Source organism: Mobula hypostoma, chromosome 2 (assembly GCF_963921235.1).
Source record: "Mobula hypostoma chromosome 2, sMobHyp1.1, whole genome shotgun sequence".
NCBI classification, from domain to species: domain Eukaryota; kingdom Metazoa; phylum Chordata; class Chondrichthyes; order Myliobatiformes; family Myliobatidae; genus Mobula; species Mobula hypostoma.
Window position 1 is genome coordinate 126,382,002 of NC_086098.1, and position 144,179 is coordinate 126,526,180.

General features: G+C 42.0%; 1 protein-coding gene across 2 annotated transcripts; it reads right to left on the reverse strand.

Moving 5' to 3' along the window:
- Positions 1 to 5,302: 5,302 nt before the first annotated feature.
- Positions 5,303 to 67,366, reverse strand: LOC134359411 (xanthine dehydrogenase/oxidase-like). 2 transcript variants are annotated; one of them, XM_063072605.1, is made up of 5 exons: positions 67,320 to 67,366; positions 65,542 to 65,603; positions 52,668 to 52,757; positions 46,598 to 46,718; positions 45,148 to 45,608 (listed from the first exon to the last, which is right to left on the reverse strand). In XM_063072605.1, the coding sequence occupies exons 1-4, from the start codon at positions 67,348 to 67,350 to the stop codon at positions 46,626 to 46,628; spliced, it is 276 nt and encodes a 91-aa protein (XP_062928675.1). In that variant the 5' UTR covers positions 67,351 to 67,366; the 3' UTR covers positions 45,148 to 45,608; positions 46,598 to 46,625. The 2 variants fall into 2 exon arrangements, 1 of the variants encoding a protein (XP_062928675.1); XR_010021107.1 differs by lacking the exons at positions 45,148 to 45,608; positions 46,598 to 46,718; positions 65,542 to 65,603; positions 67,320 to 67,366 and adding exons at positions 5,303 to 5,461; positions 12,277 to 12,350 and having other exon boundaries at positions 52,668 to 52,729.
- Between the last annotated feature and the right edge of the window lie 76,813 nt (positions 67,367 to 144,179).

Sequence of the window (144,179 nt, forward strand, 5' to 3'; positions counted from 1 at the left end):
AGTGCTACTGTGTGATAGTTATTAAGGCAGCCCACATTATTTTTCTTTGGCACTGGTATAATTGTTGCCTTTTTGAAGCAAGTGGGGACTTCTGCCCACAGCAGTGGGAGGGTGAAAATATCCCGAATACTCCTGCCTGTTGGTTGGCATAGGTACTCAGAGCATTACCAGGTACACATTCAGGGCATGCCGCCTTGCGAGAGTTCACCCTCTTTAAAGACAGCCTAACATCAGCCTCTGAGACAGAGATCACAGGGTCATCAGATGCAGCAGGGATCTTCACAGTTGGAGTCATATTCTCCTTTTCAAAGCGGCTGTAGAAGGCATTGAGTTCATCTGGTAGTGAAGCATCACTGCCATTCATGCTTTTGGGTTTCGCTTTGTAAGAAGTAATGTCTTGCAAACCCCGCCAGAGTTGTCGTACATCCAGTGTCGCCTCCAACCTCATTTGAAATTGTCTCTTCGCCCTTGAAATAGCCCTCTGCAAGTCATACCTGATTTTCTGGTACAGGCCTGGGTTGCCAGCCTTGAATGCCACAGACCTAGCCTTCAGCAGGTGACGTACCTCCTGGTTCATCCATGATTTTTGGTTTGGGAATGTACAGTGAGTCTTTGTAGGCACACACTCATCCACACAGGATTTAATGAAGTCAGTAACAACTGCAGCGTACTCATCCAGATTCGAGGATGAATCTTTGAATTCAGTCCAGACCACCGATCCAGTTCAGTTCAATCCAATACTGCATTGCCCGTTATTGACAGGCCACAGTGCCAGTCTACCCCAATCAAAATTGCACAAAACAGTACCCAAGAAAAGAGCGAGAAGAAATCAGAATGTGAACTACAGAGTACAATCCACAAATCACATTGATGAAACCTTGTCTAAGACCCAGGACTCCGGCAGCATCGATTGAGAGGGAGAGAGAGAGTATTCATGTGCAGACACCTTCCTCGGGAGCAGTGGCCGAGAGGGAGAGAGAGTCTGGTCACACACAGGTAGATGGCATTAAATACCTGCCCACCTTCCACTATCATCCTCATTAATTTCAATCTTCCTCAACATTTTCATTGGCAGGATTGGTGAGAATTTTGAATAAATATTAAACAATTTTCAGACTGAATGGGAGTTGCTTTCATCACGCTTTCTGGGGTTGGAACACAGTCGGCCTCAGACACTGAAAAGCAGAGGCTAATCCACAGCAGTGAGCCCTGAATTCATTCTTCCTCCCTCACTGGTCGGTGTAGATATAATGCACCAAATGACTTGCTTCTCTTTTGTGTGACTCTGTATGGGTGGAGCAAGGTATCTCTTGTCTTTCTCTGTTCAGGAGGAGAAAGGGTTAGAACAGAGTTGGAGGAAATTATGAGATGTGCTTCAGGGTTCTGTCCACTGTGGTGTAAGGAAGGCAATGGTTAAGGAAGAAGGAAGATGTGTTAGAGGCATCTCTATGGAATATTCATATATTGCAGAGAATGGAATGAAGTCCTTGCAGGAGGCAAGGTCAATGGAGTCAGTGATTAGGAGAGCAGGGAAACTGACTAAAAGCGCTGATATTTCATGCAGTGTTGTATGCACTAGATAAAGACCTTGGGGAAAGTGGGTCTGTGTTGACGGGAACAATAATTGCTCCCAGTATGGCTTGAGCCTGTATGGCTCCCAGTAAATCCCAGTATGGCTTGAGCCTGTATGTGTGCTGATAGTTAAATGTTTGATGTGGAGGAAGTGAGTGGGGTTAATGGAGAAGTTGTTTAATGTGAAGACAGGTTCAGCCAGATGAAGACGAGTGTTGGTGGAGGGGAACAATTTTTACTCTGTGCAAAGAAGAGCAGAGGGTCCTCAGACTCTCCTGATGAGAGAGGGTGAGATGGGAAAGATTTCAAAAAGACCCAAGGAACAATTTTTTAATGCCTGGGGCAGTGAGCATTTGGAATGAGCTGCCAGAACAGGTGTTTGAATATGTACAATAGTTTCATTGAAGAAGCATTTAGATAGGTAGATGGAGAGGGTGGGGGTGTGTGTGCCTGAAGAGACATGGGCCAAATGTAGGAATCTGGACTGACTAGGTGGACACCATGGTTGACATGGGCACATAGGACAGAAGGGCATGTACCTGACCTGTATGGCTTGATGACTGTATGTGGAATAGAGATGCAAAGGTGTTCTATTTCAAAGGTGAAGATGAACTATTTAGAACCATAGAAATTGAAGCTGTTTACGAGACATATAGCTCTCAAGTTTCACAGATCTAAGTGAGAAAGGTTTGGATTGGGGGTGGGGGGTGAGAAAGAATGGAAACAAGGCAGGAAGATATACATTCAGAGTGTATGAACAGGCTGAAATATTGGGTATTGCTTGTGATCATATGCAGGAAGTAGAGAATGAGGTTGTGCTAGGATGGAATACAAAGCTTGGAAGCTGTGGAGAGAAGATATGTGAGGAAATGAGGTCCATGTCTATGTGGGAGGCAATTGTATAGAAGTGTCTGAGAGCTGACGTTCAGCCTCTGTGTGATTGAAGTCAATTTGACAGACTACAGAACCATCCTTTTTGGCAGGTTTGATGACCATGACGGAATTGGTCCATTGGGGGTTTTTGGGTGTTACGTACCCCATAACTGGGTTGCCAAACCAGCAGAAATGGATCACTCAGTTGGAGCCTGGATTACTAGAACTAAGAAAGTTTTATTAAACAAACAAGCAACACAGTACTCTAATCAAAAGGATAATAAATGCAACAGTTCAGCAATGATAAACACACATGTACACAGAATTAAGATAACAGGATCAATCAAGCTCTATCGTTGTCTAGGGGTAAATGACCAGTTTCAAAGTGACGCAAAGTTCAGTTCAATTTAGTTCAGTTCAGTTTGCAGTAATCGCTGCCGTGGGAGATGGACAGTGTGGGGGGGAAGGAGAGAGAGAGCAAAACGAATGAATATTCAAACGGCTTCCACACACAGACCTTCGCAGTCAGCTTTCGTGCGAGCCCTTTGTGATGTCATCTGAGGTCACTGAGCGTGACCCCTCCATTTCCAGATACGATCGTTTCTCTGCGGTGAACCTGGCACCCAGGCAAGGGTGGACACACACCAGGTTCCCGCCGATCGTGCCTTTCCACCCTGTGCGTCTATGGCTTGTCCCGCGACCAGCCATCCAAAACTTCCCACCGACTTGTGAGAGATGCACCGCTTCCAGGGTCTCGTTACCTCGGGGTGTCGTGTGTGTGTCACCTTAGCGAACCTGTCCCTTTTTATCCCCCTGCTGGGGTATCGCCTGTCCATCACTTCAAACAGTTCAGGGTTCAAAGGGGGAGCCGATCTTGACAGTTCTCCTTCCGTTACTCTCTCCCGTCCCTTCATTAAGATCTCCAAATGCTGCTCCATTGTTTTCCTTATCTCTCTTTCTCCTGAAGACAGGTGGCAGACCAACTGCTGATCCCACTGGTGCCAGCCCAGGCCAGCTAACATCTTAATTTATGTGTATTCTTGTCACATGGGTAAGTACCAGTGTGCTAGACTATACAATGTTACCCAGATAGAATATTACCAACATGTTACACAGACAAACTGACCATTCACAACTACATTATGTCATCCCATCAGAGAAATTCCCTTCCTTATTCCAATCACACTCTCCCACTTCCAACATTTTCTCTCATTGTTAGTTCTGATGAAGGGTTTTGATCTCAAACATTATTTGTTTCCTCTTTCCACAGATGCTGTCTGACCTGTTGTGTCTTTCATTATTTTTGGTTTGGATTTTAAATTTCCAGTTTTTCTTGATTTTCAATGAAATTTTATATTTACGTGACAATGATCATAGGGTTTACGCAAAATTATATCTGTTGACTGACATCTTTTACATCCATCTCTGGAGACAAACTGTCAAAAGACATCTTTTTATAAATGTACCAATTCCCACTGTTATTTTAACTATACCTCTTCCCATCCTGTCTCCTGGAAAAATGCTATTCCTTTTTCTCAGTTCCTTAAGTCTCCATTGCATCTGTTCCTAGGATGCAGCTTTCCGTTCCAGGATATCAGAGACGTCCTCGTCCTTCAAAGAATGAGGGTTCCCTTCCTCCACCATTGATGCTGACATCACCTACATCTCCTGTTTCCCAAACATCTACACTCACCCCATCTTCCCGCTGCCTTACCTACCACCCCATGAGCCTCCACAGCCAATGCATCATTCTCCGCAACTTCCGCCATCTCCAAAGGGATCCTACCACCAAATATATCTTTCCCTCCCCACCGCCCCCCCACATTCCACAGGGATTTCTCCCTCCGTGATTCCTTTGTCCATTTGTCTCTCTCTACTAATCGCTCTCCCGGCACTTATCCCCGCAAATGCAACTGACCATTCACCTTCTCCCTCACCTCCATTCAGGGCTGCAGACAGTCCTTCCAGGAGAGGCAGTACTTCACTTGTGAATCTGCTGGGATCATCTATTGTTACCGGTGCTCCAGATGTAGCTTCCTCCACATTGGTAAGACCTGTCATAAATTGGGGGACCACTTCATCTGGCACCTTTTCTCCATCCTCCAAAAGTGGAACTACATGGTGGCCAATCATTTTAATTCCAATTCCCATTCCCATCTGACATGCCAGTCCATTACATCCCCTTGTGCCATGATGAGGCCACTCTCAGGGTGGAGGAGCAACACATTATATTCCATCAGGATAGCCTCTAACCTAACAGCATGGATTTCAATTTCTCCTTATGTTTAAAAAAATTTTTCTCCCCCACTCCCCTCTTCTTTGCCCACTTGGCCCCTTACGTGTTCTCACCTGCCTATCACCTCCCCTTGGATCTTGGCCTGAAACATCAACTGTTTATTCATTTCCATAGTTGCTGCCTGACCTGCTAGGTTTCTCCAGCATTTTGCTTGTGTTGCTCTGGATTTCCAGCATCTGCTGAATTTCTTGTGTGTATCACCCAGTGTGTTTTTGCATCAGTTAGGGATCCAATGTCACTGGGACAATCTGAATGATAAACTGCCAACTATGTTAATTACTAGGTCTACAATCTCAGAAACTGCACTAGAGCTGGTTGTGTTATGCCTGAACCTGTCAGTGCAGAGGGTGGCCACATCCTCAGAAGTGGAAGTAAAGGTTTTGTGGGTTGAACCAACTCATTCTTAGAACTGTTAATGATGGTCAAGATCACTGGCTGTGTTGACTAGGCCGCACGCATACTATTATATGACTATGCCTGAGTTGAAAGCTGTTGGTTAGACAATACAAAAATACATCAACACTATAAACTTGAATGAATCTCACCTGGAACAGGCTAACCTTCAGTTAAAAGTGGGTACATAAATGGATGAATCATTTGCATACGGCGAACTTTGGACTGCATTTAATATTGAAACAAAGAATGAGAATTGTCGTTTTAGAGTGCCATTTTCAAATGAAGGATGAGCTATCCAAGATGCTGTGATGGGAACGATGGTATCTGTGGAGAAAGAACCATATACTGTAACTGCATTGTATTGGTACATCATTTACCACCTTGTTCAGGGTGAGACAACTAACAGGTGGAGAACTGACAAAACTTCAGTGACTTAAAACATTAACTATTTCTCTCCACAGCCACAGCTTGACCAGCTGAAATTTTCTAGTATCCTTTGATTTTTAAAAAAAAAAAATTCTTTTTTAGGGATACAGCACAGACTAGGCTTTTCTGGCCCTTTGAGCCACGCTGCCCTGGCAATTTCTGACATACCCGGTTAATCTCAACTTAATCACAGGACAATTTTACAAAGACAAATTAACCTACCCGGTACGTCTTTGGACTGTGAGAGGTAACTGGAGGACCCAAAGGAAACCCACAAATTGAATGGGGAGGATGTACAGACTCTCCTTTATAGAACACCACATGAATTGAACTCCAAACTCCGGAACTCCGATTTGTAATAGTGTCCCAATAACTACTACATTACTGTGATGCTACCGTGGATTCTGGATCTGGTTATTACGGGTGGGAACACAATGAAAGATACTGCATGTAGGAAGAATCCCCTCAGTCTAGAGGGTTAATTAGAGAAATGAGGATATCAAAATCTATTGGATATAATGGCGACAAGCAACACTCACCAGCTGAGCTCAAATTCCCGAATAAAAATCATTCTTACTGGCACGCGCACACACACACGCTCACGCTCACACTCTCTCTCTCTTTAGATTCCCACTCATTTGTGAAGTGAGAGCGACACATTATGGACACAGTGAACCTGACCGAATGGAACTTCATCCAGTGTTCCTGTTAATTTTACCTCCTGCCTTAGTCACTGAGGTGTCAGATCCCACTTATCAGAAACCAGCACAGTATATAAGAGTAGGAATACCAAAGCACTCAATGAAATGGCAATATGACAATTACGTACAATTCTGGTGACCTTACTACAGGAAGAGGTGATAAAGTAGAAAATGAGGAGAGATGAGTTTGTTCGTTTTTCTCAGCACGGTCAGGATGGTTCGACTAGCCTCTTTCAGTCCTTCATCCCTCTGTCGCTCCATGAAGCACAGAAAGCCACCTAATAACAAAATATGGATCCTATGTGCCTGCTTGTACACTAGTTTGAAATAATCTAGGTCAAACACTGAGACACAAGATATATTCTGTGCTGTTACACTGAAGAAACACTTCACATACTAGCAGCATTATCATAACAAGAATAACCAAATAAAAATTCCAGGGCAATGTTTGTTGGACTATCAGATCGATTCCAGTAACAAATGGGTAAAGCAATATCAGATCTGGGATGTCGTATAATTCATAGCCCGAGGGTAAAGAGGATTCAGAAGCAGCAATACTGTTCATGGGTAGCATCTGTGTTGGAGCCTTGTGACGATTGCCTGTTGAGGCTGCAGTCTTCATACAAGACTGGGCTGAACTACAAAGAAAAATTATTGAATTTAAATAAATTGCTGCTCATGGAACAATTTTGCATTCTGATTATATTATAAAAATTTTCAACAAAGTGCAGAAGGTGACCAATTCTTCCACACTGGGTGAAAGGATCTGCTGTCACCAGTAAGGCTTTTTATTATAAAAATACATTTATTCCAAGTCCTATAATTCTACAGTACTAAAGCAAAATTGCTAAGGACAACAACAGTAACAAACACGAACTAAATTAAATTATTCCCATTCTCATCTGGGAATGGCTTAGCCCCTGTGCTGCTCAACTGTCCTGAAACACCTCCCCAGTATCTGTGATAATGCGAGTTCTATCTCCGGGGTTACCTAGGCATGGATTTACTCCTGGAAAATTACCAGGCAGTTAAGCCTAGGTGTAGTCCTTGACTACCTGTCTCCAAGACCCATAGATAACTAACTTGGGCAAACCCCAGGAGAAAATGTACTATAACATCCACAACAATGCTCCACTGTGGGTTGAGCTTGAGGAATCCGAACCAATTCCCTAGCCAGAGTGGGATCTGGACCCACAACCAGAAAAGATGGAAAGGAATGGGGAATACAGTCCTACTAGAGGAGCAGTAACTGCTGTGTGAGTGCTGGGCTGTGTTGCTACATTGGTCTTTGCTCTTCTACTGTCTATGGTACACCCCATCCAGGAGAACCAGATGCTGACTGGGAGGTTCTGGAGAGTAACACACACAAAATACTGGAGGAAACAATCAAATTGGGCAGCATCTATGGAGGGAAAAAAAAAGCTGACATTTCAGGCTAAGACCCTTCATCAGGAGTGGAAAGGAAGGGGGTAATTTCTGCCCCTTCCTCTCAAATCCTAATGAAGTGTCTCAGCCCAAAGTTTTGAATGTTTATTCCCCTCCATCAATGTTGCCCAACTTGCTGAGTTCTTCCAGCATTTTGTGGGTATTTCTCAGGATTTTCTGCATTAGCAGTATCTTGTATCTAGGATTTGAAGAATGAGGGGAGACCTCATAGAAACATTTCAAATGTTAAAAGGCATGGACAGAGTGGATGTGGCAAAGTTGTTTCCCATGATGGGGGAGTCTAGTACGAGAGGGCATGACTTCAGGATTGAAGGGCGCCCTTTCAGAACAGAAATGCGAAAAAATTTTTTTAATCAGAGGGTGGTGAATCTATGGAATTTGTTGCCACGGGCAGCAGTGGAGGCCAAGTCATTGGGTGTATTTAAGGCAGAAATTGATAGGTATATGAGTAGCCAGGGCATCAAAGGTTATGGTGAGAAGGCGGGGCAGTGGGACTAAATAGGATAAAATGGATCAGCTCATGATAAAATGGCAGAGCAGACTCGATACTTCTACTCCTTTGTCTTATGGTCTTATGGTCTTATTTGGAGAGTATCCAATCTCCAGACAGACAGTTCTTTCTAAAATCAACATGAGTAATGGCAGCATAAACCTGTCAACAGCCAATGTACTCGGCATTGCAATGTTGCTGCTGAGTTTATTAAGTACAACCCTTCTTTAAACAATACATCCTGAGTGTGGCTATTGACAAGACCAATTTGAATAGAACTTCTTGTAGAGGAATGTCTCAGTGCTTTCCTACGTAAAAGCCAATGGGTTAGCAGGCTGTGGTGATGCCACATCTTATGTTGCTGCTTAATGATCAAACCTTCCCTGATGTCCAGCCTTGGACCTCCAGACCACACTACCCCACCACCCCACCATTTGTCTCTGAACTTCTTCCCCCACCCCTCCCCCATCAACATTGCCCCAGCCTCTCCCTCAGCTGGTCCAACCTCACTCCCTCCACCGTTCTGGATCCTTACTTCACTCTTGCCACCAGTTCACCGCAACACAAACACTTTCAGGCAAGAGTTGTATTGTAATATTTGACAGACTGACAGTTTCCACCCGAGTCAATGAACAAACATTCATTTTTTTCTTGTGTTAATATGATGTCAGATTTTCATCTTTTTATAATTACAGATGTGACTATTTTAGAGACAGACAGATGTCATTAGAAAATATTCCTTAATCAGAGAAATTCCAGAGGCAATGAGGACGTGGATACGCTCAGCAAAATAAATTGAAGGTCTTTCATGGATTGTGTAGGTCAGCTCCACAACATTTTTGATATACTGTATGTGCTGAATTTATTCATTTACGGGATGTGGGCATTTCCAGCTAAGCCAGCATTTATTGCCCATCGCTAGTTGCCCTTGAGAAGGTGGTGATGAGCTGCCTTCTTGAACCAGTGCCGATCCTGAGTTGTAGGTACACCCACTGCTTACATGTTATGCAAACGCTGTTTTTCTCCAAGCTTATGTTATATTCTGCAATCATTAACCCCTCGGAGAGCTGACTCTGAGGAAGCCTCAGGCACCACAGCTGACTTTTTTAAAAAAAAATATGCGTCCAGCCCTCTCCATAACCTTGAGAGTTCCCAAAGGTGTAATACCAGTGGCAAGATGCCAGGAGTGGCTTGTTTCACATGTTACAATTCAATCTCTTCCCAAACACTTATCCCACCTTCTGCAAAAGGCAGTTGCATTTGGCAGACCTGCACCTCAAGTTTGTTTAATGTGGGTGCAATAAACAATTCCTTTATTACATTAACTGTCCATCCATATATTGATTGTTGTGATTCAGAGAAATATTAGTACAAGGTACACAGCAAGTTAACATGCAGGTACCGTATGTAATTAGGAAGGTAACTGGCCTTTTACAATTTATTAAGCAGGGTGAAATAGAGAACCCTAGACATTGTTCCCAAAACTGCCCTGGAGTTTGGTAAGACTTCACCTGAAGGACTGTGGAGCATTTTGTTCCTCTGATGCAACAAAGGATCTGTGTGCAGAAAGAATTCTCTAGATTGATTCCTGGTATGAAATATTAGCTCTAAAAATCCATACCAACTAATTGGCGAAAGTGTTGGAGGACATCTTCAATCTCTCACTGCTACAGGCGGAAGCTCCCATCTGCTTCTCATGGGCGACAATCACTGCCCAAGAAGAGCAGTGTGAGCTGCCTCAAAAATCATCTCCCAGTGGTACTCACACTTCCTGTGATGAAGTGCTTTCCGAGTTTGGTCATGGCTAGAATCAACTTTTGCCTAAGCAAGGATCTGGACCTGCTGCAATTTGCCTATTGCCATAACTAGTCTACAGCAGGTGCAACCTCGCTGGCTCTCCATTCATACATGGATCACTTGGACAATAGTAATACCTAAGTCAGGCTGCTGTTTATTGATTACAATTCAGCGTTCAGCACTGTTCTGATCAACAAGCAACAAAACCTGGGCATCTGTACCTTCCTTTGCAACTGGATCCTTGACTTCCACAAGGAGATCACTGTCTGTGTGGAATGGAAGCAACGTTTCTTGACAGTCAACACTGGCACACCTCAAGAATGTGTGCTTAGCCCATTGCTCTACTCTCTCCACACCCATGACTGTGTGGCTAAGCAAAGCACAAACACCTTCTATAAATTTGCTGACGACACAACTATAGTTGACAGAATTTCAGATGGTGACAAGGAGACATACAGGAGTGAGATAGATCAGCTGGTTGAGTGCACAATTGATAGCACCCTGACTGGCTGCACCTGGTATGGGAACAGCACTAACCTCAATTGCAGGACTCTGCAGAGAGTGGTGCAGACAGCCCAGCGCATCTGCAGATGTGAACTTCCCACTATTCAGGATATTTACAGAGTCAGGTGCATAAAAAGGGCCTGAAGGTTCATTGCAGACCTGAATCACCCTAACTGCAAACTGTTCCAGCTGCTACTATCCGGGAAATGGTACCGCAGCATTAAAGCCAGGACTAACAAGCTCCAGGACAGCTTCTTCCACAAGTCATCAGACTGATTAATTCATGCTGACGCGACTGTATTTCTATGCTATATTGACTGTCCTGTTGTATATACTATTGATTACAAATTACTATACATTGAACATTCAGAAGGAGATGTAATGTAAAGATTTTTACTCTTCATGTATGTGAATGAAGGATATAAGAAATAAAGTCAATTCAATTCAATTGGTGTTGTAAGAACAACCTTGCACTCAACATCAGTAAGACCAAGGAATTGATTGTGGATTTCAGGAATGAGAAAACGAGGAAACACACACTAGTCCTCTCAAGTATTCAGCATTCGAAAAGGTGAGCGGTTTCAAGTTCCTGAGTGTCAGCATCTCTGAAGGTCTATTCTGGGCCCAACATATTGATGCAATTACAAAGAAATCATGACAGCAGCTATATTTCATAAGGAGTTTGAGGACACTTGATAAGTCACCAAAGACGCTTGCAAATTTCTACAGTTGTACCATGGAAAGCTTTCTAACTGGTTGCATCAGCATCTGGTACAGAAAGGCCTTTGTACAGGAACAGAAATGGTGCAGAAAGTTGTAATCTCAGCCAGCTCCATCATGAGCACTAGCCTCCCCTGCATCAAGGACGTATTCAAAAGGCAATGCCTCTAAAATTTGGCATCCATTATTAAGGATTCCCATCACTCACAACATGGCCTCTTCTCATTGCTACCATCAAGGTGAAGGTACAGGAGCTGAAGACACAGACTCAACACTTCAGAAACAGCTACTTTCCCTCTGCCATTAGATTTCTGAATGGACAATGAGTCCATGAATGCTACCTCACCATTTTTTCCTCTGATTTTGCACTACATATTTAATTTAATTATTTTATATATGTACTTACTGTAATTCATAGTTCTTAAATGCTGTTTTGCAATATACAGCTGCTGCAAAACAACAAAGTTCACGACATATACCAGTGGTATGTGTTTGATATGCTCTGATTCCGATTATATGCTCATAATTCTGTATACCTCTATCAAATCTGCTCTCATTTTCCTACGCTTCAGGGAATAACTTCAACAGTGACGTGGCCATTAATGGAATTGGTTTGTAAGTTTTGGGGGTTGGTGTACCCAATCCACTAGCATTCAAGTTCTAGGCTTGGGTTCTCCCCATTCATGGTTTAGTTGCACAATACAAGCCAACTCACCAGGTGTGACAGAAAGGCTTTTCAATGACTTTTTTTTAAACAAGGAAAGTATTTTAACTTGTGCAAAGTGTTAAAAAGGCAATATCCAATTTTTCTCTCTATCTATCCTTCCTGACTCCTGTTGCAGAAATGAACGTAATCAGATGATCAGGCATTGTCCATTTTACTCATCCCCACAGATAAAGTTGAGAACTTTCAATCAGAAAATGCCTTTAACATTTTGAAAAAGAAAAGATGTTTGGTGGGGAAAGGAGGAAGCTGAATTATAACATGTAGAACAAGTCTCCCCTCACTCCTCTCCTGTGTTATTACTGTATTATTATTAATTCATCAGACTTACAATGACAGCTGGAATCTTTACTTGGTCTGATGAAAACAGAAAATGCTGGCAGCACTCAGTAGGTCAGGCAGCATCTGTGGAAATAGAAACAAAGCTAATGTTTCATATTGAGTCCTTTCATCAGAAAAGGAAAAGAGAAATAAGCAGATAACTGTAATTTATAGGGAAGGTGTGTGAAAAAGCAAGGAAGGAAATGTTGTTGGATTAGACAGAGGGAATATGTTGGGTATAAACAAGACTGGGACAAATGGGTTAATAGAGAACTTGGAAAGTGTTTTGGATTCTTTGTCTAAATGATGTGCTGTCTATTGCAGGGCAGAGTAATATGTCTATCAGCTCAGAGTTTATTAATGGAGATTTTAAAAAACTGAGCAAATATCACAGATGGGTGACTTACAACAGAAATTACCAGATGTGATGTGCTGCATACTGAGATACTGCTTCACCTAAAGTTGGGGAATTCAAATTGAAACCAGATGGCTACAACATGTTCAGTGTTCACATGTTACACAGAGATAGGTCATTCAGTCCTTCTGTCACAGAGAAAGGCATGTTCCTGTCATATTGGCCATATACAATCCAGTTACACTGATCCTATTTACCAGCACTTGGTTCTAAGCCTTCAATGCCTTGCCAATTCAGTTGCTCATCTAAGTACTCTGAAAAGTACCTGCCTCCACTGTCCATACAAGCAGAATCTTACAGAGTGTAAGCAAATCTGTGGTTGAAATTCTTTCTCCTTTATATTCTGTGCCCTTGTTAATGGAGGAATGTACCCCGAATATCTTAACCAATTTATTTAACTGTGTTACCATTAATTCTGTGCATCCTAATTTTATTAGTCTTCCCAAAGTGCTTCACCTCACAGTCATTAGAATGTGCCACTGCTCAGTTCAACTTGCTAATATATCAATATTATTCTGTAGCTCAAGATAATCCACTCACCCTCAATATCACCAATTTGAATAGTGTCTGTAAACATACTAATCATTCATCCTGCATTCATATCCTCATCATTATGGTACATAACATACAGCAAACATTTCAGAATCAAACCCGAGGGTCACAACACTTCCAATCATAGAAGCAACCTTCTGCCTCATAATATCAGTCAGTTTTGGAATCATTTTGCCATCTTGCAGTGGATCCTATAGGTTCCAAGCCTTTGGACCAATTTCCCATGTGAAACCTTATCAAGCACATCTGATAGATTACATCAACTACACTGCACTCATCAATACACTTTGTTACTTCTGAAAAATTGAATTAAGTTGCTCAGGGGAAATTACAAGAAAATCATGTCCTTTTTTCATTAATTCCTACCTTTCCGCATGCAGATTAAACCTGTCCCATAAAGATTTTCCAATAATCTTCCTACCATTGGCACCTCACCTGCTACTCTTTCAGGGTCCTAACAGTCTCCCTCCAGCTTTGCTTCCCATAGCAGCTTGGGATGCACTTCATCAAGCCCTAGGGAGTTATTTGCCTTAAAGCTGATAACATATTCTAGAATATCTCTGTGCCCATTTCTGAATTCGTCAACAACAATCACCTTCTTACTGAATGCAGGTCAGGAATAGTAACTTAAATCCTGCTATATGTCCTCAGTCTGCACACACAAATTGCCATTTTGATCCCCATTATGTCCTTTGGCCAAAGTTAAAATTTCAAGTCAAAAGCTGGGAGAAGTACAAAATAAACTTCCATCTATACATTTCCGGCTCTGTCAGAGACACTTTCCCACGTTTCCCACGTATATGTGGGAGTTACAATACAAGTACTTTCACTGCTTCCCTTCCCACCATTCAGTGACCCAAACAAATTTTCCTGACTTATTGGGTGTGTCCCTCAGCCCTCCTATAAACAATACACTGCACGTATGATAAGGAAGCATTAGCAGTCTCTTATATTAAACTATTTCTTCTGGTTTCACCCTATCACAGATATTCCCTGTGTCCCATCCATAGCTTCTGTCATCTTCTCAGCACAAATGCTGCCTGATTTACTGAGTGCTTCCAGCATTTTCTGTTTTTATTCTTTCTGTGTAAAGTAAATGCATCATAAATCTCCTTTAAATATCTCTCCAACCTCTACTTGAAGCTATGCCCACCCCCCCCACCCCCAGGATTCTAAAATTCAATTTTTTGGGAAATAGGACTTTGACCATCTACAGAACCAAGGCTTCTTACCATTTACCACTATCTATCAGGTTGCCCTTCAGCTTCGGATGATCCAGAGAAAATAATGCTATTTTCCAACCTTTCCTTTTCACTGATACTCTCCAATGCAGGCAACATCCTGGTGAAAATCCAAAGTTTCCACATCCGAACTGTACTCAAAACCAGAACTGCACAGAATACTCCAGACGTGGCCTGACCAAGACTTTATACTGTTGAAATGTAAATCCCTGACACTTATTCTCAGCATCTTGTCTGTTGAAAGCAACTAATTCATATCTTCTTCACCACCCTATACACTTTTGCTTTTTTCCCCCCAGAGCTGTGAGCTTGCATCATAAGTTCCCTCTGTACATCAATGATCCTAAGGATCTTGCCACTTACGGTATACTTTTCTCTTACATTTGACCCCTCAAAGCCTAACACTTGACACTGTGAAGACTAAATTCCATCTGCCATTTCCATGTCCATATTTACATCTGGTCTACAGTATATTCTGCACTATCGTTTGAAAACCTCCTCACCACCCACAGTTCCATCAATACTTATGTTGTCTACAAATTTACTAATCATCCCACATAAAAAAATATCCAAATGATTTAAACATATCACAAAAACAGAAGCCCCAGCACCAATCCTTGCTTAACACCACTGGTCAGAGAACTCCAGTCAGAATAATAACCCCCCAGATTTACGCACTGTCTTCTGTGATGATGGTATTGAATCCACTCTGCCAACCTTCCATTGATTCCATGTGCCTTCATTTTCTGGATCATGAAGGACCTTGTGGAGATATTTACAGATGTCCTCTACTATACTACTCTCATCAAACATCTTTGTAACCTTTTCAGATTTCTAACATCTGCATTTATTTTTATTTTCATTTATGAGGTAAGGGGTACCAGAAGATCTAGTGTGTTGATTTGATATAAGCCTGATCTTGTGGTCTAGTAACCTATTTTAAACCTATTTTCCCAATGTGAATGTAACCAGCACACGGAGAGTTAATTCCACCAAGTCCATCAGAATGATAAAAATAAACAGAATTTCCATAACACATCAGCTGTTCTCTCCTTGGCAATCAAATGTCCTTGCCTGCAGTGGACTGGACCCGAGAACATCTTTATAAATGGGTTAAATTTGCTTAAGATGGAGTAGAGTGACATCACCTGTCTGGATGTCAGTCTTAGTTAAACCTAACAGCTTTACACATGCAAAACTTGTCTCTTCTCTGAATTTCAATAGTCTTCAATCCAACTTCAGTTGTCTGCACAGCGAGACAGAGAACAGGCAGGCCCTGAAAACGTGTGTCCTTTAACTTCACCAGTGTATCTTATCTGTTTTGCCCAAGGAATTTAAGACACTGTAACTCTTAGTTTTCTAGTTTCTGCCACTTCTCCCAGTTTGTTTCTCACACCTGAATCAGAAGACTCAATAAACTACATTTTGAAAGATACAGAACTTTGTAAGGTCCTTGTCACATGAAGGTTAGAGTAAACAGTATACTTGTTAATGATAAATCTAATCAACAGAGTGATAAGCAAGAGAATGTTGCAAAGTATAGTTGTGTAAACTGATATTGTGCAAGATAAAGTGACAGAGGAGTTGGAATCATGGGTTTGAGAATGTGGCAGCACCGGCAGGGAAGGGAATGTGACAGAGATAATTGGCTCAGAAGTCTGATACCAGTGGGGAAGAAGCTGTTCTTGTGTCTAGTCATCCGGGATTTCAATCTCCTGTATCATGTGCTGGAAGGTTGAAGAGAGGAAAGAGGGTGGTAGCAACAGCGACGATACCATTAGCCATCCTTATGCCTGTGACCTGTGACGATGGACTAGATGGAAAGAAGTAATGAGCCTGTGATTGACTGGAAGTATTTATCATCTGCTGCAGCTTCTGTTATCCAGATCCAGTTGCCATACCTGATAGAGATACAACCTCAGGTTTTTAAAACACTTATTTAAAAGTCTTAAAGATTTCTGCGGACAAGCTGAATCTTCTTAGATGCCTAAAAAAGTATATATGCTGATATGCTTTAGATATTGTTAAAAATTATGAATAAACATCTATTTTGATTAAAACTAATGCAATCACCATTAATCATCTTTGTCACCTGCTTAAATCCCCATCATCACGGAGTATGTGTACTGCATCTTTCAGTAACTCTTATCTTGAAAATTGTCATTTTCAAATTACCAGAAGGCCCAATGAAGATTGCAAGAATTGGATTATCAAGTCCTTGGTCGAGCATCTGACTCAGTTGTTACAACATCAATGGAATCAGCAGGGAGACAGAGTTTATTCCAGCAAGTTCGTTACAGGGATAGAACTCGGCAGAATTTCTGTAAACTAGCAATCCTTTCCTTTGGCAATGAATATTTCAGCCTGCAGGGCAATGGATCAATCGCTCATACGTTATATGTGCCATGTCATCTGCTGTGAGCCATCATGGTCTTTCCATGACCAAGACTGTTCTTGGCAAATTTTTCAACAAGATAGGTAACCCCAGCCATTATCAATACTCTTCAGATTATCTGTCTGGTGTCAATAGTCGCATAAGTAGTACTTCTGATATGCACCAGCTGCTCATACAACTATCCACCAACTGTTCCCATAGTTTCATGTGACACTGATAGGGGTGCTAAGCAGGTGCTACACCTCGCCCAAGTTTGACCTGCAGGCTAGTGGAGGGAAGAAGCATTTCACACCTAACTTAGTAGAGACGTATCTCCACCCTGCCAACCTAAAATGGATCAATAAACATCTCTTTAATGAGGTTACATTTGCTTAACCTGGAGCAGATTGATATCACTGACCTGGGAATTAGTCTTGATATCTTGAAAGGTTTGCTTTACATTTCAGCATTAAAGTCTCAAATAATCTTTAGAATACTGCATATGCAAATCATATCAACTCTCTGAGCACTGAGACAGAGATCAGATAGACTTTGCAAAACCTGTATCCCTTGAAACTGTATCAGTTATGGACCAGCACTCCAACTGACTTCTTAGGCTGCCCTGTGATGTACTATGACTTTGCAAGTGTACCTTGACTGTGTTGTCCAAGGATTGGAAAGTCTTAGTTTTCTAGTTTCTGCCGTATCTCCCAGTTTGCCTCTCACTCCTGCACCAGAGATCTCATGTAGATTGTACATTGGTAATAAATGTGCAGTTGACATGTCAGATGATCTGTCATGGAACCAGCACTCAAATGCAATCATGATGAAAAGCCACCAGAATCTTTAGAGGATAAGGAGATCCCAACCTTCTTTATGCCTTGGAGCATTACCTAACCAAGGGAGGGGGGCTCCATGGACCCCAGGTTGGGAACCCCTGTTCTAACATTCGACCTCCAAAAGCGTAACATGACACTTGGAAAGACTAAATTCCATCTGCCAGTTCCATGCCCATATTTCCAACTGGACTATATCCTGTGCTATCCTTTGAAACCTTCCTCACTCTCCCCAACTCCACCAATACTTACGTTGTCTGCAAACATACTAAACATTCTACATAAAAAATGTCCAAAGGATTTAAAAATATCACAAAGAACTGAGGTCCAAGCACCAAACCTTCCGTAACATGACTGGTCAAAGACCTCCAGTCAGAATAACGTCCCTCCAAAACTATGCTCTGTCTTCTACAATGATGGTATTGAATCCAATTTGAACAACCTTCCATTGATTCCATGAGTCTTAATCTTCAAGATCATGAGAGACCTTGTGGAAATCTTTACGGATATCCATGTAAACATCATCTACTACAATGTTCTCAACAAACACCTTTGTAACCTTCTCAAATGTCTAACATCGGCATTTATTTTTATTTTCATTTATGAGGTAAGAGATACCAGAAGGTTTAGTGTGTTGATTTGATATATAAGAAGCCTGATCTAACCTATTTTCCGAACATTGTTACATACCTCAAGGAGATCTTGTGACTTTCTTGTGAGAATGATGTAATGGTCTTTTGGAGGTCACTGATGTAATTTTCCTGCCGATGTGAGGTCACGTGTTGACATGTTCACCACGGGTATAAAAGGGAAGATCTCTGGTGACGCAGTTAGTTTTCCAGCTAGAATGATCGTCAGTGTCTCCGTTCCATTGCGTATTTGTTTTATGACGCAGTTTTATTTTTAAAATAGAGTGTTACATTCTGTTGCAAGGTACAATAGTGCTGCACTGGCAATTTCTGCTAGATTTGTTGAGGTACCTTTTCAGTAGTGTTGGAGAGTGAAGGCTTTATCGAAGTACAGGATATGAAGGATTAAGAGAAGTTGGTACCGTTCGGCAGTTTAATAAAGGATCGACCTTATTGAGTCTTCATTGAAGAAGTAGCGACCTGCATCGAAGATAACTCCTGTCGAAAGAGCAAGGTAGTTCATGCAGGATTTGCTCTCTAGAAATTAAGGTCAGTTGTTTTAAGCTGTTTATTTCCTTCATCGTGAATCCTTTGGACAGAACCATCAGGGAAGTCGCGTCTATGAAGAAATCCTTCTCCAGACAAGTCTCTCCCAAATGAATGTATAAATTTGTTGGACTTTCGAATTTACCATTTTAAGAACTGTATTTGACTTTACCGCTTTAAGAACTGTTTTCGCATTTATCGCTTTAAGAACCAGTACTGAGTGACAATTTGTTGAACGGCCACATAGCGGTTAACTTCCGGTTGAGGTTTTCGCTTGTTTTTATTGTTTATCCGTGTTTAATAACTGGTTGTTTTTATATAACCTGACTCAATTGATATTCATTGTTACTGGTTATGTAACAACCTATTTTCCCAATGTGAATGTAACCAGCACACAGAGAGTTAATTCCACCAAGTCCATCAGAATGATAAAAATAAACTGAATTTTCATAACACATCAGCTGTTCTCTCCTCGGGTATCAGATATTCCTGCCTGCCAGACACTGGATCAGAGAACATCTTCATAAGTGGGTTAAATTTGCTTAACATAGAGTAGAGTGACATCACCCGTCTGGATTTACATCTCAATTAAACCTAACGACTTTACACATGCAAAACTTGTCTATTCCTCGAATTTTAACTTCAATTGTTTGACCGGACAGAAAGAACAGCCAGGCTCTACAAACAAGACAAACAGGAGTATTGATGAAGTGTCTCAGCCTGAAACACTTCACTCTTTTCCACAGATGCTGCCTGGCCTGCTGAGTTCCTCTGGCATTTTGTGAGTGAGGCTCTGCAAATTTGTCTTCCTGAAGCCATGCCATTTGAAGGACCAGCACTCCAAATGCCTTCTTTGGCTGCAACGTGATGTGTCCTTTGTCTTTGCAAACATACCTTGACTGCTTTGCCCAAAGATTGGAAAGCCACATGACACTTAGTTTCTTAGTTTCTGCCATATCTCCCAGTTTGCCTCTCACTCCTGCACCAGGAATCTCACGTAAACTGCATGGGGTGTCGGGTGGTGGGGGGGTGTTGATACTTTGCTGCTGCTTGTGCGTGTGGGAGAGGGAGGCTTTGGGATTCTAATGTTTTTTCTGTAATTCGTACTTTGTTTTTTTTCTCTCTGTTTCATGGATGCCTGCAAAAAGTAAAGATTTCAGGTTGTACACTGTATACATTCTCTGACTGAACCATTGTTAATAAGTGTGTAGTTGACATGTCAGATGACCTGTCCTGGGGCCAGTACACAAACACAATCTTAAGGAAAAGGCAGCAGATTCTTTAATTTCTCTGGAGGTTTGCATTGTCATTAAACATTCTAACAAACTTCAGATCAACACACACAAAATGCTAGAGGAACTCAGTACGTCAGGCAGCATCTATGGTAATGAATAAACAGTTGATGTTTTGGCACGAGACCCTTTATCAGTACTAGAAAGGAAGGAGAAAGATGCCAATGTAAAATGTTGGGGGAAGGGGAAGGAGAAGGATGACGAGCTCAGGGAAAAAGTGAGAAAATCTATCTTGGGTAAAACATATTGCTACAATTACAAAGGAAGTACAACAGCAGCTACAGATATATTGTGGAGAGCATAAAACCGGCTGCATCACCACCTGGTATGGATGAGCCACTGCACAGGATCGGAAAAAGCTGCAGTATGTTGCAAACTTAACCAGCTCCATCATAGGCACTAGCATTCCCAGCACTGAGGACATCTTCACAATGTGACATCCATCATTAACTACCCTCATCACATTGGAAATGCCCTCTTCTCATTGCTACCATCAAGGAGGTGATACACGAGCCTGAAGATACGCATTCAATATTTTAAGAACAGCTTCTTCCCCTCTGTCATCAGAGAACAGATGTATGATATTACAATAAGAAAAAAATATTATATTATATATACATGTATACATTCTTGTAGTTAGATGGAACTGCAGTATTGATGTTACAGTCAGATTAGCAGAGCAGGCTTGATGGGCCAAGTGGTCTCCTGTTCCTAACTCTTATGTTTTTACCCACCTGAAACATTCATTCTCTCCACACAGAAGCCACTTAACCTGCTGAGTCTTTTCAGTGTTTAATACCTTTATTTTAATGGGACATGGTTTCCTGTGCTGAGGGGTAAGAGGATTGATAGAAGGTGAGCTGCTGTACTGACTATGCGAGTAGCAGTGAAGGCAGACATCGAAATAATGATCAAACTTTTCCTTATTCACTCACTGGAGTTAATCACCTTCTGGCTATACTTCAACGTTCCAAAGAGTAATGTCCCCTGGTCCCAGAGGAGGATATTAAGTGGGAAAGGTGAATCAGATTCATTGTTACTTTGAGATATACAATGAAAAATAATATTTCAATTAAGGAGAAAAAAGTGGGTGATTTCTACTTGTGGCTTGACCCAGACTATTGGTTTTAAATGTTCACACCTAAGCTTCCAGGATTGTCTCAGAATTTACAGACCATCCTGTAAATGCACCAACTTTTATAGAGGGGGTCCTGGGAGTGAGTCACTTCACAAAGGGTATCTGAGAATGCGGTGGTTTAAGGACTTCCTCATTGAGTGTCTATTAACAGAGGGTTCCTATGAGTGTCTCAATACTTCATGCCTCCCAGGAGATACGCACATTAGAATTGACAAAGATCGCAGAAATATGCCAGTTTTTAACTAATTAGACATTTACAATTTCCTGATCTGGAGTATTATCTGAGTTCCTCAACCTGAGAAGAATATATCTGCTTTGGAGGTCAATGTAACTTGATCTTTAATGTCAGGGAAATATGAGTTCTATTTGGCGATTGTCATGACCTGTATTCTCTTTAATTAATGTTCACTAATTGTAGCACATCAACTAATTGAAAAATAGGAAATAAAATTTTCTGTGTGGGGATGTCCAAGTTAGCAAAAGTTAACCTAAAATTAAAATCAATATAAGGGGGTTCTCCGACAGCCTGCAATAAACACCACAGGTCAGCAGAGTGGATCACCTACACTGATCCACTGGCAAACTCCATTCACAGCCCATCACTAACATTGATCCCTCTAACCACTTCCATGCATGTCCACCAGCCCAAAGTAGTTAATCATGTTACGAACCCCTTTAACAGATCTTACTCTTGCCCCACAACCCGGTGTAGACAATCACATACACTGATCACTCAAATAAACACTGTTCAGAGTTGTAGCCCAGGGTGGCATCATGCATGTTACCAGTCACAGAGTCAAAGTCATAGAGCCCAGCAGCACTGAAACAGGTCCTTCGGCCCTTCTAGTCAATGCCAACCTGTTTTTGTTTTTACTGCCTATTTCCAACTACCTGCACCATAGTCTCCATACACCTCCCATCATGTCATCATAGAAACATAGAAAATAGGTTCAGGAGTAGGCCATTCGGCCCTTCGAGCCTGCACCGCCATTCAGTATGATCATGGCTGATCATCCAACTCAGAACCCTGTACCTGCCTTCCCTCCATACCCCCTGATCCCTTTAGCCACAAGGGCCATATCTAACTCCCTCTTAGATATCGCCAATGAACTGGCCTCAACTGTTTCCTGTGGCAGAGAATTCCACAGATTTAGCACTCTCTGTGTGAAGAAGTTTTTCCTAATATCGGTCCTAAAAGCCTTCCCCTTTAGCCTCAAACTGTGACCCCTCGTTCTGGACCCAAATTTCTCATGTCCTTTGAAATAGACCCCATTCTCATTCACACTGCCCACAGTAGCATTATACTGTACATCTTTCGGATCCCTTCACCAGACCTTGTTCTTCAGAATAGAATTTGCTTGCATTTGGAAAAGCGTGGACTAGTTAGAGACAGTCAGTGTGGCTTTGTATGGGCAGGTCATGTCTTACAAATCTGATTGAGATTTTTGAGGACTGATAGTCTAGGCTGTGGCTGTTGTCTACATGGACTTTAGCAAAGCATTCAACAAGATTGCTCATAGTAGACTGATTGAGAACATCAAGCACATGGGATTGGTAGATTGGATTCAAAATGAGCTTGGACACAGGAACCAGAGGGTAGAAGTAGAGTGGTATTATTCCGACACAAAGTCTGTTCCACGATGATCAGTGCTCCAGCACCATTGTGTGTGATATATATTTGTGAGTTATAAAGTGGCTACTGGGTGTATATTCACTAAATAGTATGAGTAGTTTTCCCAGGATGGGAATATCAAATAGATGCCATAGCTTTAATGTGAGAGGAGGAATATTTAAAGATTTGCAAGTCAAGCATTACTTTTACAAGGAGTGGTACATCCCTGAACTTGCAACTAGGAGTGGTGGTGGAAGAAGACATGATAACAACGTAACAGAAGCACTTAAACACGACATTCAGAGGATGGAGGAATTGAAGTCTATTGTTCCTGCCTCAACCATTTCCTCTGGCAGCTTGTTTCATTTTCTCAGCACCCCCTGCTTGATGGTGTCTCTCAGGTCTCTTCCTGATCATTCCCCTCTCACTCTGAATCTGTCTCCCCGAGATTTAGAACATCAAACAGTAGAACACAATACAGGCCATTCAGCCTAAGATATTATATTGATCTTTTAACCTAATCAATTAATTAATTAATCTAACCCTTACTTCCTACAGAACCCTTAATTTTTCAATCATCCATGTGCCTATTTAAGTATTTACTTATTCATTCTTTCTTTCATCCATTCATTGATTCACCCATTTATTTATATATTTATGTGTGTATGTTACCGCTTTGGTTACTTCCCACACACAAAGCCATGCTGTCTCCTGCTAATCAGATTGTCTATCCCGATGCTGGTAGATCCTGTACCTCAGAATTCCCTCCAGCAATTTCTCTACTACTGATGTCAGGCTGACCAGCCTCTAGTTCTGTGGCTTGTCTTTGCTACTCTTTGCTACACTGCACACCACAGAGATTTCTGAGAAGTGACCTCATATATGTAATGAACAGAAGTTAACGAAAAATAGAAAAACGCTGCATTAAGTGAAAAATTAAGATCCCAATTGTTCCAATTTCCCCCATAAGGTACCCTTAGTTTTATAGTCAAAGGATATCTCTGACATCCTAATCAAAAGTATGCCTTCTTTTTCTTAACCATCTCGGTTACCTCTTAGTCAATGTTCTCTAAGTTTGGCAGGCTTTCCCTTCATCCTAACATGAACCTGGTGCTCCTGGATTCTCGATATCTGTCACACCTGTAGCATCTGTATACAGTATACTGAGCTGCCAGTCCTGCCCTTGTCCCAGCTATGTTGCTGTTACGGTTACTAACATGCCAGCCCTTAGAGCCAATCCATGCCCCGACATCATCCCTTACCACTTGAACCTCCAGAAGTAAAATACTGTAAATCGCAGTAAGTATTCCTTTCCCCGTCTATCTCAATTACTAAACTTGCTCTCACTGGCTCTGCTTTACCCCATGATTTGCTCCTACTTGTAGTCCAATGGCTTCCCCCCTCACCAATAAAACTTAAATCCTCCCCCTGAGTAGCGTCAACAAATTTCCCTGCAAGGATATTGGTACCTCTTTGGTTCAGGTGCAACCTTCTGACTTACACAGGTTGTCTCTACGCCCCTGTAGAGTTCCCGGTAATCCAAGAACTGGAATCACTGCCCCCTGCACCAGTTCCTCCACCACAAGTTTATCTGGCATATCTTCCTATTTCTGTCCTTTGTTAGTACATGGCACCAGTAGTAATCTGGAGATCACTACCTTAAATACCCTGTTTCATAACTTCACACCTAGCTCCCTATACTCATTCCACAGAATCTTCACCCCTTGTTGAAGCCACTATCACTTGGGCTATCATGTACAATCACCTCTGGCTGTTCACCCTGTTCCTCAGGAATTTTCTACAGCCACTTAGAGACATCTTGGCTATCTCATCATGGAGGCAAAGCACCATCCTAGTATCTCTTCTGCAGCTTCAGAATCTCCTGTTTATCCTACTCACTACTGAGCCTCATGTCACTATTGTTCCTGTCTGACTGTAACCTTTCCCTCTGAGCCTCACAGCCAGTTACAGTGCCAAAAGACTTGACCACTGCTGTCAGCCTCTGAAAAAACTTTATCAACAATATCCGAGGGGACATGCATGTTAGTGAGGGGAATCCTGCACTGACTTCCGACTCCCCTAATTTTTCTTGATGGTCACCCATTTATCTGAAGCCTGTACCTTGAATGCTCCCACTCAGTGAAATGCTGATATATAAAATTCTCAGCTTTCCATTCTAGTTACATCAAAATCCAGCTCCACTTCCTTGACGCTGTCTGTCAGGCACTAAACTGGTGTGCAATTCCCAGAGTTGTACTCATTAGGTTCCCTGACTTCACATCATGCAGCAGAAGTATTCCACTGCCCTAGCTACCTCCTGCCTGCACTGAATCAAGTAACGATGATGAGCAGCAAAAACTGAATGAGACCTGAGCCCTTTCACCAAGGCTTCAACTCCCCATTCTCTGATCATCTGCTCCAAAAGGTGACTCCACTTCTTCTTCTTGTAAAGTTTAATGGCAGTTGGTAGACCAACACAAGGTGCCTTACTGCCACCTGCTGAGTTGGAGTGTGGAGCAAATTCTACCCACCATAAAAGCCCAATAATATCAAGAAGTCTTTTGCTTTTCAGAAAGTCAAATTTGCACTTCTATACGTTACAATAGCAGTGATATCCTAACAAACTTTCCATGTTAAACTGTGTCTGTCCCAAAGATCTCAATTTAGTAATTAGATGTTTCCTTTGCACCTCATAGGATCTGCAGTCAAACAATATAGGCTGCACATTTTCCTGACAAGTGCACTCCCCACAAATGCCTGTATCATGCATATTAATTCTGAACAAGGAATTATTTAACCTAGTATGTCCAATACATAAACATGTAAATATAACTTCGTCCCTCCTTTTAAACCCATCTCCCAGTTGTGTTCTTACCATCCTCTGATTTTGTATAAATGCCATCCTTTCTTTTCCTTACCCCAACTTTGTTGCCACAATTATTTAATTATGGCTTTCACCGCCCCCTTATGCAAAGGCACCACTACTTTTATAGCCTTCATTTTAAGTGATTGCTTGGCAAGAGTGTCTGCCACCTCATTTCCTTCAACCCCAACATGGGCAGGAGCCCATATGATATGTATACACAAGCCTAGACCCTGCAGCCTCAACAGCTGTCCAATTTCAAGAAGAATGTCTGGCCAACAATTTGAAATACCCATCTTAATAGCTGTCAAGTCTGAGATCGAACCAGAGCACAGAAGTACATAATCAGAGCATACTTCTTCAACTCATTCCAAGGCTAAAATGATAGCAACCATCTCAGAAATATCAGGTGATATTTCATCTGATAGTTGTTTCTTAATAGTCACCTGAAACTTCGGAGCATAAACAGAAACTCCAGAACGACCTGTCACTGAATCCTTTGAACCTTCTGTGTAGATATGTGAGAATCCATAATCTCTGGCTTGTATATATTGCCAGAATTCCTGTGCCATGGATAAGCAATCACTCCCCATCTTGATTTTTCCCTGAAGGCCCAAATCAACCACAGGCAAAGGGAAAAACCATGGAGAAGTGACAGAATGGGATACACTGGAATCATATTCCACATTAACCATTGTGCCCATTCATTTCCCAACCACCCAAAATTGAAGACTATATGAACACAGTGCTCTCAACACTATACTAATATTGTCAATATTCGATGACCAACTTTGTCCTCTTAATTAACCCAATAAACCATTGCTAACTGAATCTGTGTAGATTTGAAGGTACCTACCCATTTCTACCAGTAATGCCAAAAATGGAGGTGATTTAATAGCACCACAACAGAATGTCAATGTTTGAGCTTGGACTTTATCTATGGGCTTTAAGACTGCTGCTGAGTTTGATCCATGAGCGACACATCCATAATCAAAGACATTTGACAATATAGATTGACCTCCTACTTTGCACCCCAATCACATCCAACTAAACACCTGAGCACACTAAGGGCTTTTTCACACTTTCTCTAGGATTTTATTCACATGCATCTTTCATGTTAACCTTGTGTCTATCCGCATACCTAGAAACATTACCCCTAACTCTTCTCTAAGACTTTTACTATATAACTTGAGATCAATTGTGAAGGTGACTCCACACAACATTAACTTCTTTTTATTGGAATAAAGTTCCCTGTAATGAACCAGTCAATGAAATTTGTCTTTTTTAAAGTTCCTGTTCTCACTTCAAGCAACTGGACCATGGTTAAAGCCTCCCAAATCCAATAAACTAATCCCTGCAACACCAGCTCCCTTGATGTAATCTGCTGTCTATGCTTAACATACTTAAGCAATTTCTGTAGCTGACAACAGGCCCATTCTAACATTTAAGCAACAAAATAAATCCTCGAAGAGTAAATAGCTTTCTTGTTTACAGTGTCCCAAAGGAGGGATACGTTGAACTTGACTGGAATTTCTCCAGTCATTTGGATCTTGTAGGTGATTGGATCCCAGGTGTACAGAACTCCATCCAATGAATAACATAACTCATCCAAAGTGAAGATGGTGAGGGCCTGTGCAAAATCTCCTTTCACCTGCACCAGAGGGAAGAGGGAGAGAGGAAAAGAGGAAGTGAGAGAGGAAAAGAGGAAGTGAGAGAGGAAAAGAGGAAGTGAGAGAGGAAAAAAGAAAGGCAAAGAAAAACACCAAAGGATGAGAAAGTGAATGAGAGAGAGAAAGAGAGAGGGAGAAAGAGAGAAAGAAAGGAAAGAAAAGAGAATCAGTTCAGCCAACAATCAGCAAATTGGCCTTTAACCCTTCATCTTCCCCCCATTTGATCTAACAAGGGAGATGTTAAACTATGTACCTTCATTGGTGGATCCTGTGTTCGTTCTTCAAGGTGGTCAGGTGATCTCTTCTCGAATTCTGCTCTCCAGGGGTTATATATCTCTTAAGGAGCTTTCCTACAATTGATAGGCAGATGGCTAGGGGTGCCCAGCCAGAGCGCAGGTCCCAGTTCCTGGGTATAAAATTAAAACCCAACCTCAGCCAGACCAAGCTGATCCCAACCCAATGTTCAAAGGTCAAAATTCAAAGTAAAATTTATTATCAGGGTACATACATGTCACCACATACCCAAGTTCCATGGCTTAATGTCTATAGTCAACCAAACACTAAACAGGTGCAAGTTCACTGCTCGCAGCTATCCCTGCAGGCATTTCGAGGGGTTACTGAATATATACAGTATATCCAGAAAAAAGCTATTCAGTACATCTACTCCATGTCACTTTGTGGCAGATTTGCCCTGATCTGACCCAACCTGAGCCTGAATGTATGACTCAGAATATTTAACAGAACTGAACTTGGTGCCTTCCGACAGGTCTTAATTTAGGTGCAAAGTGAATTCCAAGGGTCAGATATGACCATGATTGTTAACTCTCACAATTTTACAAAAGCAGTACCGCATTGTGAAGTAGCTCATTGGCTGTAAGCTATCCTTCAACATCTGAGATGCAGGAATCCTAGCCGTCTTTCCCTACCACTCCTGTTAACACCAGGGCACTTGTTCCTCGTGGTGCAAAGGAAGCTCACCTGCCCAATGTCCAACGCCAGGTCCAGGCTCAGGCTGACATCCAAGACAATGTCAGTGCGGAGATTCTGAAATCAAAGTACTCCGACTGACAAAGGGTTAGTTGAACTTGCCAGAAATCTGCTTCATATGTTGCCAAGAAGCAGAAGTGCAGGACTGATTAAACCCAAGTCCATGTGATTCACAGCTAAAGGAATGCCACCCGTGTTTCCACATGACATGGAAGGAGACTCTTTGATCCTTTGCTCGCTCAAAGAGCAATCCCATTTTCTTATTAGTTTATCCTCAGATCTATTCTCATCAACTTCTCCCTGATTCTGCACTCACCCATATAGTAGGGACAATGAACCTGTCAATGCTTGATATGTGGGAAAAGACAAGAACACTCAGAACACTCCATGAATTATATTTTATTAACTTATTTATGGTAACATTTTGATTTATGTGCTATGTGTGATATATGCTTTGTGGGTGCACCATGGTCCATAAGAATGTTGTTTCACTTGGTTGTATATATGTACAATCAGATGAAAATAAACTTGAACTTGAAGTTAGAAGAGTGAGAGCAGACTTGTCTAATTCTGAGTTTCTCAATGGAGTGGACGTGTTTCCCTTTCTGGGTGATTCTAAGGGTCACTTTTCTAAAATAAAATAGCCAATAATTACTCTTTAAATGGTGGAGTGTACTCGATATGCTGAGTGGTCTAATTCTGCTCCTATGTCTCATGGTTTTATTGTCCTTTGAACAAAAGAGCAAAATATTATCTCTCGCAAACACGAGGAATTCTGCAGATGCTGGAAATTCAAGCAACACACATCAAAGTTGCCGGTGAACGCAGCAGGCCAGGCAGCATCTCTAGGAAGAGGTACAGTCGACCTGAAACGTCGACTGTACCTCTTCCTAGAGATTCTGCCTGGCCTGCTGCGTTCACCAGCAACTTTGAAAATATTTTCTCTCAGAGGATTGTGGAAGTTTGGAACTCTTCTCTAAAATGCAGTGGAAGTTAAGTCTTTGAATGTACTTAAGGCAGAGGTAGGTAGATATTTGATAAGCAAGAGGTTATAAAACTAATGAAGGAGACAGGAATGTGGAGGTTTTAATCAGATTAAACATGATTTTATTAGAAAGTAAAGCGGGTTCAAGGGCCTGAGAGGATCACTTCCGCTCCAATGTTTTTACCTTGTGATCCCCAGTGAGACAGGCAACTTCAACCTCAGAATAAGCCACACCATTACTGAAGTCATTGTAGAGCTTTCCTTTGTCTTCACTCTAGTTGTGGTTCAGGTCCTGAGTCCTGGCCAAAGAATAGCTAGCACCATCAATCTATCCATTGATGACCTTTTACTTACAGAGTAATCCCAAGCATCTTTTTTTGTGGTCCAAAGTGAACAACTCGGTCTTCAGAGTTCAAAATTCAAAGTACATTTAATATCAAAGTATGTATACGCTGAGATTTATCCTTTTGCAGGCTGCCACAAAACAAGGAAATATCATGGAACCCATTCAAGAAAACATCAAAAACTTACACGTGAAAAAAGAATGAATTGTGAAAATGGCAAAAACCAAGCAAATAACACATAGAATGTTAAGCACCAAACCAGGAGTCCAGTAGTATTCAGTTTAGATCAGTTCAGCGCAGTGTCACTAGCCTATTGCAGGCTGCATGCAGAGCCATTCTTTGCTGAAGCGCCCAATTCCGCATCAATTGCCCCAAACAAACCACTCAAAAGCAGCAAAAATAAAAGAGTAACCAGAATCCAGAAATATATGCACCATGAACCTCAAAGTCCCCCAAAACAAGTCCACAGCCTTGCTGATCAACCCTTGCAACATTGAACCCAATGCTCCTGCACTTTCCTTCAACAGGAGCTAGCGAGAGGGAGAGGTCAAACACAAGCAGACAGCACTGAACACCCACTCGTCTTTTCTGGCATTTCTAAAGAGATAAATGTCTTTGTTCTGAATCTTACATTTAAAAAAACAGGATATAAAAAACTGCAGTTGTTAGAATTTGGGACAAAAAGCAAACCACTTGAGGAAGTCAGTGGGTTAAGCAACATCTGTGAGAGGTTTTGAGGTGGGAGGAATTGCCAATATTCATCAACGATTTGTTCTCCCCAGCAGATACTGTTCGGTTGACTGAGTACGTCCAGCATTTTCCAGTAAAACTGTTCTGTGCATTGCTCACTCTTAACATCCTTTCTGTCAGCAAACCGCCAGGAAGGAGGTATAGAAGCCTGAAGCCACGCACTCAGCGAATCAGGAAGAACTTCTTTCCTGCTGCCATCCAATTCCTAAATGAACACTGAACCCATGAGTACTACCTCACTTTTATTATTTCTGTTTTTACACTATTTTAGGCATTTAATACACACATGCACACACATATGTATATAATACTTACTCTGATTGAGTATATTATCATGTATTGCTTGGTACTGCTTTTGCTAATTTAACAAATTTCACCACCTATGTCGGTGATAGTAAACCTGATTCTGATTCCCTTCTAAGTGCAGAGGACAGAATTAGATACAACTAGGGTCTAACTAAAAAGATTCAGTATTATTTCCTGAATTTTCTTCTCAATCCGAGGTAATTTTCAAGGATTTTCCTGCAAACCCATTGTCACCTTCCTCTAACAATCAATTTAGTTGATTGTGTTAATCACTGCTAATGGGTCAATTTAACACTTCTTAGCACAAGATTTCAGCAGTCAAATGTCCTTGTTTTCCTGTTCTATTTATCTCAGGGCCAATCTAGCTGTGAATCCACAGATTGTGAGTGGATTTATAGGTTTAGCTATAAAATCCAACTACTGACAAACTAATCTTTCCATGTAGGTGGCAGAAACCTGAGAGAAGAGCAAGAAGAAAAGTTAGTGATTGCTGATGTGTGCCTAATGCTGAGGTCAGCCATTCGGCATGCTGATATCTTGTAGCTGCAGTGACCCAGGTTCAATTCTGACCTCCAGTGCTGCCTGAGTGTGAACTGCAAGGACAGTATGTAATTTCTGTGGATTCACGGTTTCTTCCCACATCACAAAAATACTTTGGTTAGTTGTGTAATTGGCCACTCCAGGTGGATAACAGGAGAATCGGGAGGCGTTATTGATGGGGATGTAAAAGAGAATGGGTCACCGAAAAGTAAGCGGGAGAATGGGAATGATGGATTGCTCGGAGAGATGTAACAATCTCATTGGCCAAATTGCCTGAAATGCCATATGAAAATACTGCTTAAGAAGGGGGAAATTAGATTTTTAAAAAAGAGCAATATAAAGGACCTTTCACCCCTTGACAGAGGTAATGTGAAAGCTTCTTCTTGTGGGAGAATCTAGACCCAGCAATACCTTTTAAAAGTAAGAGATTACTTGTTTAAAACAGAGATGAAGTGACATTTTTTAGGTCATTAGATGTTAGACTCTCTGCCTCAAGAGTGGTTGATGCAGTATTTTGAATTCTTTTAGGGTAGAGCAGAGGTTAAAGATTACTGTAGGTCAGATTTTAGTCAATGGTGTGGCAAGTTTGAGGGGCTGAATGGCTTACTCCTGCTCCTAATCTACAAGCAATAGAAAATAACCAAGGCCAACAGGAATCTAACTCCTAGGCCCCAGATCAGCAAGTGGAAGCTGGTTCAGATGAATGCGAGAAATTCTGCAGACGCTGGAAATCCAAAGCAATGCCTTCAAAATGCTGGAGGAACTCAGCAGGTCAGCCTGTACCTATGGACATGAATAAACAGCCAGTACTTCAGAATGAGACCCTTCTTCAAGACTGGAATGGAAGGGGGAGGATGCCAGACTAAAATGTTTGGAGGGGAATAGGGATAGCTAGAAGGTGCTGGGTGAGTACATAATCAAAGAGTTGGAGAGGGTCGCACTTCAGGATTGGAAAGGAAGGGGGAACATGCCAGAGTAAGCATTGACCAAGCACTTCTGGAGGAAATCATTTCATTTCAATACAAAACATTCAGTAAAGTAACATGAAGTGCTGACTTTCTCCTGACTCCTAAAACAGCAACAGAAAATGCTGGAAGTGCTCAACAAGTCAGGCTGCATCTGCTGAGTACTGCCAGCATTTTGATTTTAACATCTGCAGTCTCTGCAGCTTCTCATTTACATCAAAGATCTCGATCTGCTGTCCCTGCAGGAGTGATAGGTGCTGGGAATGAAGTGAAAATTCAAAGCAACAGGCCTCATTGCACTTACCCATTGCTCCCAGTTTCTTGTGTCGCACTGGCAGCCTTAAACAGTTCTAACCTTTCCTGAAGAGTCTGACACACATTCTGCAATTGACGGTTGCTTGAAGAGAGTGACGGTAATTGGAATTTGAGAATTTAGGTAAAGGCCGTACGTATACTTTTATTATTTGAATTCTAACCTCAAATGCATTCCATTCAAATCAGAGCTGGGTGAGGCTACTATTGGACTTGTGTTGGGAACGGTGTTGGTGCTTGTTTGACCGATGTGATTCTGGGAAACTGGAATTCTCCACACTTTACTGACAACTTGGATAAAGTAGAGCATTAGAACATAGAACGGTGCAACACAGAAACAGGCCCTTTGGCCCATGATCCTGTGCCAAACTAATTAGACTAATGACTCCTAATTCCTTCGATCTGCACGTGATCCATTTCCTTCCATCCTCTGCAAGTTCATATGCCTGCCTAAGATCCTTTTACACATCTCTGTTATACCTGCCTTATCCACCACTGCTGGCAGCACATCCCAGGCCCCCAACGCTCTTGCCATGCACAGTTCCCTTGAACTTTACCACTCACCTTAAAAGTTTAAAGTACATTTATTATCAAAGTATGTACACATTATACAACCTTAAGATCCGTCTCCTTACAGGCAACTACAAAACAAAGACATCCAACGTAACCCATAAAAAAATGACCGTCAAATACCCAATGTGCAGAGAGAATAAAAAATGATTGTACATACAATAAAAGTAAGCAAATAGCATTTAGAATGAAAGTGAGTCCTCAGACAGAGAGCCCAAGCATCCCACAGCCTCAGCTTCCGTTCAGCGCAGAGACAAGCAAACGTAGCAGAGCCCACAGACATGCAGCGCGGTGTAGCCACAGCTCAACCTCAGCTCAGGGCAGAGTGGAAAAAGTGCCGTGGAGCCCATAGCCACGGAGCCCAGAGTAAGTGCCGCGGAGCCTGTAGATACGAAGTCTGGAGTAGCTGGAGCAGGCCACAGCTTTAACCTCAGTGCAGCACACAGCGAGTAAACGTTGTGGAGCAGTGAGCGGAGCCAGCCTGACTCTTGCCTCTGATCCTGACACCCTGGCCCTTTCATCCAAAAAATGTAGTATCAAGTACATTTCAATCCAATGAAAAGTATGCCAACTATCTACCCTCTCTATGCCTCTCATAATTAATAACGTGCAGCTGCCTACTCAGCCTCCACTGCTCTAGAGAAAACAATGCTAGTTTGTCCAATTTCTCCCTATAACACACATGTACACGTCTCTAATCTAGGCAGCACCCCAGCAAACCTCTTCTGAACATTCAAAAGGCCATTTTATGCACTTTGCTGTGGTTCATTTGCTGGAACTGTTGGCTTCAGTGTGGGTTCAACGTACACTACAGATATCTGGTCAACAATCTCTCCAGTGCATCTGTGGGAGTTGCAGTGGGTGGGCTGCACTATGAGGAAGATTTCTACAGGACCACCTTGCGTCCAATGGAGTTTGGAAGAGAAACAAGGACTTGATTAAACTTGCAAGATCCTGAGGGTCCTTTTCAGGATAGAGGTGCAGAGGATATTTCCTTCTGTGGGAGATTCTAGAACTAGGGATCATTGTTTAAATATATGGGAGTCACCCATTTATGCAGATGTGTTGTTTTTTCTGTGTGTGATGCTTTAGGAACTCACTTCCTAAAAGGAAGGTGGAAGTCTGAATGTTTTTCAGGCAGAGGTAGATGATAAGTGGGTGGTGGGGGTGGGTGGTTGGGGTTGTAAAAGTTTGCAGCAATTAGACCAGAATGTGGAGTTGTGGTATCAATCCGATCAGCCATGATCTTATTATTTGGTTGGAAAAGGTTTGAGTGGCTGAGGGACTGAGTGGCTTGTTCGTTGTTTGTTTGGTCATTTGATGACTACATTGTCGGAGGTCCTGCTTTCAGTTCAAACATTAAATCATCGGCTCTGTCAAGTGAATGGTTCTCTACAGCACCCTGAGCAAGGAAATAACTCTTCATTATTATTGTCTGATAATTATCATATGCTGTTTGTGGAAGTTGACTACAACACTTTCCACAATGCAGGTTGATAACGTGATTAGGAAAACGTATAGGATACAGGTCTTCATTAGATAGGCATTGAATACAGAGATAGAGAGCTTTTGCTCCAAGATACTAAAATCTTGCAAAGATATCTGCTGCAGTAGAGTGTGCAGTTCTGATCTCTACACCAGTTTGCTGGAAAGGGTGCAGAGGAGATTAACTGAGATGCTGTCTGAGATGGAATGTCTGTTCTGAGGAGAGACTGGTTTCTCTGGTGTGTAGGAAGTTAAGGGGGAGCAATATTAAGGTATATAAAATTATGGGGCATATAGATTTGGAGGAATGTGGGAAACGTTTCCCATATTAGAGCTAGGTAAAAACTTCTTTTTTCACACTGGTATAACACTTGCATTCCACATTTCCAGGTTCTGATTTACATTTTCAACATTCACTCGCTCCTCAGACCCACCTTTAACTCTACTAGTCTTCAGCACTTCTCTCAGTCGATAACACCACCACTCGTTGTCTCCTAATCTCCACTCAGTCACAAACCCCTCCTTTCACCGTTTTCTCTGCAACCTATTTTATCTATTGTTTTCTAGGTCTGGTAAAGGACCTTCAAACCAAAACATGAAACTTGTTTCTCCTTCCGTAGTTTCCACATGACTTGCTGGCTGTTTCCAGCATTTTCTGTTTTGGATTTAAACACTTGCACATGTCGAGCTTTTGGACAAGGTGAGCGAGTTGTTTCTTGCTGCAGTAAGATTTCCAGGACCAGGTGACTTTCCTTCATTTCTTGTAAATCCTCAGTTGTATCTGTCCTCTGGTTGAAGGTCATACGCTCTGCCTGTTTTTGTATGGGTAAAAATTTGGGTGGGGAACCTTCACCACAATGACTCTCATGCAAATACATGCCCAGCTTGGCGGGATCATGGAAAATCTGAAAGCTGAGGTAATGAGATCTCCTTCTCCTTCTTCTTCTCAAGACTGAGGGTAACAAACTCCAACTCATGGGTTCTAAGGCAGCAGATGAGTCCAATAGGGGAACAAATGTGACTCCCAATGTGCTTCCAATGCATGACTGAGCTTCTCGATACTAACACACTCACTTGCATGTGTGGCCTCAGGCACAGAGCCCTTGTTCTCTGTGTCCTGGATACTCACTTCCCTTTCACCCCGACCCCCAGCTCTTCTCTGTTTGCCAGCTCACAAGCCAACCCACAGCTCAGGCTGTACTCTCAGCTGCAAGCTCAGGCCACACACTCCTAACTACATCAATGGGTTCAGGCTTATCTACGCACTCCATTCCACCCCGACCTTTCCTTCACTGCCTATGGAGCTGAGTCAGCAAGGTGGGGATGAGGTAGAGATTAGCCATGATCTGTTTGACTAATAGGTTTGGGTTAAAGGACTGAATGGTCTCTCTGGCCCAAAGTTAGTCCTGATTGTCCCGCTTCAGATGCTGCCAAGCCTGTTGTTTATTCCAAAGATTTTTTTTTTCCTTTTGATAGGTTTGTTTTTTTACTTAATCTCCCAACTTCGGCAAGAGTGACTCTGGCTTATTCGCAACCCACATACTTCAACACTCCGAACCCTCACACTTGCACCCACCTCACTCCTTTCCAATTTGATTCAAGTACATGGGAGTGAGGCTTACTTATTTGTAAGTTGGAATATTTGCCAGTTCCCTCTTTTTCCAGTGATGCTGCCTGACATAAAACTCAAAGGGACAGTCAGTTTGTCCACGACACAGAGGAATCAGAATCGGAATCAAGTTCATCATCACTAGCGTGAATTTTGTTTTTCTGAGGTAGCAATACAGTGCAAAGACATACGATTATATTAGTATATAGAGCATAGAACAGTATAACACGGTACAGGCCCTTCAGCCCCGATGTTGTGCCAGCCTTCTAACCTACTCGAAAATCAATCTAACCTTCCCTCCCCTACATACCCCTCAATTTTTCTATAGGCCATGTGCCCATCGAAGAGTTTCCTAAATACCCCTAATGTATACACATGATTTAATGGTGGAGTAGACCTGATGGGCCAAATGGCCTATTTCTGTTCCTATGTCTTATGGTCTGATTGTCCTATGGACTGGGTCTTCCCATTGGCTCCACACAACATAATGTAACTGTCAATTCAGCTGTCCAGCAAACATGTCCAAATTCCAACTTTCCTCCATATCTCTGTGTGAAGTTCAATATCGAAGTTCGTCTGGTGACCCTCACGCTGACACTACTGTACAACAACAAGCAAGTTAGAATTGGGTCACACAGGCAGGGTAGAGACCAGGCACCCACCTCTCCAACATCCTCCACTAACTCAATAATGGGAAAGTGTAGCCCCAAATACCAGTGGGCATTTTGCCCACAGAGTGAGCAAGCATCAGCATGCATTTATCAGCAGGAGACAGATGGCAAGGACTGGGCATCTTGAGCTTTGTGCTTCTGCCCTTACTTCTCACGGATGAAGGTGAGAGGAATTCGCATAAAGCTCTGATTTGGAGCACCAAAAGCGTGAGAGGCTTAGTTGTTAAATAGTTGGGGGCAGACATTCATGCTTTTATGGAGAATCACTCACTGCATTCAACAGCAATCAGAGGAGATACCAAGATGTCAGACCATTTAACAGGATACACCCTTCAGAGCAAAATCCCAAATTGACTCAGTATCTTCAGCCAACGTATGGTCCATATCCCTCCAATCCCTGCATATCCATGTATCTATCTGTTCCAGGCACCTAGCATTTTCTGTGTAAAACACTTCAGATTCAGATATCACATCTACATAAAAATATAGAGAAATGCGTAATTTGCATTAGCAACTAACATACCCTGCGGGCAGCCTGCAAGTGTCTCCAGCAGAACAACACAAGCAACAACAGCAATAACAATGAAGCAAAACAACCACAGCAAACAAGACCCTTTCCCAGCCACACAGCTCCTCACACATACAGAAGGAGACAAGCCTCCAGCCCCAGGACCAGCCGGCTCTGGACCTCCAGTCCATGGCCCTGGACTCAGGCTCACAATCACCGAGCCTCAAACTTTGGACTTCGCTCCAGGACTCTCTGAACATGGGAATGAACTTCAGACCTTGACCGCTGGTCCTGCGTGGACCTCCAACCACAATGACTTGGACCTTTGTGATTCCCTCCACCTACCTCTGCCATGGATTTGCTGTGCATTAGACTTTGGCCTTCAGCTTTGCTCTCCAGACTTCACTGACAACTGGGTATTGATCTCAGGATTTAGTGATTGTGGGTTTGACCTTTGGTCTTCAACTTCAGAACTTGTGCGAACCTTGTTTGATCTTCAGGCCTCAACTTCTGGACTTGCACAGACTACATTTGACTTCAGACCTCGAATTCTGAACTTGCATGCACCTCCGATACCGGTGACCTGAGGTTGTCACTGGCCCTCAAGACTCCCACCCATACCCGGGACTCACCACTCATACCGAGCTTTGACTAGTGACCGGGACAAGTCAAGTTGGAGTTTGCTGGTCTCCTCAGCTCCTGCTGTCCAGATCTTTGGAATCCCTAATGTTCAACTGCAGAGCACCATGAACTGGACTCACGCTCCTGTGCAATCCATTCATTTACTGCCCCTGACATCTTACACCCTCTCATTCTTGTTCCTAAACCCTAACCTGACCACTAACTCCTTGCACTGTTCCCCAAATCATCCCTACAAATCTACAAAGCAACTAAGTCTGAGCCATGATATCCACAAATGTCACAGTTTGGTACCACCTTGACCAGAAGACTTGCTTTGGGCATTTCTTTCAAACATTTCCCCTCTCTCTCTGAATGCACTTACTCCATCTGGCTTATTGGGGCTTTAGGTGGAAAAGAGAAGCAAGTCCTCAGATGCTCATGAAGTTTAGTGTGCTGATTTGATAAGACTCAAATGCAGATTGGGTGACTACTTTGTGGAGCTTGTCAGCTCAGTCCTCAGAGACCTATCTCTTCATTCTCCATCCCAGTCCCACACTGATCTGTATAACTCAGGCCGTCTGCACAGTGCCAACATAAGCTGAGGAATGCCTTATCCTTTAACTGTGAGGTTTTCAGACTTTGGGACTAAATATTGAATTCAATTAACGCACTTCATCTGTGTCTCTAACTCAGTTTCTTCTATTATTATCAGAACCAACCAGATCTGCTATAGATTATCCACTTGTAACCTCAACATCTTTCTCTCTCTCGACAGCCACTGTCTGATCGGCTGGTCATTTCCGATTGCTCTAACCAGTCCATTTGATTTCATCTCTGCCCTAATTTATCTTTGAGCTAGAGGGCTTCACTCACACTTTATCACCCCTGCAATCCTGACCCTAGTTTTTCAAAGGTCCGTCCTTCTCCTTACTTATTTTGCAACTTAAAACTAACCTGTTTTCTCCCTTTCCCTGAAACGTGAACAGTTTCTCTCTCCTCAGATGCTGTCTGAATGGCTGAGTGCTTTCAGCATTTTTTGTTTTTAATTCCACAAGTTCATGATGGAATCTAGAAAAGTAGATTTCATCAGGTGTATGTGGGTCCCAACCTGTTCTTGTGGTGTGGTCTGTTAACCCATTCATCCACAGAGTTTAAGAATGGCTGTCAAAGTCAGCCCTTCACTTGGATTTTTCAGGGAAGGATAGGAGTCATGAGAGCTTTTGGAGTCAGGTATAGGCTAGACTGGATAAAATTCCCTTCCTTGAAGGAAATCATGAATCAGTTGTATTTTCAAATTGATCTGGGAGACCCTACATCGTTATTATTGAATTGAAGTTAAAGTTGTCATGGTAAGATTTGAGAAGTCCTGGGCTTTCATTTCAGACAATATATTGTAAGCAACAAACATGCCACTGGAGGAATGCAGCAGGTAAGCAGCATTCTTTGGAGAGGGTGGTGATGGTGGAAAGAACTGTCAACATTTTGGGTCAAAACCACGTATCATAATATCTGTACCTAAATAGTTCACCCTTCATTAAGGTCCAATTTTAGATTCTCCAAGCAGAAAAATACACAGGTCAAAACTACAGTATACTAGTAATTATTATTCTAACTCCTCCCTTCAGACTGTAAGAGTAGCCCTCAATTACCAGTCACTTGCTACTTCAAATCTGCGGCATCATCCCACGTAGCAGTTTTCGAAATTCCCACCCTCCCTATCAGTCTTTCGTTTATATTTTCTCATTTTCTCAGATCACCTTTTGATTTCTGTTTTAAACTTCTCTCTCCTTTTCCAATTCTAATGAAATTTGATAGACCTGAAATATTAACTCTACATAGATACTGCCTAAACTAAAGCCCATTTCCTCTATTGACTGCTTTTATTTCGATTTCCAGCATCTACAGCATTTCATTGTGGGATCACCATAAAAGTTTTATTTAACCAAGTGTGTTTTTAACAAAGTTTAATCAACCACCTTTCTCTGCTATTGAAAACATGCCAGTTTTCTACTTTTTCCTAGTTCTGCTGAAAGGTCATCATGCTGACTCATTAACCCTGTACCTTTGTCAACAGATGCTGCTTGACTTGCTGAGTATTTACTTTATTAGCTGTTTTTAAAATTTTTGTCCTGCATGTAATCTGTGCTAGTCACAAATAAAAATACTCTTCTTCTCTGTAAGGTTGTGTATCTTAGCCTGACATAGAAGCTATGAAATGTTCAGGCTATTCCCTGCATTATGATAAAGTGTGAGATTCACAGCCACGATTTTCCCACTCTTCTGGTACCCAGCCTGAAAGGAAAATAGGGGAAGATTCCACAAATGACAGGGGAAAAATTCCAACAACAATTCCCTTGTCATTTTCAAGGCCTTGCCTTGTAGTTTCCCACAAAATGATTCCTTCCCCCCAGTCACCAACATGTCCACATCACAACTGAGCGCACATCCACACGGTCATTGTATCCTGTCAGAGAAGAGGGAAGAGGAGGGGGGATGAAACAGGATGAAAGAGAAGCAGTGAAACCTTTCCCATTCCCACTGTGAATGGTCAGACTTTCTGAAAACCAACCTATCATGAGCGATCAGCCAAATACTTGATGGTCATCTAGTTCTTTGACTTCCCTCCCATTACTAAGCCTAGAACTTAGAGAGGAACACCACTCTACCCAGTGCTGATATTTATGCTCTACACATGCCACTTCCAGTTTCCTAAATCTAAAAATGTATGGGTTGGTACGTAAAATAGCTACTGTAAGTTGCCATTTGTCTGAAGCTGAGTAGCAAAATATAGTAGGAGTTGTTAGGAATGTGGGTTAGTGTAATTGGATGTTAAGTTATCAGCACAAACTTAGTGCTCACTTCCATACTGTATGGCCCTATCGCTCTGTATTTTCCAATGTGACACACACTCCTAAGCGACAAGTGCTACCACAGTAGATGGGATCATGCAGCGTGATATCTTCTCACCAAAGCTCCTTCACCCACCACACAATCATGTTGGCCAGAGCAACAAGGGTCTTTGCAACAAGGAACTGAAGGAAAACAGCAATTAGTAAACAGAATTAACACCATGAGGCAAATGCACTCCACCCCCACTCTGATTAATTTAACCCAACTGGAAGTTCTCCCATTGTGAAATCAATGGCACAGAGATGCATCTGGTGGACTTACTGCCTCAGACCCAGGTTCAACCTGTGTTGAGTTTACATCTGATTTCTTCTGGACCAGCAGAGACTGGATAGGCCAAAATAGACTCCTTTTCTATCATAAAGGAAAATGTGATCTAATTCTACATTTATTAAAACATAGATCTCCACTTACATCACCCCCATCCCCCATGATCAGCTATGGTTTCTCACTATGTTCTTCATGTATCAGATCTTCTCAAACTCTCCTCTGTTCCAAGCAGAGCATCTGTCACGATCCAGTCCATTGATTCCTTGTTTCAGTTAATTTCCTTTTCTCCGTGTTCCACTGGGCTCCTTGATTAGGGCACCTGATCCTTATTCCAACGGGTCAGGATAAAAACCCCGGCTTACAGCTACTCAGTGCTGGTTCGTTACCTCAGCTGGGCGGCTATGTTCGTTGCGGGCTGCCGAGAATGAGTCGAGTCGAGTCGAGTCGAGTCGAGAGCCTGTCATTCGTTGTTCCTGCTTCGACTCAATAATCTAGTCCGTCACCGTAGCCAGGGCGGCGATGAATGTTCCGAGCCGCCAAGAATAAGGGACCGTCTTTATGAGCTTCTCCATGTCAAAATACATTTTTTCTGTTAAAAACATAGAAAACCTACAGCACACCTACAGGCCCTTCGGCCCACAGAGTTGTGCCGAACATGTCCCTACCTTAGAAATTACTAGGCTTACCTATAGCGCTCTATTTTACTAAGGTAAACGATTTTGAAGCCTCAGATCTCGGGGCTCTGGAGACAGGCAGATCAAGGGTCAGTGTCACAGCAGGAGACCCGTGTGTTGTTGGGGAGTCAGAAAATCTACTGCTGTGTGCCCCAAGACCCGGGATCTTTGCGATCTTCAGGCACAGAGCTTGAAAAAAGTGACGTAATGGACTTTTAACTTCGTAAGCCAGTGAGTTGTTTGTTATGACTTCCCACTTGCTGGGAAAATGGAGACACCTCCCTCTCCCTTACTAGGGAGAGAGAAAACCTGCGGTATGCCGAATGCCGGGTGAAATGCAAAGTCTCTGGGGTAACTGCAAGTCTGCATCTTTGTTATTGCTTTGCTCACACTTGAGTGCTCGGTGGCGGTGCTGATGCTTGCTTTTTTTTGCTGGAGTGGGGAGGGGGCATTGTTGCTCGCTGCCACTTACGCGCAGGAGGGAGGGCAACTGGGGGTGACCTTGGGGTTCTTACATTTAATTGTCATTCATTGTTTGGGGCACTTCTCTGTTTTTGTAGATGTTTGCGAAGAAAAGGCATTTCAGGATGTATGAGGGATGATTGATAAGTTCATGGCCTAAGGTAGAAGGAGTCAATTTTAGAAAACCTGGCACATTTATTTTTCAACATAGTCCCCTCCTACATTTACACACTTAGTCCAGCGGTCGTGGAGCATATGGATCCCTTCTTTGTAGAAGTGATCCTCAGCAGGGGTGATTGATAAGTTCGTGGCCTTGGGTAGAAGGAGACGAGCTATACAGCTCTTGTTACATGCATGTACAGTTCAACTCTGAGTGAAAATGTAGAAAGTTTGAAGTTAATGACTCATCTCCTTCTACCTTAGGCCATGAACTTATCACCTATGCCGTGGACCGCTTTCTGGAGGTCCAAGACGCTGACTTCTACAAAGAAGGGATTTGTATGCTCCACGACCACTGGACTAAGTGTGTAAATGTAGGAAAAATAAATGTGCTAGGTTTTCTATCCCAGGCCACGAACTTATTAATCACCCCTCATATATTGTATACATTTCTCTGAGATTAAATTGGACCTTTGAACCAAACTGCTTATTTGTAGGGCTTGAAATAAACACATGTAGATAGCCTAACATATAGGTAATCTGAACACCTGGGTTACATCCCCGTCTGTAATCACTCCCAGGTATTCATTATTCTACATCGACTGAACTTCTTCACAATTTAGTTTGTCTTCACATTGCACGTGTGCCTTAAATGCGTCAAGACTACACCCTGCTTTAATGACTGGTTAAGGTGGTAGGTTTCTACAGCATTCCAGAAGGGTGAAATGGATCTTATTGCGGTTTTCACACAGAGGGTGGTGGGCTGCCAGAGAAGATGGTAGAAGTAGAGTGCGATTAAAAAGTTTAAGACATATTGACAGGTACATGGATAGAAAAGGTTCACAGAGGTATGGGTAAGATGGACTGGCTCATACAGCATCTTGAACACTCTGGACGAGCTGGCAGAACAGCCTGTTTCCGTGCTATATAGCTGTGTGATTCTATAAACCTCCTGAACCCCTCAACAATATTTCAACCTTTAATCAATCTCACTATCATTTATTCAGCTTTTAGCCTCCCTCCCACTGACATGACTCTTACTCTCAGAACATTAAATATTTAGCAAATAGTTTTCTCATGATTTCAGCTCACGTTTAAAACTAGAGCCATCAACAAACCCTCGGTGATAACATAAGCTTGTCCAATTCTTTGTTCAGAGTTTCTATTCACAAGTTTGACTGGTGGAATGTGGAAAGATCGATGGCTGATGGCTTTCTGTATTGGAAGAAATCTCTGGTCACTGCTTAGAAACCACAGAGTTATTAAAAAAAGACATTTTATTAAACAAGCCTACTCTGAGGAGTACATGATTTGTAGCAATGGGTTACACATTGTTGTAGATGTTAAGTATAGATGTCGGAAACATTCTAAAGGACTTCCTTCCTAACTATTATAATGCCTGTTTCCCATAGACACATGAACAATAACTGATTAGTAGTAACTGGTTTATCATTGTCTCACCTACCAAGATAAATAAAAATCTTTCTTTTCTATGCCTTCCATACAGATTATTTCATCATATCAGTACATGGAGGTTGTACAATGGAGAAGCAACAACAGAATGCGAATATATTATTAAAACTGCAGAGAAAGAACAATGCATGCAAGCAAAACGGTAATAACAACAAGTTAGATTGTGAGCTCGAGTCCATCTTATTAAAGAAGTGGTCCGTCCTATGTAGGATTATGGTGTTTCTTTCTACAGGGCTGGGCCATTTGGCCTAATTGGTCCATGCTAGCCCATCTTACTTTACTAGAGCCTCCCAACATATCCTGTATCAAAAAAAATTTCACTTTGACAATAAATTACTTTCTTTTCACAGTTGTATCATGTAATGTAATCCCTAAATGTTGGTGTTTAATTACTAATCTGATCTTTTCAATAGATGTTCCCAGTTTCCTGAAGAGCTTTCCATCAATTTAAGCTGGGATGCATTGCTGCTGAGGAGGGATCTATGGAGGGATGATTAACAACTGTATCTATGGAGGGATAATGGGCAACTGCATCTATGGAGGAGAATGACCATCGGTGTCTTTTGAGGGACGACGGACAGTTGTGTCTGTGGAGGGATGATGGACAGTTGTGTTTGTGGAGGGATGACGGACAGTTGTGTCTGTGGAGGGATGACGGACAGTTGTGTCTGTGGAGGGATGACGGACAGTTGTGTCTGTGGAGGGATGATGGACAGTTGTGTCTGTGGAGGGACGACAGACAGTTGTGCCTGCGGAGGGGGTAACTGTGTCTACGGAAGGACGGTGGACAGTTGTGTCTGCGGAGGGACGACGGACAGTTTTGTCTATGGAGGGGGTAACTGTGTCGATGGAAGGACAATGGACAGCTGCATCTATAAGGTATTAAAGTTAACATTCACACAACTGGCAATGCTGTGCAGCTTCCTGATCTTGTAAAAATTGAAAAATGTTGGAAATCTAGAGAATCTGTAACTGCTCACTAACATGTTTGTTTGCAATATCTTTAAATATTTTTCCCAAACTTTTAAATCTGCTCACTCTGATCGTTGAACAAATAAACATTACTCTAATTATTCTTTCTAACACCATTGTGATCTTTTATACCTCAGACCTCTTCTCATCCTCCCAGGAAAACAACCCCAGCTATTTGGAGCTGATATCTCTGGAACCATTTTCAAAAACTCATTCTGCATCTTCACATCCTTCCTAAAGTTAAGTGACCTGCATTAGATGCAGTACATCAGGTATGGGCTGAACATTCCCTACTTTGGCATTATTCAGGAATCGTAGGACCCCACATACTTTATTAACCACTCTCTTAATGTTCCTTTCCACCAGGACAGCAAGAAAAACTTAGTAGTGTTCTGGAATCATTTTATGTGTACCAAAGCCAGCTCATGGAGCCAGGTGTAAACATTTTATTGCTCAGCACTGCACGGGGGACGTTGGGAGGGATTTTCTCCTCAAGTCTCTGGAGATGTTCTTGAAGCTGGAATCTCTGATGGAGGGCTGAGACAGACAACATCACAGGTTTATCTGCTGAAGACCATTTTACCACGAGAGTTCTGACACCGCCCTTTGATTCAATGGAGATGAATGAAAAACACCAGCATCTGGACTGTACACATTATTTTGCTAAACAAGGCCTCTGAACTCTAATGTTATTGTGCTCAGTTTTAGTCACCCTGCTATAGGAATGATGGCATTAAACTGGTAAGATTGCAGAAGAGATTTATGAGGATGATCCTGGGACTCAAGGAATTGAGTTATGGAGAGAGGTTGAGCAATTTGGGATTTTTTTCATTGGAGCATACAAGCATGTGGAGTGGTTTTAAAGACATATAAAATCATGAGAGGAACAGAGAGGGTCAATGACTACTGTCTTTTCCAATTTTGTTGAATCAAGAACTAGAGAGTATAGTTTGAAGGTCAGAGGGGAGGGATATGATAGGAACCTGAGGGGCATTGTTTTCACCCGGAGGGTGGTCAGTATATAGAATGAGCTGCCCAAGGAATTGGTAGATAAACAATATTTAAGAGGTACTTGGAGGGGTATATGGACAAGAAAGGTTTAGAGAGATATGTGTCAAATGTTGGTAGATAGAACTAGAGTAGATAGGTATCTTTGTCAGCATAAACCTGTCAGGCTGAAGGGCCTTTCATCCTGTATCTATGACTTCAAGTCATAGACACAGCACTATTAGGGAGAGGAAAAAACCCATGGTCATAGACTTTAGTGCTGGAATGCTGGAGAATGTATTGAATCAAAGGAGAGACTATGGGTGCAAGGTAAATTGTCACAATGAAATACTGGCGGATAAAGTGTAAAAACCCTGAAAGTCAGCACTAGAACATGTACTTCAAAACTCTGGTCAACTGTAGAAAATGTAATTTGCTTGAATCACTGCCACTTGTAAAGATTTGGTATGACTGGCTTTTTTCAACTTTGCATGCTTATCTTATCAAAGTTAATTATTGTCCTGAGAGGCGAATGTCAGTTATCCTGCCTGTTAAGTGGGTAAAGTCACAACATAATAATATACATAACATACATAATGTGGTTACCTGAATAGTGATGATAGGGCTTTAGCTTTTAGTATGTAACCTTCACTGCCTCTGTAGCCATCTGAGCATGAACCTCTGTGTCAGCAACAACTGCCCTGATGATGTGTCTGACATCAGTGACCTACAGAGTACACAGAAACAAAACACACACACAAACACTCACATACACAAAAGGGACAATAAACAGTCCTGTATCAACTCATATCATAGTGCACAGGCAAAGAATATTAATCCCAACAGAGCCCCAAGCTCACTGAATGTTCGAAGTCTCAATACAGAATCAACTTCTGTCTGTGGGGAAAGGTGGTGCCCAACACCCTCTATCAATGAGCACATAAAGGCAAAACCTGACCTATGAATAGGAGCTATTGGAAAGCTCAGTACTCCATGGAGATTGATAAAAGCTGTTAGTCCTCCAGGGAAGGGAATTTGCCATCCTTCCCCTTGTGACTCCACCACTAACCTGATGCCACTCAGCTACATGAAGAGAATTCCCAACAGGCAGGGCAGACGCACCTTGGAAAGGGAATAAATACTGGCCAAGCTGCTGATATCTATGACACAACAGTGAATAGATACACTTAGTGCCCCTTTTATTAGGTACATCTGCACATCTGCTCACTAACGCAAATATTTAATCAGCCAATGATGTGGCAGCAACTCAATGCATAAAAGCATGCAGACATGGTCAAGAGGTTCAGTTGATGTTCAGACCAAACATCAGAATGGGGAAGAAATGTGATCTCAGTGACTTTTACTATGGAGTGATTGTTGGTACCATATGGAGTGGCCTGAGTACCTCAGAAACTGCTGATACCTTGGGATTTTAACACAAAACAGTCTGTAGAGTTTATAGAGGGTGACGGAAAAAGCAAGAAAAAACATCCAGTGAGCAGCAGTTCTGTGGGTGAAAACGTCTTGTTAATGAGAGAGGTCAGAGGAGAATGGCCAGACTGTTTTATGTTGACAGGAAGGCGACAGTAACTCAGATAACTACCCATTACAACAGTGATGTGCAGAAAATCATCACTACATGCACAACATGTTGAACCTTGAAGTGGATAGGCTACTGCAGCAGAAGACCATGAACATGCACTCAGTGGCTACTTTATTAGCTGCAGGAAGTGGTCACTGAACAGAAGCGCAGTAGGCCGTTCTTCAATATGCAAAGGCTGCTAATTGCCAATGTATAATATATTTATAGCTACAGTGTAAAAGTTGAGCCTAATCCCTTCACTATAACTGAGGTTTTCATCTCCGGTGTCAGTTTGATGGTCCCATTGGGTGAAGCCGTACATCATATGCAAAATGTTATTGTCACATTTACATACTGCAGTTTTTTTTAGCCCCACTTCAGGTTTACACAAGGTATTTGATAAGATGCCACCAAAGAAGTTATTAAAGATATAGAATCCTCAGTTTGGGGAGTAAGATATTGGGACAGATTGAGGATTGGTTAAGAGACAGAATACAGAGAAGAGGATTAAAGTCTGTGACAGTGGTCAGTGCTGACTCTCCAGCTGTTCACCATCTACGCCAATGATTTAGATGAAGGGATCAAGTGTAATATATCCAGGTTTGCTGCAAGCTGTGAGGAGAAAGCATGGTGGTATCAGGGGGACATTAGGCTAAGTGAAATGCTTGAGATATGGCAGGTGAAATGTTATGTAAAGAATGTGAGTTGCTGAACTTTGACAGTAGATACAGAAAGGCGGCGTACTTTTTAAATTCGGGATTGAAAGGTCTTGGAGATCAAAGGCAATGGGTATCCTGGTACATGAATTACTGCAAGTTAACACACAGGTTTAGCAACAAATATGAAAGCAAACTTTAGCCTTTATTGCAAGATGTTTTGGTTCTTCCTCTAATTAAATGAAACTCTGGTGAGACTAAATCTGGGAAACTGTGTTCTCGTCTGATCTCCTAAAATGAGAAAGGATATGCCTTTGACAGGGGGGAATACCACTAAGGTTTACCAGATTGATTTCTGAGATACAGGTGGGGTTTAGGGGTGGCTGAGGAAAGATGGGATTATCATATAGGGATTAAAAAAATTGGATCCCTGCTCTCTAGAGTTTGGAAGAGTGCTAAATTTGGGGAAGACTAATTACAACATTATTAGACAAGAACCAGAGAGAGCTGGGAGAAGTTTTTTGAGAGCAAATGCACTTCTGATATGTGGGAGTACTTCAGATGAATGTTGTTTAGAGTTCAGAATCAGCATGTTCCTGTGAGATGGAAGGATGGCAAGGCTCAGGAACGATGAATGATCAGAGATATTGTAAGTTTAGTCAAGAAAGAAAAGAAAGCTTATGTAAAGTTAGATGGCAGAAATCAGGATGGCTCCTTTGGAATATTAAGGAATCAGAAACAAACCAAAAACAAGACATTAGGAAGGTTGAAAAGGCTCAAGAAATCTCCTTGGCAAACGGGATTAAGTAGAATCCAAAGGCATTTTATACATATATTTGGAACAAGAGGATAGATAAGGAAAATGGAAGTCCACTCAAAGACAAAGGAGTCAACTTATGCATGGTGCCAAAGGAAGTGAGCAAGGTCCTTAAAGGGTACTTCATTGGAATTTACCGAGGAGTAAAACATAGATGTTGGTGAGATCAGGGAGGGCTATCTTGAAAGACATGTTGGATGTTGTGAGAATGCACAGGTCTCCAGAGCCAATGTTAATCCTTTGTTTCAGAAGGACAACAGGGCAAACTAGTAAGTTACAGAATGCTGAGCCTTACATAAGTAGTAGGGAAATTATTGCAGAAGGCTCTTAAGGACATGATCAGAATGGTTAGTAGGGATAGTCAGTTCTGGAGACGTCTTGTCTCAAAATTTTGATTAAGTTTCTTGAGGAAGTGACAAAAACGATTGATGAATAGGAATTGTAATTGAAATTGGTTCATTATTGTCACACGTACTAAGATACACTGAGAAGCTTGTCTTGCATACTGTTCATATAGATCAAATCAATGTGCAGAGCATTAAGATAGAACAAAGTAACTACAGCACTATGAAGCCTCATGCTAATTGAAGCCGTCAATGTGCATATGTAGTCATAGAGTAAAACAGTATTTGCCCGAGCATGTCCACTCCATTCACTGAGCACTCATCCATATTACCACCTCATTCCAGCATTGAATCATAGCCTTATATGTCAAAGTGATTCAAGTGCTCAGCTAGACAGCTATGAAACCATCTTAGCAATTCTCCTTCCACCTTACTCCCCAGAAGTGTATTCAGGTACTCGCCACTCTCTCAGCACCCTTATAAATCTCTGCCTCCTTACTCTTAGTCAATGTCCTCCAGTTTTATCTTACTGTGAACTGGGGAAAAGTTTGTTGCAGTATATATAGGTACCCGTTAGTCTCATGAGACCATGGATTTGTGCCTTGGAAAGTTTCCAGGGCGCAGGCCTGGGCAAGGTTGTATGGAAGACCAGCAGTTGCCCATGCTGCAAGTCTCCCCTCTCCACACCACCGATGTTGTCCAAGGGAAGGGCATTAGGACCCATACAGCTTGGCAGAGCAATGTGTGGTTAAGTGCCTTGCTCAAGGACACACATGCTGCCTCAGCCAAGGCTCGAACTAGTGACCTTCAAATCACTAGAAGAACGCCTTAACCACTTGGCCACATGCCAACAGTCTACCCTATTGAATCTCATTATTCAATATATCACATTGCACATTCCATCTTAGCCTTGTGTGCTCCTGGGATAGCAGTCAGTGCTTCTCTAGTCCCTCACCTTCAATGGTGCACCAGGCGTGAAGGGCTGAGTAGCCTTCTACTGCTCCTATATTCATGTACAGCAAAAGAACAGGAAAGAATTTCCATATACATCTGACCTTCATGATTCTCTGTCACAGAAGGCATGCTCAGAAGCTCTTCTTACTCAAGTCTGAGATCAGAACAAATCTTGTCTGTAAAGTGGACAAGAGACGTGGAGGCTGGATGGAGAAATGCAGTTAGATGATTAGCCAAGTCCAAGATTATATAATAGAGGCCTAGATTAAAACAGTGCTTAGCCCTGCACATCCACTCCAACCACTGAATACTCATCTGTATTGATGCCACCTTCCAGCATTTGACCCACAGCCTCATATGCTGTGAAGTGATTCAAGCGTTCTGGTGGTCATTCCCAGATCACCCTTCTTTTGTTATTATGCATGATGATGCCCCTATTCATCAATCCACATGTTTGATCTGGTACCGAATCATGGGCTAACAACTCTCCCTGTCCATTTACAATTCCTGGGTGCTGCCTGTTTGACCACCAGCTTTCCTCTCAACATACTTTCACAGGGGGCTTCTTCTGACCAGATCCCAGAAGGAGGATATGGTATCACCACAACTGAGCACAGAGTGGCTGGCTGTTGAGAACCACTACAGCCTCTGACCTTTATTCCCATGGCAACACATGTAAAACATTTGTAAAGTGATAATTTGGATAGAAGCAGTGGGCCTTTTAACCCATCGACCCCGTTCTGTTATATAATCCATGGCTGATCATCCAAATTTAGTCCTGCAGTACAGTCTTCCCCCCATATTTCTTTATCCTTCTTACCTTAAGAACAATATCTAAACTCCTTCTAGAGTATGTTTAATAACTTGGTTTCGAGCTAGGTCATTTAAGAAACTCCTCATGCAGGGGGTGGCGAGTCTTTGGAATTCTCCATCTTGGATGCTTAGGAGCTTTATTCAAACCAGAGATCAATAAGTTTCTTGTCCTTAGTGGAATCAATGAATATAGGATTAGTGTTTGACAAAGGTCCTGAGGTAGAAGATCAGCCATGATCTTGATGAATGGCAGACCAGTATCAAAGCATCACATTGTTGACTCCTATTGCCAATTTTTATGCTTTGAGGAATACTGACAGGATAGTTAGTTTCAGTGAAGGTGTTTGAAGGATAACTATTACCTGGGATGCCAGGAATGTCTGCTGCACTTCTTTGAAAGAGTGTTGTTGAATGTCTTAAATTCATACGATGGAGACTTTTTATTACACCTCATCCACAGTGCAGTCCTCCCCAAGTACTGTATTAGGGTGACACTTCATTAATCAAACTGTAGAAGTGGAAATTGAACCCTCATGCTTGTGACAAGTACAGCGTAATCTGTCATGATCCAACCAAGAAAATGCCATGGCTGAGAAAGTGCACCAGCACCTCCACTTCCTCAGAACGTTAAAGAAATTCAGCACATCCCTGATGATCCTCAACAAAGCTTATAGATGCACTCTAAAGCATCCTATCCAGATGCATCACAGATATGTCAACTGCTCAGCCCAGGAATGCAAGAGACTGCAGAGAATTGTGGACACAGTTCAGCACATCAGGGAAAGTAGCTTCCATTCCATAGACTGTGTCTAGACTTCTCGTTGGCTTGGTAAAACAGCCAATATCATCAAAGACTTTGCCCACCTTGGATATCTGCCCTCCTATTGCACAGAAGATTAAAAAAATCCTGAAAGCACACAACTCCAGGCTCAAGGACATCTTTTACCCCACTGCTTTAAGACTAGAGAACAGACCTCTTATGTAATAAACTGGACTCTTGACTTCACAATCTACTACATCATGGCTTTGGATCTTACTGTGTACCTGCACAACACTTCCTCTATAACTGTAACGTTATATTCTGCATTCTGATATTGCTTTTCCCTTGCATTAACTTTACATATTGAAGTAATGAAATGATCTGTATGAATGTCAAGTAAAACAAGTTTTCACTGTACCTTGGTACATATGGCAATAATAAACCAATTTACCAATTTTATACAAAAATGATCATTCATAAAGTAGAGAACGGTAGATGAGAGTTTGTTCTGGAGGTATTGATGAGACAACCTCTTTTGACAATTCAAGAGAAAATCAGGAATCCTGTTTTGCAGTCATCTTGTCTTTTTGCTGCAATGTTTCTGAGGGAATTGTAACCTGTGCAGTTTATTCCAATTGAACTACTTAATGGATTACCTGGACATTCTGCTCATTCAGGAAGTGCAACAACTTTAAGGAGGATGGGTTCACCTCTGGGAAGTTTGACCATTTAACTATGGGGTCCACTAACCTGAAACAGCTGCACAGAAGAGGTAGGGTCCTTGTGGAATAACTCAGTGGCACTGATGTATTCTGGTGGGATGGATTCCACTTGAAAATCCTAGGGGAGGCAGGGTGTGGTGTAGGGAAGAGAAAATCAAACAGGTAGTTAGTAGTGAGTATGAACTTTTACCACACAATAGCAGTGCAGCAAGTGATTCTCCGAGTGATACTTTTCAGATGGTCTGATTTGATACGGGACCACAATGGCGACACACTGGTGCTGCAGGTAGTGCAGCTGCCTCACATCTCCAGAGACCAGGGTGCAATCCTGACCTCTGGTGTTATCTGAATGCAGTTTCAATATTCTCCTTGAACAATGCTCTGTTCTACCCATCCCTCCATTGCATTTTACGCAATAGAAAATCAGCTTGTTCCTTTCTTTTCCTCCATTTCCAACTGCTTTGATTTTTGAATTTTTCTCCAAGTCATTTTGTGTGTATTTTTAACTGAGGTCAGGCTAACATGCCAGAACTTTCTCTGTGTCTGTTAATATCTGAGAATGATTATGTTTCCTCTTCTCAAGAGTGACCCGATGGCCAACACAACACGAGGATCCACATTCATAAACCATGAGTGAAAACCAATAAACTACATATACTGAGTGTTCCAGCATTTGCTGTTTTTATACCATCACCGGGCCATTGTGCAATGTTCAGGTTGAAGATCCTTCTGCTGGAGGTAATTAAGCCTTGTGTTTATGGAAATAAAACACAAGCTGTTTGAGAAATCACTCTATTCTTATTGGTAGATGCTGCTGCAATTTTAAGTGATGAGCTGGGTTCAATGTAGTTTATGGATCCAACTTGTAAAAAGTCTGTATAGTAAATAAGCATTCCTCTGTAAGATAGACAGTTTGCTGTATCAGTCCTGGCCCTCCTAAAGCTATTCATTCGTGGTTTGTTTTTTCTTCTCTCTCTCTCTCTCCATTAGTTGTACCTCTACAGTGAGACAGACCATGTACCTCAATCTCACAGAAGTGCTCAAAGATCCCCAAGACACAAGTGTCAGTCCATGACCTTTGATACTGGCTGTGTGATAAGCTTAGTGCCATGGTTATGTACAGCTTTGACATCTTGCCCCAGTTTCTGGAAGAGGCTTATGTAGAAATTCAAGATGAAACTAATACTTAGGATACGTCAGAACTGCACCATCCCACCAGGAGCAAAGGGTGAAAGTGTGAGCTCAGACACAAGCAGTGAGCAGGTGTTCTGGAGCAGCTCCTCATTCCACCGTCTAAATGGGAAAGAATTGAATGATTAGAGAGCTCATTGATATCAGATGGAAAAGTGGTATGCATTTAATACATTATTTCCCACGAGAATGTGGGTGATGCTGTAAGATTTTATCTACCTCCAGCTGCCATGCACAATTGCAGGAGAATACAGCCCAAAAGGAGGCCATTCATCCCTTCATGGCCGTGATGTTTTTGCTATCCAATAACTCTCATTTACTCACCTCACTACCCAAAAAAATCGGAAATATTTCCAAGGATTTATTCAATTCTCCTTTGAAAGTTATCATTAAATCTTCTCCATAAAGAGTGAGTTCCAGGTGGTGTTATTATACCCAAGAACTCTAGGTTCTCAGTACCATCCCCATGGCAAAGTGACACTACCTCAGCACATCTCAAACCAGTTCATGTTTGAACACTCACTGTCCACTGACTCAGAGACATGTGATGTCCAGGGACAATTCAATATCCCTGCAGTCACTCTCAAAGGACCAGCGTCCCTCTTTCTGCCCAATGGGGACCCTCTCTCCCCTCTTTGAGTAGAGATGATTAATTTTGACCATTTAGTCCAGGGAGCGATGCCACACCATCTAAAACAAATTAATATAAAAATCCATTGGAGCGATAGAATACCTTTCATTTTTCTAGAGAAAAATGAGGCCATAAGACCAAAAGACATAGGAGCAGAATTAGGTCATTTGGCCCATTGAGTCTGCTGTGCCATTTCATCATGGCTGATCTAATTTTCCTCTTAGGCCCAATCTCTTGTCTTCTCCCCATATCCCTTCATGCTAATCAAGAATCTATCAAGCTCTGCCTTAAATATACATGAAAACTTGGCCTCCACAGCTGCCAGTGACAAAGAATTCCACAGATTCACCACTCTCTGGCTAAAGAAATTTCTCCTCATCTCCATTCTAAAAGGACGTCGCTCTAGTCTAAGGCTGTATCCCCTAGTTTCAGACTCTCCCACCACAGGAAACATCCTCTCTACATGCACTTTTCTCAGGCCTTTCACCATTCAATAGTTTTCAATGAGGTCACCCCTCATTCTTCAAAATTGTAGTGAACACAGGCCCAGAACCATCAAACAAAAGGGGCCCAAACTTGCTCAAAATACTCCAAGTGAGGCCTCATTGGTACTTTATAAAGTTTCAACATTATATCTTGCTTTTATACAGTCCTCTTGAAATGAATGCTAACATTGCATTTGCCTCCCTCACCACAGACTCAGCCTGAAAAGTAACCTTCTGGGATTCCTGCATAAGGGCCCCTTTGTTTTTGTATTTTCTCTCCATTTAGAAAATATTCAACCCTTTCATTTCTTTTACCAAAGTGCATGACCATATACTTCCCAACACTGTAATCCATCTGCCATTTCTTTGTCCAGTCACCTAATCTGTCTGACCTTTTGTAGCCTTTCTACTTCCTCAAAATGACCTGCCCCTCCATCTATCTTCATATTGTCTGCAAATCTTTCAACAGAGCCATCAATTCCATCATCAAAATTATTGACATATAATATAAAAAGGATTGGTCCCACACAGACCCCTGTGGAACTCCACTAGTCACCAGCAGCCAACCAGAAAAAGCTCACTTTATTCCCGCTCTTTGCCTCCTGCCAATCAGCCACTGCTTTATCCATGCTAGGATCTTTCCTGTAATTCCATGGGCTCGTAGCTTGATAAGCAGCCTCATGTGTGGCACCTTGTCAAAGGCCTTCTGAAAATCCAAGTACACAAAATCAACCAAATCTCCATTGATTATCCTTCTTGTTATTTCCTCAAAGAATTCCAAGAGATTTCTAAGGAAGATTTCCCTGAGAATATCATGCTGACTATGGCCTATAGTTTCCTTTCTTCTGCTTCTCTCCCTTCATGAAGAATGGAGTGACATTTGCTACTTTCCAGTCTTCTGGAGCCATTCCAGAATCTAGTGATTCTTGAAAGATCATTTCTAATGTCTCCACAGTCCCTTCAGCCACTTCCTTCAGAACTCTGGGGTGTACACCTTCTGGTCCAGGTAACATATCTACCTTCAGACCTTTCAGTTTTACAAGAACCTTCACTCTAGCTATGGTACTTCACACACTTTGTGCCCCCAACACCTGGGACTTCCACAATACTGCAAGTGTCTTCAAACAAATCAGTAAAAGCATTTGTTAACTGGTGAAACACTGAATGGTTTGGAGAGATTTCGGAGTCCTTGAAAATAAATCACTGAAAGTTAATAAGTAGGTCAGGCAGGCAATTAGGAATATTAGTCTTTATTGCAGAAGCACAAAAAGTTCTGGAGGAACTCAGCAGGTCAGGCTACATCAGGGGAGGGAGATGTACAGTCAACATTTTGGGTCAAGACACTTCATCTGGATTGGAAAGTGGGGGAGATAGCCAACAGAAAGAGGGGGGTGACAGGAAGAGGAGGGTGGGATTGATGTCAGAAGGTGGAGTGTGATAGGTAGAAGTGACAAAGGAACCGATCTCACTTGGATCCACCTTTTTATATTGGCCATCTCCCCACTTGCTTTCCAGTACAGAAGAAAGGTCTTGATCTGAGACATTGACTGTCCATGTCCCTTCAGAGATGCCACCTGAAATGTGTAGTTCCTCCAGTGCGTCTTGTGTTGCTCCTGATTCCAGCATTTGCAGTATCATATGTCTTCATTATTGCAAGAAGTCCTGGGTACAAGAAGAGAGACTTCATGTTCTATTTATAGTGAAGCCCAGCGAGACTGCATATGGAACATTGTGTGCAGGTCTGGTCTCCCTACATAAGATAGGAACTACATACAGTAGAGTGAATGGGTTGGAAATTCACTAGATTGATCCCAGAGATAGCAGGTTTGTCATATATTATGTGGAGAAATTATAGCAAAGTGGGACTTTACTTTTCAGAGTTTAGAAGATTAGGTGCCAATTTTACTAAAACTTATAAAATTCTTAAGGGACGTATTGGAATAGATGTAGAATCAAAAGACTGGGTGTAGATAACAGTAGTCGGCCTTTAATGACTGGACTTGGTCATCTTGGAAACCTCTATCAGAGGCAGTTGTGGAGGATCTTTTGCTGAGCATATTCAGGACAGGGATTAATGTGCAGAAACTAGGGAATCAAGGGATCGGGGGATAGTGCAGGGAAGTTTTATTGACTAGGAAAATGAACCTCAATCCAATTAAAAGGTGGAACAGGCTCAATGGGCTGAATAGCCCAGTCCTGCTTCAAACACATGACATGGTGGTACTACAGACAGTGCAGCTGCCTTACATCTCGAACAACTGGGTTCCAGTCCTAACTTCTGGCACAGTCTATGTAGAATTTGCACCTTCTCCATATGACTACACGGGTTTCTACTGAGTGCTCTGGTTTCCTCTCTCATCCAAAATCTATGCATGTTGATAGGCTAATTATCCATATTATAGATGACTTGGGGAGAATCAGGGGGCTGCTAATGGCTTATGAGACATTATGTTACAGGGAAAAGTGAGAATATAGTTGTTCTGAGACGCAAAATTAAATCGATAGGCCAAATGATCTTCACCTATTTCATAAAGAACAATGCACACTCAAAGGAGCTGGAGGAACTCAGAAGGTCAGGCAGCATCGATGGAAAGAAATGGGCAGTTGATGTTTCAAGTCAGGACACTTAATCGGGACTGGAGAGAAAGTGGGGAAATGTCAATATAAAAAGATTAAGGGGTGGTACAAGAGCTGGTAGCTGATTGGTGGTTCTAATTAGGGGAGGGGTGACAGGCAGATGACAAGGGGTAGAGTGGGAATGAAATGAGAAGTTGAGAGGTGATAGATGATAAGCAGAAAGACTAAAGAAAATGGAATCTGACAAGATAGTGTACCATAGATTAAAGGGAAGAAGGTGAGAAGGGGAACTGGTGGGAGAAGTGTGTGGATTATGGGCATATTGAGAGGAGAGGAGAGCAATTTTTGAGCAATTTTTCAAAGAGAATAACAGTCCACTCACCAGTATCCTTGCTTCTGTAACAGATAGAGTACCATCAATGATGGGACACCACTGTGGGGTTATTACTTTCCTGAAAAATGCTGTACCTAACAAGTTACTGTGGGAAATTTCTTAGACAACATACAAAGGAATTGGAGAAACTCAATGGGACAGTGAAACTTCTTATGTTCTTGTGTTACCACAGCTCAATAGTGTTTCTAGTCCCCTTACAAATGACAACTCTTGTGCCATGATTTAATCTTTTAAGAAACAAACATAATCAAGAAACAAAGATTCTGATGTCACCTGTTGGGAGTCTGTACTTCCTCCTCATGGAACGTGTGGGTTTTCGTTGGGTGTTCCGGTTCTCTCCCACAGTCCAAAGATGTACCAGTTAGTAGGTTAATTGGTCATTGTAAATTGTCCCATGTTTAGGCTAGGGTTAAACTGAGAGTTGCTGGGCGGTGTGGCTCAAAGGGCCATAAGGGCTTTTTTCACGCTGTATCTCAATCAAATCAATCAATCAATAAATAGATAGATCAGTAAGGATATGGGCCTAACACAGGCAAATGGGACTGACTTAAAAGGGCATGTGCAATTTTGGAAAGTATTCAAAAATGGGTTCATCTATCATCATCGATGAAGACCTCGACACCATTACTACTTTTTCTTTTCCAATATTTTTATTAATTTCTTACATAAAAGGATACAGAGTACAGTGGAATATATATCGATTCTAATATATTGAAATCACAGATAACGTATAATTACCCCAGATCCATATAACTTTCGAATATCATCAGAAAGTGTAGGAATGTTTAATCGATCTAAAAAATTATTCATTAGAGTGTTATCTTTAGGAGGATCAGAACTATAAAGTTTAGAGTAGAATTCTCTAAAAGCACTTATTTCTAAATGATCAGATGTTTTATCACCATTAGCTTTACAAATTTCTTTAATTTGACGTTTAACTATAAAGGTCTTTAATTGGTTAGCTAATAGTTTACCCATTTTATCTCCATGAACATAAAATTGACTTTTAACTTTTAAAAGTTGTATTTCAATTGGATAAGTTAAGAGCAGATTATATTTAGTTTTAATTTCAATACTCTTTTATATAAAACAGGATCTGGAGCCAAAGCATATTTTTGGTCTAATGTTTCAACTGATTGGCTAATTCAATTCTCTCCTTATTAGCTTTTTTCCTAACACTAGCGATAAAAGAAATAATTTGACCTCTAATATAAGCCTGAAAAGCATCCCATAAAATGAGACTAGAAGTCTCTTCTAGCATATTCCCTTCAAAGAAAAGAATAATGTGTCTCTCCAAAAATTAAAAAAAAATATTTATTTGATAACAGAGTTGAATTAAAATGCCAGAATCTATTTATTTGGGAGAAACCTGGAAGATTTAAAGATAAAAACACAGGAGCATGATTGGAACAGCAATATTCACAGGATCAAACTAATGGAATCAGTTGGCTATCAACAAAAAAATAATCAATCCTGGAATATGTATGATGAACATGAGAAAAAATTAGTACTCTTTATCTGTTGGATGTATAAAATACCAAACATCAACAATATCACATTTCATTAGAAAAGATTGGATAAAGGAGGCAGATCTACCTCAAGTCAATTGTTTAGAAGAAGAATGATCTAAAACAGGATCTAAACAACAGTTGAAATCTTCCCCTAAAATCAAAGTATATAAACTTAAATCTGGTAAAAATGAAAAAAAAACATTCAAAAAAGCCTGGACCATCTATATTTGGGGTATACAAATGAGCAAAAACTATTTATTATCTAATTTCCCTGAGACTAAACAAAACGCCCATTGGTATCAGACACTATATTATGTTGAACGAAAGAATTCTGCTACTTATTTAATACTGTTTTTCTATTACTGTCTTGTTTTTATCTACCACTTTATTTAATTGCCTGAGAGGAAGCCAAACAAAGTTTCATTGTACCTATGTACAATGACAATAAAGATTATTCAACTTCAATTTCAATTCAATAAAAATCGAAACTTCCCTTGCCTTAGCCTGAAAGGAGGAATGGAAATTAAAATCCTTCCAACATCTGAAAAAATGTAAATGATCACATTTACGAATATGTGTTCCTTGTAAAAAAATAATTGAGACATTCTATTTCTTAATATAGTTAAATAGCTTATTACGTTTCACAGGATGGTTTAATCCTTTCACATTAAAACTAAGTAAATTAGAAATATGATCCATTTTAAATATTGCTTAAAGGAGATGTCTGAATAAAATCTGCTGGAATATATATTAAATCCAAACAACGAACTTTAAGAAAAAGTAACCAAGCAACAAATGAAGCTAAGAGAACCAAACAGCTGATAGAAAAAAAGAAAACCTCTCCACACCCCCGCCCAAAGAGAGAAAATCGACCAAAGGGCAGTTGACAACTAAACCTATCATCCCTCCGGAAACAATCTACTGGCTGACCCCGAAAAAAAGAATTACAAGGCAAAACTGCTTCCAACAAGACAACAAAAAGCAGAGCAAAATTCAATTTATTAAACAAAACCTCAAAGAGTTATAATATAAAATATTAGAAAGAAATATGAAAGTTCAAAACATATTAATTTAGAAAGTATTAACACAAAGAAAACTTACTAACATTAAATCTTTAATTTTCTAAACAAGGAGATAAAAGCACAAAAAAATTAGATACGAAGGTATACCAAGAGTAAAAAAAACAATTGTTCTTAAAAGAAAGTAATGAGCAGTTAAACTGCTGATTAAAAGGAAGGATCCATCAGGCAGATAAAACATAAATTTGTGTAAAGAGTTATTGAACAGTTAAACTTCTGAAATCGATTCGGCACTCAAGAAACCCTGCACTTCTTCAAACAAAACCATCTGTGAGAGCCATTTTTCAAAATGATTCTAAGACGAGCAGGGTATCAAAGAGAGGGTTTAAAACCTTTATTGTACAGCCCAGACATGACTTCTTAAAATTTGAAGCACTGATTCAACATCTTGGGTGAAAAATCTTCCACAATTCTGAACTTATGGTCTTCATAATCAATCTTACCTTTCCGACGAGATTCACGAATTATAAGTTCCTTTGTTTGAAAGTCGTGAAGACAAGTTATCACTGAACGAGGGCATCCTCCCAGAGGAGATCTTGGTAAAGGCGACCTGTGAGCTTGGTCCATCTTAGGTGGAGATTTTAAAATATTCTTAAATAATTTAGCCAAAAGGTTTGCAAAAAATTCTGAAGGCTGATTACCTTCCAATGACTCTTTAAAACCCAGAATACGTAGATTATTTCTTCTATTTCTATTTTCTAAGTCGATAATCTTCTGTCTTAATGTTTCATTAACCTTTAACTGTTTATCACAGATCTGTTCCAGGTCGTCAATCTTCGCATCGAACATCGTCAGAGTGTCTTCATTCTCTTTTATCCATTTATTGTGTCCAATTAAAGTTTTTTGAATAGAATACAATTTTCCATCCATCCATTTACATTCAGCACTGAGTTGCTGGAACTCCTCCAAAAGTTCATTTTTCTGCTTCCGAAGTGTTACCATAATCGATTCCAAAGTTACAGGAGGGTCCTCTTCTTTTTTAGTAACTTTAGCATGACTCATCATAAAGCAATATTGTGTTTAAAAGTAAGTTTTCAAAACAAGTTGGAAGCAGTAAATTAACTACTCCAGCCAGTGAGCTCGACGCTCAACCCAGCACAGATGGAAAGCATGCAAGGGAGCTGGCCGGATTCGAGCTCAGGACCTCTCACCGCAAACTCCAGTGCTGATGCCACTACACCACCAGCCGCCTGGATGGTGTCGAGACTAGCGCTTGATTTGGGTTTAAGTGAGGGAGAGTTGTGCAGCATCAGCCTCACTCTCTTTTCCCAATTCCCATCTGGATCCAGTGGCAAGACAGGAGTCGAGACGGCTGGAGATGGGACTAGGTCCAGTGGATGACCAGGACATCTTCTATGTCTTGTCATGCTCTGCGTGTTCCACGACGCTTGCAGAGACCGCCTTCTTGACCGTTGGACCTTCCATTGGTCTCGTCCGCTCAATCCGCCAGAGTCTGTCATCACAATCTGGGATAGACAGCTCCTTATCTCACCAAGGGTTTGAGACCCGTTGGCTATCCTCACCTGGTTTAGCCGGCTTGTCGAGGCCGTTGCCCGGGGTGTGGCCACTGTCACATGCAAACAGCTGCAGGGAGCCACAGGTGAGAGCTGAGTGCCAGGTGGGGACCAAAGGTGGACAAACTGCCAGAAAAGGATGCGACATGTTCACCCACCAGATGCGCTACCCCTCCTTGACACCCCATACACCCCAATAATAGCTCCTAACTAAAGCACAAGTCACATTTAAAAGAGCCGTTGAAATTGCTGTATCAATGGAAACTGCAGCCAAAGACACAACTGAGAAGCAGTCAGGAATGAAAGTGAACATGAAAAATACTGCAACGGCTAAACAGCAACCATCTTGGCCAAACAAATTATGTTACTGTTGTGGCAGGGGCTCACATACACTAGACCAATGCAGGTTTAGAGACGAAACTTGCAGAATGTGCAAAGTAACACACATATAAAAAGTGATTCAGACAAATAAAAACAAATGGACTGCATGGGGAAAACACAAAAGTTAAAAGTCAAGCTGCAGTTTAAAAAAGAGCACTGATCTGCATGCTGCTGATGAATAATCTGATAATGATGAGAGTGACACAGGATTGGGTAGCTTACAGCAACTGTAAATGGCAGGTTAATTAAAATGGAATTGGACACTGGCTCAACTGTTTCAGTCATTCCACAAAATGAGTTGAAGTGGCATTTCAAAGATACTAAACTCAAGTCTACAGATATCAAACTAAGAACCTACACCGGAGAAAAGATAACTCCTGGGGAAATGACATTTTTACAGTAAAATACAACAACCAACAAGCCACATTGGGTTTATATGTGGTAAAAACAGGAGGGCCAGCATTGTGGGGTTGTGATTGGCTGAGACAACTACAACTTGATTGGAGATCCATCCCCCATTTGCATGCCACATCCCCAAAAACCCAAGCATATCAAGGGTAAAATAAAGTTAAATGAAAATGCCATACCCACATTTTACAAAGTCCATTTGGTTCCTTATATCATCTGCGATAAAGTAGCCAGTGAGCTAGATCGCATGGAAATTCTTTCCAAGGCTGATTGGAGCCCATGGGCAATATCAGTTGTCCCAGTAGCCACAAAGAATGAGTCTGTGGTGATGTTAAGGTCACAAACAATCCAGTACTGAAAGTAGATCAAAATCTTCTGCCCAGGTTAAAGGATATCTTTGCAAACCTTTCTGGAGGGAAACACTTCTGCAAAGTGGACTTAGCTGAGGCTTCCTACAGTTGGTTGATGTAAGAAGAGTCCAAAGTGTTCCCTACCAATAAATACTCACAAAGGGCTTTATCACAATAATAGGCTAATTTTTGGAGTAGCATCTGCACCTGCACTCTGGCAGGAAGCTATGGACCAGGCGCTGAAAGGCTGCCCAGGCACTCAGTGTCACCTGGATGACGTCATTGTTAACAGTGAGGATGACAAGAAACATCTTGAAACTCTTAAGACTGTGTTAAAAATATTAGAAGATTATGGGCTCAGAGCACATTGGAACAGGTGTGAATTCTTTAAACCAAGTATCAGTTACTGTGCTCACAACTTTGATGCTCAAGTATTACACAAGTGTGCTATGAAAATTCAAGCAGTGTGGATGCTCTAAGACCAAAGTTGCAATCTTTTTCAGGATTCATCAATTACTATAACAGGTTCCTGCCAAACATGGCTACTGTGCTCCACCCCTTGAACTCATTACTACAGATTGGAAAGAATTGGCAATGGACAAAGATGTGTGTGGTGGCTTTCACAAAGGTAAAGGAAATGATGATGCCAGACACTGTACTCACATAATATGATCTGCATTGTTCAGTGTAGCTTGCCTATGACGCCTCGCCTTATGGTATAGGTGCAGTTATATCCCATGTTATGAGTGATGGAGGTGAATGCCCCATAGCCCTTGCATCGCGTTCCCTTTTTGTGACAGAGAAAATTTGCAAACAGATTGACAGAGGGCTTTGAATCTGGTTTGGGCTGTAAAACATTTTAACCAGTACTTGTATGGGAGAGAGTTTACCCTCATTACTGATCATCAACCAGCATGTTATTTCCAATCCACAGAATGGTGTTCCACTGACAGCAATAGCACAAATGCAGAGAAGAGCTCTGTTTTTCTTGGAGGACGCAAGTACAAAATTAAATTCCAGAGGACATTTAATCATGGAAATACTGATGGATTGTCCCACTTACCCTTGGAAAAGGAAAGGCTTGAATAATTTATAAAAGAAGACACTCATAATTGAAGCATTCTCCCTAATGCAAGTTGAAAGTCTCCCTATTACACAGAGATGATCCAAAAGGAAACCAGAAAATACCCTAGACTGTTTCAGGTCTACGTGGCCACCCAAAATTGGCTGGAATGTGCAACAGAAGTAAAAGTTTCCCCATTTTTACCAGCGTCGGGATGAACTTGCCTTTGATGGAGGTTGTAATTGAGAGATGTTGTGTCATCCAAGCTGAGAGATAAAGTGTTAGAGAAACTACATGCCTGTCATCTAGGAGTGGTCAAAATGAAAGCGTTGGCTTGAAGCTTTGTCTGATGGCCTAGGATAAATCAGCAGATCAAGCAGCTTGCTATCACCATGTACTCTTTGGGATGCTGACACATTGCAACAAAAGGTACCCAGAGCTATCAGAACCATTTCCTGCAGTCCCAGAGTCAACACCTACAACCACCGTGGAGAGCCCCAGAAACTGAGATTCTTTCACACCTACAAGTCTCACCTGCCAAGCAGAGTAAACTCCCTGGTGAGGAAAGATATTATCCCACAAGAGTAAGAAATCCTCCACACCAATTAAGTCCTTAGACCTGAATGGAACAATTTAAAAATTACAATGCTGTGGATATCTATGTAGTAGTTATATTATATTTTAGACCGAGTATACAGTTGAGATGCATTCTATACTGAATTGGAGTTTATAGCTAAGCAGTGTTTTTTAAAATTTTTTTATATATTACTACATGAATCTACAGAAGAAAACCCAACAAAATGGAGATTTTTACAGTGCGAAACAAACAAATCCAATATGTAATTCTTAACAATAGCTAATCAGTGTTGTGTATTTAATATATCAATAATTTTTGAGTAATACTGTAAATATGTTGTTTGATTAAGCATTTTTTGTTGTTTGCATAATGAGTTATATAAAAAAGTATGTGAATGGCATACGTCAAGATGCCACCACATAATATGCATGCGTCTTGCTAAAGTTAAAAACAGCAATATAGTACACATGGCTCCATTCTTCTTTTGATAAGTTTTTGGAGTTTAAAAACATAACACATATGTTTAAAGTTTATTTTTGAAATTTAAAAAATGGTGATCAGCAATGGCAGCAAATACTGTCCTTGACAGCCACATACTCATGTCTTGATGACAAGAAACTCACTTTCAGTTATCAGATCCTGTTGTCAGGGAAAATAAAGAAAGGTCTATAAAAACAATCTCTGGTAGCCACAGTCTGACAAAAACCAAATATTTGGCTGCAGCCGTTTTAGTTTCCTTACTTGGATGAAGGTATGGTAGCTCTTGAGGATGGGTCTGTATCCTGTGCAGCAACGCAAGTTTCCTGGGAGGCAAATTAACGGAAGTTATTTAAAATTAAAACAGCAACATAGGCATTGTTCTAACATACCAGGACCTGTTCTCTCTCTGATGCTGTGAAATTTGGCAGAGAATTTATCTCAATCAGCAGCAAGAAGGTGCACTGTGAGGTGGTGAGTTACAGTGGTTTCCACCAGCTGACAGAGGACACCTTTGGTGCTTGTGTGAAACCAGGAACATCAGAGCCAAGACTCACATATAAAATATGCAGAAGAGGCAGTGACTGGAATCATCGATTCTGTTTATCTTACAGATGTTGCCTGACCTGTGAATGTTTCCATCAGCTTTTGTAAAAGATGCAAGCTTGAAGGCTGACAGGAGATTTAATTGGGGGGGGGGAATAAATTTAAGGGAGAGAGATTTGGAAAGGCTGGCATACAAGAACAAATAAGAGAGAGGCCAAAACTAGGAGAAATTTAAGTAATTAATAGAATTTAGAGGGAAGTGGAAAAGAAGATTGGATCCAGAGGCTGGTCTGGAACACACTGGGTGACAGGACAAAAACCCTTAGAGTATTTGTGAAAGGTCTGGATGCCAATTTGTGACCAACATGAACACAAACTGAGAACTGTTTCCTCAAACTACTGGCTCTGAAAATCCAACTTTAGTTTGGGGTTACTAGGAGAGTGAGTCCCAATACATCAGGGGTTCCCAAACTAGGATCCACTGTGCCTTCAGTTAATGGGAAGGCTCCATGGCATTAAAAGGTTTGGGAGCCCCTGCAATACACTCTACAGAAAGCATCATGTTATCAATGTCATGTACATAGAGATATCCCCTCCTCTCTATTCACCTAACTCTCACAGGCAGTATGCCCACAAGAAAATAAATCTCAGGGATATTATGGTGACACATATGTACTTTGATACATATTTACTTTGAACTTTAAAAATGATGCTTCTCTCTCACTCTTAGTTGAACCAATCCAAATTTGATGTTCCTTTTACTTGTATCTTCTGTTCCAGAATCAGAATCAGGTCTATTGTCACTGACATAAGTTAACAAACTTGTTGTTTTGTAGCAGTAGTACGGTGCAGGCTAAATAAATAAAGTTACAATAAAATTAATGAAATAAATAGCACAAAAGAGGAACAGTGAGGTAGTGTTGATGGGTTCACGAACCATTCATAAATCTGAAGGCAAAGGAGAAGCAGCTGTTCCCATCTTAAGCTGAGTGGAAGAGGTTATGGTGAGATTTAAAATTTGTTTGAGAGCAGTAGGATTACACATGTCGAAGGAATGCGGCAGGGATGTAACTTTGTATTACGTACAGCATATACATTTTCAGACAGTTATTTGGAAGGTCTGTGATCCTGTCTACACTCACTTGCACTACCTAAATTACACATACCCTCCTGTTCATTGATCACCTGGTTACTCCGTGGAATGTGTGTCAAAGTGTTGGCTTTTTTTTTGCCAGAACAGAAAAGGAGACCATTGACCCCATCAGGTCCATGCCAACTCCAAGGTGAGAGTAACCCTATCAGTCCTAGGCAGCCTATTTATCTTCTTGTGCCCTGCAACTTTATCCTCTCTCATCATTTCCCCTTGGATTATTTTGCTCCTTACCTACACAAAAGGTTAATTTACAATGGCTCAATAACCTCCCAGCACAGCTTTGAGATATGAGAGATGGCACTGAAACCACAAAGGAAATCCGCAGAGTGTCATGGATACTCACTTTCAGACCCCAAAGGGCTCATTGCTAACATTGTTTTTTTTCGACCCAGAAACAGAACTGTCCAAGGTTCAAGATGTTTGTTGTTCACCAAGTTAAATTCATTTTTAGCACAGCAGCAGAAAATGTCCAAGGGTCAAGAGTTTGTTGTTCATTAATCCCAGCAGCAGAAATTGCCCAAGATTCAAGATGTTTGTTGTTTAATAAGTTAAATTTCTAACTGGTATTCTTTGCTCACACTCTTCACTTCTAACCAGTAGGCTTTGCTCACACTCTTGACTTAATCAAGAGAAACAATGGGTCTATGTTGACCTCGTTAAACTATGACCCAATCAAGAGAAACAAGAGCATCTACATTGGACTAATTAAACACACCATCTACCTAACCTGATAATGCTGTTGAGAAACATCACATACCAATGATGACAATTGATAGAAAAACAGTATAAATATTAGAAGGCAGTCATAGTTGGGAGAATCGATAGAGAGAAGAAACGGGATTCATTCATCTGCCTTGGTTTCTGCAACAGATGACTTGTTCATCTGCAACTCTTTGGTATGTCCTTCTAGATTTTAAGAAATCTACCTGCACTTGGAAATCCTTTAAGTTATATATCTCTGTCTGGAATTATACCTCAGAAGTTAATATGCTTCACTTAAAAATAAACTGTGTTTAATCTGCACCAATAGCTGGAAGTATCTTCTCCTTCATGGGGGGGGGGGGCACTACTTGAAATGGTGATTACTAACAGCTAAGCCCTTTCAGGAAGAGATTAACTCAGTGAAGTAAATGAGTTTTGTTGAAGTAAACTAGTGTAGATTGATGCAGTGTAATCTCCCTAAAGTGCAGGTGTTTGCAGATAAACCAGATGTGGCTTAGAGCCAATTAAGCTTATCTCACTCAACTGGGCACACTCAATGTCATCACAACAGCTGCAGGGAGAATGTGCAAACTCCACACAGAGAGTGCTGGGCAGGAGTAAGTCTGCACACTTGGAGCTATGAAGCAACAGAACTGAGTGCTGCACCAACAGGCCCCCCTATAAACTGTTCTCTCAGCTTAAAAGTCTGGAACTGAGCCACAAACTTACAAAATTTACCTTGGAGGGTGTCTTCAATTTCCTCCATTGTGGGGTTCAGGTTGTTCGGCAATAAAGTGTATACAGACATGACAATTCCCAGGGTGCAGAAACCACACTGGGAGCTGTGGGCCTTTGCAATACGCTCCTGAGATTGAAACAAAGGCAGAGATTTAGTGTGGGAAGTTTGATCAGACATGGAACAAAAACTGGACTGTCACGTAAAGCATAGATGAGGTGGTTTGAAAGCTTTGGATTCTGTAGTAGGAAGAATCACTAATTCCATAATGGTTAAAGGGAATTGTGATGCGGCTTGAGTTTTACTGAGGGATCTGGGTTCCAGCAATCCCATCACTGTCAGTGTAAGCCTTTGACTTCATGTGTAAATTGAGTTCCAAAATGCAGGCAATAGAGCCACTGCATTACAGCCCCTGTGACCTACCTTCAGTCCTGACCTTGTGTACTATCTGTGTGGACTTTACAGCCACACAGGGATCCCCTAGGTGCACAAATTACCACCCACATCCCCTTCACCAAAACTTAAGACACACTTTCTGCTATATCATCCTATTTTAATCCTCAATGGTGCACAGCACAGGCAGCTTTCCAGAGATTACTACCCTTGTGACTCTGCTTTTCATCATTCTACCCAGCTCCCTTTTCAAGACCTCATCCTTTTTCTGACCTATAGCATTGGTGCCAATATTAACCACAACTTCTGGCTGCTCACCCCCTCCCTTAAGAATGTTTGGACCCAATCTGAGACCTCCCTGACTCTGGCACTCGGGAAGCAACATACCATCCACGTGTCTCACAGTTATTGTAGGAACAGCCACAGGGATACTCTGCACCATTCGCCTGTTCCCTTTCCCTTCCCTGACAGTCAACCAGTTACATGCCCCCTCCTGATTTCCCCCTCACTAGAAACAATTGCTCTTTATTTACTCTATTATCAACAGCAACAAAATGTTTTAAACAATAAATAAAGGAATATATGTTGAAATATTTAGAGTGCAAAGGATGGCCATTCATCCCAGCGTCTCTATGGTGAGGAGGTTCAATAAACAATCTTGTTGTCCATGAAGGAATTAAAATGTGGAAGAAATCTGGAAGCCAACTGGAATGAGTTAGGACAGAGGAAGTAAACAAACCAAATGTCTTCATTCAACCAGTTGGTTGAAGGAATATAGGTCACTATTTTGTGAAACTGCCCTGCAACCTCTGTTCTGTGAACTAGTTTTGCTCAGGAATAACTGTATCTAGGTGCTTTAAAGTGGGGAGAATGAAGCTCCTGATAATCTGTTAAACTAGAAATCTTTTCTAAATAAGAGGCTATTTGTGAGATGTTCTCTGGGAAGTTAAAACATGCAGGTTTATGGATAGGGCAGCCTTCTCTGACCTGAGTAACTTGAGCCTAGCAACCATCTGATTTATAACAAAGGGACATTAATTTCACTTTGTCACTTGTGATGGTGGCAATAAGAGGTTGGCTTGGAAAGCTGACACATGTTAGTCAACAGGACAGAGTCTCCCATTCACTTCTTACTTGGCCAATGGGAGATTCCCTATTGCAGTGTTATCATTTCGAGAAGTTATCTGCATTGATATTTGTGTTGGGACAAAGTAAAATCTTTACATTGATTAAGAATTGTGTACTGAATTGCCTAACTTAGATCAGTAGATAGCATCATACAGTCATGGAAAACTACAGCACAGAAACAGGCCATTCAGCCCATCTAGTCCATGCTGAAACCACTTCAACTGTCTACTCACATAAACCTGCACTGGGACCATAGACCTCCATATCCCTACTATCCATGTACCTATCAAAATGTCACTTAAATATTGAAATCAAGCTCGCATACACTACTTGTGCTGGCAGTTAAGTCCACACTCACGACCCTCTGTGTGAAGAAGTTTCTCTTCATGTTCCCCCTAAACTTTTCAACCTTAACCCATGGCCCTGGTTGTAGTCCCACCCAACCTCAGTGGAAAAAGGCTGCTTACATTTACCCTATGTTTGTCCCTCATAATTTTGTGTACCTCTGTCAAATCTCCTCTCAATCTTCTACTTTCTAAGGAATAAAGTCCTCACCTATTCAATCTTTCCTTATAACTCAGGTCCACCAAACCCAGCAATGTCCTAGTAAATTTCTTATGAACCCTTTCAACTTTATTTACATCCTTCCTGTAGGCAAGTGACCAAAGCTGCATACAATGCTCCAAATTAGGCTTCACCAACATCTTATACATCTTCAACATAACATCCCATCTCCTGTACTCAATACGTTGATTTATGAAGGCCAATGTGCCAAAAGCTTTCTTTATGACCCTATCTACCTGTGATGCCACTTTCAATGAATTATGGACCTGTATTCCCAGATTCCTTTGTTCTACTACACTCCACTGTGTAAGACCTACCCTGGTTGGACCTACTGAAGTGCAACACCTTGCACTTATCTGCATTAAATTCCATCAGCCATTTTTCAGCCCATTTTTCCAACTGATGCAGATCCCTCTGCAAGCCATGATAGCCTTCCTTGCTGTCCACTACACCCACAATCTTGGTTTCATCCACACATTTGCTGATCCAGTTAACCACATCATCATCCAGATTGTTGATATAGATGACAAACAACAATGGACCCAGCATCAGTCCCTGCGGCACTCCACTAGTCACAGGCCTTCAGTCAGAAAGGCAACCAACTATGCCCACACTCTGGTACTCACACAAAGACAATGTCTAATCCAATTTACGACCCATTGACCAGCCTCCCATGCGGGACCTTGTCAAATACCTTATTGAAGTCCATGTCGACAATATCCGCTGCCTTCATCATCTTTCCAGGTAACTTCCTTAAGAACACTTTAAGAATTGCTTAAACATGGCCTAACATACACAAGGCCGTGCTGACTATCCCTAATTAGTCCATGTCTATCCAAATACCCGTATATCTGGTCCCTTAGAATACCTTCCAATAACTTTCCCACTACTGATGTCAGATTCACCCGCCTATAATCTCCTGGTTTATGTTTAGGGCTTTTCTTAAACAGCAGAACAATATTGGCTGTCACCTGCCCTGTCTCATTTCCTAATAGCAGATCAAGTATCACACCTTCTCTCACTGGGACTTCTATGTACTGATTAAGGAAATTTTCCTGAATACATTTGACAAACTCAACCCCATCCAGTCCTTTAACAGTATGGAAGTCCCAGTCAAGATATGGAAAGTTAAAGTCACCTGCTATAACACTCTTCTGTTTCTCGAACAATCTGTGATCTCTACAAATCTGTTCCACTAAATCCCTTGGACTGTTGGGTGGTCTGCAACATAGCCCCATCATAAAGCCTCACTAGATGAGTTCTCCAGTCTGTCCTGATGGAGTACTGCTGTGACATTTTCCCTGAGTAGTAACACTACTACTCCTCCTGCTCTGTTGTGTCTAAAACAATGGAACCCTGGAATATTGAGTTGCCAGTCCTGCCCGTCCAGCAGCCAAGTCTCACGAATGGCTACAGTGTCATAATTCCACATGTTGATCCATGCCCTGAGCTCATCCACCCTTCCTACGATACTTTTTGCATTGAAATATACGCAGCTCAACATACTAGTCGCACCATGCTCAACCTTTTGATTTCTGACTTTGTCTGAGTTCTTACCAACACTTGTTTCCAAAACCTCTCCATCAACAATTCTTGGTGATATGTCAATAAATTTGGTGTCCCTTGGTCAGTTCAAAGAAAAATAGAGGTCTGGGCCCATGTTTCGAGTCAAACTACCTACTAGGTTAGAATATTAAAATGGGAAAAGAAAAAAATGGACAAGAAGAACCCAGGGTGTTCGGAGGACTGGAGAAATTAGGTTTATAGCTCTATATAAAAAAGATTGCCCAACTATGAGGTGTGGCTAGGAAAAGTTGAGAATGGAAGATCTCCAGTCTGTCCTGATAGAGCACTGCTGTGACATTTTCCCTGAGTAGTAACACCACTCCTCCATCACTTAGTAACACCACCACTTGGGATGCATGGTGGAAAGAAATTAAGGAAATACAATCAAAGAAATTACCAGGGGTTAAAAAAGCTTTTCTAATGGGATATATGATTGAAGAAACAATTGAAGTGAAGTGAGGAAAACAGACACTAGCAGAGGAATTGAGTGTATAGGGAAGAGTTTTAGAGAGAGAAGAGAGAAAATAGCTGGAAAGAGAGAGGAAAGAAAATGAAATGCTGAGAAGATGAGCATCACCAATCACACCAAGTGTTTAAATCAAATAGCAAAGCAGCTCAGAGAGGAGTGAGAAGTACACTTGGGGTAAAGACCGATGATGATGGTGATATTGATTGGGGTGTTTTGCCGTATGAGGTGACACACTACAATAGTGGGGATTATTGGGGAAGTGGCCCACCTCCCTCGGTACTTTTCCAAGGGACATGGAACATTCAGCACCTCCTACTCCAATGACACCCGTGGTAATGGAGAGAGTTCCTGAGCCAGGGCACCAGTGGTGACATGGTATTCTACCATTTTTGATGCAGCTCAATTGAGTGCTATAGCAGCAAATGTATCTACTGCAAGTGTGGTTTGTGAGATGATCCCTGAACTTTTCCAACAGCACAAGACAATACATGGTTTAGATAAAGCAGAAGAATGTAAGTTAACCCTTCTGTGTCTAACTTCAGTGTTGCACTCAGCCCTGCCAGAGGTGCGGGCATAAGTCCAGGGAACACTGGGTGATTTACAGGAGGCTGTATTTGAAGCTCCACAGAATAATTGAGGTGACCCAGTGGAGGCTCTGTATAAGTGTGGACAGTGGAAAAGGGAGCACCCCACTGCGTTTGCTACAATGTTGTGGGCAGTTTTCACGGGTATTTATGGTCCAACTTTGGATAGGCGGAATTTGACTCAACAACAGAGTAGTAACTGGTAGGACTCTGGTATCTCAGAGTACTGAGGAGAGTCGAAGAACATGTGACATGTTTGATTCCATGGATCCCAAATACTGAAGCACGTGTTCTCAGAAGGATGAAATGAGCATGGGACCAGGAAGTAAGGCAGAAAGGTACTAAGGAGGATAAGGGGAAACTGGTTTTTAAAATGGTCCTACAAGGTGTGCAGTGGTAGAACAATGGGAAATGAGGTGAATATCACAGTATGCTGCCATCACACTCAGCAGCGAGAGGGGATGGTCAAGAACGCTGTCAGAATGCCTACATTCCCCGTTATGAATACAGTCGTCCCTCCTTATCCGCAGGTTCCAATGCAGGTATTCAACCAACCGTGGATCAGGAAAACCCAAAAGTTCTCTCTCCAGCACTTGTTGATTGAGCATTTTTTCTTGTCATCATTCCCTAAACAATACAGTATAGCAACTATTTACATAGCATTTACATTGTATTAGGTATTATAAGTAATCTAGAGATGATTTAAGGTATACGGGAGGATGTGCGTAGGTTATATGCAAATACTATGCCATTTTATATAACGGACTTGAGCATCCGCGTTTTTTGGTATCTGCAGGGTTGGGGGGGGGATCCCGGAACCAATTCCCCCGCGGATAAGGAGGGCTGACTGTACCGCTTTCCCCTGGAAATGTTTCAATTGTGGATACTAAAGTCATTTACTAGGGATAACCCACAATCCAGATGGATTGGAAATGGTCAGGATGTAACAAATGCTCCATTACCCTTGGAAGGTCCATCCTATTACCCACAATGCAAATATCCAGGGTGGAGATGAGAAGCCATATAAGACCTTGGTCAGACCCCACTTGGAGTACTGTGCTCATTTCTGGTCACCTTACTACAGGAAGGATGTGGATACTATAGAGAGAGTGCAGAGGAGATTTACAAGGATGTTGCCTGGATTCGAGGGCGTACCTTATGAGAATAGGTTGAGTGTACTTGGCCATTTCTTCTTGGAGTGACGGAGGATGAGAGGTGATCTGACAGAGGTGTATAGGATGATGAGGGGCATTGATCATGTGGATAGCCAGAGGCTTTTTCCCAGGGCTGAAGTGGCCAGCACAAGGTGCTTGGAAATAGTTACTGAGGGGATGTCAGGGGCAAGTTTTTCCACACAGAGTGGTGGGTGCGTGAAATGCACTGCCGGCGGCAGTGGTGGAAGTGGATACAATAGGGTTATGTAAGAGCCTTTTAGATAGGTACGTGGAGCTTAGAAAAATAGAGAACTATGCACTAGGGAAATTCTAGGCAGTTTCTAGAGTAGGTTACATGGTTGGCACAACATTGTGGGCCTGTAATGTGCTGTAGATTTCTATGTTCTCTGTTCTAAGCCACGACTGTATCCAAAGTTACCCATGGCAAATCCCTGTACACAATGACAGTGTCAAACCTTGGTTATGTGGACATGCACCACAAGATGGGAAGGTGTGGGTAGACCCCTTGTAGAAGCCAGGCTGGGAGGCTGCCCTATAAAATTTCTTTGTGATTAAAGGAGGCTATTGAAGCACCCTAAACACTTCCACATTAATGCAACAAGTTGGGAAATACAAGATACTCTTATTTTAATTGGATTTACTGGACATTCACAATTAGAGGATTTGACTACACCTCTGAACAAACTGTGGGGACAACCGCATGTGCCCTACTCAGCTGTGATCGACTTGCCAACTACTCCAGAACATATTCTGGGAAGAGATTTCATTAGGAAAGCGGATTTTTGAATGTTGATCTGACTATTTGTATGTCTTGGCAGTTTAACGTTGTGGGTTTTAAATCCACTAACCATTTTAACAGAGCATACTTCAGTTCAGCTTTTGCTGAATGGCCATATCAGGGATGGGACAGTCAAACTCGACTAGTCTGATCAATATTGCTATTCCAAAGTTGTAATGTTGCATTTAAAACGTTCCCTTGAAATCAGGAAAGGAAAATAAAGTCATGTGACCGGCCTGTTCCTTTTGAAGGATCTTTGTCGATGGAGTGTCATCAGTTCTAGATGGAGCGAGCCTTACAGGATGTGGTATGTATGTAGCGGACAAGGAAGGGGTCGAGAATAGAAGTGCTGCAATTAAGTTACCTAAAAGAACGAGTGCACAAGTGCCACATGTTGCTATAAGTTTTGTTGTTAGCAATCCTTCAGGAGTGATTTTACAGTCAGAAAGCATGCATGGTTGTAATAGCTTGACTGAATATTTACCTTTATAGGGAGCTAGAAGTTATGTTTCAGCAGATGGTAAATTTTTACCATTGGCACCCTTGTTGAAGTATAATACTTAAGAAGGCAAGAGGAAATATGGTGAAGGCTCCCTCAAAAACATCCCTGGAAGAGAACAGGAAGGCGGATGAGTTAGTCAAACTAGGAATGAGATGTGGGGTGAAATACAATCCAGATATAGGGTGAGTGATGGCACGAAAACCAACAAAGAGTATACCTAGAGATTTAGTCAAGGTACAGCATCAGAATCTGGAGTGAGCAAAGATGCAAAGAGGAGAGTATTTTGAAGAATATGGTAAATATACAGGAATGGAATGGGATTGTAATAATAGTAAATTTGTGGTGCCAGAAGGTGAATGAAACCAGATGATGTACTGGTACCGTGGACATTTTTAAGCATCAAGGACCAGATAGAGCTATGGAACAGCAGAAGCATCTGTGCTGGTGGCCAAAGAAGCAATAAGATGTAGAACATTATTGTAAGAACTGTTTGATTTCCCCCCCCCACCCCACCGGTATAACCCAGATAAATCAGCTTAAAAAAAAAGCAATTTTAAGACCCAAAGAAGGGCCATGGGTTAGCTTGCAGATTGATTTTGTGGAGCCTTTACCTCCATCTAGTGGAGGACTGAAAATATCCTAATGATAGTGTCAACTTTCACCAAGTTGTTAGAGGAGTTCCCAACTAGAAATAACACTGCTCAAGATACAGCCAGGATTTTGTTTGAGAGAGCTTTTACCCATTGAATATTGCCAAGGAATCGAGAGTCACATCCTCACTTCACTACACAGTGGATGCAAAACCTGATGAAACTGTCTGGAGTAAATCAGAGCTTCCACATCCCTTTATCAAACCCAACCAAGTGGAATTGCTGAATAGATGAACAGGACAATTTTAGCCAAGATTCAAGAAGGTCACTGTCTTACCCTAAGTTCTTATGATAATCCATACCATTGAAGCTCCTTCTACTGGATTTACCAAGAGAGAAATGAGATGAGAATTTCTGGTCGGACTAGATTAATCAAAGCCTGAGTATGACGGTCTTTTAAAGGACAAATGTGTACAGCAATTAATTGACTTTATTAAGGAGTCCCATTTTGTCACAGTGGGTAAGATGGGACTGAAGAAGCAGCAGAGCAAATCTTATTTTGATGTATGAATAAAGACCTAGGGAGTTGAAGATAGGATAGGAGGTTATCATCTCAGTTTATCATCCAGGTCCTTAACCACCTCTGAGATATCATTGACAGAGCCAGCTGATTAATCTATCGAATCCAGACTGCTCCTAATGAGCTAGGTTGGTATCATATTAACCAACATGAACTCCTTAGAAAATCGATGTCCTGTAGTAGTTGACATCCATAAGGCACATTATCAATGAGATGCTCTGGAGATCAAGATGGTCTCTGATTAATTGTCCTGGCAATTGACAATGATCTGAATGAAAGATCTGTTGTCTGTTCAATGAGCTGGGCACCCACTTCCAGTTTGCACCAGAATTTTAAAGATAGTTCCCTTCAAACTCAACATCAAGAAGGGAGGGTTAAGGCAAGCAATCATCACAATGTCTAAGCAAATGCAGAGACGTGGTAAGAGGGAAGCAAATGGGAGACTGCATTCCTCACCAGATCTTCTGGAAATAAAGCAGGAGGTGGAAGAATTAAATTTAGAGGGAGTATCAGATGACTAGATAAGTACAGAAACTGCTCTTGATGTTTCTCTTCCAGGTATTCGGAAATGATTGGTGTTGGAATACTACTGATGAGTGGCCTCATAGTGGTCAAAGGCTCTGCTGAAGGTTATATGCTATACAATAAAGTGTATTATTGGCCAATTATATATTCACCTGGACAGATGCAAGGTATGAAGATTAGGTTGGCAGCGGATGAAGTATTCACAACATTCACTGAGAAGTCTATTTGGATTCCTTCTGATACCATGGTAATAATAGACTGTGTGGATGAGGAAGGTGAAATGGTAGTACGAATTTATGAAGAACTGAAACAAAATTTTGTGAAAGAAATGAGATCAAGGTCTGTTGATAATCGGGGTCGAGTTACGGTGATATGGGGAAAAGATGGTAGTACTAAGATAACGGTGGGAAGTCATGTTTTTTTGGGTCCTGCTTCAGGCAAAAAAGGCTTTATAACTCAAGTACGACTTCATTGCGAATGTGATGGTACTGTTGGTGTGGACAGCAATCAGAGAGAAGATCATCGATTATCATGTGCTCCAGGCAACTCAATCCCAGTTGTTCTGGAGCCCCAAGATTTTCCATATACACCTTACCCTTCGGTAGAGTCGACGACCATTGACACCACAACCATTGCAGTGCCAACTGTTACTAGTCCTTTGTTGTGTGATGAGATTCAGACAGACACAAAGGGAGTAGGACTTGTGTTAGAAGAAACAGAAGAGCGAATTATTCTAGTGCCAGGATATAGACACGTGCAAGTATTGTTCAACTTAACATCGCTTCGAATTCCTAGTTGGTGTGGAATAAGTCTCCAGGAGCTTTTCCAACATTTATTAGTTGAACAGTTTACCCACTCAGAATTTAAAACACAAGAGAGGCGAAGACGAGGGCTTATTGAATTTATGGGATTGGGATACACTGCTGGAGTTTCCGCAGTAAATACACTGGATATTGCGGAGGTAAGCTCTCAGTTAAATTCTCTAAGGCAAAAGATGAAAGAAATTGTAAATCGGGATTTTCAGGATATGGGAGGGGTTAGCACTTTAGGTAAGCAACAAGCAAATGTAGTTTCGGAAATGCTCCATATTTTACAGCCGTTAGGAGATATGACAAACCAAATTATTGACAGAGTTAACAATGAAACTACTCAGCACACTAAGGATGCTGTTTGTACAACTTATACCTCATGGTTACTTTCTGTAATTGGGGTTAATATGGTACAATTAGAGAACCACAGGGTTCCCGATTGGATTTCAGATGAACAGTTAAAAGAATGGGTTGGTACTAACACACCAGGGTGTCACATTAGGGAATTCACTTTTACAAATCATCTCCTTGGAAATTGTAGGAATGGATCTGGACCACTCTACGTTGGAGCAGTTCTTCACATTCCTTACCATAGTGATAACCAAACATACCCACTGTACAAGGTTCATAATGTTGGGAAATATCAAGATGGAGTTTGGATTTCACTTACTAAACCACCCACTTATGCTATTAAGTGGCAAGGATCTACAAAGGGTGTAAATTTGGCTTCCTGTCATCAAAAGGGAGAATATTGGGTCTGTCCAGAGGATTTGTTTAAGAATGGGTTAACAGATTGTGGGTTTGTTTCTTATGATAATTGTTCTCTATCTATTTTACCTGTTAATAACAGGACATTCATAAAGTTTGCTTTGGTGAATGATACTTATTACATTGCTACTTCAAGCACAAATTACAAGAAGGGATCTTTAACTTGCAGTTTGTATAACCCTAATGTAGCAGTTTCCAATGTTTTGAGGGACTTATTTTTAGCTGGACAAGTGTTGCCCAAACCTGTTGTAAAACCACCTATTCACCTGGATATATATATCAATGATACTGCTGAGGGCTTACTTAGATATGTACCTACGGCTCTTCCACCCATCCCTCATTTTACTGCACAGTGGGATAGAGTTATTAACCATAACGAAGCCATTATTAAACAATGGGATGAATTGTCCAAGACTATTAAAGATCATGCAGATTTAGCTAATGATATTTTGCAGAATCCGCCGTTTTGGAGTAAGATTTGGAACTGGGGTCGGAACGTTAATGTACATCCTTGGATTCGTATTATTTCACATGTTGTTATTGTTCTGCTTGTTGTTCTAATGATTATCCAATGTATTTTCCTAAGTGTTTTTCGATGGCAACTTAAACAACTTAAGGGTTTGCGTGCTAAATCTCATTCCAATTCTCTTTCTAGCAATGTTGTCTGACTTTACACCATGGTGTTGTCTTACTTTGAGTACTATGTACCTGTAAACCATTATATATGTCAACATACAGTATGAAATTAGATATGTTTTATCATGTTTCTTTTATATGCTTTTGTACTGATATTATTTTAAATATGCCAGTATTTTGATATTACTTTTTATTCAGTCTATGATATTTTGTTAGTATCTTTACTTTATCAGTATTATTTGTTGTCATCATGAATGCTAGTATTCCTTTTGTCCTGTACTCAGACATATAAACTAAAATTGAGGAGGTGTTTTGTCATGAAAGAATTAAAATATGGAAGAAAACTGGAAGCTAACTGGAATGAGTCAAGGACAGTGGAAGTAGACAAACCAGATATCTTCGTTCTTGGCATATGGTTGAAGGAATGGAAGTCGCCATTTTGTGAAAATGCTTCTTCAACCTCCAATCTGTGAGCTGCCTTGTGAACTGGTTTTGTTCGGGAATAACTGTATCAAGGTGCTTTAATGTGAACACAATGAAACTCCTGCTAATCTGTTGAACTGGAGATCATTTCCAAATAAGAGGTTATTTGTGAGCTGTTCTTTGATAAATCAGAACATGCTGATTTATGAATGGGGCAGCCTGTGCCTAGCAATTGGCTGATCTGTTCTGATTCAGAACAAAGAAACATTCATTACAAATTGTTACCTGCGTGAAGGACAATAAATCGATGCTAGCTTGGACCAGAACCAATGAAATCAAAACACAACATTTGAACCAATAAGGAAAGAGAACAAGAACGAAGGGCTTTGAAAGCAAAAGAGCAAGAATTCTGGAGACTAACTATCGCAAGGAAGACCCCATGCCAGGAGCTAGGAGAAGGAACATCAATTGTTTGACCAACACAAGATCCCCAATTTCAGTGTTATAAAATGGAGAAGTGGTCTGAGGGAGTATTGGTACAGAGGAGGAGTAGGATTCATGTTTCAAGCTGTTGGCCTGGTGTCAACATAGTTACATAGATATTTGTGTACAGACAATAAAGTGCAAGCTTTGAATTAATTAACAGTTGTGCAGTGAATTGTCTAACCTATATCAATTGATGAAAATTAATTGTCTTGGCATCTCCAGCTCTTCAACATGCAACTATGGATTCACTACAGCAGAGGAAATGGTTATTTTGCCCAAGTCCAGGAACAGTCCAGTTGGTCCAGTATTTCCCTGTCACCTTACAAGATGTTTTCTTGTCTAATTCCACTTTGAGCAATAGATTGTGTGTCAAAGCACTCCCTGCATGAATATTGTTCCCCTCATGGCAGCAATGTTTCCCTTGTCAAACATTTTACACTGTCAACCTCTGATCTTGACCTCCTCACCAATGGGAATTCTTTCTTCTCATCGTCTGGACCCTTGAGTTTGTGACTTCCCACACATCACTTCTCAGATTTCCCTGGTTCAAGTACAACCCTATCATCTCCCAGTCTCTCCACCTACCGAGGTCCCTTACTCTCAAGGGTGTTCTACTGTTTCTTTTCTAGATCTCCGAGGACTTCTCAACCTTTATTATAGTCCTGAAAACACTAGACAAATCCAAATCAGTACGTTGTAGGGGCTTGGTAAAACGCTTGTCTTCTACAACCCCACTTATAAGACCCAAATGTTTGTTTAAATGCCCTGCCACCTTTGTGTGCACCTATACCCAGGTCTCTTGATCCATGCTCTGTCTATGGAATCCTACCATGTATATCACACTGCCACATTGTATACTTCAATTTACAGCTGGATCCTTCATTGACTGCAGAAGGTGGTTCTGACAGCTCAGGACAGCTTTCTTCTCTAACAGTTGACTCTACTCTTCTAAATTGACCAATTTGTTGTCTCTTGACATTGTCAGTATTTCCATAGTTAGTCATCCTCTTGAATTTGATCTTGTAATCGTGTTTTCCAAGAAACGGATCCCATCTCCGCATTTGTGTTGCTGGTGTTAGTGGAACACCGTTCTGCAAATTAAAAATGGACACTAGTGATTGATGATCAGTAATGAGGGTAAACTCTCTCCCACAGAAGTACTGGTTGACATATTTTACACCCCAAACTAGACTCAAAGCTTCTCAGTCAATCTGTGCATAATTTTTCTTTGCAGCAGTTAGGGACCATGATGCAAAGGCTATGAGGTGTCCATTTCTATCACTCATAACACATGACATGACTGGACCTATACCATAAGGTGAGGCACCACAGGCAAATTTCATCGGATAACGTGGATCATAATGTGTGAGCACAGTGTCTGATGTCACCATTTCCTTTGTCCATCTCACACCTCTTTGTCCATTGCCATTTCTTCCAGATCTATAGTAATGAATTCGGGGGTAGAGTACACTAGCTGGGTTTGGCAGGAACCTGTTATAGTAATTGACAAATCCTAAAAAGGACCTTAACTGTGATATGTCCTTTGGTCTTGGAACATCCACCAAATGCTTGAACTTTCTCGGCATACTTGTGCGTCAGTGGTGTGATCACTAAATGATGCTTAGTTTAAAGAATTCACATTTGTTGCCTTGTGTTCTGAGCTCATAATCTTCTATTTTTTTTAAACACAGTCTTGATATTTTGGAGATTTTCCTTGTCATCCTCACCAATAACGATAATGTCATCCAGATAACACTGAGTGCCCGTGCGGCCTTGCAGCACCTGGTCCATAACTTTCGATCAAAGTGCAGGTGCAGATGCTGCTCCAAAAAGTAAGCCTATTATAGTGATAAAGCCACTTGTGGCTGATTATAGTGAGGAGCACTTTGGACTCTTCTTCCATCTCCATCTGAAGGTAGACCTCAGCTAAGTCCACTTTGCTGAAGTGTTTCCATCCAGTAAAGTGTGCAAAGGTATCCTCTATCCTGGGCAGAGGGTATTAATTTACCTTCAGTACTTGGTTGTGGGTGACCTTAAAATCACCACGGGTCCTGACAGACCCATTCTTCATGGCTACTGGGACCACTGGAATTGTCCATGGGCTCCACTCAACCTTAAAGAATTCTTTCAGCCTTCTTGCAATCTAGCTCACTGGCTACACAGATGGTATAAGGAACAAGTAAAACTTGGGTGTGGCATTTTCATTTAACACCATTTTACCCTTGATATGTTTGAGTTTCCCAGTGCCATCCTTAACACGGCTATGGCATCTTCTAGTACTTTTATTAATTTGCTTTCAGTTGACTCTGTTGCAATGGTGGATGGATTTCCAACCAAGCTGTAGTTGTTTCAGCCGATCATGACCACACAATGCTGCTGCTTTTGTTTTTACCACATACAAACCCAATGTGGCTTGTTGGTTGATATTTCACTGTTACAAACATTATTCCAATAGGAATTATCTTTACTTCAGTATAGATTCTTGGTTTGTTATCTGTAGGCTTCAGTTCAGTACCTTTGAAATGACATTCAAGCTCATTTTGTTGAATGACTGAAACAGCCGAGCCAGAGTCCAATTCCATATTATTTAATTTGTCATTCACTTCTGGTCTAAGCCATATTGCTCGCCAATTGCTAGTTTTTACATTGTAAAGCTCAAGTCAACCCTATCCTGTGTCACTCTCATTATCAGATTTTTCATCAATAGTATGCAACTACAACTTGACTTCTTATCTTTTTCTCTACTGTGTGGTCCATTTACTTTTTCCTGTCTCATATGTTCTTTATACGCATGCTACATTGTTGTATTTTCTGCACATTGCACCTTTAATCCTGCATTGGTCTGGTATATTTGAGTATCTACCACAACGGTAGAACAATTTGTTCAGCCAGGCCAGTTTCTGTTCTGATGTTGCAATTTTGTTCATGCTCACATTCATTCCTGATCAAACTCAGTTGTGTCTCTTTCAGCTGCTCACTTGCTTCAAATTGGCTATTTCATTTGCTTTAAAGTACTTCTCGATTTGCTCAGTACACAAAATCCAGTTATCCCTTGTGTAATCAAATGCATCTCTTTCCATTGTAGCCAGTCATTTGTTTTTTTTAAATTTATGATTGTTATCACCAAGTACTCAATATTTATGAACCTATGAACTTGTCCATTTCTTGCCATGCTGTGCTTCTGAAGAAAAAAAAGGTGGTGTGTTTTTTCTTTGTAACTCAAATGGCTCACTGTGCTTCACCAGGTAGGTAGTCATCTCAGGTTCATTTTAAATCTTCCTCATTACCATTGTTCTGTTTTGTAACTCCAAAGTATAAAACTTATTGAAAGAAAAACCAAGGAGAGCTAGAGATAACGTGAGCTTAGTTTGTTTTTACTTTTAGCGAGGCATGCACTTGCGATGTGATGTATGCCATTCACATACTTTTACATATAACCCATAATGAATTATGTAAACAAAAATCTTAATTAAACAATATATTTACAATATAACTAAAATACTGAATACGCTACACCTCCCACATCCTAAAGGTGTGCCAGTTGGTAGACTGAGTGTCTGCAGTAAATTGGCTCTGGTGTGCAGATGGATGGCAGGAGAATCAAAAGGAGTTAATGGAACAGTATAGATAGGATGGTGCTGTAACTTGGCAACAGGTTGAATGATCTATTTATATATGTTTCCCCTCGATGGAAACCACTCCCAATTCTACCCATTTAGCTTTAAATGCTATATCTACAACACTATTTCATTTGGTGGGACCCTCGTTTCATCCCAATCCAAGTGAAACCATCCCTGTAGAAGCACAGGTTCTATTCCCACCCCAATGGTTCCATCTGCCCATTATCCCTCTGATATCTGATTCCACTTATCACTTTTCTTACTTGTCAGGGTCCTGTATATGAATGTGTCCTGTCTCCAATTGTCACTCTGTCACTACCTTTACCCTCCACTCCCCCCTCCCGGTTCCTTATTCCCTTGTCTGTCTTTTACCTATCACCCCCAGCCTCTGCTCACAACTCCACCCCACCTCCTCCACCTACATGTCTCACCACTCCACCTAATGGAGAGGAATAGAGTTGATGAAGAGGCTCAGGCCAGAATGTTGATTCCTTATTCCTCTCCATAGATACTGCTTGATCCGATGAGTTCCTCCAGTGTTGCGTGTGATAACCTACCAGCCGCCACCTCACAAACTCTCCCACTCTTGATGCAGTGTCTCAATGTAAAATCTCAACCATTCCTTTCCCTCCACAGATGCTGATTGACACGCTGAGTTCCTCCAGAAGCTTGATTTTTTTTTTGCTCCAGATCCTAGTAACTGAAATAAGCTTCCAGAGAAGGTGGCTGAGAGAGGTACAATGATGACATTTGAAAGACATATGGATACATTTATAGAAATAGAGATATGGGACAAGCATGATAAGGAATTTAGGCAGGCATCTTGATCAGCATGGATGAATTGGCCTAAATGGCCTGAATCCACACTGCATTATTCTATGACTGCATGACTAACATCAGTCTCTTGTGTCTCCAATAGACTAAGTCAGTCTTTCACCAACACACTGGCTGATTCCGAAACCCATTTCTCCTATCCCTGCTACTGATCACATATTCAATTCTCTGATCCTGTCTGAATTTGCATGTAGTCATTATAATTCTGAGATCATCAATTTGGACCATATATGTTTAATGTCCTTCAACAGAACCTCATATTTTGTCCTTTTACTACTCAAGTCAAGGTGAAAAAAAACCATGCATAATGTGGAGGATTTGTGCAGCCTCTGCATCTCCAAAGAAATCAGCACAAATTTATCCAACCTCTCCTCCTAGTATATGCCACCAGATCCAGGTAGCATCCTAGTAAACTTCTTCTGCATCCTGTACAAAGTCTCCATATCCTTCCTATAATAGGGAGACCAGTGGTACTCTCGAGCATGGGAAAGATAGATGGAAGTGGGAAGCTTTTCCATCTACAAGTTTGCAGATGACACCATTGTTGTGGGCTGTTTCAAAAGGGATGGTGAATCAACGTACAGGAGAGAGACTGAAAACTTGGCTGAGCGGTGTAATAACAATCTCTCACTCAATGTCAATAAGATCAGGGAACTGATCGTAGACTTCAATAGAGGGAAACAGAGACCTATGAGCAGTAATCATCGGAGGATCAGAGATCGAGATAATTAGTAATTCCTGGGTGTCACTATCTCAGAGGACTTGCTCTGGACCAATTGTATAAATATTATTGCAAAGAAAGCACGACGGCATTTGTACTTCCTCAGGAGTCTGCAAAGGTTCGGCAAGTCATCAAAAATCTTGGCAAACTTCTATAGATGTGTGGAGGAAAGTGTGCTTACTGGCTGCATTATGGCCTGGTATGGGAACACCAATGCCTTTGAGGGGAAAATACTACAAAATGTAATGGATTTGGCCCAGTACATCACGGGAAAACCCCTCCGAACCATTGAGCACATGTACATGAAATGTTGCTGTAGAAAAGCAGCATCAATTTTCAAAGATCCTCACCACTCAGACCATGCTCCTTACTAACCTGCTGCCATTGGGAAGAAGGTATACCAGATTCAAGAACAGTTACTATCCCTCAACGATCAGGCTCTTGAACAAAAGGGGATAGCTACACTCATTTAAGGACTCTGTTATATTGTTCTTTCATGCTCGTTATTTATTGCAATATATATATATATATATACATACACACACACACACATACACACATATATATATATTGCACAGTTTGTTTACATTTACTATTTTATAGATTTGCCCACAGAAAAAGAATCTCAGTGTTGTATGTGGTGACATGTATGCACTCTAATAATAAATTTTACTTTGAACTTTTCACACATGGAACACCTCGTGTCTAGTGGTGGTATAGGTGTCCTGGTTGGAGAAATGATGATATCCATTGGATAACAAACACTCTGGAGGCCTTATCTGCTTTTGCAATGTTCAACATGTTCCATTGAGTACCAACACCAAGAAGGAAGTCAATAAGATTTTCTTGTGTCATGTAGGGTGTGGATGAATGGATACATAATCTTCTCCTGGAGCATACTGTACTTTGAGCTCATTACAGTTGCAGGAGCCACACCCTTGTTCCCCAGAGCCACGTTTGGTTTCAGTCAGGCCCACCAACAGTTACATTAAGAAAAGCTGTGGTCAACGGAAATGTAATTAACACAGACCACTTGAACTGCATCCAAGCAGATTCCATTGACTGCTGCAGTCAAAAGTACTAGGTGGGTTTCATAGGACAACAAAAGACTTAGACCTGGAAATGAACCAGCCACACCACCCAGGGAATGAAGAATATGGACTGAATGATACCTAGCCTGGGCGGGCCATTCATACATCAACAAATTAAAGCAAAAAGTGACCAACAAAGGAGTTTATCAACAAGTACACACCAAAACCAATTCAGCCAGCAATTAGCTATACAAGGCAATGGGAACTAGATAGATAGATAGATAGACATACTTTATTGATCCCGAGGGAAATTAGGTTTCATTACAGTTGCACCAACCAAGAATAGAGTATAAACATAGCAATATAAAACCATAAGTAATTAAATAATAATATGTAAATTATGCCAGATGGAAATAAATCCAGGGCCAGCCTGTTGGCTCAGGGTGTCTGACCCTCCAAGGGAGGAGTTGTAAAGTTTGATGGCCACAAGCAGGAACGACTCCCTATGATGCTCTGTGTTGCATCTCGGTGGAATGAGTCTCTAGCTGAATGTACTCCTGTGCCCACCCAGTACATTACGTAATGGATGGGAGACATTGTCCAAGATGGCATGCAGCTTGGACAGCATCCTCTTTTCAGACACCACTGTCAGAGAGTCCAGTTCCATCCCCACAACATTACTGGCCTTACGAATGAGTTTGTTGATTCTGTTGGTGTCTGCTACCCTCAGCCTGCTGCCCCTGCACACAACAGCAAACATGATAGCACTGGCAACCACAGACTCGTAGAACATCCTCAACATCGTCCGACAGATGCTAAAACTAGTTTCTCTTTCCACAGATGCTGTTAACTGGCAGTTCTTCCACTTTTCTGTTTGGGTTCAATGATATTGTTCAATAAGGGAAACCAATGGATTCAGTAATGGATTTTTATAAATAACCAACAGTTTCAGTGATGGAATTCATGGAGAACTAATGAGTTCAGAGATGGAGTTTAGAGAAAACTAATGAGTTCAGTTTGGGAATTTACAGGGAACCAATGAGTTCAATGATGGAGTTTTTTTTTTAGGGAACCAACAGGTTCCGTGATGGAATTTACAGGGAACCAATAGGTTCAGTGATGGAGTTTACAGGGATCCAGGGAGTTCAGTAGTGGAATATACAGGGAACCAATAGGTTCAGTGATAGAGTTTATAGAAAACCAATGGGTTCTTTGATTGAATTTACAGGGAACTAATGGGTACAGTGATGATTTACAGAGGATCAGTGGGTCCAGCCATTGAGTTTTTAGAGGAACCAGTTGATCCTGCGATGGAGGTTGCGGGAAATCAATGGGTTCAGTGATGGAGTTTAGAGTGGATGAGTGGATCTATTAAGAGAGCTTGTAGGAGAGCCAGAGGGTCAAGTGATGAACGTTGCAGGGTGTCAGTAGGTCTATTAATTGAGTTTATAGATATTTTGCCACAGACAGAACTTGCAGTTTTGGCTCATATAGATTTTGCAATGTGCTCAATTACTTGTTCTATATAATACTTTTCAAGATGATTTTGTCAACTCTTAAACTCAACACCAATAGTTTGGAATTTCAACAATTAGCCATAAAATAGACTCTATACCTAACAACTGACTCTGAGCAATATCATTTTTACTGTTATTTGGGATGCAGAAGGCATGGAGGCTGAAATAATTCTCATTGTGCTAGCAAAATTGGAAGGATTGATTTCCAGGAATATCATCTGCAATTAATTCTGTCAATTCCAGGAATAAAGGGGTTATCATATGAAGAACATTTGATGGCTCTGGGCCTGTACTCTTCTGAATTTAGAAGGATGAAGGTGGATCTCATTGAAACCTATTGGATGTTGAAGGACCTCAATAGACTGGATGTGGAGAGGATGTTTCCTATAGTGGGGGAGTCTTGGACAAGAGGGCTCAGCCTCAGAATAGAGGAATGTATATTTACAACAGAGATGAGGAGAAATTTCTTTAATCAGAGAGTGGTGAATCTGTGGAATTCATTGCTACAGGCAGCCATGGAAGCCAGATTAATGGGTGTATTTAAGGCAGAGATTAATAGGTTCTTGATTAGTCAAGGTGTGAAAGGATACAAGGAGAAGGAAGAGGAACGGGGTTGAGAAATAAAAATGGTGGTGCTGACTTGATGAGCCAAATGGCTTAATTAATTAATATATTTACTTATTAAAATACAGTGTGGAATAAGCCCTTCAAGCTACCTCCAATCCATGCTCAGAAATCTAATTCTAGCCTAATCACAGGACAATTTACAATGACTGATTACCTACCGACCAGTATGTCTTTGGACTGTGCGAGGAAACTGGAGTCCCCAGAAGAAGAACCATGTGGTTGCAGAGAGAACGCACAAACTCTTTACAGGCTGTGCCAATAATTGAACCTGCACCACTGGTACTGCAAGGTATTGTGCTAACCACTAAGCTACCGTGCCATTCCTCAATTCTGCTACTATTTCTTATGATCTTATGTCGAATTACACAGGATGTTAGCTTGAATTCCTGTAAAATACACACAGCTGAAATGTACTCAGGATTTATGACATGTAAAGATTGAATGTTTTGTGGTACATATGGGAATATCAAGAACATATTTAAGATATGGAAATATTTAGTTGTGTGGGCTTGAGTTTCATTTCATAGAAAAACAAAAGCCAAGATCTGAAGAAAAGTAAAATCACCATTAAAAAAAGAGGAGAATTCTGGGGAAGTTTCACTGGAGTAGAGAGACCTCAAAACAAATATCCATTCAAGGGCATTTGTGTTTCCATACCAGGCTCTGATGCAGCCGATCAACATATTCTCCACCACACATAGAAACACAGAAAACCTACAGCACAATACAGGCCCTTCAGCCCACAAAGTTGTGCCGAACATGTCCCTACCTTAGAAATTACTAGGCTTACTCATAGCCCTCTATTTTTCTAAGCTCCAACTACTTATCCAATAAGTCTCCTTTAAAAGACCCTATCGTATCCACCTCCACCAGCAGTGCCGGCAGCCCATTCCACGCACTCACCACTCGGAGTAAAAAACTTACCCCTGACATCTCCTCTGTACCTACTCCCCAGCACCTTAAACCTGTGTCCTCTTGTGGCAACCATTTCAGCCCTGGGAAAAAGCCTCTGACTATCCACACGATCAATTCCTCTCATCATCTTTTACACCTCTATCAAGTCACCTCTCATCCTCCATCACTCTAAGGAGAAAAGGCCGAGTTCACTCAACTTATTTTCATATGGCATGTTCCCCAATCCAGGCAACATCCTTGTAAATCTCCTCTACACCCTTTCTATGGCTTCCACATCCTTCCTGTAGTGAGGTGACCAGAACTGAGCACAGTACTCCAAGTGTGGTCTGACCAGGGTCCTATGTAGTTGCAATATTACCTTTCGGCTCCTAAATTCAGTTCCACAATTGATGAAGGCCAATACACCGTATGCCTTCTTAACCACAGAGTCAACCTGCGCAGCTGCTTTGAGCGTCCTATGGACTCAGACCGCAAGATCCCTCTGATCCTCCACACTGCCAAGAGTCTTAGCATTAATACTATATTCTGCCATCATATTTGACCTACCAAAATGAACCACTTCACACTTATCTGGGTTGAACTCCATCTGCCACTTCTCAGCCCAGTTTTGCATCCTATAAATGTCCCGCTGTAACCTCTGACATCTATACAAGTTTGTAAAAGTTCCACTCTCTGTGTGAAAAAAATCATACTTCTTAAACTTCATTTAAACAGTCCCCTCTTATCTTAAACCTATGCTTTCCAGTATTAGTCATTTCTACTTTGGGGAAAAAAATTCTGACTATGCTACAAAAGGGATAGCTGGATAGGAATTTTCTGAGGTAGGTCTACCAGATTTCTTCAACGTTTCTCATGAGATTAAAGGATACCTTTTGTCCAATTGATACTACGTCAGCTCCTAGAGCAATTCTATAGGTCCCATCCCCCTTTTAAATTCTCTGTAACCCATTTTCTCTCTTTCACACATCCATTAACACAACATATTCCTTCCCATTTCTCTTGCTCACAACACCAGGGGACATCACACAAATCAGCATCGCTCGGGGGCGTGGGAGGAAACGAGAATACCCAGAGGAAGCTCACACTGTCCTCAGGGAAAATATTGCAATCTCCACATAGGCAGCACCCGAGCTGTGGATCGAACACCAGTATCAGGAGCTGTACGCAGAAGATTTGTATGTATACACTATGCTGACCCTATTAACTCAGAGAGACATGGTGCATTATGAAACACAGCACCTCATTTCTTGTCCCTGTGGTATTAACATAGCTTCTTCTAATCTATTGCTTGGTCCCAATTCACTGATGTTGCATGCCTTCTTGGATGCAATTGTACCTGCTCCCTAATTAACCAGTCAAAGTACGAGTGTACTGAACTTGCTTTGTACACAGAGATCAGATGGCTCTCAGTAAACAATCTCTTGCTTTTTGACAGTTCATTTTGGAGTTTTAACTTTCAAACATGAACAGGAATGTTGAAAGTTAAGTTTTGCCTTGAGACCTATTGCCAACTTAGTCACTGGTACCCCACAACATTAGATTTCCTTTGTCAGTACTATTTAATCAACAACTACTGCAAGACAAGGCCCCTCATTCACACTGATATCAGGTGACAACCAAAATTCATCTGAATCATCCTTCCACTGGCTAAAGATTAGTTTGTTTACAGAAGAGATGATCATGGAAAATAAAGCTTGGGGATAGGCCAAAGCCAGCATGGTTTCCTGAAAGGAAAATTCTGCCTGACAAACCTACTGCAATTCTTTGAGGAAATTACAAGCAGGGTTGACAAAGGAGATGTAGTAGACGTGGTTTACTTGAATTTTCAGAAGGCCTTTGACAAGGTGTTGCACATGAGGCTGCTTAGCAAGACAAGGGCCCATGGAATTACAGGAAAGTTACTAGCATGGATGGAGCATTGGCTGGTTGGCAGAAAACAGAGAATGGGAATAAAGGGATCCTATTCTGGCTGGCTACTGGTTACCAGTGGAGTTCCACAGGAGTCGGTGTTGGGACCGCTGCTTTTTATGATGTATGTCAATATTTTGGATTACAGTATTAATGGATTTGTGGCTAAATTTGCCAATGATACAAAGATAGGTGGAGGAGTGGGTAGTGTCGAGGAAACAGAGAGCCTGTAGAGAGACTTTGATAGTTTAGAGGAATGGACAAAGAAATGGCAAATGAAATACAATGTTGGGAAGTGTATGGTCATGCACTTTGGTGGAAGAAATAAATGGGCAAGTTACTATTTAGATGGGGAGAGAATTAAAAATGCAGAGGTGCAAAGGGAGTTGGGAGTCCTTGTGCAAGATACCCTAAAGGTTAACCTGCAGGTTGAGTTGGTGGTGAAGAAGGCAAATGCAATGTTGGCATTCATTTCTAGAGGTATAGAATATAAGAGCAAGGGTGTGATGTTGAGGCTCTATGAGGTGCTTGTGAGACCTCACTTGGAGCATTGTGTGCAGTTTTGGGCTCCTTATTTTAGAAAGGATATACTGACATTGGAGAGGGTTCAGAGAAGATTCACGAGAATGATTCCAGGAATGAAAGGGTTACCGTATGAGGCATATCTGGCAGCTCTTGGGCTGTGTCCCCTAGAGTCCAGGAGAATGAGGGGGGATCTCACAGAAACATTCCGAATATTAAAAGGCCTGAACAGATTAGATATGGCAAAGTTATTTCCCACGGTAGGGGATTCTAGGACCAGAGGGCATGACTTCAGGACTGAAGGACGTCCTTTTAGAACTGAGATGTGGAGAAATTACTTTAGTCAGAGGGTGGTAAATCTGTGGAGTTTGTTGCCATAAGTGACTATGGAGGTCAAGTCATTGGGTGCACTAGCAGAGATAGTTAGGTTCTTGATTAGTCAGGGCATCAAAGGGTATGGGGTGAAAGCAGGGGAGTGGGGATGACTGGAAGAATTGGATCAGCCCATGGCAGGCCGAATGGCCTACTTCTGCTCCTACATCTTATGGTCTTATAGAATGAGCAACTGTGGTTTAAAAATTAATTTAGTGATCAGAACTTGGTTCAGAATATGACTGCAAAATTTCCCAAAATTTATTTTAACACTTAAAATTAAAGCATGATACTGTAGATGTTGAAAATTTGCAATGGAAACAGAAAATAATCTGAAGGCCAGTCACCATCTGTGGGTAAATTTGGGGCCATGCCCAGCACCAAGCAATCAACAGCAGCCAATGTGTCTGTTGTGTGAATTTTAATTTTCAAATGAGGCAATGAAATCACTTAGGCTTCCTTAGCATTTGAAGAGCAAATTCAAATTAAAACTAAAGCACTCTGATAAAGCAAAGAAGAACTTGGCTTATTTTCAGCATCTATGGGAAAGCATCCTGATGGAGGATCTCAGCCCAAAACATTGACTGTTTACTCTTTTCCATAGATAGTGTCTGGCCTGCTGAGTTCCTCCAGCATTTTGTGTGTGTTACTTGGATTTCCAGCACCTGCAGATTTTCTCTTATTAGCAAATTAATTAAAACTGAATTGAACACTTGTTCAGCTGTTTCAGTCATTCCACACAGTGAGTGTGAATGGCATTTGTAAGATACTGTAAAGAGGCCTGCAGATATCCAAATAAAAATTTATACTGGAGAAATGATAACACCTGTGGGAATGACATTCACAACATTGAAATACAACAACCAATGAGCCTGAGACTTTTTCTGATCAACGTTCAGCCTGATGTTGAGAAGCTGATGTCAGTGCACCAAGCCCATCTATCTCATTGAAAGGTTAAAAAGCAATGAAGTAGTGAATAGTTGGACTACTAATGGACACTCTAAAATTGTTGATGAGAATTGTTTTTCCTGTAATTAAGGAAATAATTGTATTTGTAGCTTTAAATAGATTTGATTTATTTTTGCAATTATTTGCCACTGCTTTGAATTTGCATTTCCTATTTTCTTTCACTGTGCATTGTAACTCAAAAATTCTTTATAGTTTTTATGTAACGGCTGGAAAGCAAGGGGGGGGGGTCACTGGGAATGTGGTCTGGTGGGGAAGAGGGCAGCAACTCAAAAAACTGGGAACCACTACTCAAAACCTTACTTATTCATGCATCTGTCCAAGAGCATTTTAAATGCAGCTAATGTACATCCCTCTACTATTTCATCTGTCCTGCTGAAAGGTTTCAGCCCGAAAACTCTTTTCCTAGATATCGCCTGACCTGCTGAGTTCCTCCAGCATTTTGTGTGTGCTGCACAGACTAGTGTGATAGGATAGAACACCAGAAATTGGGAGCCATTTTGCCCCTCAAGCTGCCCGCTATTTATAGCTGACCTCACTTATGTTGACCTCATCTCCTTTTCTGTGCCAGTAACCCATATGAAAAATTTAAGATTAGGACACTAAGGGTCAGGGAGGACAGAAGCAGCTAATCTCAGAAGTCAGGGAGAAAGCAGGAGTTTGGATGGAGGCACTTGATTAAATGTCAAAGAGGTCAGAAGAAAGAGGTCAATATTAGGGCCTTAAGTTCATTCAGTCAGAACCAATGGGCAGGCCATGTGTTCGCATGCCTAATACCAGAATCAGAGTGCAAAGAAGTCAAGTGTAGATGGTGCAAGGAGCTGAGTATAGGATAACAATGAGAAGACTGAGCAAACTACAATCTTGCTCAATTCCAGTCAGCAGTAGGATTGGGTCTGTAGCAAACCTACTGACCAAGATCACAGTCTTAGACCACAAGACAGGAGCAGAATTAGGAAATTCAGCCCATCGAGTCTGCTCCACCATTCCATCATGGCTGATGGCTGATCCCAAACCCCACTCAATTCCATACACCTGCCTTCTCGCCAATCCCTTGATGCCCTGACCAACCAAGAAACGGATGTGAGAAGGAGATGTATTTTTGTGGGTGGTTGAATCTGAGAAGGAGGCAGCAAAGTCCTTCGTTTTTGACTAGGTAAGAGGCTTCCATGAGGTCAGGAAGGCTGTCCATATCTTTGTTTCCACTGGTTATAGTTTTCCCAGAGTTTTCACTTGGAGCACATTGTGTCTACTGTTTCCTGAAGGATGGAAACCGCACTGGGATTTGGGGATCAGCTCTCCAGCCATTGGGAGGGAAAGGATCCTGTTAAGAACCCGGTAAGGAGAATCGTGATGATGGCTATCACTTTGTCAACAGCTGGGAGACCTGCTGGTAGTTACTATGATCATGTTGCTCTTTTCTTAGAGAGTGGCTGCCAGTCAGGTGGGTCCACTATAGAACTAAGATCAGTACAGTATCGGAACAGATCTTTCTGTTCCTAATGCCTGTATCAATCATGATTCTGAATTAAACTAAATCTCTTTGGCCTATAAAAGATTCATATCCCTAAACTCCCTGCATATTCTTGTGCCTTACAGCCTCTTAAATGCCATGATGATATTGACTCCCACTCCTATACATGGCAGCCAGTACCAGGCACCTACCTTTTTCCACTGTCTAATACTTAACACATACATTGCTTTTAAATATTCCTCTTCTCACCTTAAATGTATGCCTTCTCATAAGAGTCATAAGGTCACCGAGGCATAGAACCATATAGCACATAGGCTCTTAAGCTGTTTAGTCCATGTTGATCTGGTCTTCTGCCTCATCCCATCTACCATAGCTCTCTGTACCTCTCTCAAAGTACATTTATTATCAATGTATGTATACATTATACTACCTTGAGATTCATCTCTTTACAGGCAGCCACAAAACAAAAAAACCCAAAGGAACACATTAAAAAAAGACTGTCAAACACCCAACATGCAAAGCAAAAAAAAAAACAAATCATGTAAACAATCAATGGAAGCAAATAAAGTTCTGAACTGAAGTCCACAAAGAGAGTCCATCTGCAGACCTTTAGTTCAGCGCAGAGCGGAGCCACGAGCTGAACCAGCCAAATATGAACCATACATGAAACTATCCAAACTTCTAATAAATTTTGCAATTGGAAATGCATTTAACATTTCCACAGGTAGGTCAATGCACACTCAGAGCACTCTCTGAATGAAGTTCGCCATTAAATTCACCTTAAATATTTCACCTTTCTACCCATCTCTAATTCTAGTCTCAACAAATCTGACAGGAAAAGTCAGCATACATTCACTGTATCTATTTCTTCATTATTCTGAATACCTCTTATTCTCAGGGAATAAAATTCTAACCTGTTCATCCATTTATCCTGAGACACATCCGGGTAAGGGCAAATCAGAAGCTATGGCTTACTGCAGAAGTCCGTGCCAGGCTGAAGGATCATGATGCTGCCTTTAGGTCAGGAGGTGCGACAGCTCCCAGGGAAGTAAGAACAGAGATTTCCCGCTCCATCTGCAAGGCAAAATGGGAGGATTCTCAGAGAATTCACAGCCATTTCTACAATACCAGAGACACAAGGTGCATGTTGCAGGGAATTCAGAGGATTACAGACTACAAGTCTACCCTGCACGTCAGTGACCAAGATGCTTTGCTTCTTGAGAGGCTGAATGTCCTCTATGCCTGGTTTGATGTGCAGAACAAAGTGCAGGTGAGGAAGGCACCCCTCCCTCCATTTGGCTGAAACTGAGGAGAGGAAGACCCTGGCCAGAGTCAACCCACGTAAATCTGTGTGGCCCAATAATATACTAAGTCGGTTCTGAAAGACTACGCAGCCCAGCTAACAGAGGTGCTGACAAATTCAACACCTCTCCAGAACAATCGATTGTGCCCTCAGTTTTCAAAGCGCCAACCATCATTCCAGTGCCAAAGAAGGTGAGCGTAACCTGCCTAAATGACTACTGTCCAGTGGCATTAACATCAACTGTTGTGCCTGTGCAACTAGATATCAGTTAAATAAAAGCGCATACGCAGAAGGCTTTAACTAGTGTATTGACATGGAGGGGGGAGGGGGAACAATGCACATACATAGTCAACAGATTAATGTGTCACATTGCTGTCAGTGACATGATCATCATTGAGAAGCAAGTCCAGTGGCTGTAAAGTGTCTGGCTTATTGGATCAATTGACTCAGGTGTGTTTTTCAGTTGAACATGCAGTATCTGGTCCACAAGATGTCTCCATGTATGATGTCCAATACCCACTGTGTATAAAATTGCTCCAGTTCTTGTAGCTAACCTACTGGGTATCCACTTGTCTTCTCAGCAAGCACACACTAGGACTTCCTGTCCAACCTCAAAGTTTCTTGCTGCTTCACTTGGCAACTGGCGGAACTGTTCATTCTGTACTTCCCTCTATAGGTCTGCTTTCAGAGGTCTATGCGAGATCTCAGATTCCTGCTCATGAACAGCATTGCAGGTGTTTGATTTGTCGTCGCATGAACAGAGTTCCGATACACAAAAAGGAAGCTGTCCACCTTGTGCTGCAGAGAAATGTCCTCCTTGTCCATCGCTTCAATGGACTTCTTGACGGTTTGGATAAACCTTTCAGCTAGCCCATTCGTTGCTGGTTTGAAATGTCTGATGCTATTTTTCTTCACGAATAACCTGAATTCTTCTGATGTATATTGTGGTCTGTTGTCATTCGCAATTTGTTCAGGTAAGCCATTTCTGGTGAAGATTGTCCTCAGGGTAGAAACAGTCTTTCCTGATGTGGTTGCCTTCACTGGTATAATCCCTGGCCACTTTGAATGAGAATCCACAGCAATCAGAAACATGGAGTCCATGAACAGCCCAGCAAAGTTAATATATACTCTCTGCCTTGGTGACAACAGCCACTCTCATGCGTATAATGGTGTCTGTGGGGCTGCATTTAGAACTTTTTTGGCATCCTGAACAGCTTTTGATCTAGCCTTCACTCTACCTATTCCCAGCCACCACAAGTAGATGCGGCTGAGACTTCATATTGACTATACCCAGGTGTCTTTCATGCAGATTCTCTAACACTTTCTCATTAACATTCGCCAGTTGTGACAGTCTCTGTTTAGTGCTACCATTGCCGGCTGATGACTCATTGAGAGATTTGATTGTGTGCCAGTCCAGTTAGATTTTTCTCAACCATTCATGTCCAAAAAGTGCTGACTCTCGACTTTTCAACACAAAGCCCTAACTGTTATGTTTGGCTTCCATACATCACATTCACTTTCAGTTTGCCTTTGGGGGGCACATTTTCACCTGTGTAGGTCTTTAGCATCACTGAGATTTTCTCTAGTGGTATCTTAGAAAACAGTCTGCTGTTGTCAGCCTCCGGAATTAGAGACAAGGCTGACCCTATATCCAACTCAAATTTCAGTTTTACAGCAGACACATTTATTGTGATCCAGGTGATTTTGTGATCTGCTTCAGTTATACTATGCAGTTCTAGGCACGACAGTTCACCTTTGTCAGACTCTGTGTCGTCTGATTCTGTTTCATGTTTTGTTACTTTATGCATTTGCTTAGTTTTGTGTTTGAAACTTTTCACTCAGTTATGCTTTTTGTCTGCCTTTCACACACTATAGGATCTTATCTGTGACACTTTGTGCAAACTTTTTCTTTGATCCAACAGTCATTTGCATCATGGGAGGATCTGCCATATCAATAAAATATTTGGCTTTTTGTACCATTCAGGGACATCTTGTGCATTTCATGTTCTAACCTCTTTCTCTAGTTCTGCTGCATCCTTTGCTGCAGTCTGTACCAATATTGCAATGGTCAATGCCCATTCTAAGATTAGGCCTCTTTCTGACAGTAGCCTCATTTGAGTGCTTTGACTATGCATACCACACACAAGCCCGTCCCTTAATGCATTAGGAAGTCCATCTCCGAAGTCACAGTATTGGGAAAGTTTGCGCAGTTCTGCAATGTATTCAGAAATGTTTTCTCCCTATGTCTGGTTCCTTTTGTAATATCTAAATCTCACAGCTCGTACCAGCAGTTTAGGGCTCAAGTGATTTTTTAATATTGTAAAAATTTTGTTGAACATCTTGCTCGCTAGCTTTTCAGGAGTTACTACGTTGCGCAAGAGACTGTACATTTTAACATCCATTAAGCCGGGAAGAGTGGCGGCTTTCTTTTGCTTATCCATGTCGTTTGCCTAACACAACAGTTCAACCCTTTTGATATACAACTCCCGGCCTTCATTGGCACTATCAAGTTTGTCAACTTTCCCGACTGAAGCCATCGCCATGTTATGTTCACTTTAACTTAGCTAGCTGTGCATATTTCACTGTGTACTCTGTAGTTACTCACAAGTCCCTTTTTTAGTGTCTGCGATGGCCTTCTCCATTCTGTTTAAATATTTCCTTTGTCTCGTAACTGTTGGTGCAGCTAGAGATATTCTTGACATTCAGGTTCATACTAGTCACCAATTTGTTGTGTCTCTGCAACTATGTATCAATTAAATAAAAGCATGTGCATGGGAGATGGTTTTATCCGGTGTATTCACATGGCAGTGAGAGGGAGCCAGTCAATGTGTATGTGTAGACAACAGATCAATGCGCACACTCAAGTTATCAGTCTATACATAGTGCTAAGGGGAGTAGAAGTCATTACACTTAAAAAAAAAATAGATCCATACATTGCATCGACCTTTATGAAATGCTTTAAGTGGCTGGTCATGGAGCACATTAACCCTTTTCTCCAGGCTGCATCGGACCTTTTCCAGTTTGCTTATCACTCAAATTGATCCACTGATGATGCAAAAGCCTCTCCCCTCCACTCTGTCCTGTCCCTCCTGGAAAATGTGGTCTCATGAGCCAGACTGCTGTTTATAAACTTCAGTTTTGTGTTCAACACCACCATATCCCAGAAACTGCTAGGGAAATTGCCCTCACTGGGTCTCAACACCTCCCACTGCAGTTGGACACTGGACTTCTTAACAGTAAGGCCACAGTCAGTCCACCGGGGCAGCAATGTCTTTTGTCCCATTACACTGAGCACTGGTGCTCCCCAAGGCTATGTGTTCAGCCCGCTGTTGTTCACACTGATGATGCGTGACTGTGTTGCAGGATCCAGCTCAAACCGTGTTATCAAGTTTGCGGTTGACATAATAGTGGTTGGCCTCATTAAGAACGATGACGAGTCAGAGTATAAAGAGGAAATGGAGCGGCTGGTGGATTGATGTAAGAAGAACAACTGAAGCACAATGGTGGAGAAGACAAAGGAAATTATCGCGGACTTCAGGAAGGTGCAGACGAACCATCCCCCTCTGTGAATACATGGGAGAGGGACAGAGGGACAGAGTTAAGTGCACTAAGTTCCTGGGAGTTGACATCACAGATGACTTCACCTGGTCCCTTAATATCACCTCCCTGGACAAGGTGGTATAGCAACACCTCCACTTCCTAAGAAGATTGAGGCAAGCAAGACCCCACCCCATTTTAACTGCATTTTACAGGAGCACCATTGAGAGCGTCCGGACAAGCTGCATCTCTGTCTGGTATAGGAGCAGTTGAGCATCGGACCAATAGTCCCTACAAAGAACTGTGAGAACAGCTGAGAGGATCACAGGGGTCTCCCTGCCATCCATCGGGGACATCTATCAAGAGCACTGTGTACACAGGGCCCTTAGTATTATTAAGGATCCCACCCATCTGTCCAGCATCCTCTTTGACTTTCTACCATAAGGCAGGAGACTACGATGCATAAAAACAAGAACAGTCAGGATGAGAAATAGCTTCTTCCCTAGCCCATTAAGCTTTTGAATTCTCTGCCGCATTATATTCAAAAAGTCACTGGTTAATCTGCTCCAGTACAATACTTAATATTAATGCATTTTATGTGAAAATTCATCTATAGATTTTATCCTTACCTTCAAAACTTGTCATGTTATGTGTACTACCGTGCTTTACACCCTGGTTCAGAGAAACATGGTCTCATTTCTATATACATTATATGATTATAAATGTCAGCCTCTCCTTTTTAATCCAGGTGATATCCTGGTGAATATCTTCTATATTCTCTGCTAAGCCTCCACATCCTTCCTGTAATGGAGCAAACCAGAATTATGTGCAATACTCCTAGTGCAAACTCAAACAACATCATGACTTCCTTACCCTTATTCCCAATGCCTCCACCAATGGAGTGAAGCTTGCCTTATGCCTCTACTCCCACCCTATCCACTTGTGTGGCAAATTTTAGTGAGCTATACACCTGGAAGGAGTTATGCAAGGTGCCATGCAGGCCAGCTCGGAGCAGGAATTGTGGAACTACAACACTGGGTATGGTAGGAATAGTGGGATGCAACTATGCCATCAAGGAAGCAAGCGAACAAGACTATTGATTAGTAACCCAGCTCTTCCTGGCTCTTGCCTGCGCTAAGATTTGTTCTACACAAGTAATCCTAGTCACTGTGTGTTACAGGGCTTCTAAGATCAGCACAAACCACATCAGAATCAAAGTCCAGTTTATCTTTATTTGTACAAGTGCATGTATGCACAGGTGCAATGAATGAAAAAAATACTTAAAACTGCATCACAGGCACATAGCATCAAATAAGCAACATTCACAAGAAAATGTAAATTAAATACTGTTTACAAGAAAGGATAACATTACAATCAAAATAAATCAAATTCCATTTTAATGCAAAGTGATCAAAATGGGCATGTTGTTGCCAAACTGTATTGATTAGGTTTTGCAAGTTGGTTCAAGACCCGAATGGTTGAAGTAGCTGTTCCTAGTGGGCTGATATTTCAGGCTTCTGTATTTCCTGCTAAAGGTAGCTATGAGAAGATGTTACGGCCTGGATGGTGCGATTTGTGATGATGAATGTTGCCTTCCTGAGGCAATGCCTCTTGTAGATACTACCGACGGGGAGGGATATGCCCATGATGTATTGGCTAGAGCTCTGCAGCTTCTTATGTTCCTGCACATTTTAAATTGGTGCAGCAGGCCATACAAGATAAGCTATCAGTGAGGGGTGAAATAGTAATCTGTATTTACTCAAGATGTATGATACTACTGTTGGTTATTTACCTCTCATTAGACGAATCACACCGATGGAAGTTGGTGTCAAATTAATTTGTCTGTTTTTTCCAAAGATCTTGTAGAATTTCAGGATTATGAAGAAAGGAGAGGGTAGAATTTCATCAAGGATAATGAAGTCAGTGACCTAGACTAGTTGTGCTCCACACACCACAGCACCAGAACAAGGCTACTTTCTCCATCACTAATGGTGGGGGATTTGCTCTTCAGTATTTGATGAGACGCTTACCACCCAGAACATGTTCTCATTACTCTTGCCATTAGGAAGAACGAACAGAAGCCCCAGGGTTCACACCACCAGGTTTAGGAATAGAAAACATAGAAAATAGGTGCAGGAGTAGGCCATTTGGCTCTTCGAGCCTGCACCACCATTCAGTATGATCATGGCTGATCATCCAACTCAGAACCCTGTACCAGCCTTCCCTCCATACCCCCTGATCCCTTTAGCCACAAGGGCCATATCTAACTCCCTCTTAAATATAGCCAATGAACTGGCCTCAACTGTTTCCTGTGGCAGAGAATTCCACAGATTCACCACTCTCTGTGTGAAGAAGTTTTTCCTAATCTCGGTCCCAAAAGGCTTCCCCTTTATCCTCAAACTGTGACCCCTCGTTCTGGACTTCCCCAACATCGAGAACAATCTTCCTGCATCTAGCCTGTCCAATCCCTTTAGGATTTTATACGTTTCAATCAGATCCCCCCTCAATCTTCTAAATTCCAACGAGTATAAGCCTAGTTCATCCAGTCTTTCATCATATGAAAGTCCTGCCATCCCAGGAATCAATCTGGTGAACCTTCTTTGTACTCCCTCTAGGGCAAGGATGTCTTTCCTCAGATTAGGGGACCAAAACTGCACACAATACTCCAGGTGTGGTCTCACCAAGGCCTTGTACAACTGCAGTAGTACCTCCCTGCTCCTGTACTCAAATTCTCTTGCTATAAATGCTAGCATACCATTCGCCTTTTTCACCACCTGCTGTACCTGCATGCCCACTTTCAATGGCTGGTGTATAATGACACCCAGGTCTCATTGCACGTCCCCTTTTCCTAATCGGCCACCATTCAGATAATAATCTGTTTTCCTGTTTTTGCCACCAAAGTGGATAACTTCACATTTATCCACATTAAATTGCATCTGCCATGAATTTGCCCACTCACCTAACCTATCCAAGTCACCCTGTATCCTCTTAGCATCCTCCTCACAGCTAACACTGCCGCCCAGTTTCGTGTCATCCGCAAACTTGGAGATGCTGCATTTAATTCCCTCATCTAAGTCATTAATATATATTGTAAACAACTGGGGTCCCAGCACTGAGCCTTGCAGTACCCCACTAGTCACTGCCTGCCATTCTGAAAAGGTCCCGTTTATTCCCACTCTTTGCTTCCTGTCTGCCAACCAATTCTCTATCCACATCAATACCTTACCCTCAATACCGTGTGCTTTAAGTTTGCACACTAATCTCCTGTGTGGGACCTTGTCAAAAGCCTTTGGAAAATCCAAATATACCACATCCACTGGTTCTCCCCTATCCACTCTACTAGTTACATCCTCAAAAAATTCTATGAGATTCGTCAGACATGAGTTTCCTTTCACAAATCCATGCTGACTTTGTCCGATGATTTCACCGCTTTCCAAATGTGCTGTTATCACATCTTTGATAACTGACTCTAGCAGTTTCCCCACCACCGATGTTAGGCTAACCGGTCTATAATTCCCCGGTTTCTCTCTCCCTCCTTTTTTAAAAAGTGGGGTTACATTAGCCACCCTCCAATCCTCAAGAACTAGTCCAGAATCTAAAAAGTTTTGAAAAATTATCACTAATGCATCCACTATTTCTTGGGCTACTTCCTTAAGCACTCTGGGATGCAGACCATCTGGCCCTGGGGATTTATCTGCCTTTAATCCCTTCAATTCACCTAACACCACTTCCCTACTAACATGCATTTCCCTCATTTCCTCCATCTCACTGGACCCTCTGTCCCCTACTATTTCCAGAAGATTATTTATGTCCTCCTTAGTGAAGACAGAACCAAAGTAATTATTCAATTGGTCTGCCATGTCCTTGCTCCCCATAATCAATTCACCTGTTTCTGTCTGTAAGGGACCTACATTTGTTTTAACCAATCTTTTTCTTTTCACATATCTATAAAAGCTTTTACAGTCAGTTTTTATGTTCCCTGCCAGATTTCTCTCAATCTTTTTTCCCCCTTTCTAATTAAGCCCTTTGTCCTCCTCTGTTGAACTCTGAATTTCTCCCAGTCCTCAGGTGACCCACTTTTTCTGGCTAATTTGTATGCTTCTTCTTTGGAATTGATACTATCCCTAATTTCCCTTGTCAGCCACAGGTGCACTACCTTCCTTGATTTATTCTTTTGCCAAACTGGGATGAATTGTCATAGTTCAATCATGCAATCTTTAAATGCTTGCCATTGCATATCCACCATCAACTCTTTAAGTGTCATTTGCTAGTCTATCTTAGCTAATTCATGTCTCATACCTTCAAAGTTACCCTTCTTTAAGTTCAGAACCTTTGTTTCTGAATTAACTATGTCACTCTCCATCTTAATGAAGAATTCCACCATATTATGGTCACTCTTACCCAAGGGGCCTCTCACGACAAGATTGCTAATTAACCCTTCCTCATTGCTCAATACCCAGTCTGGAATAGCCTGCTCTCTAGTTGGTTCCTTCACATGTTGGTTCAAAAAACCATCCCACATACATTCCAAGAAATCCTCTTCCTCAGCACCCTTATCAATTTGGTTCACTCAATCTACCTGTAGATTGAAGTCACCCATTGTAACTGCTGTTCCTTTATTGCACACATTTCTAATTTCCTGTTTAATACCATCCCCAACCTCACTACTACTGTTAGGTGGCCTGTACACAACTCCCACCAGCGTTTTCTGCCCCTTAGTGTTATGCAGCTCTACCCATATCGATTCCACATCTTCCCGGCTTATGTCCTTCCTTTCTATTGCGTTAATCTCCTCTCTAACCAGCAACGCCACCCCACCTCCTTTTCTTTCATGTCTATCCCTCCTGAGTATTGAACATCCCTGAATGTTGAGCTCCCATCCTAGGTCACCATGGAGCCATGACTCTGTGATCCCAACTATATCATATTCATTAATAACAATCTGCACTTTTAATTCATCCACCTTGTTACAAATACTCCTTGCATTGACACACAAAGCCTTCAGGTGCGCTTTTACAACTCTCTTAGCCCTTATACAATTATGTTGAAAAGTGGCCCTTTTTGATGCTTGCCACATTTGTCGGCCTGCCACTTTTACTTTTCACCTTACTACTTTTTGCTTCTACCCTCATTTTACACCCCTCTGTCTCTCTGCACTGGTTCCCATCCCCCTGTTGTGAACTAACCTCCTCTCCCCTAGTCTCTTTAATTTGATTCCCACCCCCCAACCATTCTAGTTTAAAGTCACCTTAGTAGCCCTCGCTAATCTCCCTGCCAGGATATTGATCCCCCTAGGATTCAAGTGTAACCCGTCCGTTTTGTACAGGTCACACCTGCGCCAAAAGAGGTCCTAATGATCCAAAAACTTGAATCCCTGCCCCCTGCTCCAATCCTTCAGCCACGCATTTATCCTCCACCTCATCGCATTCCTACTCTCACTGTCGCGTGGCACAGGCAGTAATCCTGAGATTACTACCTTTGCGGTCCTTTTTCCTGAACTCCCTTCCTAGCTCCCTATATTCTCCTTTCAGGACCTCTTCCCTTTTCCTACCTATGTCATTGGTACCTATATGTACCACGACCTCTGGCTCCTCACCCTCCCACTTCAGGATATCTTGGACCCAATCAGAAATATCCCGGACCCTGGCACCAGGGAGTTATTGCCCCTCAACAATCAAGCTCTTGAACCAAAGTGGATAACTTCACTTGCACTCTGGTTGAATACCCATATTGGTACAGTCTTTCATTGATTTTCTATTATTGTAACAAGTTCCTCAGGCCTGCACAGGAGACACAGAGCATTGGGCTCTGAGGTTTTAAGAGCATCTGAATAGTTAGTCGTTGTTTTATGTGAGTTGTTAATTGCTCAGAGTTCCTTCTGTTTTTCTCAAGCAACTTGCTTTTGGTAATGAGTCTTCTGGTGCTTTCTGTTTAAACTTTTAAGTTTATTTTGATAGACTCAGGGATTTTGTGCTCCTTCTATTATTTAAGCAGATGCCCAATTAGTGCTAATCACAGTAGTTTTGACCCTGTACATTGTGGTGTTGCTCAGCCATGCCACTGATGTTCTGTTAGAATGAACTCTGATGGCTGCCTCCACACTGGAGTCTGTCTTTCCTCCGCATCTGGGTTTGGACATTGCCAGCGCACATCATGACAATTATGGTTATCATCCTATTATGGAGTAATACCCGTAAGTAAATACAGCTCATGGTTATACATGATGATATACATGTACCTTGACAATAAATTGAATTTGAATTCTGAGCTTTGAGTAATTGTATTCACTATGTGCCAGATAATTAACTACACTCTCCACCATCATTCTCTATAGGGCAACACCATCTTCCCCTCCGCAGTTTCCAAGACATCTTGTAGGAGTGGTGCCCCAGAAAAGCGGTTTCCATCATCGAGGATTCTCACCACCCAGGAATGACCTCTTCTTATTGTTACCCTCATGAAGGAGGTACAGAAGCTGAAAGACACACACTCAGTGATTCAGAAACAGCTTCTTCCCCTCTGCCATCCGATTTCTAAATGGACCTTGAACCCATGAACACAACCTCACTACTTTTTTTTTGAAAAAAAGTTTTTGCACTACTTATCTTAATTTTACTATTTAATACACATAAAGTAATTCAGTTTTTTTTCTATGTATGATGTGCCAATCAACTGTCTGAATTCCCTTCTACATCTTTCCTTATGTGATTCACTAGGAATCCCAACCAGCATGATTCAGGGGGAACCCATCCCACAGGAACAGCTCCCTATTTCTCCACTACTGGTGTCCATGACTGATGAATTCAAACCCACTGCTCCCACACCGATCACTGATCCACGTGTCCACCTCTGGTCTTGTTAACTCTGTGCCTGTTAGCTCATGGCTCAGAACAGTGCCTGGTGATACCGTCTCCAATTGTATTTTCCTTCTCTCCCCACTTCTGAATGGAAAACTGCAGTACCCTTCTGTTGTTAGGTTATACTTCCTCTCTACGGCCCCACTCTCATCCACACACAGAGCCAAATCTCAATCCCAATCGATGAGTTCAAGGACTGGGGCTCTTTCAACACCATGTCATGATCTCTCCACCTGTCTCACGCACTGTCACAACCTCGTGTCCCTGACCACAGCCCAAATTTGAGGTAGGTAATCAAAAGGATATGACTTCCTCTTAAAAGAAAGCATCTAGGTAATTCTCCTACTCCCTGACACGTCACAGTACTTGAAGATCAGATCCCAGCACAATGGCTTTGAACCAGAGTTCCACAATCAATCAACATTTGGGACTGATGTGATGCTCAGGAATCACAAGAGGGCCACTCACTTCTACATCATGCATCTACACTTGGCCATGCCTCTCTGCTTCATTTAATTCATTATTGTTCCTTGTTACATACATCTTCATATTTTATTGCTATTATCTAATTAATGTTGCGAAGTTACACTTGTTGTACTATTAAACCATTTAAGAAAGGGAAGTTAAAGGTCCTGATCCACTTTTATCTGGGGCACTTCACTTCGAAGCCCCTTGATCCAAACCCTCCTCATTCACACACTGGTCCACTCCAACAAAGGCTGCTCTGCTACATGCTGTCTCTCTTTCATCGGCTGTTTGGACTCCCATTGCTGCAACATGGTGTGCCTACTCCTCCCTTGGATATTGTATCTCACCCAGACAATGAAAAGCAGAGGATTATCCAGCTGAGTGCTTCTGTATTCATTCTCCCTCCCTCCCTCAGTCCTTTCCTTCTTCCACACCCATCACCCTCCCCTCCAACAGATGATCTCCAGGGTTACAACCCTCATGGCTTCACTCCTGTGTGATTGGTGCCCTCTGCTGGGAGTGTTGGGAGTTACATGAATAAGGGTTGACATCAAGAATCCTCTGCTCGCAGTTGGACAAATCTGGACTTTTCCCCAACAAGTGTGACAAATGGGACATTTTAATACATTGATGGAATTTTGTTTGGGTACTTTATCGAGTGATTTTGAAGAAAATCAGAACATTGAAGTTCAGGGGCATTCTCCTGTAAAATGTCTCAATACAATTTTGAATTCATTGTTCCCTCAACTATTACAAGCTGTCCAGGCCCTGAGGTAGCAGAGCAGCCCCAACTGATGATGCTCCTTCCACCATGCTTCACAGTTGGGGTGAGATTTTGGTGTTGGTGTGCTGTGCCCTTTTTTCCCTCCAAATATAGCAATGTGCATTTCTGCCAAAAAAAATTAACTTTTATTTCATCTGTCCACCAAGCATTGTCCCAGAAGCATTATAGAATATCCAGGTGGTCTTTTGCAAACTTGAGACATGCAGCAATGTTTTTTTTAAAGAAAAGACCTATGGTGTCCTCTTGGTGTCCTTCCATGAACACCATTCCTGTTCTGTTTTTCTTATAGTGGAGACATGAGCAAAGACTTTAGCAAGTTCTAGAGATTTCTGCAGGTCTTTTGCTGTTACCTTGAGTTCTTTTTCACCTCCTACAGCATTGTATGCTGTGCTGTTGGTGTGATCTTTGCAGGATGCCCACTCCTAGGGAGAGTAGCAACAGTACTGAGTTTCATGCACCTCTACAATTCTTCTTCCAAGATCCTCTGAAAGTTGTTTTGATCGAGGCACTGTGCACATAAACAGATCTTGCTTGAGAAGAACAGGCTGTCAGCATCCTGACTTTGTGTGTCTTTTTTTTACTATATAGAGGGCAGGGCATCTCTACAATCCACACCTCCAATCTCATCTCATTGATTGGAACATGGGACTCCAAATAGTTTTTGTAGAAGGCATTACCCCAGAGGTTCACCTACTTTTTCTCCAACAAATACAAGTAATATTCAATCATTTTTTCTCAATAAATAGATGAACAAGTATTTTTTTTTGTTATTTAATTGGGTCCTCTTCATCTAGATTTAGGACATGTGAAGATCTAATCACATTTTAGGTCATGTTAATGCAGAAAGAAATTTCTACAAGGTTCACAAACTTTCTAGCACCACTGTACTAATAAAATGTATTTGGATTTACCTTAATCCTGTCTGCCAGTGATACTTCATGATTCTTCTTTACCTGGTTAATTTCCTTTAAGTTCTCCTTACATTTTTAAAACTCCTGGTGGGCCTTCCCCATTATCAGTTCTCTGTACCTGCCATCTGCTTCCTTTTTATTTTTTATCCACACCTTAACATCTAGGTTCCCTGCACTTGCTACCTTTGGCTTTCACCCTTGCAGAACTATGTTAGCCTTGAACTGTCACTGATTCTCTCCTTGAATGCTTCCTGCTATGCAGATGTAGACTTAAATGCAAGTAGATATTCTCAAGCAACACAAAAAGTTGCTGGTGAACACAGCAGGCCAGGCAGCATCTCTAGGAAGAGGTACAGTCGACGTTTCAGGCCGAGACCCTTCGTCAGGACTAACTGAAGGAAGAGTTAGTAAGAGATTTGAAAGTTGGAGGGGGAGGGGGAGATCCAAAATGATAGGAGAAGACAGGAGGGGGAGGGATGGAGCCAAGAGCTGGACAGGTGATTGGCAAAGGGGATATGAGAGGATCATGGGACAGGAGGCCCGGGGAGAAAGACAAGGGGGTGGGGACCCAGAAGATGGGCAAGGGGTATAGTCAGAGGGACAGAGGGAGAAAAAGGAGAGTGAGAGAAAGAATGTGTATAAAAATAAATAACGGATGGGGTATGAGGGGGAGGTGGGGCATTAGCAGAAGTCAATGTTCATACCATCAGGTTGGAGGCTACCCAGACAGAATATAAGGTGTTGTTCCTCCAACCTGAGTGTGGCTTCATCTGTACAGTAGAGGCCGTGGATAGACATGTCAGAATTACAGTAGAGGAGAACACAACACTAACTTGCGCTAATGCCCCACCTCCCCCTCGTACCCCATCCGTTATTTATTTTTATACACACATTCTTTCTCTCACTCTCCTTTTTCTCCCTCTGTCCCTCTGACTATACCCCTTGCCCATCCTCTGGGTTCCCCCCCCCTTGTCTTTCTCCCCGGGCCTTCTGTCCCATGATCCTCTCATATCCCCTTTACCAATCACCTGTCCAGCTCTTGGCTCCATCCCTCCCCCTCCTGTCTTCTCCTATCATTTTGGATCTCCCCCTCCCACTTTCAAATCTCTTACTAACTCCTCCTTCAGTTAGTCCTGACGAAGGGTCTTGGCCTGAAACGTCGACTGTACCCCTTCCTAGAGATGCTGCCTGGCCTGCTGCGTTCACCAGCAACTTTGATGTGTGTTGCTTGAATTTCCAGCATCTGCAGAATTCCTGTTGTTTAGATATTCTCAGTCTACCTTTGCCAGGCCCCATCTTATTTCAGGGAAATCATTCTTCCCCCAATTTCAGTACTTCCTTCCTGGTCCTTCCCTGACTTTCCTATGACTGCTTTGAAATTCACTATCTCCAAAATCTCCAACTGATACACCACCCACCATTCTGGTTAAATACCACAAAATATATCCAGTAATGCTCACTATCTCGCATTAGTTCACATACAGAGCATGTTCAATACACTTCCTGGGCATACCTCTGAACTTTTTACACCAAGACAAACTCAGTTGGTAATTGGGACATTGAAATCCTCAAATCCTTTCACCCTATTCTTATTACATCCTTCTGCTATTTGCCCACATATCTGTTTCTCTATTTCTGATCACTATTAGCACATCTGCAATACAAGTTCAGCAAGGTGACAACGACCATCTGAAAAAGAAGCACAAAATTTTAGAAGTGCTCAGCAAGCCAGGCAGTATCTGCAGAAAGTTTGTGTTTTTTGACTCTTCAGGGAGATGGTGGGGTGCAAGTGGATAACTCCTTGAGTGTGGCAGCACAGGTGGATAGGGTAGTGAAGAAGTCATTTGGTTTATTTACCTTTAATAGTCAAGGGACTGGATATTACAGTACAATATATTGTACTTGTATAAAATATCACTTAGATTCTATTTCATAATACTGTGTGCAGTTCTGGCTGCTACTTTCCTGGAAGGGTGTGGTAACATAACAGCCAAAGCAATGCCAAATACCCCATCAGGATTTGAAAGGATACCTTACTGCCTGGGAAGAGATGTTGGAGATCACAGAACGAGGCACAATGAAGTAAGCTCATATAATTGACACCTGGTCAGTATCGAGTGAGGACACACAGTAGCTGAGACGGCTTTACAGACCTGTTGGCTATCCTATTATAATTATCCCACTGAGAGACAGACTAAGCAAAATGGAAGTTTGTGACCTGACTTCTTATACTACTTGATCAATTACAAATCTCAAGTAAACAATTTAGGAACCAAATAGTAAAAACAATTGCAGAATAGAAATTTGAAGAAGTTAGTGAAACACTTGTTGGTATGGACTAGGTCTGGAGTAAAGGCTCTTAAAGGCAATGAGGAACTGAGGCACATATGGGGGGTATGTGAAGAAATGCACAGAAAGTTGCCTTACTGGATGACCAACAACAGTGACTCTGGAGACCAATCACTGAAGACGACCCTGAGTCAGGGACTCTGAGAACAACTCTCTAACACTGATCTGACTAACATCAAGATAGTGACTGTTGTCTCCCCTGTTGCTGTGGAAAGAGTGTGCCTGCGGGACATTGTAAATGTTGGAGTAAAGAGTTAGTTTTTGATGTACTGTAGATCATGTTAGGGACTTTGCCGTTGCTGGAATGGTGTGTGGTGGGAATGCTGATGTCTTATACAAGACTAAGGGGGGGAGGGGTTGATGCTGCTTGCTGCTACTCATGCATGGGAGGGGGCAGGGGGCTTTGGTGTTTTAATGTTTTTTCCACCATTCATTCTTTGGGAGTTTTCTTCCGTTTTGAGGATGCCTGCGAAGAGCAAGAATTTCAGGTTGGATATTGTATACGTCCACTGTTATCAAATGGACCTATTGAACCATTAGAGAAGGGTTATATCTGAATACAAATGGTGAATTTGGGAAATGGTGAAAGTAATCTAAATAGTTGTGCAAATAACTTAAAAAGTTGTGAAACTAACGAGTTAATGAATCTTGTTTGAAAGTATGTAGTGAATCTTTGCATTGTTTATTTCCATCATGATGAGTAAAGAAGCATAGTTGCAAGGCAAAGACCTTGTTTGGGGTGTTTATCATGTGTTTTATTTAACTAGCAACATTAATGCATTGGAGTGTGTAGTGTGTGTGTGTTCTTATCCACACCCCACCCCCTCCTCTAGATAGAAACTGTAATGTTTTATACACATTTAAGAACCAATGTACAGATATTCAGTCATCACTTCTTGACTAATCCAAGATAACAAGGTTCATGATAGATCACATTTGACTTCACCCCCCTTGCATGATCATCCCATCCCTTGCAGGCCCCTACCTGGTGCCCTCATTCCTGAAGTATCATTCCTAGTTACAGTGGCAATGGTACCAAGAACAGACCCATTACATTCAGGGGAACCTTGTGGTATCATATAAATAGTAAGGGACAGAGGGTCCAGTGAGATGGAGGAACTGAGCGAAATACATGTTAGTAGGGAAGTGGTGTTAGGTAAATTGAAGGGATTGAAGGCAGATAAATCCCCAGGGCCAGATGGTCTGCATCCCAGAGTGCTTAAGGAAGTGGCCCAAGAAATAGTGGATGCATTAGTGATAATTTTTCAAAACTCGTTAGATTCTGGACTAGTTCCTGAGGATTGGAGGGTGGCTAATGTAACCCCACTTTTTAAAAAAGGAGGGAGAGAGAAACCGGGGAATTATAGGCCGGTTAGCCTAACGTCGGTGGTGGGGAAACTGCTGGAGTCAGTTATCAAGGATGTGATAACAGCACATTTGGAAAGCGGTGAAATGATCGGACAAAGTCAGCATGGATTTGTGAAAGGAAAATCATGTCTGACGAATCTCATAGAATTTTTTGAGGATGTAACTAGTAGAGTGGATAGGGGAGAACCAGTGGATGTGGTATATTTGGATTTTCAAAAGGCTTTTGACAAGGTCCCACATAGGAGATTAGTGTGCAAACTTAAAGCACACGGTATTGGGGGTAAGGTATTGGTGTGGGTGGAGAATTGGTTAGCAGACAGGAAGCAAAGAGTGGGAATAAACGGGACCTTTTCAGAATGGCAGGCGGTGACTAGTGGGGTACCGCAAGGCTCAGTGCTGGGACCCCAGTTGTTTACAATATATATTAATGACTTGGATGAGGGAATTAAATGCAGCATCTCCAAGTTTGCGGATGACACGAAGCTGGGTGGCAGTGTTAGCAGTGAGGAGGATGCTAAGAGGATGCAGGGTGACTTGGATAGGTTGGGTGAGTGGGCAAACTCATGGCAGATGCAATTTAATGTGGATAAATGTGAAGTTATCCACTTTGGTGGCAAAAATAGGAAAACAGATTATTATCTGAATGGTGGCCGATTAGGAAAAGGGGAGGTGCAACGAGACCTGGGTGTCATTATACACCAGTCATTGAAAGTGGGCATGCAGGTACAGCAGGCGGTGAAAAAGGCGAACGGTATGCTGGCATTTATAGCGAGAGGATTCGAGTACAGGAGCAGGGAGGTACTACTGCAGTTGTACAAGGCCTTGGTGAGACCACACCTGGAGTATTGTGTGCAGTTTTGGTCCCCTAATCTGAGGAAAGACATCTTTGCCATAGAGGGAGTACAAAGAAGGTTCACCAGATTGATTCCTGGGATGGCAGGTCTTTCATATGAAGAAAGACTGGATGAACTGGGCTTGTACTCGTTGGAATTTAGAAGATTGAGGGGGGATCTGATTGAAACGTATAAGATCCTAAAGGGATTGGGCAGGCTAGATGCAGGAAGATTGTTCCCGATGTTGGGGAGGTCTAGAACGAGGGGTCACAGTTTGAGGATAGAGGGGAAGCCTTTTAGGACCGAGGTTAGGAAAAACTTCTTCACACAGAGAGTGGTGAATCTGTGGAATTCTCTGCCACAGCAAACTGTTGAGGCCAGTTCATTAGCTATGTTTAAAAGGAAGTTAGATATGGCCCTTGTGGCTACAGGGGTCAGGGGGTATGGAGGGAAGGCTGGGTTCTGAGTTGGATGATCAGCCATGATCATAATAAATGGCGGTGCAGGCTCGAAGGGCCGAATGGCCTACTCCTGCACCTATTTTCTATGTTTCTATGTTTCTATCATATGCTGCATTTCATAAACCAGGTTTAATTATTAATCGGGGAGGTAATTCAGTTTTCTCTTACACCACATCATCACCTAGCAATATAGTACAAAACTATCCTGACAATCCATTTTGCTTGTGTCACTATTGTTCAATTTGACTAAGAATGCTTGCAGTTCCAATCAGACAAACCCCCTTCCCAATTCTACCCTTCCCCTGGAGCAGAGGGAAAGGCTTATAAAGTTTTGTGACTTTCGACATGTAGTTTACAGGAGCTCTCTGATGCAGGAGTGAGACACAAATTGTGAGAAGTGCAGATACAAGGAAGCTAAGAGTAATTGTACTTTTAAATTCCTTGGGCACCACTGTCAAGATACATTTGCAAAGTCAAAGGACACATCAGTGCAGTTAAAAAAGGCTGTTGGTGCACTGGCCCATTAAAGCCCTCAAAGGATGTGGATTTATATAGCATGGCTGTTCTTTGCCTCATTGCTTAGACAATTGACATTGAATTTTGCATGTGTACTGTTGTTGAAGCTGTTTGGGATTTTAATACTGGAACATAAAGTGATATGCAAATCAAACTCCTGCCAAAATATTGAGACTAATTTCCAGATAGGTAATAACACTCTACTGCAGGCTGAGCAAACTTCATCCCTATAAAGATATTAGACTACAAGACCATAAGTTATACGAGCAGAATTAGGCTATTTGGCCCATTGCGTCTGCTCTACCATTTCATCACGGCTGATCCAATTTTCCTCTCAGCCCCAGTCTCCTGTCTTCTCCCCATATCCCTTCATGCCCTGACCAATCAAGAATCTATCAACCTCTGCCTTAAATATTCATAAAAGATAGGGCCTCCACAGCTGTCTGTGACAAAGAATTCTTCAGATTCACCACTCTGTCTAAAGAAATTCTTCCTCATCTCCGTGCTAAAAAGGATGCCCCTCTATTCTGAAGTTGTGTCAACTGGTCTTAAACTCTCCCACCATAGGAAACATCCTCTCCACATCCACTCTTTCAAAGCCTTTCACTATTTGAAAAGTTTTAAAGACATCACCCTTTATTCTTCTTAATGTTAGTGATAGAGGCCCAGAGCCATCAAATGCTCTTCATGTGACGAGCCATTCAATCCTGGAATCATTTTTGTGAACCTCCTTTGAACATTCTCCAGTTTCAGCACATCCTTTCTAAGGTAAGGGGCCCAAACCTGCTCACAATACTCCAAGTGAGGCATCACCGTGCTTTATAAAGTCTCAACATTACATCCTTGCTTTTATATTCTAGTCCTTTTGAAATGAAAGCTAATATTGCATTTGCCTTCCTCACTACAGACTCAACCAGCAAATTAACCAAAGAATCCTGCACAAGGACTCTCCATGTCCTTTTGCATCTCTTTTTTTGTATTTTCTATGTAGAAAATAGTTAACCATTTCATTTCTTCTCCCAAAGTGCATGACCATACAATTCCCAACACTGTATTCCATCTGCCATTTCTTTGCCCATTCTCCTAACTTGTCCAAGTCCTTCTGTAGCTCTCTACTTCCTTAAAACTACCTGCCTCTCCATCTATTTTCATACTAACTGCAAACTTTGCAACAAAGCCATCAATTCCATCATCCAAATTATTGACAAATAACAAAAAGAATTGGTCCAACACAGACCCCTGTGGAATATCATTAGCCACTGGCTGCCAACCAGAAAAGGTTCGCTTTATTCCCCACTTTTTGCCTCCTGCCAAACAGCCACTGCTTTATCCATGCTAGAATCTTTCCTGTAATGCCATGGTCTCATAGCTTGTTAAGCAGCCTCATGTATATTCTTTTCCAGTCAATTCTGCCCAACTCATCTTGCATGCCTCTAATTCTTTTTACTCCACTGTAATACTGATACATATAACTTCAGGTTCTCCTCCTCAAATTTCAGGGTGAATTTGATCATTCCCTCATTCCCCCCCCCTCCAAGGGGGTCTTTCACCTTAAGTTATCTAATCAATTCTGGTTCATATTGGATGACCCCCAATCCAGAATAGTTGATCCCCTAGTGGGCTCAACCACAAGCTGCTCTAAAAAGCCATCTCCCAGGCATGCTAGAAACTCCCCATCCTGTAACCCAGCACCAGCCTAATTTTCGCAATCTACCTGCATATTGAAATTCCCTAAGATGATAGTAACATTGCCCTTCTTATCAATACCATTCAGTCAAATAAAGGACAGTTACTATCTTAAGGAAATACTGTTTGGTTCCATATCCATGATATGCTGGGTGAAATTAACTTTCCGTGTTGACCACAGTAATATCTGACACTGGATCAAGTACTTCAGCAGAAACAGACCAATTATATCTGGTCTCTGCACTCCTCACTGGACCTTCTGGTATCTTTTAACTCAAATGATAAAGTAAATAAAAATGCTGATGTTGGAAATCTGAAATAAAACTACACATTCCAGCAGGCCAGATAGCTTCTGTGGAATGGGGGAGAAAAACTAAATGCTTCAAGTCAATGACCATAATGGAGAATTAGTACGGAATATAAAAGGTGAAAGATTTAAGATGTAGAGGAGATGGAAGAGGGTATAACTTGGACATGGGGAATATCTGCGATAGGGCGAGACCTTGGGAAGTAGTTTTCCCAGCAGTATTTTGAGAGATGGTATGCTTCCTCATCTGTTACATCTTGCTAATGGTGGGCATGTGGGTTATGTCCAGAAGGTTTAGCTGTATTAATTGAGACAGAGTTCCTGAGCTAATAGCACAGATGAATGACTCATAGGAAAAAAAATGGTCAGTCATCATAACAGAGAGAAAATAAGTTCTCTCAAGTTGAAGAATTCATTGCTGAGTCTGGAAGATGCAATATGCTAAGAGGGAAGATGGGTGTTGGTCCTAGAGTTTCCTTTGGGTCTTGTTTTAACAGCACAGGATGCCAGGGATAGAAAGACTAGAGTGGGATTGGGGGTTGAATTAATGGGACTGGCAACAGAGAGCTGATGGCCACTCCTGCAGACTGAATGCAGTACTCTGTAAAGTGATCGTCCCACCCGTATGTGATTCCTCCAGTGGAAAGGAGGCCAGATTGTAATGCAGTACTCCAGACAGCAAAGAGGGCAACTAGATCACTCACTCACCAGAACAAGCCATTTAATTGACTCTGACCAGTGGCGTACCATATGGATTGTTGTTGGAATCTTTACTGTTTGTTTTATGGATTAATAATTTGTATATGAATGTAGGAGATATGATAGTGTGTGTGGGGTGGAGCAATGGAAAGTCATGACATCTGTGAGGTGATGCACTTTAGAAAGACTGATAATGGTAGAATATATACAATGAATTAAAGAACAGAGGACCTTGATTTATAAGTCCATGGAACAGTGAAAATAGCTGCACAAATACATAAAGTGGTGAAGGAGACATGCGGATACTTGCCTCCATTAACTGGAACAGAGAATACAGGAACAAATTAGCCCAAATGTGGTGTCCTGTGTTATCTCCCCATAACTGAAATGTTCTATCCTTGGCAACATCCTGTGTACATCTCCTTTGACCCATTTCCAATGTTGTCAAGTCCATCATACCTGCACAACACAGGAAGGACTTTATTTTACTAGAGCAGAGGTCCCCAGTCTTTTTATGCCATGGACCAAAACCATTAAGTGGGCGGTGGACCCCAGGTTCAGAACCCCTGGCCTAGAGATTAATTTTGGATAGATATAGTGAACTGAAATGTTCATTAAGGTTGTTATAGATGGGGGGTGGTAATGGGGATAAGCTTCCACTACCTATTAAATGCTCCCAATGACATGTGCCTCAAATAGCCTCTGACAACCAAGTTCAGCTCCTAGACTTCTCATATGACTTAACAACTAATCCTGGCAGAGCTGCTTCTACTGACAGAAGGGCAAAGGTGGGCTACTGATGCCTTAAAACCAGTCACTCCAGGCAGATGGGGCTCATTAGCCATGGTTGGCAGCTCATCTAAGAGACAGGAAACTCTGATCTCAAACCTCCACTGCCTTGCAGATATACCCACTCATGAGGAAGGCTTCAGGAGTAAACCCAGAGGGAAAATTCCAGAGCTGGAGTCCCCAAGTCTATCCAACATTGAGTTCAAAGCTGACAGTCAACTCCTGCGACACTGCTGGTGTCAAACTGTATCAGTCTCTGCTGTTCCTTTGGGGAGGATTACAAATACCTGGGGATACGAATTGACAATAAACTGGACTGGTCAAAGAACACTGAGGCTGTCTACAAGAAGGGTCAGAGCCGTCTCTATTTCCTGAGGAGACTGAGGTCCTTTAACATCTGTCGGATGATGCTGAGGATGTTCTACGAGTCTGTGGTGGCCAGTGCTATCATGATTGCTGTTGTGTGCTGGGGCAGCAGGCTGAGGGTAGCAAACACCAACAGAATCAACAAACTCATTCGTAAGGCCAGTGATGTTGTGGGGATGGAACTGGACTCTCTGACGGTGGTGTCTGAAAAGAGGATGCTGTCTAAGTTGCATGCCATCTTGGACAATGTCTCCCATCCACTACATAATGTACTGGTTGGGCACAGGAGTACATTCAGCCTGAGACTCATTCCACCGAGATGCAACACAGAGCGCCATAGGAAGTCATTTCTGCCTGTGGCCATCAAACTTTACAACTCCTCCCTTGGAGGGTCAGACACCGTGAGCCAATAGGCTGGTCCTGAACTTATTTCCTGGCATAATTTACATATTACTATTAAATTTTATTTATGGTTTTATATTGCTATATTTATACTCTATTCTTCTTGGGGCAACTGTAACAAAAATCAATTTCCCTCAGGATCAATAAAGTATGACTATGACTATGATCTCGCTACTTGGGTTATAACTTGCTCTCAATGTTGTACTGTCCTGGCTTGCATATCTAGACAGCTAGGACTCAATATCCATGGTTGACCCTGCCCAATGGAGGACTCAGAACTGCAATGTACATGAGGAACCAGAGGGGTGACCTGATGGAGGAGTAGAGGGTAGAGTGCAAGAAGCATTACTCTAGAGTAACGTTGTCTAAAACTAGAGAATGTAGGTTTGAGGAAGGGTTAAATGATTTACAGGGTTATCTGAGGAATATTTTCACCCAGAAGTTCGTTGCATTCTGGAACACACACTAATGTATGGGTAGTGCAGAAGGTACTTTTACAATATTTTAGGAGCATCTGAGTAATCAACTGTACCACCAAGGATGAACAGGAAAACCTTCTGGGTGTATGTCCATTCCTGCTTCATCTTCCTAAATTGCACATAAGCCTTCTTTTAGAAGACTTACAATCACAATTTTTAATCTTTTACTTTTCTCCCTGATCTGCTAGGTGTTACTCTAATTGATTCCTGCCATCTCTGAGGCTGAACAATTGCCAGTGAAACAGAAAGAACACTGGTGTGTGTCAGAAGCTTCTTCCATATGTTACCAACTAAAAATCATTTCATCTTTATAATATAAAGATAACTTTCAACAGCTGGTTGAGATCTTCATTCACTTTATCCTTGGGGCTGGGGTGTAAGATAGCCAATTTCTGATCAGTGGATCATGATAATAGCTACAGCAGGAATCCACAGGTGGGAAAGTTAGACCTTGCCTACTTCACACTGTGCTCTGGTTAAAATTCCTCCCCATTTGAAAAATGTCTCTGAAAACCCTGTTGGCTCAGATAAGCTTTCCGCCGTTATGGATCAAAACAATAGACAGAGAAGGACATGGGTGGTTAGAGAGCTGGTTCTTTAATCAGCACAGTTTCAAGGGACATGGGTTTTGCAGAATCCAGCTGTTCTCTGTCTCACTGCACATAGGATTGAGTTTGACATTCAAGGATTCAAAGGTGAGTCAAGTTTTGCTCGTGTACTGCTGTTGACCCCCCCCCGTCACCCCCCCGGGATTTTAACGCTACAAAAACCAGTCAAAATGTTAAGACCAAAGGCTGATTTATATTCTGTGTCAAATCAACGCCATAGCTACGGCGTTGCCACGAACCCTACACAGAGCCTACGCAGATTCCCATGCCATAGCCTGACGCACACCTCTCCCAAAATGTAGCTACGCGTCGTGGCAACGCAGACCGCAACAACTATGATTGGTCCGCTTGGTAGCTTCGCATTGGGCGACTGAAGGGCAGGGAAGGAACTCTGGCTGCAATGCTTTCCATAAAGCTTTACAGACCTCCGAAATTATGGAGGACACATTTTGCTTTTACGGAAAAAGACGCTCGCTTTAAACTTGTTTATCCCGAGAAAGACTACCATAACCATGAAGCCTTGCACTGGCAGGTGTGAGCGCATGCGCGATGTGCCCGAATTGCAGAGCAACCAACGCACAAGTATAAATGCTCACAACACGTGTAGGCCACGCGTAGGTTACGGCGTCCATTTGACGCAGAAGTATAAATCAGCCTTAATTTGCAGACAGATGATATCACTCTACCCTAGGTTAAGCAAAGTCTCCACTCTTAAGATTATGTTCTTTGACACGATGCCCTGCAGGGATAGGCGGGACATTCAATGCTACAGGAAGGGGCACCAAATTTGTAATAAAAATGCTATTTATTTCCATCCCTATAATGGATCTTGTGGCATTTACTCTGTGTGATGATTCTATTGTTTCCTGAACAACTGAGCAAGTACCTAAGTAGGTAAAAGCCCACCTTCTCCAGTCTCCAAACTCCTCGCCTGACCTTCTGGTGTCTTTTATATCATAAATGAAAAAGTATGCAGACATTGGATATATGAAAAAGAAACAAAATTCTAGAAGCACTCAGCAGGCTGGGCATTATCTGTGGAATGTGAAAATACCTAAATGTTTCATTAAGTACATACAGCTTGGACCCAGCTCCTTCAGCCCAACTGCTTTATGCTGGCCTTCTGGTAACTTTCATCTCATAAATGAAAATGAAGTATGCAGATATTAGAAATCTGCATCAAGTATGATAGTTGGGATGACATTTTGCAGTTGTACAAGACATTGGTTAAGCCATACTTCAAATATTATGACAAAAGTGGTAGCATTAGAAAGAGAGCAGAAGCGATTTACCAGGATACTGTGTGGAAGAGGGCTTTTGTTGGGGAAAGGGCCTATTTGTGCTCTACAACCTTGCACAGCAGGTTGAGAACACCTTGAATGTGACTGCACAGATGCATAGACCAGCGAAGAAGGCATTTGGTATGTTTCCCTTCGTAGGTTGCAGTATTGAGTTATATTCAAGGGAATCTTCTGGCACCTTGCGTACTCTTGCATAAACCAGGTTTAATTATTAACTGGGGGGAGAAATTCAACTTTCTCTTACACTATGTTGCCACCTTGTAACCTATTAGACATGGCAGTCCATTTTCTTTTTGAATTGAATGGACTTCATTTCTTACATCCTTCATATAGACGACTAAAAATCTTTACGTTACATCTCCGTCTAAATGTGCAATCATAGTACTTTATAATAAATGTAACATAGAAATACATTCAAATCAGCATGAGTTAATCAGTCTGATGGCCTGGTGGAAGAAGCTGCCCTAGAACCTGTTGGCCCTGGCTTTTATGCTGCAGAACCTTTCTTCCCTATTGTACAACTTGACTATGAATGCCTGCGTTTTCGGTGCAGAAAAATTCACCTCCCCATTCTACCTTCACTCCAGGGATGAAGAAAAAGATTTGGAAAGTTTTGTGACATTCAATATGCAACTTAAAGAGCTCCCTGATACAGGAGTAAGAGACAGACTATGAGAAACGGCAGAAACTAGGAAGCTAAGTAATAACCTCAAACTCCTTGGATAAAGTAGTCAAGGATGTTGTGTGGAATCTGGTTCGCGGGTTCACTGAGTGGGGACAAAGGTCACTATTGGCAAGTTAAATATTTATTTACAGGACAAGACAGACAAGAAATATTTAGTAAACTCTTCAAGCTGCACCCAGTTATGAATACTTATGTACACTGTGCGCTTGGCCCTCTCACTGCAGCACACTTCCACTGTTCCCACAGCATGCGTTGCAACCCAGTCCATGGTGACCAGTGTGGAAGAAACCAGAGGCTTTCAGTGTGCTAGTTTTATACTATACTAGCACCTTGTCATCATCAGCCAGCGATGTAGTGCAGAATGGCAGCCAGTCAAAGGGCTGCAATGTTTCTTAAATGGGCTAATCCCCAGCTAACATGGGGGATGGGCTTTCGTGAACAAGTAAGATTGACACCTACTGCAACATACCACCTCTCGAAAGATGCAACACTGTGACATTCAGCCCAAAGGCTAGTACAATCCCATGTATGAACCACTATACTATATACAAAACATAACACCATGATACCAAGAGTTACCAGCCCACCAGTTGTTACTCAGTATACTGCACTAGTCTACTAACTTCCCAAATTTGCAGAAGGCCACCAGCTACCACCCCGGCCCCACCGCCCTGCGGCATAGCAGTTATGAAGATGGCCTCCCCTACTTTCTTCAGCTTATTTACTGACTACTGGACATGATCAGCCAGGTGAGTAATATTCCCAAATTCGTCAGGGTTTATGTGCAGCACTCCTGACCAATCACAGCACAGGTGCCACCTTTCTCCATGAACAGGTAGTCCAAGTCCTGATTTTGCAAGGACACTATCTGAATAGCCAACATCCCAGCTGACTCCTCTGTATGCTGGAGCACTGTCCCCTTCTCGTTGACCAGCTTCGCCATCAGAAGCCAATGGAATCAGTTCCTGAACAGCCTGGCTACACCATACAGGGGAAAGGCCATCATCCAGAACATCTCTGGCTCTGTGATATGCCACAGGCTGCTCGTGCAAGCTACTGAGGTGGTGTGTGTATGATGCCATGTGCCACTTAGGTTTTGGAGAGTGCCCATCTTCACAGCACCATTCAGAATTGACAGAGTTGACCCAGGATACTGCTACTGCTCAAACCCAGTGCCCCACTGACTGACTGAACCTGCACTCGTTATAGTGCCTGCACCAACCTTCCCTTCCCTGTTGGCAGAGGGCTTACTCTCAGAGTTGGGACCTTGAGGTTAGACATTAGGAAGTACATATTCTACAAGGGTTACTGAGACTCAAAAAAAAGTTTTTTTTTTGGCCATTCCTATACGATGGGGTGAAGTTGGCTGAAATGGATTACACCCTCCGGCTTCCCAAAAAACAGAACACCAAAGCCGTAGAAGCTAGACAAATTCCTGCAACAGGACTGTCCTTCATTAAAGGGGATTGGTATCAGCAGCATCCCCTCTACAACGTGGGTTGGTGCCTTTATGCAGACTCAACTGTCTGAAGCATTGGTGTGGTTCACATAGTTATACGGCATTCATAGGGATGTGTTGCAGGATCTCAGACTGACCACTATCATCACCACTGCCACCACTCTGCAATGTAAGGAGACACAAACACTCATGGCCTCCTGGCTAGTTGCTGGGTACTTGTGAGTGGGACAGGATGGAACCCACTGCCCGAGACCTGCCACCACTGAATGCCTGCCAGGGTCTTTTACAGAGCCTCCAGCGAGGGATATATAGGGAAGCCCAAGTGGAATGTGAGGAATCTTACAGAGGACAGAGGAGACCTTATTGGGGAAGGGTCTGGAGAATGACTCTTCTCTGTTAATGGCCATCCAACCTCTTCCCCCTGGCAGTGCTCCCTCCACATGGTATTGAGGGTGGGAGTGGGAACCTCATTTACCTGATCCCTCAGAACTCCAGTCCTGAGAAATGCCAAAAACATCTTTTTTAACTAGTCACGCGGGGCCCCTTTATGCCCAGACAGCTGTCTAATTTGCACATCCAACTACAGGGACCTTCATCTCTCCAATAATCTGATGGTGGTGTCTATGGTACACCCCATCACTGGTCCTCTTCAGGGAAATACTATTGACTTCAAGTGGGGAGCTGCTGCTTTAACTAAATACTCCACCATGGTTGAGGTTAATCTACGACTCTCTGGTGTGTTGCCACTACGTGATGGATCCCTGCGATCAGACCCCACGGGTGAAGAGCTTTGGTCCCTTCCTCCACTGTGCTCCACTCCTCCCAGGGCTGGATAGATACATCCCAAAGAAGCAGCATTCTAAAGGACACAACCTTGGCTGACATGTGAAGTCAAAGAAAAAAAAAACAAAAAGCAAAAGAGAGGGGGTATAATAGAGCAAAAATTAGTGGGAAGTTTAAAGGATTTGGAAGCTTTTAAGAACCTGCAAAAGGTAACTAAGCCATGAGAGTGGGAAAGATGAAATATGAGGGTAAGCTACATAATAATATCAAAGAGGATCCCAAAAGTTTTTGGAGATGCATAAAAGAATAAAAGGGGTGAGAGTAGATATTGAACCACTGGAAAAGGATATTGGAGAGGAAGTCATAGGGGACAAGGAACCAGTGGATGAACTGTATTTTACAGTAATTTATTTTTAAAAGTATTTTGCATCAGTATTCACTGTGCAAGACACTAGCACGCTGGAAGGTCAAAGAGCATCAGGGGCCAGAAATGAGTGCTGTTGCTATTACTAGGGACAAGCAGCTTAGGAATCTGAAAGGTCTGAAGTCAATGCAAATTTATGATGGGAGTACATACATGTCACCATTCACAACCATGAGATTCATTGTTTTGTGGGCATACTCAATAAATCCATAGAATAACAACCAAAACAGAATCAATGAAAGACAGTAGCAACTTGGGTATTCAACCAGCATGCAAAAGACAACAAACTGTGCAAATACAAAAAGAAATCATAATAAATAAATAGAGACCCTAAGACCAAGAGTCCTTGAAAGTGAATCCATAGGTTGTGGGAACATTTCAATGATGGGGCAAGTGAAGTTGAGTGAATTTATCCCTTTTGATTCAAAAGTCCGATGGTTGAGGGGTAATAACTGTTCCTGAACATGGTGTTGTGAGTTTCAAGGCTCTTGTACATTCTTTCTGATGGCAGCAGCGAGAAGAGAATGTGTTCTGAGAAGTGGGGGCCCCCATGATGCTGGATGCTGCTTTCCTGCAATGTTTCATGTGTAACTGTACAATGGTTGGGAGGACTTTACTCATGATGGACTGGGCCGTATCCACTACTTTTTGGACGATTTTCCATTCAGGGATATTTGTGTTTCCATACCAGTTCACAAACTCTCCATTACACATCTATAGAAGTTTGTCAAAGTTTTAGAGGCAATGCTGAATCTTTGCAGATTCTTAAGGAATTAGAGACGGTGCCCTGCTTTCTTTGTATTTGCTGTGCTGGCCCCAAGGTAGGTCCTCCAAAGTAGCAATACTGAGGAATTTAAAATCTGCTGACCCTCTCCACGTCTGATCCTCCGATGAGGACTGGTTCATGGACAGCCGGCATCCTGCTCCTGAATTCAGTAATCAGCTCCTTGATCTTGCTGACATTGAGTAAGAGGTTATTGTTCTGGCACCACACAGCTAGAGTTTCAATCTCCCTCCTCTATGCCAATACAGCACCTTTGATTCAGGCGACAACAGTAGTGTCATCAGTAAACTTGAATATGGGATCAGAGCTGTGTTTAGCCACCCAATCTTAAGTGTAAAGCGAGTAGAGTAGGAGGCTAAGCATACAGCCTTGTAGTGTACCCGGTGCTGATGGAGACTGGACGACATACAGTCACCAATCCAAAGAGCCAATGAGATGGCATTTGCTGTGGACCTGGTGCTCTGGTAGGCAAATTGGAGCACATACGCCATGATCCAGCTGGATTGCGGATGGTCACAATGGACATGAAGGACTGGAAAGCCTGTTTCTGTATTTTAAGATAAATACCTCATCTTCCATCTAGGCACACAGCATTTGTCTGGTTTCAATTGTCTATCTTTAGGTAACCTATTGTTATTGACTGCATCAGAACCAGCCATTCCTACTGTGATCATGGCTCAGTTTTCTTCCTGAACATGTGAACTTTAACCTGGTGGGCAGGTTCCACAGCCCTGAGATCTGCATCACACAGACAAAAAAAAAATCCTAATCAGCTTTCGGCTGCCCCATTGACATATTTTACCCCCTTCTCCTCCAATTCTACATATTCCCTCATCACATCTGTCCTTCACACACATTCTTTGACAGCTGAAGTTACCATAAAACCATAAGAAACAAGAGCAAAATTGGGCTATTTGGATCACCTTGTCTACATTCAATCATGGTATATTATCCCTCTGAACCCTATTCTCCTGTCTTCTCCCCACAACCTTCGACATCCTTAATAGTCAAGAACCTATCCACATCCACGTTAGATACACCCATTGCCTTGACTATCCTCGACACCAGTAGCTATGAACTCCATAGATTCACCACACTCCGGCTATACAAATTCCTCCTCCTCTCTGTTCTAAAGAGGTGTCCTAGTATTAGATTCTTCCACTATTGGACACATCGTCTCCATGCCCAGTCAATCCAAGTCTTCAAATATTTGATAGATTTCAAAGAGATTTCCTCCCCCCCCCCATTCTTCCAGAGCCATCAACTTCTCCTTATAGAGTAACCCTCTTATTCTCTTGACACCCTCCAAATTCAGCACATATTTTCTCAGATAAGGAGCCCAAAACCTCTCACAATATTCTATGTGTGATCTGATGCTTTAGAAATCCTCAGACATACATTCTTTCTTCTACATTCTAGTGCTCTTGAAAGAGATATTAACATTGGATTTGCCTTCCTCACCTCCAATTCAACCTGCAAGATAACATTTAGAGAACCCTGCACGAGGACTCCCAAATCCCTTTGCTCCTCTTACTTCTGAAATTTCTCCCCATTTAGGAAATAGTCTAGGTCTTTATTCCGTCTACCAGTGCATGACCATACACTTTCCTAAACTATGTTCCATCTGCCGCTTCTTTGCCCATTCCCCTCTGTCCAAGCCCTTTTGCAGATTCTTCTACTTCCTCAACACTACCTGCCCCTCCATCTATCTTCATTTCGTCAGCAAATTGGGCCACAAAGCCATTAATTCCATCAACCTAATCATTGACTTACAACATGAAAAGCAGCTGTCCCAACACCGACCTGTGCAGAAAACCACCAGTCATCAACAGGCAATCAGAAAAGTCCCCATTTATTCCCACTCTTTGCCTCTTTTCAGTCAGCTAGTCTTCTGTCCACGCTAGCACCTTTCCTTAATAGCATGGATTCTTAAATTGTTTAGCTTGTCAAAGGCCTTTTGAAAGTCTAAGGCAACATCCACTGAATCTTTGTCTATCCTGCCTGTTATTTCCTCAAAGAATTTCAACAGATTTGTCAGGCAAGATTTCCCATTAAGGAAACCATGCTGACTTTGGCCTATTTTGTTATAAGTACCCCAAAACTCCAAGTACCCCAAAACTTCACCCTTAATAATGGACTCTAACATTTTGCCAACTGCTAAAGTCAGGCTAACTAGCCTATAATTTCTTAAATTACTTATACTCTTTAATATTAAAGAGTGGAGTAATATTTGCAATTTTGCAGGTCTCTGGAGCCATTCCAGAATCTAGCAAATCTTGAAAGAGTGCCACTAATGCATCCACAGCTACCCCTTTCAGAACCCTGGAATGTAGTACATCTGCTCCAGATGACTTGTCTACCTTCAGAACTTCCAGCTTTCCAAGACATTCTCCTTAGTTATAAGCAACTGCACTCACCTCTGCTCCCTAACACTCTTGAATTTCTGGCATTCTGCTGGTTTCTTCCACAGTGGTGACAGACAAAATCATTATTGCATTCTTCTACCATTTCTTTGTCCTCCTTTACTACCTCTCCAGTTTCAGTTTCCAGTGGTCCAACATCCATTCTTGCCTCTTTTACTCTTTATATACACTGTCTGGAAAAAAAACTTCCAGTATCCCCTTTATTCTCAAGGGGGAATTGTGTCTATTCCTTTGACTATACTATCCTACAACCCCCAATTAAAATTATATTCCTCTTCCATAGACACACCCCCTCTCCAGAATGGCTTGCTGCATCACAGTACAGCAGTTTTGGTTACTATAGCCTCACAGTAAGCACCAGTCCCACACCTGTTGGGAAAGCTAAAGAGCTGAGACCACCCAGCACTTTCTCTTGGATACCCCTACCTACCTCACTTGCAGTCACACTCGCTTTAAGTAGTAAATTTAATGGATGTAACTGCCTCTTGAAACATAGTGTCCAGGTAACTCTTCCCCTCCTTGATGCATCGCAATATTTGAAGCTCAGATTCCACATAATCAACTTTGAGCCCGAGTTCCTCAAGCAGCAACATTTGCTGTAGACATGGTCACCAGAAACCACAGTGGGGTCCACCAGCTCCCACCATTCAGCTAAAGCACATACCTAATCCAGGTTTGTTTTTTTTTTAAAAAAACGAGGTTGAGTTGTTAGCTCGACACTCAACCCAGGCAAGGATGGAGAGCATGCAAGGGAGCTGGCTGGATTCGAACTCGGGACTTCTCACCCCGAAGTCCAGCGCTGATACCACTTCACCACCAGCCAGCCAGAACCTTGCCTCTGAAACCACGGGCATTTCAAAAGTTCAAAACACAAAGTACATATATGTTACTGTACACAATCCTGAGATTAATCTTCTTCTGGTCAATCACAGTAAATACAAGAAACACAATAGAATCAATGAAAGACTGCACCCAGCAGGACAGACAACAACCAATGTGCAAAAAAAAAAGCAAGAAACTGCAAATATAAAAAAGTGAAAAGAAAATTAATAATTCTTTAAAGTACATAAAAGAAACCATACCTTATTATAAAAAAAAGACTGATAGCTTTAGAGTCAGAGCCCCACAACTTGTATAATGATTGAGCCGTTATTACGGATAGAACCATACATAAGAACCTTCTGGATACAATAACACAGTATACACATGCAAGAACAACTAATAAATACAGCCATTCCAAAACACAGACATATAGAAATCAATAAGTGAAAAACACCAGAAATATGCTGAATTAAAAGAGGAAATTTAAAGACTATGGAACATGAACAAGGTATATATTGTCCCAACAGTAATACCTACAACTGATATCATCCCAAAGGCACTACACAATAGCTTAAAACAATTAGGGCTACACAACATCTACAGTGCCAATAAAAACTATTCATCACCCCTCCCCCAGACGTATTCATGTTTTATTTTTTACAACATTGAATCACAGTAGATTTAATTTGTCTCTTTTGACACTGATCAACAGAAAAGATTCTTGTGTCAAAGTGAAAACAAATTTCTACAAATTGGTCTAAACTTATTACAATTATTAAACAAAATAATTGATTACATAATTACTTACCCCCTTCAAGTCAGTATTTTTTAATTGCACCTTTGGCAGCAATTAAAGCCTTGAGTTTGAGAGGGTAGGTTTTTAAATCAGCTTTGCACATCTGGACACTGCAATTTTCCCCCATTCCACATTACAAAACTGCTCAAACTCTGTTAGATTACATGGGGATCATGAGTGAACAGCTATTTTCAAGTCCAACCACAAATTCTCAATTGGAGGTCTGGACTCTGACGTGGTCACTCCAGGACATTAACTTTGTTGTTCTTAAGCCATTCCTGTGTAGCTTTGGCTTTACAGTTGGGGTTACTGTCTTGCTGGGAAAAGAAATCTTCTCCCAAGTCGCAATTCTCTTGCAGACTGCAACAGGTTTTCCTTCAGGATTTCCCTGTATTTACTGCACTCATTTTACCCTTTACCTTCACAAGCCTACCAGGGCCTGCTAGAGTGAAGCATCCCCACAGCATGATGCAGCCACCATCATGCTTCACGGTAGGGATGGTGCATTTTTGATGAAGTGCAGTGTTTGGTTTATGCCAAACATAGCATTTGGTCTGATAGTCAAAAAGCTCAATTCTGGTTTCATTAGGCTTCTTCCAGCTGATTTCAGAGTCTTCCACATGGCTTCTGACAAACTCTAGCCAAGATTTCAAGTGCTTTTTTCAACAGTGGTTTTCCCTTTGCCACTCTCCTATAAAGCTGCAGCTACTGAAGCACCTGGGCAACTATTGCTAACGCAGTCTCTCCCATCTCAGTCACTGAAGTTTGTAACTCCTCCAGAGTTGCCATGGGTCTCTTGGTGGCCTCCCTCACAATTTCCCTTCTTGCACAGTTACTCAGTTTTTGAGGACACCCTGCTCTAGACAGATTTACAGCAGTGTCATATTCTTTCCATTACTTGATGCTGACTTAGCTGTACTCCAAGGGATATTCAGTGACTTGGAAATTTTCTTGTATCCATGTCCTGGCTTGTGCTTTTCAATAACCTTTTTACAGAGTTGATAGGTGTGTTCTTTTGTCTTTATAGTGTAGCTTTTGCCATGATAGAGGTGTATTTTTAATACAATCAATTGAAACACCTGGACTGCACACAGGTGATCACAGTTTAACTAATTATCTGACTTCTAAAACAATTGGCTGCACCAGTGATGATTTGGTGTGTCACATTAAAGGGGGTGAATACTTATGCAATCATTAATTTTGTGTTTTATATTTGCAAATAATTTAGATTTCTTAGTAGAAATCTGTTTTCACTTTGACATGAAATAGTCTTTTTCTGTTGAACAATGTCAAAAAAAGCCTAATTAAATCCATGTGATACAATGTTGTAAACAATAAAACATGAAAATTTTTATGGGCACTGTATGTAAGTCTTCAGAAAACCACAATACTAGACACCACTGGAATTGTTTGAAATTCCCAAGTAAATTGAGAAATGTGAGACCATAAGACTATAAGACAAAGGAGCAGAAGTCAGCCATTCGGCCCATGGAGTCTGCTCCGCTATTTTATCATGAGCTGATCCATTCTCCCATTTAGTCCCACTCCCCTGCCTTCTCATCATAACTTTTGATGCCCTGGCTACTCAGATACCTATCAATCTCTGCCTTAAATACACCCAATGATTTGACCTCCACTGCTGCCCGTGGCAACAAATTCCACAGAGTCACCACCCTCTGGCTAAAAAAATATCTTTGCATCTCTGTTCTGAATGGGCGCCCTTCAATCCTTAAGTCACGCCCTCTCGTACTAGACTCCCCCACCACGGGAAACAACTTTGCCACATCCACTCTGTCCATGCCTTTCAACATTCAAAATGATTCTATGAGGTCCCCCCTCATTCTTCTAAACTCCGAGGAATACAGTCCAAGAGCGGACAAACGTTCCTCATATGTTAACCCTCTCATTCCCGGAATCATTCTAGTGAATCTTCTCTGAACCCTCTCCAACGTCAACACATCCTTTCTTAAATAAGGAGCCCAAAACTGCACACAGTACTCCAAGTGAGGACTTACCAGTGCCCTATAGAGTCTCAACATCACACCCCTGCTCCTATACTCTATTCCTCTAGAAATGAATGCCAACATTGCATTCGCCTTCTTCACCACCGACTCAACCTGGAGGTTAACCTTAAGGGTATCCTGCACGAGGACTCCCAAGTCCCGTTGCATCTCAGAACTTTGAATTCTCTCCCCATTTAAATAATAGTCTGCTTGTTTAGTTCTTCTACCAAAGTGCATAACCATACACTTTCCAACACTGTATTTCAATTGCCACTTCTTTGCCCATTCTCCCAATCTATCTAAGTCTCTCTGCAGACTCTCTGTTTCTTCAGCACTACCGGCCCCTCCACCTGTCTTTGTATCATCAGCAAACTTAGCCACAAAGCCATCTATTCCATAATCCAAATCATTGATGTACAATGTAAAAAGAAGCCGCCCCAATACAGACCCCTGTGGAACACCACTGGTAACCAGCAGCCAACCAGAATGGGATCCCTTTATTCCCACTCTCTGTTTCCTGCCAATCAGCCAACACTCTATCCACGTATGTAACTTTCCTGTAATTCCATGGGCTCTTATCTTGTTTAGCAGCCTCATGCGTGGCACCTTGTCAAAGGCCTTATGAAAATCCAAATACACAACATCCACTGCATCTCCCTTGTCTAGCCCACTTGTAATTTCCTCAAAAAATTGCAATAGGTTTGTCAGGTAGGATTTTCCTTTAAGGAAACCATGCTGAGTTCTGCCTATATTGTCATATGCCTCCAGGTATTCCGTAACCTCATCCTTGACAATTGACTCCAACAACTTCCCAACCACCAATGTCAAGCTAACAGGACTATGATTTCCTTTTTGCTTCCTTGCCCCCTTCTTAAATAGCGGAGTGATATTTGCAACCTTCCAGTCCTCCGGAACCATGCCAGAATCTATCGACTCTTGAAAGATCATTGCTAATGCCTCCGCAATCTCCACAGCTACTTCCTTCAGAACACAAGGGTGTATTCCATCTGGTCCAGGAGATTTATCTACCCTTAGACTATTCAGCTTCCTGAGTACTTTCTCTGTCGTAATTGTGACTGCGCACTCTTCTCTTCCCTGACATCCTTGAGTGCCCGGTACACTGCTGATGTCTTCCTCAGTGAAGGCTGATGCAAAATACTCGTTCAGTTCCTCCGCCATCTCCTTATCTCCCATTACAATTTCTCCAGCATCATTTTCTATCGGTCATATATCTACTCTCACCTGTTTTTTACTCTTTATATACTTGACAAAGCTTTTATTATCCTCTTTGATATTATTTGCTAGCTTCCTTTCATAGTTCATCTTTTCCCTCTTAATGACCTCCTTAGTTTCCTTTTGTAAGCTAAGGGTTCCTTCACCTCAATCTCTCTAATCACCTCCTGTTCATTACACAATACCCAATACAGTACAGCCGATCCCCTAGTGGGCTCAACAACAAGCTGTTCTAAAAAGCCATCTCGTAGACATTCCTCAAATTCTCTCTCTTGAGATCCAGTGCTGACCTGATTTTCCCAATCCACTCACATGTTAAAATCCCCCACAATTATCATAATACTGCCCTTCTGACAAGCCTTTTCCATTTCCTACTGTAATTTGTAGTCCACATCACTGCAGCTGTTAGGAGGCCTGTATATAACTGCCATCAGGGTCCTTTTACCCCTGCGATTTCTCAGCTCAACCCATAAAGATTCTGCACGTTCCGATCCTATGTCACCTCTTTCTAATGATTTAATATCATTTCTTACCAATAAAGCCACACCTCCCCCTCTGCCTACCTTCCTATCCTTCCAATACACCGTGTATCCTTGGACGTTCAACTCCCAGAGACATGCATCCTTTAGCCACGTCTCAGTGATGGCCACAATATCATATCTGCCAATCTGTAGCTGTACAACAAGATCATCCACCTTATTCCTTATGCTGCGTGCATTTAAGTATAACGCCTTAAGACCAGTATTTGGTACTTCTCGCTTTGATTTCACTGCAACTCATCCCAATGGCTACAAATTTGCCCCATCACCTGCCTGTCCTTCCTGACATCTTTACTGCTCACTATCTTAGATTTATTTCTGTTTTCCCCCTCCTCCGCTCTATCATTCCGGTTCCCATCCCCCTGCCAAATTAGTTTAAACCCTCCCTAACAGCTCTATTAAACCTTCCCACCAGGATATTGGTTCCCTTCTGGTTCAGGTGTAACCTGTCCTTTTTGAGCAGGTCGTACTTCCCCCAGAAGAGATTCCAATGATCCACGAATCTGAGGCCCTGCCCCTTGCACCAGTCTCTCAGCCACGCATTCATCTGTCTGATCCTACTATTCTTGCCCTCGCTAGCACGTGGCACAGGTAGCAATCCTGAGATTACTACCCTGGAGGTCCTGCTTCTCAGCTTCTTTCCTAACTCCCAGAAATCTCTCTTCAGGACCTCCTCCTTTGTCCTACCTATGTCATTGGTACCAACATGTACCAAGACAGCTGGCTGCTCGCCCTCTCCCTTCAGAATATTCTGGACCCGATCCGAGACATCCTGTACCCTGGCACCTGGGAGGCAACACACCATGCGGGTATCTCTATCAGGCTCACAGAATCTCCTGTCTGTTCCCCTGACTATGGAATCTCCTATGACTACCGCATTCCTCTTCTTCTTCCTTCCCTCCTGCACAACAGCGGCAGGCTCAGTGCCAGAGACCCGGTCACCGTAGGCGTCCCCTGTCAGGTCATCCCCCTCAACAACATCCAAAACGAGATACTTTTTGCTGAGGGGGGCAGCCACAAGGGTGCTCTCCACTATCCGGGCATTTTCCTTCCTTCTCCTGACAGTCACCCAGTTTTCTGACACCTGTAGCCTAGGGATGACTACCTCCCTGTAGCTCCTGTCTATCATCTCTTCACTTTCCCTGATAAGGACTAGGTCATCAAGCTGCAGCTCCAGATCCCTAACACGGTCTCTGAGGAGCTGCATCTCGGTGCACCTGGCGCAGATGTGGCCATCAGGGAGGCTGGAGGTCTCCCAGGATTCCCACATCTGACACCCTGAACAAAGCACTAACCCTGCAGACATTTTATCTGATTCTACAGGAATGAAACAAGGAAAAATAAGTCTATTCACCCACTTACCTCGCCTGTGCTTGGCTATGCTTGTGTGTGCTTGGCTATGCCCATATCTCAGGTTTTAGCAGCTTGTGCTGAGAATAATAATAATAAATAAGCAATAGATATCCAGAACATGGGATGAATAGTCCTTGAAAATGCGTCTACAGGTTAGGGGAACAGTTCAGTGATGGGCGTGAGATGGTTAATGGGTAATAACTATTCCTGGTGCTGGTGGTACGGGTCCTGAGGCTCCTGTACCTTCTTCCTGATGGCAGCCACAAAAGACAGCATCGCTTGGATGGTGGAGGTCCTTGATAATGGATGCTGCTCTCCTGTAACAGTGCTCCATGTAGGTGTGCTCAAAGCTTGGTAGGGCTCTACTCATGATAGTTTTGCAGCCTTGTCAAAGACCTCCTGAAAATCTAAGTAGATAATATCTACCATCTCTCCTGTGTCTAAACTACTTTATCCCTGAAAGAAATCTAACAGATTTGTCAAAATAAATTTCCTCTTCATGAAGTATTTTATCATATACTTCCCAATACTCTAAAATTTCATACTTAATACTGAACTCTAAAATCTTACCAAACACTGAAGTCAGGCTAACTAGCCTCTAATTTCCTGTCTTTGCTCTCCCCTCCCCTTCTAAAACATGTGATTATGCTTGTAATTTTTGAATCCACTGGAAACCTCCCTTACTCCAGTGATTCTTGAAAGGTCATTATTAATGCCTCCACAGCCTCTTCAGCTACCTCTTTCGGAACTCTAGAGTGTCATCCATCTGGTCCAGGTGATTTATCAAATTTCAAACCTTTCAGCTTCCTCAGTACCTTCTCCTTAGTAATGGTCATGACGTACACCTCTGCTCACTGACGCACTTGAATTTCTAGCATGTTACTGGTGTCTTCCACAGTGAAGTCTGATACAAAGTAACAATTTGATTCTTCCACCAATTTCTTGTTCCTGAGCAGCAATTCCCTTAAAGTTCAAAAACATTTCTCAATAGTTCAGCATCAAGACTGTGACCTCATCAGTCACCCTCCTCATGCTCCGAAAGAGACACTGCCCATGAATTTTACCCCTTTTCTATGGCAGAGGACAAGCTGCATTATGTTCAACTGAAGACTGCTTCAACGTCCATGGACTCAGGGACTTAGACTTTTTTTCTGTATGACTCCATGTTTACTGCTATCTTATATGTGCTGTGTATGACTGTTTGTACCGTGTTTTGCATCTTAGTTCTGGAGTAACCATATTATGTTTGGCTAAATTCATGGGTATCAATGTATGGTAGAGAGGGAATTAAACTTGAACTTGCTCCTTGTAATAGCACAGAACAAATTTTATGTCTAATCCTACTTCAACTACTAGTTATTAGCTGATTTTTTTGTTGTTCATGGATTTATAGAAGGATACAGGGCTGAAAAAGGTTAGTTGGTCTTCCCACTCTGTATTGGGCAAAAGGGCAAACTGGGTGACCGAAACTATACATATTTGTCATGTTGCCTTTAACTGGTCATTCATATTATTCCAATTTGAGATTTCAACTCATATACTTTGCTGGATTCCAATAAGTGGAACCTGACACCTGAGTGACTGGGGCAGGAGGTCAACAGGAGGCAATTCAACCGTACATGAATACTGGATGGAGTTCCAGTTGGTCAGGTTCACTGTCCATAATATGTGGCTCTCACCCCACGGTGGAGTGAGATCCCAAACTGTCAGTGTGTGTGTGTGTGTGTGTGTGTGTGTGTGTGTGTGTGTGCGCGCGTGCGTGTGTGTGTGTGTGCGTGTGTGTGTGTGTGTGTGTGTGTGTCTAAAATTTAAAGCATAAATCAGGTGTATGGGAAGTGATGAGGGAACAAGAGAGGAAATTGGGAAAAGAAGCAAGAGCCAATAAGAGTGAATTTTTATTAGGGAACCTGAGCTCAGCTGGAAAATGTTGGCTGCTGCTGCAGTCTTCAACATCTTTCTATGTCTTGTAGATTAATCCTCTAGACTGTGAATGCAAAAGAGGTTCTGAAGGTCGTGCACTGAATGTGGATGACATTCGCCATGTCCCAAAAATAAAATAAAAATGGAAAATGCTGGAAACACTCAGCTGGTCAGGCAGCATCTGTGGAGAGAAGCAGTTAACATTTTAGGTGACTGAAGTTTTGTCAGTTCTCCACCTGTTAGCTGTCTCACCCTGAACAAGGTGGTGAATGATGTACCAATACAATGCAGTTGCAGTATATGGTCCTTTCTCCACAGGTACCATCGTTCCCATCACAGCACTCTGGATAATGGCATTGAACAAGAATTTTCAGTCTATGATTCAATATCAAATGAGGTCCAAAGTTCACCTAATCCAGTAGATCCAAAAGTCCACGTATATAAACTTTTCTCAAACAGAGCCTATACCAGGTGACAAATATTCATGCTTATTCAGTTGACGCATTTGCACCTTGTCTTCCTGACATCTTTCAACTCAGGCACCATCAGCTTGTGCTGAGTGCTCTTGTTCGCACCATCATTAACACTTTTAAAAGGAGGTGCTTCAGATTTCAAAACCTTCACATCCATTTCTGAGGATACGACCATTCTCCATACTGATAAGTTCAGGCAGAGCACTGGATATGATAAACACACAAAACTACTTGACACCATCCCTGTTGTTGATTCTGGACCTGGTAATTTACATAGCTGGAAATTCATCTGTCAGATTTTCCCAATGGCATTGGACTCTTAACTGGTGCAAAAAATACCATGTCATCACATACACCAAAGTATATAATTTTGTGTAATACCCTTGTTTGATCATTGTCATATAAGTATGAATTGATTTAATTAAAAATCAAGAAAAACTGGAAATCAGAAATCGAAATGGAAAATGCTGGAAACATTTAGTGGGTCAGCAGCATCTTAGAAAGAGAAGCAGATAATGTTACAGGTCAAAGTTATTCCATCAGAATTGACAAAGGGAGAAAATGTGGGAGGTTGGGGAAAGGCAATGGGCGGAAAGAAGGGAATTTCTCTGATGGGGTGAAATAATTTAGCTGCCAATGGCCATTTAATCTTCTTTGTGTAATGCAATGATAATGTTCTGTCTGGGTAATGTTGTAAAGTCTAGTTCACTGGGACATATACAGCAGGCCCCCATGAATCAACTCTGGAATGCTCATCAAACTAGCCGCCAAACAGGGTGCTGAAGTCTGTTGAAGTGACCATGATCTTACTGAGGCCGAATGTCAACTCTCAGACATTCGCTCATACTTCCTCCTGGACCATGACCCTATCAATGAACATCAGGCCATGGCCTCCCACATTGTCATGGACTTCATTTCCTCAGAAGATTGTCCCTACACTGCTTTCAACCTTTAGCGACCCAAACTCACACAGCTATCATCTACCTGCTGCTCAAGATCCATAAACAGGACTGTCCAAAATAATGTTTCAGCCCAATCGTCTCCTAAACTTGCATTTTCCTGTCTTGCTTCCATTCTTTCTCCATAATATCTGTGAAACATCAGACCTGTCTGCCATTTCAACAGTTTCCTATTCTCTGTTTCTAAATGACTGCCATCCAGTGGCACTTACATCCAAGTGTTTTGAGAGGCTGGTGTTGAGGCATATCAGTTCCTGTCTGACAGTGCCTTGGATCCACTCCATTTCACCTACCGAAGCTACAGCTTACAGCAGATGCTATCTCGTTGGCTTTTCACACAACCCTGGAACATCTGGACAGTAAAGATGCATACATCAGGATGCTCTTTATCAATTACAGCTTAGCATTTAACACCATCATCCCCTGACAACTAATCAGTAAACTCCAAGACCTGGGCCTCAATACCCCCTTGTGCAACTGGATCCTGGATTTCCTCACTTGCAGACCCCAGTTAGTTCAAATTGGCAAAAACATCTCCTCCACTACCTCCATCAGCCCAAGAGCTCCACAGGGATGTGTAATTAGCCCCGTGCTCTACTTGCTTTATACCTACAACTGTGTGGCTAAGTACAGCTCCAATACCATATTCAAGTTTGCTGATGACACCACTGTTGTGGGCTGTATCAAAGGTGGTGATGAATCAGCATACAGGAGGAAGATTGAAAACTTGGCTGAGTGGTGTAATAACAACCTCTCATTCAATGTCAATAAGACCAAGGAACAGATTGTAGACTTCAGGAGAGGTAAACCAGAGGTCCTTGGGCCAGTAATCATCAGAGGATCAGAGGTGGGGAGGGTCAGTAACTTTAAATTCCTGGGTGTCACTACCTGTCCTGGACCTATCATATAAATATTATTGTGAAGAAAGCATGACAGCACCTCCACTTTCTCAGGAGTCTGCGGAGGTTTGGCATGACATCAAAAACCTTGGCAGGTTTCTATAGATGTGCAGTGGAAAGTGTGCTGACTGGCTGCATTACAGCCTGGTATGGGAACACCAATGCCTTTGAGCGGAAAATCCTACAAAAGGTAGTGGATTCAGTCCAGTACATCATTAGTAAACCCTCCCAACCACTAAGCACATCTACATGAAACATTGCCATAGAAAAGCAGCATCCATCATCAAAGATCCTCAGCAACCAGGCCATGTGCTTTTCTCACTGCTCCCATCAGGTAGAAGGCACAGGAGCCTCAGGACTCATACCACCAGGTTCGAGAAGAGTTACTACCCCTCAACCATCAGGCACTTGAACAAAAGGGGGTAACTACACTCATTTAAGGACTCCTTTATCCTTTTTATATATATCTGCATTTGCACAATTTGTTTACAATTAACAGTTCCGGGTGTTTACAGTTTATAGTTCCTGTTTTATAGATTTGATAAGTTTGGCCCACAGAAAATGAATCACAGGGTCATATGTGGTGACGTGTGTACTCTGATGATAAATTTTACTTTGAACTTTGAGTTAAATAGTTCATCATTACCATAGATGTATAATCCCTTCACATTTCTGTCAGGAGGGTTGAGGACCTTGCACATCTTCCTTGAACAAGAGGCAAAACCTGTCCCTCAGCATACTCCTCTGTCTAGCTGAACCTGTGCTCACATTAAACAACTACACCATTCACTCCCCTCATATTCTCCAGATCAAAGACTTAGTGATCAGACTCACACAGCCCCAAGCCGTGCACGGATTTATGTAGGAAATGTGGAACATTCATTGTTCCGGTCAGCACGGGCCTCTCCCTACAACTATTTTTCCAGTATGTCCACTACTGCATTGCTGCTGCCTTCAGCAGTCATGTAGAACTCAAAAATTTCATCACATTTACGGTCAATTTCCCCTCTGCTCTCTCATTAACAACACTGACTCTTCATTTCCCTTTCTGTACCTTAGGGTATACACTAGTCACAACACCCACTACTAGCCCACAGATTTCCACGACAACCTTGATTATACCTCCTTTCACCCTGCTCCCTGCAAGTTCTTCACTCAGGTGCGTCTGAAATATCTTCTTTCTTCCTTTATTACACTTCCCCTCAGCCACAGTAGACTGAGCCCATCACCACATCTCATCTACTCCCCCCAACTCTGTTCCCACCCCGTCTCCTCCTGGATAGAGAAAGAACAGAGATCTCCTGGTCCACACCACCAGACAGTCACACAAAATAGAAACAGGCCATTCAGCCCAGCACATCCACACTGATCACTGGGCAATGTTAATCCTATCTTCCAGCACTGGACCTAAGTAATTTTATTGCATAACCAGACATTTCTTAAATCTGTCAGTGACTCAGTTACTCCCTGACGGTTATCTCAGGCAGTGTAAAACCTCCTCTGCGCCAGGGTAAACAGACCAAGACTCACCAGCTCCTCTCATAATTGAACACTCTATCCCAGGCAACTTCCTGGTGCAGCTTAGTTTCACCCTCTCTAGCCCTATCATATCTTTCATATGGTGTGGATGTCTCCACGTTTAGTATATCTTCCACCGCAATTTTCACCAGCCCCAACAAAGTTCTATCGCCAGACTCATTTACCCTCACCATCTTCAGCCTTTTAAAGGGATTATCCCACACTTGACACACTGGTCTGCTCTCCCATCCCTGCCTAATGCTGTCTGCATCTGACACTTTCCCAGCCAACTCCAGGAGATGCAACAGCTGTCCTTTCAACTCATCCCTTCCCATCACCCAAGGACCCAAACAGCCTTTCCAAGTACGGCAGTAATTCACTTGCACGTCTCCCAATCTAGAGTATTACAATCAGTGTTTACTCTGTGGTCTCCACTGTACTGCAGCAACCAAACGGAGAGTGAGTGCCGACTCTATGAAGAACATGTGCAAAGGATTCCTGACTTGAGTCCTACACCAAGTGAATTCCAAACAGAGATCAGCAGTCACACAGAGGAGGGAGGCGGAACCATGGAGTTCATCTGTCCAAGGGAAGGATGGTGAGCATGGAGCTAAAAAAGAACTAGGGAGAAGGAGTGAATTCAGAGCCTCGCAATATTGAGCTTTTCATGGTCTGGGGTCAATTATGTTCCAATACCAGAGAGACTCCCCTTCAAACTGAATGATTGGGTGATTACTCTTTTGTAAAATAAACTTTGTTTTAATATTTCTAAAATATTTATTCCAAATTTTCACAGGGTAATCAAGCAGATAGATGATGACCATGCACGATTTATTAGTGAATTCTAAAAGGAATTGAAAAATTAGCAACAATCTTTTGACAGAACGCATATCTACATCACATGGCACAACACTTGTGGGTTTCTGAGAATTGGATTTATCAGTAATTGAAACAGGATTTCTTTCTCAGAGATTTTGTTACACTTACAGGTATCAGACAGTGAGATGTGCTTACCTTTAACACAATCTCCCATATATAAAAACCTATATTTCTGTGTCATTTTAACGTAACAAATGAGGATTTGGTGATTTACACACATTGATTCCTTAGGTCATCATAGCTTGAGGAGGTAGTTGGGATAAGCTCCAACTACCTATTAAGTGCTCCCAATGGTGTGAATCTCAGATAGCCACTAGCAACCTGGTCACGTTCCAGGTCTTCACGGTTGGTTTAGCTATTAAGCATGGTAGAACAGTTTCTACTGACAGGAGAAGGAGCAAAGCTGGTTATTGGCGCCTTAAAACTAGTTGTTTCAGGGCAGATAGGCTCATCAGCCGTGGTTGGCAGCTCATTCAGGAGAAGGAAAAGTCTGATCACTAACGTCTGCTGCCTTGTGGCTGTACCCACTCATGGGGAAGGCTTTGGGAGCAAACCCCAAGGGATAAATCCGGAGCTGGAGACCCAAAGGCGGTCTTATGTTGAGTTCAATGCTGACTGGCAGTTCCTGCAATGTCACTGGTGACAAACTGTATCGGTCACTGCCATTTCTTTGCATTTATCAGCTGTGTAGAGATGGAGTGCCTGCTGCATAGGCAACAGCTTGCTCTCTATAACATACTGCCTTGCCATTCCCGACCAGCAGAGGGCCTCATTAAACACATTGAATTTAACTTTGTTCATCTGCCGATGTCGGGGTTGTGAATGGTCCCTGGGCCCTGTGAATAAATACTGCCCTCTAATGGCTGTTGTCAGTTCCTACCCTCCCACCGACATGTCAAGTGCAGAGAGCTCACACTCCATTCACAATTAATGAGCGACATTGATATGTTGGGGTGTTATGTTGTTTACTGTCCTCCTGATAAGCAGCATTTGACTTTGATGCTGACAGGTCCAATTGCCCAGAGTAGAGTAGCCATAGCAATCCCTGTTCTGTTTATTATCATTCATAATTAATTACCCCTGAAACCCAAGTAACTTCCCAGGGTCCAGTGACCTACCGGCTGTGTCGGAGGTCAGAATCCACAGTGAAGGGTGAGAAAGAATCACTCAGACAGTAATTGGAAGCCCCACATTTAAACTTTCCTGGTGAGAAATCTGGGAACTTGGGGAAAGATTTGTTCAAAGTCTCCACACTACTCAGTTTTATGTGGGTGGAGTCCTCTGTTGGGCAACAGGGATTAATCACTCTGAGAATTTCTCTTTCCTCTAATCTCGTGTTAAACAATTTGTGCACAGACTGAGAATGAGATGTTTTCAGGACAGACTCTGATACAGAGCATTCCATCTTCACACAAGGACAAATTCTGAGGGTGTTTATCCCAGTCACACTGAGCAGAACAGACAAAGATGATGTGAAAAGAGTTGACTGAGATGGGAAATGCTCGGTATGCAGTGCTCTGAGGATGTAGTGGGTAAAACCCTGGAGGGGAATATATCTGGGACTGTAAACTTCAGTTTGTTCAGAGTTTGTTCCAGCCTAAAACACAAAATAAGGAAATGCTGAAACTTGAAAGGTGCCATGTGTTCATGGTTTGAAAAATACTGTTTTCATGAATACAATATTCCTGTTCAATGTCCTGTCCTCTAGAATATGGAAGGGTGATACACTGGATGCTGAAGGACAAACATCTCATTGACTGGAGGAATCTGTTCATGGGCCTTTGTTCCTGTTCACAGGCGGCTGTTCTTGGGGATTTGGTAAATATTTGTCTTCTGAGTCTTTGTTCGTCTTTTGCTTTCCAACCTGCTGGGAATGTATTCTCACTGTGAAATGAGGAGGGTGATGCACCACTACACTCGGTCTCTGGGTTGATTCTTACTCAGAAACAGAACTGGTCTCTGTTCACAACAGTGCTCTTACAGTTGGCTTAGTGGACACTTGGGAAGGACACTACTGGCCATTTTTGCAACAGACGGAGCAAGTCACCTGTTCCATGGACAGTAGCTAATCGAGACTCCCCTGCTTGCTGTCATGTGACGCCTCAGTGATAGAGGATAGGAAGATTTGGGAGGTTGTGCTGTCTGTGACCTTGCTGTCATGCAGACTGGCATAGAGGAATTTCCTTACTAAAAACATTAGGGTCACAGACCTATAATTACCTGGCCTTTCACTGCAAATCTACTTCAATAGTGGTCCACTATTGCCACATTAAAATCATCTGGTCCTCACATGTGGCTAGCAAGGATTTAGAAATCAAAACTAGATCCCAAGTATTCAAGCAACACACATAAAAGTTGCTGGTGAACGCCGCAGGCCTGGACGAAGGGTCTTGGCCTGAAACGTCGACTGTACCTCTTCCTAGAGATGCTGCCTGGCCTGCTGCGTTCACCAGCAACTTTTATGTGTATTGCTTGAAATTCCAGTGTCTGCAGATTTCCTCCTGTTTCCCAAGTATTCACTTCCTTTGCCTCCCATAGCAACCTGGGATAATATTCACCCATTAAGCACGTAAACACATTGATTACCTCCTCCTTATCTATGGAGATTTGCACGGGAATTTCACCTTCTCATTTGCTGCATCCTCGAAATGTGTGTATTGTGGCTACCAATGATCTCACCTACACATTCTGGCTTTATGCACAGATTGTCCCAGTGGTCCTTAAAGGGCCCTACTCTTTCCCTGGTTATTTCTTTGTCCTGAATATACTAATAAGATATATTTAGGTTTACCTGAATCCAGTCTGCCAGTGATATTTCATGTCCTCTTTTTGCTTTAAGTCCTCCTTATTTCTCTTTATACACTTGTTGAGCATCTCTCTTCATTAGTTCTCTATGCCTGCTATCTACTTCCATTTTCCTCTTTATCCACCTACTCGACATCCCACATTCACTGTGCTTTTTGTTCATAACCTCTACCCATTGGTTCTCATTTGAGAAGCCTTCCAAGGTAGTTTGGATCAGCGCCTATCCCTGTTGGAGCAGAGCAGCTCCATTCATCCGCCAGCCCATGAAAAATTCCCAGACACGACCACCTACCCATATAATTGTGCTCTGCTCTGTGGGATTGGATGGACTTGGACCTGCTGGAAGTTTGCAGTGTTCTCTCTCTGGCTGGCAGTGTGTCAGAGTTCATGGGAAAATGTATCGTTACCTGCATCACATTCACATGAGGGAGAGGGAGCACTTTAGGAATTTCACTCTTGAATGTGGATTATAAGATTGTGTTGAAGGGTTTTGCCAGATAG

Coding starts and splice junctions, on each gene's coding strand:
- LOC134359411 (XM_063072605.1), bottom strand. CDS start 67,350: ATGTTAGCAATGAGCCCTTTGGGGTCTGAAA. Junction 65,604..67,319: donor GAGCCCTTTGGGGTCTGAAA/GTGAGTATCCAT, acceptor TTTGCCTCCCAG/GAAACTTGCGTTGCTGCACA. Junction 52,758..65,541: donor GCTACCATACCTTCATCCAA/GTAAGGAAACTA, acceptor TGCCTCCCCTAG/GATTTTCAAGTGGAATCCAT.